The sequence below is a fragment of the Gossypium arboreum genome, chromosome 9 (assembly GCF_025698485.1).
Source record: "Gossypium arboreum isolate Shixiya-1 chromosome 9, ASM2569848v2, whole genome shotgun sequence".
Lineage (NCBI taxonomy): Eukaryota > Viridiplantae > Streptophyta > Magnoliopsida > Malvales > Malvaceae > Gossypium > Gossypium arboreum.
In genome coordinates, this window is record NC_069078.1 from 64,754,438 (window position 1) to 64,898,616 (window position 144,179).

The 144,179-nt window shown below is 34.6% G+C and overlaps 6 protein-coding genes and 1 long non-coding RNA gene across 8 annotated transcripts; 5 read left to right on the forward strand and 2 right to left on the reverse strand.

Moving 5' to 3' along the window:
• Nucleotides 1–1,623: 1,623 nt before the first annotated feature.
• Nucleotides 1,624–8,383, forward strand: LOC108460651 (protein STICHEL-like 3). The gene is made up of 7 exons (XM_017760229.2): nt 1,624–4,356; nt 4,623–4,842; nt 4,993–5,493; nt 5,783–6,419; nt 6,819–6,882; nt 7,095–7,183; nt 7,403–8,383. Exons 1-7 carry the CDS (start codon nt 2,350–2,352, stop codon nt 7,407–7,409), a joined length of 3,525 nt encoding a protein of 1,174 aa, XP_017615718.1. The 5' UTR covers nt 1,624–2,349; the 3' UTR covers nt 7,410–8,383.
• A 6,090-nt stretch (nt 8,384–14,473) lies between these two features.
• Nucleotides 14,474–17,367, forward strand: LOC108460671 (U-box domain-containing protein 17-like). Its single transcript, XM_017760258.2, has one exon. The coding sequence runs from the start codon at nt 15,100–15,102 to the stop codon at nt 17,233–17,235; it is 2,136 nt and encodes a 711-aa protein (XP_017615747.1). The 5' UTR covers nt 14,474–15,099; the 3' UTR covers nt 17,236–17,367.
• Nucleotides 17,368–18,185: 818 nt separating this feature from the next.
• Nucleotides 18,186–19,855, reverse strand: LOC108460672 (pentatricopeptide repeat-containing protein At4g18840). Its single transcript, XM_017760259.2, has one exon. It carries the CDS (start codon nt 19,839–19,841, stop codon nt 18,186–18,188), a length of 1,656 nt encoding a protein of 551 aa, XP_017615748.1. The 5' UTR covers nt 19,842–19,855.
• Nucleotides 19,856–54,531: 34,676 nt separating this feature from the next.
• LOC128280386 (uncharacterized) lies at nt 54,532–86,820 on the forward strand. The gene is made up of 3 exons (XR_008270557.1): nt 54,532–54,681; nt 85,646–85,687; nt 86,576–86,820. It is a non-coding gene; the product is annotated as an uncharacterized LOC128280386 (long non-coding RNA).
• Nucleotides 86,821–95,295: 8,475 nt separating this feature from the next.
• Nucleotides 95,296–107,103, forward strand: LOC108455058 (3-oxoacyl-[acyl-carrier-protein] synthase II, chloroplastic-like). The gene is made up of 13 exons (XM_053019325.1): nt 95,296–95,467; nt 96,055–96,263; nt 96,993–97,196; nt 98,121–98,231; nt 98,881–98,976; nt 100,762–100,807; nt 101,762–101,841; nt 102,275–102,343; nt 103,250–103,334; nt 104,007–104,155; nt 104,522–104,602; nt 105,733–105,792; nt 106,584–107,103. The coding sequence occupies exons 1-13, from the start codon at nt 95,365–95,367 to the stop codon at nt 106,704–106,706; spliced, it is 1,416 nt and encodes a 471-aa protein (XP_052875285.1). The 5' UTR covers nt 95,296–95,364; the 3' UTR covers nt 106,707–107,103.
• Nucleotides 107,104–132,392: 25,289 nt separating this feature from the next.
• LOC108454662 (1-phosphatidylinositol-3-phosphate 5-kinase FAB1B-like) lies at nt 132,393–140,628 on the forward strand. The gene is made up of 12 exons (XM_017753195.2): nt 132,393–132,962; nt 133,075–134,119; nt 134,391–135,125; nt 135,313–135,466; nt 135,579–135,923; nt 136,041–136,880; nt 136,970–137,301; nt 137,503–137,626; nt 137,718–137,888; nt 138,079–139,599; nt 139,712–139,978; nt 140,101–140,628. The coding sequence occupies exons 2-12, from the start codon at nt 133,530–133,532 to the stop codon at nt 140,422–140,424; spliced, it is 5,403 nt and encodes a 1,800-aa protein (XP_017608684.1). The 5' UTR covers nt 132,393–132,962; nt 133,075–133,529; the 3' UTR covers nt 140,425–140,628.
• Nucleotides 140,629–141,311: 683 nt separating this feature from the next.
• Nucleotides 141,312–142,998, reverse strand: LOC108456019 (uncharacterized). 2 transcript variants are annotated; one of them, XM_053019370.1, is made up of 3 exons: nt 142,764–142,998; nt 142,593–142,660; nt 141,312–141,801 (listed from the first exon to the last, which is right to left on the reverse strand). In XM_053019370.1, exons 1-3 carry the CDS (start codon nt 142,911–142,913, stop codon nt 141,678–141,680), a joined length of 342 nt encoding a protein of 113 aa, XP_052875330.1. In that variant the 5' UTR covers nt 142,914–142,998; the 3' UTR covers nt 141,312–141,677. The 2 variants fall into 2 exon arrangements, with proteins under 2 accessions (XP_052875330.1, XP_017610101.1); XM_017754612.2 differs by having other exon boundaries at nt 142,545–142,660; nt 142,764–142,994.
• Nucleotides 142,999–144,179: the final 1,181 nt, after the last annotated feature.

Sequence of the window (144,179 nt, forward strand, 5' to 3'; positions counted from 1 at the left end):
ATTAAAGTACTAATTTTTTAAAAGGAGCCAAAATAGAAATTTTTTCATTTAAGTAAGGAGACCAAGGGCCTATCTCGACCGAACTTTTTTTTAACATAAAAAATTAACAACCAAATTCATCCAAACTTAAACTTATATCAAGCCAAACCAAATTAAATTGATTGGAATCGGACATGATTCATACTTGAAACAACTTAAATTTGAACATAAAATTACTAAAACACGAAGTGATCGGAATAAAAAATGATTCAAACCCATAATGATGTGACTTGAAGAATTTGAATGATTTAAACTCAAAATAATTCAAATCCGAAATATCCAAACTTGAAACCATATAGATAAAAATGATTCAAAAATTATAATTCTAAACTAATTTAATTTAAATTTATTCAGCACAAAACGAATTTCATGAATTCAAATAATATTACTTGGAAGAAAAATCATAAATACATATCTCTCGAAGGATAAAATCTAATACAAAATTAAGAATAAAAATTCATGACTTAAATTCGTAATTAAGAATAAAATGATAAAATATTAAAAGTAGAATATCAAAATGTGTAGGAAATTAAACTATACATTCAACTATATATATTATTAATGTATAATTCTTTTATTTAAAAAGAATGATTTGAAATTTCTTTTCTTATTAAAAAGACAACTCATCCTTTTCTTGTTTTCAAGGTTACCATAATTATTTTGGGATTTTGTTTTCCATCAAACATATTATAAAATATTTTTTAAATAATTTTATTATATATTTTGATCATTTTTATATAATAATTAGAATTATTTATAGTTTCTCCTAATCCATAAATAGGAGAATAATGCACTTCAGTAGCATTCGAATCCATGTTATCTTATATTAACAATAATTCTTATACCAATTGAGCTAAGATTCAATCGATATAAAATAAAAAAATAAATATAAAAAATAATAATAATTAGTTAATAGAAATTGTACCATGTTGGTTGGAAAAAAGTCACTTCATACTACTATAACATACCAGCAAGAACATCATATTTTCAAACATAGTGGTTACTTTTTGGTCCTCATTTTGACCAAAACTAAATCCTAATAGATCGATGTTTGAGTCGAAATTATTATTAATTAAAAAAGTAAACTACATTTAAGGTTATTAAATTATTAGTAATTTTATGTTTTGATCACTTAATTTTAAAAATTATAAAAGTATCATTAAACTATTTGAAAGTTTTATTTAAGTCACTAAGTAATTAAGTTTTTCTTTGAAAGTCCAACTAATGAGCTTTAAATGACAATTCAATAATCTACGATGTATTAGTACCTATTAACAAGTAAAACATATCTTAGATCCAAGTCGATTTGACGGTCATTATTGGAGGTCTAAGAAGAAAGTTATGTGGATTTTAATTAATAGTTTAATAAAAAAATTATCTTACTAATAATTAGACCTGAATTTTGAAATTTTAAAAATAAAAAGACAAAATTTTTGAAAATAAAAGTTTAGAGCTAAATTCTAAATTAAAGAATAATATAAGGAGTATGGTATATTTTAACAGCAAAGAAAATCAAGTCAAAACCCTTTCTTCTTAAAAAATTATTATGTAATATCATGTGTAACATGTATCATATATAGTATACACATACAAATATACAAAATGAATTTGCATGGTTAAACAAATGGACCCATCACTTTATTGGCATCATGTTGTGTTCTACAGATATGCGTATTTTTCTGAGTTCTTTGTCTGTACTGTAACATATCTCTAACATTACACTACTTTGTTTTGTAGTAAGCACATTATAAACACACTTCAAAAATACTCCACTCAACTACTCTCTTTGGCTCAAGGGAAAAATTAAAAGTACCATTTTTACCTTTTTTTTTAAATATTTTCTTCTGTAGGACTATCGTTTTCTTTGGAAAGAAAGAGGATAGTTTGAGTGAAAGAACATGTGAAGTAAGGTGGCAGACAAAGAAAGAGAAAGAGAGGGATCCATGGGGGATTAATGATGGGAACGGTTCAATTTGCTTTTTTGAGGTTTATCAGGTGATTTCTATGAAGAACACCGTCCTTGAAAAAACTTTTTTTTTGTGCTTAATTTCTCTTCTTTTTTGGCGAAATCATGGGTTTTTTTTTTGGGTTCTATGATTCGTTTTTGCATGTTTCAAGTTCTGGGTTTTGTTCCTTCGATTTAGCTTAAAGAGCTTTTTTCAATGGGATAATGGTCCTTGAAAAAATGAGCGCTTTGTGTTTGATGAAAGATCTATGAGAGCTTTAAGTATGTTAGTTTAAGACAGTTTTGGTGAATAATTTAGTGGGGATGTGAGGAACTTTGATGCTTAGCTATATATTGAAAGATTAATGACCAGGGTGATTGGAAATAGGATACTTAAGGATGCCAATGGTGATATCAATGGTCATCTACGAAACCATATTCATTTGACTAATTGTATTCACTTGAAGAATCATATGCATAAACATAGTCCTATGTTGGCTGACCGATCACTTATGAGGGACCTTATGGTCCTTCGAAGATCCCGGTCCCTTAGGGACCCTTCTGCCAGCCCTCAATCATGGCAGTCACCTCCTGTTGTTGATTTGGTTTCTAAGAACGATGATGATGAGGGCATTGAGAGGCAAAGGGATGAAAGGATGCTTTCGGTAAGTTCACCGCCTTTAGTTAATTTTGCAAATTCGAAAGTTGTTCCAGTTGGGGTCAATGAAGGGGAACCTGCAATTAGTGATCATAGTGGTAAGACTGGAACTAGAGATAGTAGAAAAATTAGGAGAGAAGAAGCTAATAGGCGAAGTAGTAGGGTTGATCTTTATGGTGAAAATAAGGAGCCTGAAGGGTTTACCTCAGGTAATTCAGGACGGAACGACAGGAAGAGTAGAAAACAAAAGGGGAAGCAAACACAAGGTGTTCGACTTAAGACTCCATCTGAGAAATTGAATTATCCTCCGTTGGATAGTGATGATGTGGCATCTTCAAATATCCACCTTCGTGGGAGGCATTTTAGACCGGAGAAACCCATTGTGGAACCTGAAGTCAGCATTCGTGGTCGTTCAAGTGGATTAAGCAGGGTGAAAAGACGCAAGTTTCGAGGAGCAAGAAGAGCTTGCACTGCCTCATCTTCTAGAGAGGTGGGTGGTCCAAATGAGTTGTCTGTGGCTTCTAACTCATTTGCTCAAGGTTCAGTGTATCCAAAGTATGGTGCGGAAGAAGAAGAAGAAAATGAATATGATGAGCGAAATGTCACTCAGACGCCTAATTGTGGGATCCCTTTTAATTGGTCGAGAATTCATCATAGGGGCAAATCTTTCCTTGACATTGCAGGAAGGCGTTTCTCTTGTGGTTTATCAGACACTAAGCTAAGGAAAGGTGGGGCGGGTCCCAATGGAAGAAACGTTACCGGAATGCCTGTGGAATCCGATCAATCAAGTTCATCTGCAAAACCCAATGCTGAGGTGCTGCCTCTTCTGGTTGAGGCATCTGGATCTCAGGACAGTGCTGCAAATGCTGGTTGGTCGAATGACTATTCAGGGGAGCTTGGTATATTTGCTGATAATTTATTGAAGCGCAATGTTGATTCCGACCTTGCTTCTGAAGCTGGATATGGTGATAAACGCAAGTTAAGCCGGAACCTCCATGGCAGGCACCAAAATCTGACTCAGAAATACATGCCGAGAACTTTTAGAGACCTTGTTGGACAAAATTTAGTATCACAAGCCCTTTCAAATGCTGTCATGAGAAGGAAGGTCGGATTACTATATATCTTTTATGGACCTCATGGAACCGGAAAAACTTCATGTGCTCGGATTTTTGCTAGAGCTTTGAACTGTCAGTCACTTGAACAACCCAAACCTTGTGGCTTTTGCAATTCTTGTATCTCACATGACAAGGGGAAGAGTCAAAATATAAGGGAAGTTGGTCCTGTCGGTAATTTTGACTTTGAGGGTATTATGGATCAACTTGATAATATGACAATCACTCGGCTGCCTTCACAGTACAGAGTTTTTATATTCGACGACTGCGATAGTTTGTCCATTGATTGTTGGAGTGCCATATCAAAGGTCATTGATCGAGTGCCAAGGCGTATAGTTTTCATTTTTGTCAGTTCAAGTCTTGATATTCTGCCTCATATAATCGTGTCCAGGTGTCAGAAATTTTTTTTCCCGAAACTGAAGGATGCAGATATCATTTATGCATTGCAACGGATTGCATCCAGGGAGGATATTGAAATCGAGAAAGATGCTCTAAAACTGATTGCATCGCTATCGGATGGGTCTCTGAGGGATGCTGAGATGACACTAGAGCAGCTGTCTTTGCTTGGGCAAAGAATTTCTGTTCCTCTGGTCCAGGAACTGGTGCATTTTCTTTAACTAATTACAATGTAGTATATGCATTGGTTAAAATTTTCGGATTTCAGATAGTTCTCTTTGAAAACTGCCCTTTGTTATATGCTCATCATATATTCCGGTTGAATTATTCTTCTAGGTGTTGTACTGTTTTCGCTACTGTGTTATCTGTTTGCTCGACCTTGTACTTGATCTAATCCAATTGTTCTTTTCATTTACAATTAGCTGATATTGCTACAGATGATTGCTCTAACTTTTATGGATGTGATTTGCAGGTTGGTCTTATCTCTGACAAAAAGTTGGTTGATCTTCTTGATCTAGCATTATCTGCGGATACAGTAAACACCATAAAGAGCCTGAGGGTGATAATGGAAACTGGTGTGGAGCCTTTAGCATTGATGTCACAACTTGCTACAGTGATAACCGATGTTCTTGCTGGCAGTTATGATTTCTCTCAAGAAAGGCGCAGAAGGAAGTTCTTTCGACGGCAGCCATGTGAGTCTGAAAAGAGAAAGTTTCTCTTAGTTTATGATCATGCTAAATAATTAGCTAAACCATCTATTTCCACTTGACTTCTAGTAATAATTGTGTGTGTATATGTTATGCTCCCCCTAAAGTTTTGTATTTACAAATCCTACAATCCAGTGTCCAAAGAAGATATGGAGAAACTACGACAAGCATTGAAAACGTTATCTGAGGCTGAAAAACAACTGAGGATGTCAAATGACAAATTAACATGGTTAACGGCAGCTTTGCTTCAGCTTGCTCCTGATCAGCAGTATATATTGCCTATTTCTTCTTCTGGTACTAGTTCTCGTCATAGTCCATTGCCTCTAAATGACTTGGGTGGAAGAGAAATTGTCCATAAAGGTGGTGAGCTTGTCGAGCTGCGTAATAACAACACTAGAGTGTTGTCAACGAATGCTAGGCCTGAAAATCTCTATGCCGGAAGTTCAGGGGATTTTGAAACCAGTATCATGAAGGGTAAGAGACATGCTTTAGCTGGGATGGCTCCTCAAAGTGTTGCAGAAAATCGCAACAGAACCGAAGGAATTTGGTTGGAAGTGCTCCAAAAGATTCAAGATGATAGTCTGAAAGAGTTTCTATATCGAGAAGGAAAGTTGATCTCTGTCAATCTTGGTGCAGGTAAACTCCTTGCAAGCTTTACACTCATTTTTAATGTATTGATCATAAAGCCGTAACATACTTTTAGTACCGATATTACTATGACTGAGAATTTTAGCAACTTGGGGCTGTAATGATTCAGCCATTGATGGTCAATGGTTTTACGGAATTTAATGTTCTTGGTCGAGGCAGAATAAGATATTCTGAAATTTAGTTTCAACTCTGCTTTCTCTCCTAGAATGATTGCTTTATGATCCACCATCCAAGTTTTGCATATTAATTAGACTTGAAATTTGTTCTTTTCTTTCAGCTCCAACTGTCCGGTTGACGTTCAGTTCACAGGTGACTAAATCTAAGGCGGAGAAATTTAGGGGGCATATTTTACAAGCATTCGAGTCAGTTCTTGGTTCTCCTGTGACAATCGAAATTAGATGTGAGGCAAAGAAAGATGTCTATCATGGACTTCTTGATATACCACCTTCAGGGGATGGTCCATCTCAAATAGTCATGGATCCAGAGTCTAATTCCAGAAATAGGATGCCTAGTGCATCTTTTGGTGATATTAGCAAAAGGCCTATGAGAGATAGAGATGCCGGGGTCAGCCCCCAAGCTCAGCTGTTGCACCATGAATCTCTTGAAGCTGGACGGAGTGAAATTGTTGTAATTCCAGCTTCTCTACGAAAAGCCAAGGATAATGAACATGCCAGCAACGTAGAATCTAACCAAAGAGATTCAAGGGTGGCCAATGCTGCAGCTTATAGGAAATCGACATCGGCATCTACCTCGGGAAGACCGAAAGCTGGGGAGCTAAGTCAGAGTCATAGCATTGTTCGAAGTAAGGTATCCCTTGCACACGTAATTCAGCACGCCGAAGGATGTAAGCAGCGAAATGAATGGTCAAAGCACAATGCAATGTCTATTGCTGAGCAGCTTGAAAAGGAAAACCTGTACGTATATACATTGCTTTTATGGGTTGAAGTTGATTGATAATTTGTTAAGCAGCTCAATCCCTAGTTTTATTATCATAACTATTTTAGGAAATGCTAGGTAATCCTCAGTTCTGGATACAGGTTTGTGTCTGACATGGGTTTATGCAACTTGTTCCATGTTTTTTTGTGTATTTGGAGGATCCTTGAGAGCCATAACTCCATACCCATAATAAAAAGTAGGGCAGACATTGGTAGTTCAAGCCACATGAAAAGTCCAAGTGACATGGAATCCCAATAAATTTAGTTAACCATTAGTCATCGAAGGATCATACTATCACAAAAATTTAGAATAAATTAGAACATTGATAATTTTCTGCTGTCTTAAACGAAGAATTAACGTGTATTTGTAAATTTCAGGAGATTGGAACCTAGGTCAAGAAGCTTGCTTTGCTGGAAAGCATCTAGAGTAACTCGTCGGAAGGTAATGTTATTTAGACTGGTACAAGTGGTGGATATGTATATGTGCCTTACATAGGTGTATTTGATAGGGTTCTTGAGGGTTATATCTCAATACCCATATTCAAATACACGTCGAAAATGGGTGTCAGGCAATGGTACTTCAAGAGAAAATGACTCAGTGCGATTTACCAATGCTTGATCTTGCTTTTTAAGATGTTTCTTTATGTCCCACAGCTCTCTCGATTGAAGACTCGGACACGAAGACCACATTCAATATTGAAGCTTGTATTGTGTGGAAAATGTCTCTCTTCAAAATCTTCAAGGTAAGAACAAGAAAAAGAAATTTGGATGGCTTGGAATGGTTTATGCATGTATTCGAATTCATATTAATTTTGTAATTAGCTATTTTCAATCTGTTTATGAGCTTGATTCACTGTCAAAATCTTTTTTGTTGGATAAATGAAATTCGATCAGTTCTTGATACATGTATTCAACTCAGCCACAAAACATATGTATAATGAAAGTTTATCATCTTTATGCAGACGTTGATGTTGTCAAGCCTTCTTCCATCTTCCATCTGACCATGGTTGATCACGGATTTTCCGCACTCAATGGCACACATCCATCAGTTCATGAGACATGCATTCAGCTCAGCCTCAGCACATATTTGTTGTGAATTTTTTTCATCTTTATGCAACCATTAATGATGTCGATCCTTCTCCCACTTCCAGTCTGACCATGGTTGATTGCGGATTTGATTTCCCTGAGCACATATCCATCATTTCATGGTACATGCATTCAGCAAAGCCTCAGCACATATTTGTTGTCAATAACTTTGTCTAACCTTCTTGCTCCGTCTGACCATGGTTGATTGCGGATTTGATTTCCACACTCGATTGCAAATATGCATTCGGCTCAGCCTCAACACGTATTTGCAATGAAATTTTATCATCTTTATGCAGACGTTAATGCCATCGAGCCTTCTTCCGCCTCCATCCAACCATGGTTGATTGCGGATTTGATTTCTGTATTCGGTGGCCCATATCCATCAGTTCACTATACATGCATTCCTCAACACATACTTGTTATGAACTTTATCATCTTTATGCAACTATTAATGTCGTCAGGCCATCTCCGACTTCCACCCGGCCCAATATTGACTTCAACAGTATGATGGTTGATTGCGGATTTGATTTCCGTGATCAATGGCACATTCATCTGTTCATGATACATGCATTCAACTTGGCCCCGGCATGTTTTTGTACTGAACTTTTTACCATCTTTATGCAACCATTAATGTCGTGGTGCCGGCAGAAGATGACTTACACCCTATGATGGTCAGTTCCGAATTTGATTTCCGAGTCCGATGACACATATCCATCAATTCATGATACATGTATTCAGCTCATTCTCAGCACATTTTTGTTGTGAATTTTTATCATTTTTATGCAACTATTAACGTCGTTTAGTATATCGGACTTACTAAAATTAAATTGAAAAAGGGATATTTATTTATTAAATCCTATACTTTTTACGAATTTGAAATTTAGCTTTTGTATTTTTATTTTTAGGAATTTTATCACTGATTTCAAAATTCAAGTCAAATTTAAATATTGTTTTTGTTTTTTGTTAAATTTGTTAGCATGACGTTTTAAAATAAAAGAAAAACTTACTTGACTAAAATTGACATTGTAATGAATTTAAATTTTATAAATAATCTTAATAGTGTTAAAGATTAGACTTGAATTTTAAAATCTGAAAAACAGAAGGATTATATTTCTAAAAATAAAATTATAGGGACTAATTATAAATTTTTGAAAACACAGGGACTTATGGCGTATTTTAACTTTAAATTTTATTTATTAGTTAATAGCGCATAGACCGGTGTGTTTTGTGATGATCCAAAGTTTAAAAAGAATAGTTTTTTTACTTCTCTTTTTAATGGATTGACCACCGCCCTATTCATGCGTGGCATTATCGTAACCGACAATTAGTGATTGTCATTGGAGAAAACAATATGGTGAGTACACGTGGAGGGGTGTAAGTCAACGATGACGGTTGATCCAGTTGTTTCACCGTTTGACACGTAGCACCTCGCCTTAAGACTCTCGTGTCCCATTGCCAATATTTTTTCTTTAAAAAGACAAAATCCAATTTTGTTTAGGGTTGTGTTAAAATTCGAATTTGCATCTTTTTTACAATTTATTTAATTTATTTACGTTAAAATTTATTTAATCTTAAAATTTTAACAATTAGAATTTATCCTACTTGAACTCAAATCAATTTAATTTAAGATTGATTCGTACCTATAACTCTAACATAAAAAAAAATCTGAACATGAAATTATTTAAACTCAAATTTACTCAAATAGATAACTTGAAATTAGAGTGAGTCAAAAAATTTCGGGAAGACCGAAATTAAATTGTATATTTTATGATAGTAAAAATATAATTTTATTATTTTAATAGCTTATATATTTATAATTTTTAAATGATTAAATTAAATTTTTATTATTTTTGAAGTTAAAAGTACAATTTTACTATTATTAAATTAAAATTTTATAAACTATAAATGGACTTAAATGGAAAAAAAATCATTTTAAGGAGACCAAGGCTCCTACCAGTTCTAGATTTACCATTACTTGAATTGCTCAGAATTCAATACGATTAGAATCCGAAATGATCTAAATCAGTAATAAACCCACTCAAAAGACTTAAGCGTTAAACTTCAACCTAAAATGAAAACTCAAATATAAAAAGTATTCAAATTTGAAATGATTCAGTGTCGAAAACTTCAAACTTGGAGCTGAAAATTTTAAAAATCAGATTTACAGCTCTAAACAGAAGTTGTAATTTTTATTTCTATCTTAAATTTCACTATGTGTGAATGAATAAAATATAATAAAACTAAAGTCTTAAATTACTAGTCAATAATAAAATATAATTTTGTGGATAATGAAAGATGTAAGTCTAAGCTTGACGTTATTCATGCTTCCTAATATTAATATAAAAGGATGAATTATGAAGAAAATCAAGATTAGTGTGTGAAATGCCAAATTTCAATTATTCTTTGAATTTGGAACGCGTTTTGACACCGTTTTATGATTCACCATTTTACATTGCATTTCCATCATCACATTCATCAATTTTAATTTAATCATAATAAATTGTGAGTTTAATTATTTCATTCGGTTTATTAAATAAATTATTAAAAAATTTTAAAAATAAAAATTTGGTTCAACTGGTTTAACCGTCCATTTTAACTAATCTACACCAATTCTTGAATCAAGTGATTCATTGCCATTGTTCAAATTAATATCTTGATTGATTCTCGATATAATTTATTGAATGACATTTAAACCACCTTGATAATATCTATCTATTAATATATATATATATATATATATATATATATATATGTATGTATAAATTTAAAGAAATATTTATGTTGATTATTTTAATTAATAATTAATATGACAATTAATTTTTATCCTCACATTAAACAAATAATAATAATATTTAATATGTCAATCTTAACCCCGCATTGGAAAAGATATTTTATGATAATAATTGAATAAAATAAAATAACACATTATTATTAAAATAAAATTTTGTTAGACAAAATCACATCAATATTGAATTACACTTTGTATTTATATTAAATTAAATATGTATTTTTTTTAGATTAATTATCACATATGCCGTGGCATGCAGTGCTGTTGTTGCTTATGGATCTAATTTAAATTTTACTATTGAAATTTAAGCTTCTTATAAAAATACTATTATTAAATTTACTTTTACTTTATAATATTTTCTAATTATAGCTATAATTTTATGAAAATGATTACTTTACGACGATAAGTTATTATTATAATAATTATATATTTCTTTTATGTTTTATTTATATTGTTTCTATAATAACATGGTTTTTAAACATATCACGGTTGGTAATTTTCTTATCGAGAGCAAGTTTAATTTTTTATACAAGTGAACAAGTATAATTACAATTATGAAGGAAGGAAATTCACAAACACATAAATTAAATTCTAGACTCAAACTAATCGACTAATTGATATATTTTTAGGACAATGTATGACCTTTACACTATTTCTATTATTTAATTTGGTAAAACAACACCACTATCTCTTAAGGTTTAGACAAGTCTGTTCTTAACATTTTTGGAGCTCTAGGCAAAATAATAAAATAGGATTTTAGATTCCTTAAAAGTTGGAGAATTTTTTTTAAGTTCCTTAAAGTTAAAAAAAAAATTGGGCCCCTTAAAACTGAAAAATAATATTTCAGTCCCTTTTAGCCTTGGGCCCTGAGAAGCTGCATCTCCAGATGACCCCAGAGCCAAGCTTGGGTTTAGAAAACCTAAAGTAATCCATCAAAAAATAAGAAATGAAATAAGAAATATCAAACCTCTCAAATGTGAATATTCAATGATTTGCTTTCACCAATGCAATAAAAACATTTGGAAGAAAGAATAACAGCAAAACCCCACAAATGTTTATACAATAAATGCTTGGATTTTTGCTCTTTTAACTCTGTAAACTTGTTTCTTGTCTTCGTTTGAGTGTCCTTCAATCATGTTTATACTCTCTTATAGATCTAGAAACATTTGGAACTATTGGAGAGTTTCTATCCGTTTGAAACATTAATTTCACACATTTAATGCAATTCGTAATATCATGTCACATTGCTAAAAACTAACCGTTAGAAAACACAATGTCTTGAGGCCTTGAAAGAATGTCTCGAGACACAAAAAATAAATCTTAGAAATGTCTCAAGACCTTGCATCATTGGAGCAGAAATTTGGTTAGTGATTTGCATGTCTCGAAACTTTCAAGCCTATATCTTGAGACATGACTAACTATCTCAATACTTTCAAAGTAAGTCTCAAGACTTGGTTCTCATGAAGCAAAATTTTGCTTGCATGTCTCGAGATATAGTTAGAAACTACATAATTTAACTTATGAGTATTCAAAATATCGAGAATAATTAATTTAAGCTTTATAAAATTCAACATTATAAAAAGTTAGATATATATTAAGAATCTAAACAAGTATCTTTTATATAAATATGAATATTATTATATAGAGTATGTAAAGATATATCATTTGATACTTCAAATAAATGATCCACTTGATTTCAAGTTAAACAAATCAAAATTCTTACATGATAATATGTTGTAAATTTATGGTAATAAACTTTCTTATATTTTAATGGATAAAACATTATCTTATATATTAACTCTAAATAATATTAAAATTATACTTGAATTTTAATTTTATGCATGAAAGTTTGATTTGATTCAATTTTCATAAATCACGATAATATTACCAATTTAGCACAATTTTATATTGGTATATTGCATACACAAATAATTATATTAATCCGATATAAAAATAAATTTATGTATTCATTTCTTTAAATATATACTGATTGACTCAAAATCAAAGTTCTATGTATACATATGAATCATAATTCAAATTTCTTGTGTATAATTATATCAAATCAAAATTCATATATTAAATTACACATTTAACTAAAATTCATACATATATTTAAATATATAAACAAATGATGCATTTCATAATTCATCGTACCATAATATATATACACATAAATGGCATCATAGGGATAAATAATTTTATAATACAATGCATTATATAAATTAAATATTTAAAAAAATAGGATCGGTAAATAAATTAATTAAATTATCATTTTAATCCATCCAATCAATTCGATTAAAATTTTAAAACATTAATTTAAAATAACTCTTTAAATTAATATTTTAATTAATTTTTAATTTGATCTGATTCAAATAAAACAGAAGATAAAACACTCTATCCATAACATGTACAACACGTCCTAATAATTTCTTTCGCCACTTATTCTTGTCGGCTTGTTTAGAGTATGATTTGCGTTTCAAAGGTCAACCTGTTGTAATTAGTGTGAAACGTTTTAGTCAAAGAAATATTTTTAAAAAAATATTTGCCAGATGGATGTTGCGCAGCACCTTACAAAGATAAAAGTATCATTCCTTGGACTTTATCTATACCTACCTATAAAAGCTGTCCACATGTAATACTCTTATTTGAAAATTTATGATAAAGATTTATTGCCACCTACGCCATGTCATGTCTTTTACTATTTTTCGGGGGTAATTTTGGTTGGAAGGGTGAGAAGTAAATTATAAATGTTTGTGGGGTTAATATGAAATTTTACCTCTATACTAATTTGTATTTTTACAATTTTAAAAGGGGTATTAAGGCAATATGGAATAATTGTCAAGTTTTGGAATTTTCTTGGATAAAAAAGTTTAAATCCTAATGTGAGAATAGTTGTCAAATTCAAGACTTAAAATGAAATTTATAAAAACTTATAAAATTGATTCAACTGTCGGTTTTGAACAATTTACCCAGAGACAATTTCAATTCTTATATTCAGACAAAATACTGACTAGTTTCTAGTTTGATTGGTCAATCCAATTTCGTTTGAACAACACTAGTTATTAATGATATCGACTATGTTAAAAAAAGGGGGGGTAAACTACACCTAAGGGCATTGAACTATTAGCAAATTTATATTTAGGTTACTTAACTTCAAGAAGTTATAAAATATCACTAAATTTTTGAAAGTTTTCATAAAGTTATTGGACTATTAAAATCGATGATTATAGGCCATCCTTATTCTCACCACCGCACCAATTGAAAGCTCTCTCCCCTTCTCTTCTACAATTCATTTTTTTTCATAAAATAGTTTTGAACGTTTCAAATCTACAAACTAAAATTTAAATAACTTTCTTCTCCTATCATCGACACTAACCATCAAATCTACTTGGATCTAAGGTTTGTTATTCAAACTCATTAATGGGTACTGATCTACCATACCAATTGTTGAATTGTCACTTGGAGCTCGATAGTCAAACTTTTAAAAAATTACTTAATAACCCAATGACTTAAATAAAAACTTTCAAATAATTCACTGGCTTAAATGAAAACTTTCAAATAGTTCAATGACTATTTTGTAATTTTTTGAAAGTGAATGACCAAAAATTAAACTTACTATTAGTTTAACAACCTTGGGTATAGTTTACATTTTTATTGTTGTGTATGAACAATTGCCAAATAATTCACAATTGAGATAGAAAAATTCAAACTGCCCGATAGATTCTAAACCAATCCATTTCAAATGGAGAGATTTTTTTTAAAAGTGGATGAGGAACGAGGTAGATGATTTTTCTCTTTTCAACAATAAGTATATAATATGCCCCGCTCTGCTGCATTATATAAAATTATCATTTTATCATTGTCTATATAACTATTAAACAAGTGAAAATTTAATAATATATTATAAAAAAATTTCATATGTTTTATTTAATTTTTTTAAAATTTTGCTGAAATATTTTCTTAATTTTAAAAATATTAAAAATACGTAACAAAAATTAAATTAAAATAAAATAAAATAAAATAAAGACGAATAGATCTAACATCCATAAAAGTAATTACTAATTTCAAAATTATATCTCAATAACCAATTATAGAAGGATAATAAATTTAGCAATATTTACCACATCCCGCTCCATTATCATCCTTACATCAGATACGTGCCCCATCCGTCGGATTCAAAATTTTAATAAATCTGAAACTATGGAGTCGGGTGGAAGCCGTCAGTTGGGAAAAATTTTCAATCCCAGACTAGAACGGTGGATAGAGTGCCGCTTTTTCTTTAGTAAAACCAAACTAAAAAGACAGCAAAGAAGGCCCAAAAAGTCAAAATCCTGGAAAAAGTTTTAACAGTCATTCATTTCTTTAAACAGTAGAGTAGGAAAATGAAAAGGAAACGAATGGACAATAATATATATGCATTTATATATGGATGCTTATCCGTCAAAGGGTGTATATTAAAAACTTTTGTTTTATGGAAAATTCATTTCATTTTCCTACATCTTCCTAAACGCGTAATCTCTTTTCATACAAATGATGATCTCTCTTCCGCTTCCACTTGTGTGTATAAATTAGAAGCTTTTTTGAATGGTTTAACGACCCGTTTTTGCTATCATATATACAAACATCCTTTGAACATTCTAACAAAAACCCAGAACTAGAATAAGCCTGAAAAATCTTGGGTGTTCTTTGTTTTGTTTTGTTTTTTTTTTTCAATTCCTTTTGGATTTTCATGTCATTTGCTTGTTTTAGATTTACCAATACCTTTGTTTTTGGAGCTTACCGATAATGGCGACGGCGGCTATATTCTCATCCATGAGGCGGCGAAGATCGCCGTCTGTGGAGGCGTTTTTGGCTCCGGTGGACTTATCTGAAGTAGCTCTGGTTCAAACCTTAGCAGTCATCTCATCGGAGCTTGTTTCTTGCTTTTCCGACAAGGTTTTCTTCTTTCAACGAAGGAATTCTCGGTGTTTGATTCGGAAAATCGAGGTTTTGGTTGTTTTGTTGGAGTATTTGAAGGATTCAGAATCTGGGTCCATGTCAAAGTTGCCATCAACAGCCATTTTGTGCTTCAAGGAGCTTTATTTGTTGCTTTACAGGTCAAAGATATTGCTTGATTATTGTGCTCAATCAAGTAAGTTATGGCTTTTGCTTCAAAACTCTTCAATTTCAAGCCATTTCCATGATTTGAACCAAGAGATTTCTACCCTGTTGGATGTTTTCCCATTAAATGATCTTGAGTTGAGTGATGATGTTAGGGAACAAGTTGAGCTGTTGCAAAAGCAGGCTAGGAACCCTAAACTGTATGTTGATGAAAGTGATGAGGGCTTAAGGGTTAAGTTGTTTTCACTTCTTGATGATTTTGGTAATGGGAGGATACCAAATCATGGGGATTTAAGGTTGCTCTTTGTGGAGAGGTTTTGGATTAGGAATTCCATAAGTTTTAGGCGTGAAATTGAGTTTTTGGAGGAACAAATTGTGAATCATGAAGGGGATATTGAACCTACTGCTTGTGTGCTTAATGGATTTGTCGCAATTGTCCGGTATTGTCGGTTTTTGCTGTTCGGTTTTGAAGAAGATGAGGTTCTGTTCTTGTCTCGGGATCAGAAGAAACCAAGAAAAGGGTTGATTGCTCGAGAGATTGCAGATACGTTTTTAACTGTTCCGAAGGACTTTTGTTGTCCGATATCATTGGAGTTGATGAGAGATCCGGTGATAGTTTCAACAGGACAGACTTATGACCGGAGTTCGATAACTAGGTGGATCGAGGAAGGGCATTGTACTTGTCCAAAGACAGGGCAAATGCTTGACCATACGCGGCTTGTTCCGAATCGAGCTTTGAGGAACTTGATCGTGCAATGGTGTACTGCTCATGGTGTCCCATATGATCCACCAGAGACTAGGGATGCATCGGCAGAGTCTTTTGCCACTGCTTGCCCAATCAAAGCAGCAGTGGAAGCCAATAGAGCAACAGCAACGCTTCTTATCAAACAACTAGCAGATGGATCTCAGGGAGCTCAGACTATTGCTTCTAGAGAGATTCGGTTATTGACTAAAACGGGAAAGGAAAACCGTGCTTTTATTGCGGAGGCTGGGGCAATACCGCACTTACGGAAGTTGCTGTCATCTTCAAGCCCCATTGCTCAAGAGAACTCTGTTACTGCAATGCTGAATCTATCCATTCACGATAAAAATAAACGTCTAATTATCGATGAGGGTGGTTGTTTAACATCAATTGTTGAAGTCTTGAAGCTCGGACTCACAACAGAAGCTAGGGAAAACGCTGCGGCAACATTGTTCAGCCTCTCAGCAGTTCATGACTTTAAGAAGAGAATAGCAGATCAAGAAGGAGCAATTGAAGCCTTAGCAGGGTTGCTGAGAGTGGGAACCTCAAGAGGAAAGAAGGATGCTGTAATGGCTTTATTTAATTTGTCGACTCACACAGATAATTGTGCAAGAATGATCAAGGCCAGAGCTGTTGCAGAACTTGTAGGAGCTTTGCAAAATGAAGGTGTTGCGGAAGAAGCAGCAGGTGCATTGGCCTTAATAGTCCGACAGCCAATTGGGGCCGAAGCAGTAGGGAAGGAAGAAATGGCGGTGGCCAGGTTGATAACAATGATGAGATGCGGAACACCGAGAGGGAAAGAGAATGCAGTTGCAGCATTGCTCGAGTTGTGCCGCAGTGGTGGTGCCGCTGCAACTGAGAGAGTGCTTAAGACACCTGCATTGGCCGGTTTACTTCAAACTCTGTTGTTTACGGGTACAAAACGAGCTAGACGGAAGGCTGCATCACTTGCTCGAGTCTTTCATAGGTGTGAGAATACGTCCTTACATCCCAGGGGATTCAGAAATGGCAACTCAACTACAAACATTTCAACTTTTGGTGGTGATGTCTCAGTGCCTATGTCCTTATCAGTATTGTAATGGTAGCATCATCCTCTGGTGTTGCCCTCCTTAACCATATAAGTTCCCATTTTTGTTGGTACCATATATACACATATAAATTCTTTCATTTAAATTTCAAATAATGAGAATAACAATTACAGAATTGAGATACCTGATGTGTTGTTTTAGCAATAAACTGGGATGTAATGTCCATTGAATTAGATGTCAATGATAACATATAGCTTTGCATTTTGATGGTGATGCATATGATTAATAATACAAACATAACATAGAGGGCAAATTCTGATACATATCATCATGATCTCATCATCATAGGATTTCAGCATGTATGATTCAGGCATGTTATTTAGACTTGAGCGTGAATACCATATATCTGAATTCGAGTATGTATTTAATACAGGCATGAAATCATAGTTTTATAGCTATGTGTCAAGACACAAGGTTCAAATGCGGATATTTAAAAGGAAAATGTAGAGTCAAAGCAACACAGAGCTGACCAAAATCGTAAAACGCTTTTAAGTTTCTACATTTACACTAACAAACATATGCTTCTAATTTGCATCAGGCTACAACTTTAGGTTTAAATTCAAACTTTAAAGGGTCCATAAGTTGGTTTTCAATTTAATTTTTGGCTAGAAGCTACTTGACATGCAATGCAAGCATACATATGCAAGAAGAATATCTACCTTTACTTAAAGGCCTATGTCCATAACCCCATCAAAATCTGATTCCTTTGGACATAATTTCCTGTCTATCTCATGCTTTTTGTCAATTGAGGCATCACGGTTTTATCCACAAAAGACACATCCCCGTCGAACTCTAGCATACCATGAATGTGAGATTCATGACTCCTTTTCTACTGCAACTTCATTATGCACCATCAATTTGTTGTACGGTACTTTTATCATTTATCTACAGAACTTCATTCCTAATTTCCAGCAGAATGGATTGATTTTTTAATGTCAGATTTATTCAAGAATCATTCCTTCACCGGCTAAGAACTCATGAACAACGCCATTTACTTCAATCATGCTACATCCAGGCTCCTTATTTACTTTCAGGGCCTTCATTTTTCTCCTCACATTTAAAACATCATCCCATCTTTTCAGTGCTGCATATGTATTAGATAACTGAACATAACCAGCACTATCTTGCGGATTCAACTCTAAGAGCTTCCTAGCAACATACTCTGCCATTTCCACATTACCATGGTTTTTACAGGCACTCAGTAAGGACTCCCAAAGCACATGAGCTTCTTTCAGTGGCCTTGTTTCTACAAACTCCAAAGCCTCCTCTAATAACCCGACCTGACCAAGGAGATCCACCATGCAACCATAGTGCTCAACAGCTGGTTCAATTCCATAATCATCAACCATGAGTTTGAACATCTTGCGTCCCTCATTTAAGAACCTGGAACGACTGCAAGCAGTCAAAACAGCAATGAAGGTCACCTCGTTAGGTTCAAAACCTTCCATAAGCATCTCTGAGAAAGTCTCTAATGCAGTTTCTCCGTAGCCATGCATCCCTAAACCAACAATTATGGAATTCCATGTACTAATATCCTTCTTTGAAGCGTTTCTAAACACATTTAGAGCCTTATCAATGTTCCCACATTTTGAATACATGTCAACAAGAGCTGTGGCTATAAAACCATTGGTGTCTATCCCATTCTTATCGATATAACCATGAATCCATTCACCTTGCCCCAAAGCACCAAGATGAGCACATGCAGACAACACATTGACCAATGTGCAAGTATCTGGCCTCACTTCCTCACGCTGCATATCTTCAAAAAGCTCCAAAACTTCATCAAAACGACTTGAATGAGCATAACCTGTAATTATAGCATTCCAAGACACCACATCTTTTAAAGGCATTGAATCAAAGACACTTTTAGCTTCTTCGAGTAACCCTGAACTTAAATACCCGGAAATCATGAAATTCCATGACTCGACATTCCTTTCATCCATTTCATCGAATAAACCACGAGCCAATCTCATGAATCCCGTTTCAATATAAGCGGTCAACAAAGCATTCCAAGAAACCACATCTCTGTCAGTCATTCTATCGAGAAGGCTCCGTGCAAACCCAAAATGCCCACTTCTGCCATAAACATGAATCAAAGTATTAGCCACGAAAATATCAAACCCAATCCCCAGTTTCAACGCCAGACCATGAATCTGCATCCCTTCTTCAACCCCACAAAACCCAGCACATGCCTTCAAAGCAAAAGTGAAACTGTACTTATCGGGCAAAACAGGGCCTCCTTCAAGCATTTGACGGAAGAGGAAGAGAGCATTTTCAGGGGTACGACTATTAGCATAAGCTCTGATGAGGGAATTGTAGGAGAAAGAGTTTGGGTCAGTAATGTGAGTGAAAACGGAGTGAGCGTAAGAGAGGGTGATAGGGTCGGGATTTGAGACGGCAAAAGAGATGAGCTTGTTTGAAACGAAGGTATTATTGGGGAAAACACCAGTTTTGAGAAGATGAGCATGCGCTTGGTGGATTTGGGAAATGGAAGACGCCATTTCTGTGAAGGGAAGTATTGGTAGCTGAGACAAGGTTCCACTCATTGTCTCTTCTAGTTCTTTGTAATAAAAGTGTACTGAAGATAAAGAACACATTGAAGACGAATGGCTGCTCCGAAAAAAATATAAATAACACTAAACCATATAGATTAAACTATTACTAATTTTCAATTTTAAAAATTACAGAGGGATTGTTAAATTATTCAAATGATTTTCGATTAAAAAATTGGAAAATGATTGTTAAATTATTTTAAAAAATTATTTGAGTTATTAGAAAAATTTTAATTAACCCCTTATAGAGGAAGATTAATACAATAAATAAATACCCATCAATAAGTATAATATATCTTAAATCTAAATCTAAGTTGATTTGACGATTAATGTCGAAGATCAAAGAATGATATTGTTTGAAAAAACTGAATTGTAAAAAAGAAAGAAAAGAGAATTTTTGATTGACGTAGATAGTGCAAAAGAAAAGAGAATTTTTTATTGATGTAGACAGTGAAAAGAAAAGAGAATTTTTTATTGATGTAGACTGTGCGAATGGAAAAGATAATAAATCAATGATTTTAACATCCCACTAACAATGGGCATAGTTTACCCTATAAATAATTGTTTATGTAACAAAATATTTTTAAAAAGTTTGATAAACAATTCAATATGTTGTGTGTTAGAATCCTATCATATGCAAGTATTTTTTTAAGATAGTATCACGAGTCAATCGAACACTAATTTAGTTATGAAATTATTAAAATATCCTCTCATATTCAAATTAAGTTATTAAAATATCATATGTTGATTATGAAAAAGGTAATTGAAAGTTTTCGCGGCAATTCTGAGCACCGAGTCAATACACAAAAAATACAGATTTTTTTCTCTAAAAATGTTCCTAATGACTTGAAAGGGAACATTAGTTGTGGCCTAGGTTATTCACATGTAGATAACTTGGGTAAGTATCTAGGTGTCTCATTTTTACATTAGAAGGTGACTAAAGATACTTATTATTATATGGTGGATAATATGAGGAAAAGACTAGCTGGGTGGAAAGCTAAGTTGCTTTTGCTAGCAGGAATAACTACTTTAGTGAAATCAGTTTTAGCGACTATACCTATGTATGTCATGCAATTGACAGTCATTTTAAAAGGAGTATGTTCTGAAATGGAAAAAAAATTTCTGAAATGGAATTTTTTTTTTGGAATTTTGTTTAGGGGCACATTGATGAGAAGAAATGGATAAACCTTGTCAAGTGGGAGAATCTCTGCAAAGACACAAAAAATGGTGGCCTTGGGTTCAAGAAAATTGATTGTCAGAATGATACATACCCTTATGAAGATTGGTTATAATCTTATCAGAAAGCCCGAGCAATTATGGATTCAGGTTCTTCGATTGAAATATAAGTGGAAGGGCAAGGCATCTATTATCTTACAGGTGGGTAATGATTCTCAACTTTGGAAGGGTATTTGTAGGATCTAGAGCAAAGTACGGGAAAATGTTGTATGGAATACTAAAAAGGGTTTAAACGTTGATTTTTGGAGAAATACTTGGGTGAAGGAATGAGGTCCTCTAATGAATGTCTGTACACGACCCGAAATTATACCCATTGAACATGTTCCTGTTGTGGAAATGGTTTTGCCGAGTGGAGATTGAAACTGGGAGTTGATAAAATATATGTTTTTGCCACCTGTGGTTTCGTGCATTGCATCTTATAAGCCTCATTTTGTTAGTGATGTAGATAATTTTATTGGATGAGGCAAGGATATCACAGGTTTTCAATTCGATCTACTTATTCTTTCATTTGTGGAGTGGAGACGGCTAGGGGTGGAAAAAGCTGGCATCGAATTTGGCATTTACCAAGACCTCAAAAGGTACGAGTTTTTCTTTGGCTGGTTTTTTAAATAGGGTCCTTACTAATGAAAGTAGAGCAAGAAGGCATCTCATTACTGATGCAAGATGTAAAGTTTGTGGATACTTGACAGGGAGCATTTGCCACGTCATGCAATTATGCACACCAACTGTGGGTACATGGTTGGCAGTAATCAAGCAAGATAAGAGATAGAAATTCTTCACTATCAGATTGGAGGAGTGGATTGAGATTAACTTGATAGATCCAAATTGTTCTGTTAGCAGTACGAATGATTGACAGACCCTATTTAGTGTTATTTGCTGGTAGCTTTAGATTAAGAGGAATAACTTTGTTTTTAATGATGAATTCATTGAAGGTGAGAGTGTTTTGGGAAAGAGTTATGTAATGACCCAAAAATTCACAGGTATCGAAAAATGTAGTATCGGGCCTCCGTTTTAGTAAACCGAGTTTGTAAATAATTATTAGGAATATTTGTGAGTCTAGTAGTGTGTTTAATTAGGCTTTAATTAAGTGAAATTAGCTCAATTTAGAGAAAATAGTAAAAAGGACTAAATTGAATAAGGGGTAAAAGTTGAATTATAGTTAATAGAAAATAAAAATGATTAAAATGACAATTAAGCCATAAACAAGAAATGAGGCGGCATATATGTAATAAAATCTAATATTTTTATGTTATATTTTAATTATATAATTAATTATTTAGATATAAATTATGTTAAATTAATTTAAAATAATTATATTATAAGATTTTATATGATAAATAAATTGAAATTATGACAAGTGGATGGTGATGATAATGTACAAATGTAAAATACATATGTTTACATTTTTAGTACATATATTTGTTATTAAATAGATATTTATTATTATTATTATTATTATTATTATTATTATTATTATGAAATAAATTAAAAAAGATAAATGTAGGGTGTAAAAATTATACATGTGTCATGCATATATTTATACACTTGTAAAAAAAATATATAATTACTTAAAATTTAAGTATAAATATATTTATAATTATTAATTAATTAAATATAAAATAAATAAATCAAATGGTGCCAAATGTAGGGTGATAAAGTTGTACAAATGTAGTAAAATATGTATATACACCTGTATTATAATTAAAAGATATTTATTAATTAAATAATTATTATAAATTATATTATTATAATATAAAGTAAAGAAATAAAAACGAAACAAAAGTAAAAGAAAGGAGAAAGAAGCAGAGAGCATTTCGAAACAGAACAGGGAAAAGGAGAAAAGAAAAATAAAAGGAAAAACTAGGGTTTGAAGGTTTAAAGCTTTAATTGGTAAGTTAAATAAGTGGTTTTTTTCTTAAATTTGATGTTTTAGAAGCTTTAAAATAAAGTTTTGTTAGAATTAAGTTGAGGTTTTGGAAGTTTTTAGGTTTTTGAACATAGTTCATGTTGAACAAAAATGAATTAGGGGTTTAATTGAATGAATTTTAAGTTAGAATTGATTAAAGGATTAAATTGTAAACTAAGCTATAAGTTTTGTGTTGTAGGGATTAAATTGAAAGAAGTTTTAAATTAGAGTTTTATTATGAACATTAGATAGTTAAGTAGAATATGGAAGGAAATTAAGTGGAAATGAAGTGTGAATTGAATTAGAAAAGTAAATGAGTTAATTAGGATTAAATTGGAATTAGGGTATAAATTGAAAAGAAATTCAATTAATTACTGTAAATTAGTGCTGTAATTAATATTGTAAATTATTATTATTTTCGTAGCTAGCAAAGAACTCGAGGCATCGGCACAAAAAGAAAAGGAGAAAGTTATCGAGGAGTAATCCCGAAATCGGGTTTGTAGTACTATAATTCAAACTACTAATTATTAAATGTTATATTTAAATTTATATGTATGGTAGTAAAATTATAAGGTAAGTGTAGAGCCCAATTTTGGCCCAGACCCAAACCAAACAAATAAAAACAAAAACAAAAGCAATAAAGTGTCTAAAGTTCAGTCCAATTACAAGAACGGCCCAAAATATGAGTGGCCCAATGCACTACCCGATTTCACAAGCCCAAGCCCTAGCCCAAATTTATCAGAAAAGAAAGAAACCCTAGGGTTTCTATACCAGCACCCTTATGTGCGCCGCTCCTCACGTGGTGTTGGCGCGCTCCACGCCCGAACAGACGCCTTGTCCCATCGCCTCTGCCACACCTGCAAACAAACAAAAAAGAGGACAGAAAAGGAACAGAGAAACACGCAAAGCAAAAGCGAAACAAGGAGAGAGCAGTAAAAATCACATGTAATTGGCTATAAAGCTGAAACAGAAAATCAGATGTAAAAGGGGGGATTTTTGGGGAAATACAAAAGAAAAAAAAAACATTGTATTACACAAAGATTTTCAGAGAAATCAAAAGAGAAAACAAGTTTAAAAGGTTTTTGTTCTTATTTTTTTATTCTTGTTTTTCCGTTTGTTTTGATTTTTTTTTATTTTACAAATCTTTTTAACAAAAATCATGGGATAAAAAGAAGGGAGAGAGAACTTATCCGGATCTCCCGTAAACGCCTCGCCAGAGTTCCTCCCTCCGCCGTCGAGTTCAAACCTAAAGAGGGGAAGAGCCTTCCTATATCGGTTTTCTAGACTTTGAAGGCTTGGCCTTCAAACATGGCTTAATCAAGGGCTGAAAAGCCCGTTTATTGCTGCCACGACAACCGTCCACGGTAGAGGAGGAAGGGCCAACGACGGCGCTAAAAAGGGTCTGAAACCCTAGTAGAGAAAGGAGAAAGTTTTTAAAACTTTCTTAAAAATCGGCTGGAAATGAAGCAAAAAAAAAATGGGGTTTTAGTAGTAAAAGAAAACAGCACTGTTTTAAGAATGATTCAAAAGGCCCCAAAACGACATTGTTTTGGGGCCAAACCCGAAATCTGACCTGACCCAAAAAGGGATTCGCATGTTTTCACTCTAAAGGGGTTATTTACGGTCCGATCCCTCCACTTTTGTGGTCTGTTGCAATTCAGCTCTGTTCCCTTCTTCTTTTCTTTTAATTTTTCCTCGTGATTTTTGTAATGTTCAATTTCAATCCTTATTGAGGTTATGCATTTTGGGGGACAGGGATATTGCCCCATTTGGTCCCCCATCTTATTCGTGTATCACAATTTGGGGCCCAATATTTTATTTTCATTACATTTTGTTCCTTTTAATTCAGTTTTAACTTCAGTTCAGTCCCTTATTCTGTTATTTTATTATTTTACGGTTTATCCCTTTTAATTTCGTTTCAGTTTCAAATCAATCCTCATCTTTTTTATAATCTAAACTTGAAATCCCGTCCTAATTCTAGTCTAGTCCTTCATTGATTTAATTTCAGTTTATTTATTTATTTTTATTTCATATTGATTTTCATTTCTTATTACCCTATATTTAGTTTTAAAATTTGTTTATTCATATTTATATTTTCTTGTTGAACCATCATTATCACGTACATTTATATTGTTTATTTATTTATTATTTTTCATGTATACATTTTATCTATATTGTTGCTTTATTCATTTTTATATTCCATAATACTTACTTATTTTCATCATATACATTCCATTTTATTTCATCTTTTAGTCAATCTTATTTACTTTGTTAATATTATGATTTGACCAATCAATATTATTTTATTATTATTATCGTATTACTATTATTATCATCATTATATTGTTTCTTTGTTTGTATTCATACGTAAGTTATTATTATTATTATTATTTTATCAAGCGAGTTAATATTATTTTTAGCACATTTATTTTATTTTTATGTATCATTACTCGTATCATTATCATTATAATTATTGTTATACTTTTATCTCATCTTTACTATTTTATTTTTCATATTTTTGAAGATCTCTTACTTAACATTACGTATATATATACTTTATTTTTACTTATTTTTATTCTATATATTTTATGTATACCTATTCAAATTGTAAGGTTAATATTTTCTATATAAATGTTCGTTAATTAGATATCGTTCTTACTACTAATATTTACTCATGCTTTTGGTTCATCAGTTGCTTCCTCTTTATGTATGTAGTTTCATTGTCCCATTCATTTTAAACATTTTTCGTTATGTTTGTTTATTTTTACATTATGTATCCCTATTTATTTGCTTTATTCATTTATCAAGATTTGTTTACTAATATTGAATCCATCTTCGTAATTTATTATTGTCATTATAACATTGTATCGCATATTGTATATCATTTCAAATGTTGCGCTAATTTTTACCAAAATTCATAAAAAAGGGGATTCTTTAAATAAGGCAATATTTCGTTTTTTTGGAAATTCGAGAAAACGTGCCCTAATTTATTAGGTTTCGATTTTTCTCGTTTAACCTAAATAACCTAATACCCCTTTAAATTTCAAAAATATGATTTTTAAATAGAATAAAGGCAATATTCTGTGTTTGGAGAATCTAGAGATCGTGCCCTAATGTGCTGGGTTTCGATTTTCTTCATTTGACCCAAATGACCAGATAACCTTTTAAAATTAAAATGAATGAGTTTTGAAAATCAAAAGACAAGCTTATTCTGATAATTTAAAATATCGTGTCCTAACGTGTTGGATGTGACATTTAATTACCTCAGGACAAGAAGGTCTTTAACATCCGCTTCGATTTATTCAAGCGTTTTAAAATCAACACTAATAAAAAAGAGGATGGTATTCAAAATTCTTTTCGAGTTTTTTAAATTTCGACATTAAGACATTAATTAATCAATTAGGTACCAATTTTGGGCGTTACGAGGGTGCTAATCCTTCCTCGTACGTAACCGACTCCCGAACCCGTTTTCTCAAAATTCGTAGACCAAAATCGTTGTTTTAGTAAATCAAAATGTTTTATTAAAATGATCAAATTTCCAGGTGATCCGATCACACCTAAACAAAAAAGATCGGTGGCGACTCCCATATTCGTTTTTGTTTTCAAAACAAAGTTGATTCCCGTTTTAAAAAAAATGGTTTCGACAGTAAGTATCAATATTGAATTGAATGAAATTGAGATGAAGTATGATTATGAATGAATATTTGATAGTATATTGTTGGAAAGTGGAAAATTGTATCGAATTGAATTGTACATTGAAAGTGAAATTGAAATTGAGAAATGATTTGAATACCCTATTAACTAGTTGGGTTGAGTCGGATATAGTTGGCATGCCATAGGATTGGAAGAATACGGGAATTTATCGGTTTTGCCGATCAGGCACTATATGTGTTGTATCAGGTACCTCGTGTGTCGTATCAAGCACCTCGTGTGTCGTTTTAGGCACTTTATGTATCGTATACTGCTTCTCATATATTGATCAGGTACTGAATATAGTTTTAGGCACAATGTGCCATACTGGTGTGTTTGGGTTTGGAATCCGTGTATCCGCCAAAGTCTGAGTTTGTTAATAGGGAGAACAAATGAAATGAGAAATTTAAAATAAATTGATTGATTATACTATTGAAAGAAATGAGAAAGTTGAATTGTGGATTGAAATTGAGATTGAGATTGGAAGTGAAAGGCATGAACTAAATGTTCATGTAGTGATTGAAATTGAGGCATATGATATGTGATTGAAATTGAAGAATAGCTAAAAAAAAATTGTATTGTTATTGTTAATAAATGAAAGTTTAAGAATGAATTGATATTTAAGAAATTTAATCATTACATGCTTGATAATTATATTCTATTGTTATTATAATTTGAATTATGGTAATACTACTGAGTATGAAATACTCAGAGTACGGTTGTTTCCGTGCGCAGGTCGATAGGAGTCCAGAGTCCCGGTCTAGCATCCAGAATGATCCCGACTCCAGCATCAAACTTTGGTGATGTATTCTTCTTTTGGTAAAAGTGGCATGTACATAGGTGTTGTAATGGTCACTTTAAAATATTTTATGATTTTAGTTGTAATAAATGATATTTGGTGTTTTGGTACTAAGTTAAATGAAATGGTTTGACAAATTTGGTAAGTTTGGTATTAAACATGGAAAGAAAAATGAATAAAGCTAGTTAGTAAAATTTTGAATGATACTATGAATGTTTATTTAATTAAAATATTAAGTTAATGTTTTAGGTATAATTTAGTTGTATTTAAAGGTGAATTGGATTGGTTGTGATTTTTTGTTTGGATTGGTCTCGATTTGAATTTGCAGGGAAGGTTAGATATTTATGAAAGAGTTATATTGAGTTCGCACAAAAAAATTTAAATTACGAAAAATTTCCCCAAGCACCCAAATTAGTCTCGAATCACTCTTAATTCGTATTTTGGGCCTCGAGGGTCCATCTAAGAGACTTTAAGTTTATTTTATATTATGTTTGATAATTATTTGTATATTAATTGTAAATTGTCCAATAGGTCCTGTAATGCTCCATAACCCTGTATCAACTATCTTCAATCCAACTGTATCAACTAAATCAATTTAGACAGAAACGTTCCAAAACTTACAAATCATTCAGATAGATTCCACCTGAGGATGAACGGCATAAGGTAAGTACTGATGTGTGGTTAATAATGTGTCAGGAATTGCTTCTACAGAGGGACTAATTCATAACCAGTATGGAGTTTGGATTGCTGGATTTTCAAAAAATATTGGTTGCTGATCTATTATCAAATTGGAGCTTTAGAGTGCTCTTGATGGGCTTCAATTAGCATGGAATTCAGGGATTAAAATTCTAGTGCTTGAGATGGATGGTACTGAAGCAATTTAGTTTATTCAAACAAATTCAATTGAACAACATCAGTCTGTAGTGCTACGAGCTATAAAGGGTCTCTTACAACTTGATTGGATGATCTAGATTAAACATGTGTTTAGAGAGGGTAATAAGGTAACAGAGGGATTGGCACGAATGGCATCCTCAAGACTGTTAGGCAAGCTTATATATATGCAATAATTAGATGAAATTCTTCAATTATTGAATGATGATTATTCTAGAATGTCTTGGACTCGTCTAGCCTACTTAGGAGTTTTTCATTTACATTGTACCAAAAAATTTTATGAAATCCCATGTTAAATAGCTTATTGGATTAAGTCTTGGACATAGTGCACTTTAATTACTATTTAATAATTTACAAAATATTATTATTTGAATTTAATTATAAGAATATATAAATATATTTTAAAAAATATGAAAATATAAATGTCATAGAGCAAACAAAAAATGAATCTATTTTTTTAAACCCAATAATTACCTTAGTTGTGTAGCACTCCTTATCCGTATTCATCGCTGGAATAGAGTACGAGGCATTACCAGAGTTTACCAAATTAATTTTCTATTATTACAAGTTGAATACTATTCATTTACCGAAACATGTCATGACGTCCTTTAGATGGGCCTCCAAAGCCCAAAACATACTTCAAGACCAAATCGGAATTAAATCGAAACTATAGGGGATTTTTCGCAAAATCCCAAAGTTTTTTTTATTTTATATAAGCTCAATATAACCCCTTTATAAATATTTAACATTCTTTACAAATTTAAAACCAAGACCAATCCAAACCAACCAATCCATTTCAACTAATTTGATACCAAATCATACTTCTATTATAATTATACCATTTAATATATTCATCACTCTTTACTTTAATACATATTCATTAAACAAGTCTTAACATTTATTTAATCATCAAACCATATACATGCCATATAAATCAAAAAGGAAATTTACAAAAGCTACCGGAGATAATTTGGATAGTGCGATCCTCAATGTTGATCCGATCCTCCGTATATTTTCACATCAATCTATAAGACACATTGAATACACCCAAGTAAGCTTATAAAAGCTTAGTAAGTTCATAGGCATAAAACATAAATCTTACTAAATATTCATACACTTATACAATATACACAATTATTAAGTTCACCTGTCAACCATAATCATTGGTGAGTTCCCTTGTATAAACTCACTATCACTTATCCATTTACTTTAATTCTTTTGGGCCAATGTGTTACATACCATTCTTAATCAAATTAGGGAACGGTTACAGAAAATTGAGTACTTCACTTCCACTTTGCCATAGTATAACTACAATTTTGCGTATGATCACTTATCATTTTTCGAAGCCATAGCCTTACCACGGTCTTACACGGATCACATTTATCACTTGTCACTTGTAACTGATCAGATAAGTATAGCTAAAACTACCACTTATCACTTGTCACTGATCAGAAGTACTTAAATCCGACGTTCTGTTCAATTTGATCATTTATTCGGTTTTCGCATTGTTATTTTATTCCCAATTCATCAATAAATATATCTCATCATACATTATATAATTCATAAAATTAACATTTAATCATTAAATTTCAGCCATATGAACTTACCTGGGTCGATTTGCAAAATTTGTGAAAGTTCAGAGACTAATCAACTACTTTTTCTTTTCCTCGACTTGCTTCGGGTTCTCGATCTATCATTGTAAAATCATTCACTTATCAATATTTACTTCACCTTCACTCTATTTCCCATCCTTAATGTTTATAATCCACTTATAAGTAACATTATATATAATTTCACTATTTACTTATGTATATTCAACAATGTCTATCCGTGTCATATTCACTAAATTATTTTTATCTTGAGATAAAAAACTCAAAATTAGGATCTGCTAATTTTTTCTAAAACTAGACTCATATATATTCTTATCATAAAATTTTCAGAATTTTTGGTTTAGCCAATAAGTACATTTTAAAGTCACCCTATTCTCATTGCATCGGCGATTCCGACCCTTCTTCACTAAAAATTAATTATCTCCTCGTACGAAATTTAGATAATGTTTCCGTTTATTTCTTTTGAAAATAGACTCATTCAGGATTTTAAAAATATAAATTTAAGCCTCTAATTTTTTTCTCCAATTTTTTATGATTTTCCAAAGTCAGAACAGGGGAACCTGAAATTATTCTGACATTGTATTACAGAATTTATTATATCTCATGATTTACAATTCCTTTACTTACACAATTTCGTCTATAAGAAACTAGATTCAATAAGCTTTAATTTTATATTTTATTCATCCTCTAATTTTATTTCTACAATTTTTGGTTATTTTTCAAAGTTAGACTACTACTACTATCCAAAACTGTTTTAGTGCAAAATGTTGATTTCCATTTTGCCCCAAATTTCACAATTCATACAATTCAATCCTTGCTTAATTAACCCCTAAATTAAGCTAATTTTTCTCAATTAATACTTTACCTAGACATTATAAGTTATTTCACAACTATTGAAATTTAGAATTTCCACATAAAACCCTAACTTCAAACTCTTTTACAATTAGGTCTCAAACATTCACTTTCTATTCAATTCTTTCAATAAAATAAGTATATAAACAATTTAAAGCTCTAATTCCATGCTAAATCATTATATACTTCCAGCACATATTCATAGCAACTTTCAATTTCTTTCATAGAATCAAAAACTAATGAATTCAACAAGTAGACCTAGTTGTAAAAGTCACATAAACACAAAAATTTCAAGAAATAATCAAGAATTGAATTTACTTGCAGTAAAAATATGAAAAAAAAAAGCTTAAGGAAACCCTTCTATAGTGTTTTTTCTGATGAGAATGCAAAAAAATAAAGAGAAATCTAAATAATTTCACTTTAATCCTAGTTTTATTAAGTAAATTTTGCCATATTCCAATTTTGCCCTTAATTCTCCTTATTTTCTTGCTGATTTCATGCCCTTGCCGTCCAGCCTAAATAGACCTTGGGTCTATTTTCCTTTTAAACCCTCTTTCTTTTATCATTTAAATTATTTAATCATTTCTCATAATTTTGCATTTGTTACAATTTAGTCCTTTTTGTTCAATTAACTATCGAAACTTTAAAATTTCTTGATGAAACTTTAATACTAACTTATTAACACTCCATATATATTTATAAAAATATTTATGGCTCGGTTGAAAATTTCCAAAGTCTCAATACCTTGTTTTCGATTCTAATTATTTTAAAATTTATTTCTAGTACACTATTCACTATTTCAAAAGTTTTCCTAACTTCACATTTAACTTATACTCACTAAATTAATAATATTTTCTACTCATTTTTGGATTTAGTGATCTCGAATAATTGTTCGACAAAGACCTTTGAAAATTCAGGCTATTACAAGTTGTCTCGACCATGAACAAGTTTAAATTTGACTAGACAACTGGATTTTAAAAGGTTTTTAGACTCGAGCCTAAGCTTGGCCCATTCAAATAGTCCATATCACTATTGAAAAACAATAAAATATTAAAAATATATTTTATATTTATATTCATATATTTATATTAAATTTAAATATATTTTAAGAATTATTTATTGTAAATTTGGACTAGGTCAGGATGACACAAGGACAAAAAACCCTTATCCAAGCTCAACGAGAGTTGAGATGGTCAAGTTAACTGGCCCATGGGCAAGTATACATGTTACAAGTGTGTGTGATACATGATTGTTTCTTAACCCCTTTACAAAGTTAAAAAATTTCATTTCTATCATGGGTGAAGTCAATAATTTTATTTAAGGGTTGAGATGAAAATATAAAATTGTGGGGTCAAAGTTAAAATGCTTAAATTAAATTAGTACTTTTTTGAGGGGCCAAATTAAAAAAAAATCATTTGACCGACGTTTAAAAAACGTTAAATTGATTTTTTTTTAAAGTTTTGGGGCCAAAGTTAAAATGCTTAAATTAAATTACTACTTTTTAGAGGGGCCACAATTAAAAAAAATCATTTGACCAAAGTCTAAAAAAGGCTTAATTGAATTTTTTTAAGTTTTGAGAGGGGCTAGAAAGTCATTTCCCAATTAACCCAATGGGCCAAAGTCCCTAGCTACGACCTTAACCTCCGTATACAAAATAATAATCTTTTATGATATAGTTTTTTTTTTTTTTAAAAAAACTCTATATAATACATAGAAGAGGAATTTAGTTACAGCAATGTAAAATAAAGTAGTTTTACACTTTCCGTAACTTATCTTGCTATTAATATTGTAACAATCAAATCTTGTATTTATCAATATAATTACACTTGTCATGAAAATTTTCAAATAAATATGATATTTTTATCATATTGATCTAAAATATTATCTATATTAATTATATTAAATGGTTGAATTTTTAATATAAAACAAATAATTAGTAAATTTTAATTTGTGTCAAACTTGGCATGCATAATTTACATGAATAAAATATAAAATAAGACGATTGAATTGTTAAAAAGCACGGGTTTCTAGATTTTATGGAATGGAAATCGGGAATGAAATTCATTTTATTATAGGACTTATTCTATCTCTTTTAGAAGATACTATGCCGCCACTCGGACTCGAACCGAGATGCTCTAGCTTGCTTCCTAAGAGCAGCGTGTCTACCGATTTCACCATAGCGGCTTGCTCGAAATCATAATAACCCATTTTTTAGTCAATCGTCGAGATTGAAGGTGAATGGGTCAATTCAATGTAAAATGTCAAATTTGTTAGGAAGCATTTAATTTTTATTGATAAATAACAACTCGTTGAAATAGCAATTTGAAGGTTCAAAAGGAATCTTTAGTATTTATTGTATCATTTTATTTATTTAATTATCCTTTCTATTTAGTTAGGTCGTCAATAGAGATTTTTAGTTTGTGTTTTCCTAAAAGAGAACATATCAATCGTATAAAAGATCATAGAATTTTTAATTTTTAATTTTTAATTTTTCAAGGGTGATGATAAAATTGCTTTGAAATCCTTCTAAAAAAGAGTTAATAATGATAAAATTATATTTTGACCTTAAAAAATTATAATTCAAATTTGACCCTGAAATGATTTTTTGCGTCCCTTTTGCGTCCCCCTCCTCACTCACTCTCTCTCACACACACACTATTGTTTAAGCCCATGATTGAGTTTGTGTCACGAGTTAATTGAACACGAATTCAATTTGAAAAATTATTAAAATAATCTTTAGTTTTTAAAATAAATTATATCATTAAGATGATACATTTTTTATATTTTAATAAAACCAATAAATTTCTTATAAAGTAATATTAAAATCCATGCTACCAATATTTACAAAATTCTACCTTTACCACTCCAACTAAAGTTTTATTTTAATATTTTCATAAGCTTTACTATTATTACACAAGCTTTTCTTTTTCTTTAACTTGAAAGTTGATGTAATTTTATACAAGTTATTTCATTTTAGTTTCAAACTATCGTTATATTATTAGTGTATTGTAATTTTCTCAAATATGTGTGTTTATAAAAATGCATTTTCCACACACACCTGTGTGATAGATTAACTTTTTTTTCGCTGGATCAAAGATCATACACAATATCCAAAAAACTAAGAAAGTTACAAGAAAACAGAATCGACCACCCCCACGCAAAACCAACACCCTTAACAAAATTCGATCTCAAAAACAAAATACAATAGAAAAAACAAAAAAGCCATCGCACCCCTACATAAACTCTACCCTCAAAAAAACAGAGCACTAAACAAAAACCAACATCTAATGATTAGACCAATAACAGTAACCAGCAAAAACAAAATTGCTGAGACAGAAACAGGTACCAGAACCCAAAAGGAAAACTCACCACCAAGCCTTGTACATACCAGGACTTCTAATACCTGCAACCGCCAGAGCAAACGCCAAATTGTTTCCATTCTTGTCAGTAATAGCAAAACAGACATTGCCTATTCTAGCCAACCTTAAATCAATTTCCCTGAAGCAAGGAAGCAGCACCCACGGTCTCAACTCCTTGTTCTCAATCCAGCAACATACCTCTTTAGAACCAAGTTCTATAGTTAAAGAGCTTTTACTCATCCACCCCATAGCTATAAACATGTCTAAAGCAATAATAATCGCACCCAACTCAGCAGCCAAGTAGTCTTCAGCAACCACTAGACCCGAAAACTGCCCTTGCCACCCCATCCGCATCTCTTAAAACCCCACCACACCCAACATCGTCCTCATTCACAACCCCACATAAGATAAATTTAACCCAACCCTTTCTCAGAGGACACCATAATCTGCCACCCATCCCAGCTTTTATAACCTCATTCCAACTTCTAATCGGACAAATCCACCAAAATCTCTCCTCCACGCTTAGAACATCTTGGACGGCCTTCACCCACATTAAAGCCCGCAACCTGGATTGAAATACCAAACCATTCATTGAAGGACATTTGCTATCAAACACTAGCTCGTTCCAGGCCAGCCAAACAGACCAACATGCGGCAGTCACCGAAATCAACCATAAACTTTTGCCCATTCCTGAATAAGAAACATTGTTGCCTGAGGAGAAAAAATCAAAAAATCTTTCCACAAGAAACCACTTAGTATCCCACCATTCAAAATTTTTTCTCCAATGTTACAAGCCAATTTTTAACCCAAATACCCCTAAACCCATTTATAATTTAAACAAAAAAATTACCAAACCCAATACAACTTAGCTCAACTAAAGCCTAAACCATCTAACTACCCATTCAGCCCAATACAAAACAACCCAATTACAATTAAACCCAAACCCATAAAACACTAGCCCAAAACCGAATGGCCCACTAAACCTAACCCTAATCAGCTTCCACTTGTTTCTGCCCCCAACAACCCCTGAGCACCCCAGCGCCGCAATGTCCCATCGCCCATGCTTCTGCCACCACCTGCTCCACCGTCGCCAACCACCACCTGCACATCAAACACGCAACAGCAGCAAGACAATATAACAAAACAGGCTATAAAAGCCGAATAGAAAACTGAAAATAGGGTTCTTTTTCCCTTTCATTTTTCTTTGTAAACATCAACTAAAAAGAGAGTTTAAGATTTCAATAAACATACATAGGTCGTATTTCAAACAAACAAAAGGGATCCGAGAATCAAATCAGATCAGAGGCAAAAGGTGACTCCTTTCTACGAGTATTTTTCATTCAAGCATATATATACGAAAATATAAAAAGAAAATAAAAAGAAAACAAATAAAAAGAAAAAAAAGAAAAAAATTAGAGTTTTACCTTCTCCAAGCCCACGATTACCTTTGTCGTGGTCGACGCAACGTCGACGAAGGTCTGGTGACGGACCGGTGACCAGCACCCCACCGGAATCCCTCCCCTCTCCCTCCTCTCTCTTTTTATCTCTTTCTCTCTTTCTTTTTTTTTTCCTTTCCCCTCACAAATGATTTTTTTTTTTTGAAATTAGGCCTATTTATAGCCTCCAAAACGGCGTCGTTTTGGGAGCTATACTTAAGCCCCAAAACGACGTCGTTTTGGCCTTACCCGATCCGACCCGACCCGTCTGGCCTAAGGTCTGCGTGTTTTTGAACGGAAGGGCTAATTGCACATTTAGCCCTTCCGCCTTTTTTTAATTTACAATCAAGTTTTAATTTACTTTAATTTGGACCTGAAAGTTGTTGCGTGATTCGATTTAGTCCCTTTACTGTTGTGCGTTTTAAAATAGTTCAGAAAATTGCATTTTCAGCCCCCCTTAGTGTTGCCCGTGTTTAAATAAGTCCCTCTCTTTGTTTTTATTTTTAAAATTACCCCAAAACTTTATTTTTGTTTTAAATTTAGTACTTTATTCAGATTTGAATTTATTTTCGTATTGTCTTTATTTTCTTTTTATATATTATTCTTGTTATTTTTATATTTATTACTAATATATATTTATTATAGTTACTACTATATATATATATTACATATATATTATTTATAATGTATCTATGTAATATAATTACTAAGTTTTTAAACATTAAAAGTATTTATATTTATATATTATATAAGTGTTCTAATACTATATCATATATACACATGCATTTTAATATTAATATATATATATATATATATATATGCTTTTAATATTATATTATTATGTATATGTTTTAATATTATTAGCTATCTATCTTTCATACTATTTTATGTACATTTCTAATACCATCATATATTATAACATCATTATTATTTATATATATATATATATATATATATATATATATATATATATACGTATCTATATAGCGTCTGAATAGTTTTTTTATTATCATTTCTAATATAAATATATATCATATAGGTTTATATACATATCATACATGTTTCTTTATTTTTATTGTTATTAGTTATATATATATTATTACTATTTTATGTATATATTTTTATTAGTTAACATTCTATTATGTCCTTAGATATAATAGAGTTCTTTTATAAAAGCTGCATTCGCTCTTTATCATTCAAATGAATATCAATGAAGATGCATTTTGTCATAATCTTTCACATTATCACTAATTTCATAATCATTTTCTCCTTTCATAGCCAATCCTTACATTTGCCTCATGACATGCCATAACATTTCGTTTGTTGGTTCCAATACTTGGATGCCCCTCTCTAGTTTCCTTTTCCATTCAACTTTCAGGTGCTCAGATGTCAACAGCATGAACAAACCTGTTACGAGTCTTGAAATCAGTTTTGAGAAGGTTGTTTGTTTAGGAGAATTCGAAGCCGAAGAAAATACTGAAGACTATGTCTCGTCTCCTGACTTGCTAAGAATGGTGGAACAAGAGGATAAACAGATTTTGGCTCATCAAGAATCTGTTGAAACAATAAATCTGGGAACTGAAGAAAGGAAGCAAGAAGTAAAGATTGGGACTCCTATTTCAAGGGCACCAAGCATAATTTGATTGTTTTGCTCCGCGAGTACAAAGATGTATTCGCATGGTCATATCAGGACATGCCAGGATTGGATGAAGAGATAGTGGTCCACAAACTCCCATTAAAACTGGAATGCAAACCCATTCAGCAAAAGCTAAGACGGATGAGACCTGAAATGCTATTAAAGATAAAAGAAGAGGTCAAAAAGCAATTCGATGCGGGTTTCTTACAAGCTTCCAAATACCCAGAATGGGTGGCTAACATAGTCCCGGTACCAAAGAAAGACGGTAAAGTACGAATGTGCATGGATTATCGTGACCTGAATCGAGTAAGTCCTAAAGATAATTTTCCCTTACCACACATTGATACGTTGGTGGATAACACATCAAAACATTCATTGTTTTCTTTCATGGACGGATTCCCGGGGTATAATCAGATCAAGATGGCCCCTGAGGATATGGAGAAAACTACCTTCGTAACAATGTGGGGAACATTCTGCTACAAGGTGATGCCATTTGGGTTAAAGAATGCTGGGGCAACATAGTAGAGGGTTATGGTGACGTTATTCCATGACATGATGCATAAAGAAATAGAGGTCTACGTCGATGATATGATTGCTAAATCCCGAGGGGAAGAAGAGCATGTAGTGAACCTGAAGAAATTGTTCGACAGACTGAGAAAGTTCCAGCTAAAGCTCAATCCGGCCAAATGTACGTTTGGGGCTACCTCGGGAAAATTGCTGGGCTTCATTGTCAGTGAAAGAGGTATCGAGGTTGATCCAGATAAAATAAAAGTCATTCAAGAGTTACCACCTCCGCGCACGCAAAAGGAAGTCAGAGGATTTTTAGGGAGGTTAAATCGCCCGATTCATTGCTCAACTTACCAACCAATGCGACCCAATCTTTCGGCTTCTTCGAAAACATAACCCGGGAGAATGGAATGAGGAATGCCAGGTGGCCTTTGATAAGATAAAACAATATTTGTGATAGTACCGCCAACTCCGGGAAGACCATTAATTTTGTATTTGACAGTGTTCGAAAATTCAATAGGTTGCGTACTGGGGCAACACGACGAGTCAAGAAAGAAAGAAAAGGCGATCTACTACCTCAGTAAAAAGTTCACTGAATTTGAGGCAAAGTATTCATCCATTGAAAAATACTGTTGTGCTCTGGTTTGGGTAGCTCAGAGACTCAGGCAATACATGTTGTATCATACGACATGGCTAATTTCAAAGCTAGATCCAACAAATTACATGATGGAATCACCTGCACTCTCAGAAAGAATGGCATGGTGACAGATCTTACTATCGGAGTACGACATCGTCTATGTAAGTCAAAAGTCAATAAAAGGAAGCGCAATAGCTGACTTCTTGGCAACCCGAACAATGGATGAATATGAGCCATTGAGATTTGATTTCCCGGATGAAGATTTTATGTGCATTATAGAAAAAGAGGGCGAGTCATCAAAAAAGAAGTCATGGAAGATGAGCTTTGATGGTGCATCGAACATATTGGGGCATGGGATTGGAGCGGTCTTAGTATCACCAGAAGGGAACCATTACCCACTCACTGCCAGGCTGAACTTCTTCTGTACTAATAACATAGTGGAATATGAGGCATGTATCATGGGACTTCGTGCAGCTATTGAACGAAACGGCAAAACTTTAGAGGTATACGGAGACTCAACCTTGGTGATTTACCAAATCCATGGAGATTGGGAAGTGAGAGACTCGAAACTGGTTAAATACAGTGATCTAGTGACAGAGTTGATTAAAGAATTCAAAGAAATAACTTTTAATTACCTCCCATGATAAGAAAACCAATTGGCTGATGCCCTGGCCACTTTGGCTTCAATGTTCAAAGCAAACAGAGAAACAAAAATAATGCCTCTTCAAATAAGCATATATAAAGTCCCTGCACATTGTTTCAGCATTGAAAAAGAGCCAGATAAACGACCATGGTTCCATGATGTCTTAGAATATATCAAGAATCAAAAGTATCCCGAACAAGCAAACGAGAACGAAAAAAGAACAATCAGAAGAATAGCAGCGTGATTCGTTCTTGATGGGGACATCCTGTACAAAAAAGGAAAAGATCAGGTGCTCTTGAGATGCGTAAATGCTGTTGAAGCTAGAAAAATACTTAAGGATGTCCATGAAGGAATTTGTGGGACACATGCCAATGATTTCACTATGGCTAGGAAGATTATGAGATTCGGATATTACTGGCTGACGATGGAAAGCGACTGTATTAATTTCGCATGAAAATGCCACAAATGTCAAATTTATAGTGATAAAATTCATGTAGCCCCTTTGCCCCTTCACGTCATGACTTCTCCGTGGCCTTTTTCTATGTGGGGCATGGATGTTATAGGGCCAATTTCCCCAAAAGCTTCTAATGGACACCGATTCATTTTTGTGGTTATTGATTACTTCACAAAATGGATAGAAGCTGTATCGTTTGCCAATGTGACGAAGACTGCGGTTTGTAGGTTTTTGAAAAAGGAAATCATTCGTCGATATGGTTTTCCTGAAAGAATCATTTCAGATAACGCCTTGAATTTGAACAACAAGATGATGAAAGAAGTGTGTGAGCAATTCCAAATAAAGCATCATAACTCCTCGCCCTATCGCCCAAAGATGAACGGAGCTGTTGAAGCGGCCAACAAGAATATTAAGAAGATTATTGGGAAAATGACTGAGACATATAAAGACTGGCATGAGAAGCTACCATTTGCTTTGTATGCATATCGCACATTTGTACGGACATCTACGGGGGCAACTCCTTTCTCTCTGGTCTATGGAATGGAAGTTGTACTACCTATCGAAGTTGAGATCCCCTCTCACGAGTCTTAATGGAGCCAAAATTAGAGGAAGCAGAATGGGTTCGAGCTCGATATGACCAGTTAAACCTCATCGAAGAAAAATGTCTAAAGGCAATTTGTCATGGACAGATGTACCAGAAGAGAATGATCGTGGCTTATGATGAGAAGGTACGGCCAAGAGAATTCCACGAAGGAGAACTCGTGCTGAGAAAGATTCTCTCAATACAAAGAGACCTGCGAGGAAAATGGGCACCGAATTGGGAAGGACCATACGTCGTAAAGAAGGCATTCTCGGGTAAAGCTTTGATTCTCACTGAGATGGATGGGAAGGAGTAACCGAATCCAGTGAACTCAGATGCTGTGAAGAAATATTATGCCTAAAAAAAACAAAAAAAAAAATAAAAAGGGTGATCAAGGCGAAAACCCGAAAAGGGTGTCTTGATTAACACAAAAGATTAGGATGAAAACCCGAAAGGGCGTTCTAATAAACAAGCAACGGCTTAAAAGTAAGGCGTTTTGAGCGGTGGGTCAAATAGTGAGACTACGATATTTGAAGCATTTCTGAAAGCTCGAAATCTTTTATGCAAGAAGCCATGCTCAAAAAGATTCTTGATTGAGGAACGTGGAAGACTTCATGTATTGAATATCTAGAGCATTTGTATTCATTGAATGCAATCCCTTTTCTCTTTATGACACTCTTTTACTATCATTGGTTAACTTTCTTTGTTTGCTACATTTGAAATGAATAAATGTGAGGTATCCTTTTGTCCCTACCTGACCATTTTCATGCATCTCATTATGTGGTTCATTTACATGATAAATAGTGAAATGACATACTCTAAACAAAAGAAATGTTAAGCATTACTCGGGTAAGAATTTGTAAGTACAAGAGCCTCAATGCAAGGACAAAGCTCAACCAGGGGCAAAAGGGTGATATCTGAGAAACACAGATTATTCGTGAAGCTTGAGGACGGGTACGGGTACTGAAGAGAAAGTCAAGAGTCGAAGCAATGAACGCGGATCATCAAAAACTGTGACGAAAAAGGGATATATGACAAACATGCCTAAAGCTCATAGCATAATCATGTAGGCATAAAGGCATTTAAGACAAACATGTGCATATCATGATAACATCATGAATGACATATACAGGTACTCCAGCGGAGCAAGAGGATGCAATGTTAGTTATACTGAATCGAGGAAAAGACACTTGAACTCCACCACATGACATCTTTTGGTATGTGGATGTTTCATTTCTGTGAGAAGTGAGTTAAGCCTCGGGGCACGCCGAGGTATTTTCAAATTCTACTTTCAAAAAAATCAACTCATATTACGAAAGGTGAGTTGAGCGTTGGCTCACGTGTTGAGTTACTTTCAATTTCTATTTTTATGTTTGTTTTCTAAATCAACTCATATTGTGAGAGGTGAGTTAAGACTCGGGGCACGCCGAGGTATTTTCAAATTCTACCTTCAAAAAAATCAACTCATATTGCGAAAGGTGAGTTGAGCCTTGGCTCACGTGTTGAGTCACTTTCAATTTCTGTTTTTATGTCTGTTTTCTAAATCAACTCATATTGCGAGAAGTGAGTTGAGCCTCGAGGTACGCTGAGGTATTTTCAATTATTGTTTATCAAAAAAATCAACTCATATTGCTAGAGGTTGGTTGAGCCTTGGGGCACGCTGAGGTATTTTCAATTACTGTTTGGCAAAAATCAACTCATACTGAGAGAGGTGAGTTGAGCCTCAGAACATGCTGAGGTATTTTCGATTTCTGTTTTTCAATTTATGTTTTCAAAAATCAACTCATATTGCGAGAGGTGAGTTGAGCCTCGGGGCACGCTGAGGTATTTTCAATTACTGTTTGGCAAAAATCAACTCATACTGCGAGAGGTGAGTTGAGCCTCAGGACATGCTGAGGTATTTTCGATTTCTGTTTTTCAATTTATGTTTTCAAAAATCAATGCATATTGCTAAAGGTGAATTGAGTCTCAGGTCGCATAGCGAGGTATTTTTAATTTACGTTTTCAAAAATCAATTCATATTGCTAGAGGTGAATTGAGCCTCAGGTCATACGCCGAGGTATTTTCAATAGATGTTTTTTTTCAATTTCTGCTTCTCAAAAAAAAATTAACTCATATTGTGAGAGGTGAGTTGAGTCTTGGCTTACACGCTGAGGTATTTTCAAGTTCTGTTTTTCAAAAAAAAAACTCAACTCATATTGCGAGAGGTGAGTTGAGCCTCAGCTCGCACGCTGAGGTATTTTCAATTTTTCGTTTTTTCAATTTATGCTTTTCAAATTCTACTTTCCAAAAAATCAACTCATATTGCGAGAGGTGAGTTGAGCCTTAGGTCACATGTCAAGGTATTTTCAAAATCTGCTTTTCAAATTAAGTTTCAAAAAAACCAACTCATATTGCGAGAGGTGAGTTGAGTCTTAGCTCACGTGTTGAGCTATTTCTGTTTTAATGTCTGTTTTTAAAAAAGGGTCAATTCATATTGCGAGAAATAAGTTGAGCTCAGGATCACATGCCGAGTAAAGAATAAAGATTGGAGTTAATCGAAGATACAGATTTTATATCCCTGAAGTTACAGTAAAGCTAATTGAAGTTTTAGTAGAGAAGATCGAGGCTACAAATCTCTTCTCCTCAAATCTCCGAAGTTGCAGTGGAGTGAATCAAAGCAACAATTCCTATGCCCTTGAAGATGCAGTAGGATAAAACGAGGCTATTAGAAGAAAAGAAGTACCAAGAAGTTAAGATTCAGCGAGACTAAGCAAAATTGGCCATTTTTGAGTCTTTGCTCCATTCTCGTTACATGACAATGAGCAAAGAGGGGCAGCTGTAATACCAATTTTTGGCCCAGACAAATAAAAAATAACAAAACCCAAAACAATAAAAAAAAGTCCAAAATAAATAGCCCATTTACAATATTAAACAGCCCAATTTACATCAAACCCTAGCCCACAAAATATTTTCTGCTAAAAAAGAACCCTAGCCACCAAAGCATTATTGCCGCCGCTCCTCCCATGCATGCCACCTCGGCCATCACGCCCTGACCGTCGCCTCTTCCACGCGTCGCATGGCACCTGCAACAAAGACAAAAACAACAGCAAGAGAAAGCATGCGAATGATGGAAGAAAAAATAAACAAATGAACAAAAACAAAAAATATGGAATGAATGTTTGGTAGATCGGCTTTAAAAAGCCAAAATCTATCATTTGTAAGGGGGGATTTTAGAGAAGGATCGATTGTATTTTAGGGGGAAAAACAGATTGTAAATAAGTTTTTTTCTGTTTTCGAATACAAAAGAAGAGGGATTGTATTACACAGATTATTAATCAAAAGGAGAAGAAAAAAGGGAATAAAAAAAATACAAAAGTCGGATTTAATACAAATACGAAGTATAAGAGAGGAAGGAGGGGTCTTACCGGAGTCATGCTCGTGCCGTCGGCGACCATGGCGCCTGGGATCTTGATGGAGGCGGCGTCCGACGGAAATGGGAAGAGAGATGAGAGAGCATTTGAAAGTTTTTTTAAGTTTTTTAAAAGATGCAGATGTGAAAATGGTGTTTAAAACAAAAGGTGATTTTAATAGCAGAATAAAACAGCACCGTTTGGTGCTGGACCCATGCCTTTTGGCTTAAAATGGGGAATTGGCGCAATCGGTCCCTCTCCTTCGCTCTTGCATTCAATTTGATCTTTCCGTATGTTCTTTATTTTTTTATTTATTTTTCCCCTAAAATTGGCGCATCTGTTCACTTCAGTCTGGGCTGAAATGTTCCGTTTTGGGGGTTTGGTATGTTTGTTTTTTTAATCCCTGTTGGTTTTCGCGCATGGCATTTTAATCTTCCTTGTGGTTTGATAGATTTTATTTGCTTGTAAATTATCCCCTTGATTTCATTTTTACTTCAATTGAATCATTTCATTATTTTTATTGTTATTCCATTTTAAATTGTTGCAAATATTCGTAGTTTTCTTTGGAAAATTTGTTTAATAAATGTTCTTTGGAATTATTTTTCTTTCTTGATTCCATCAGTTGTTGTATATATATATTCATTCGTATATGCTTTTATATTGCTTATTGATGTAGTGCATCACATTAGAATTAATGGTTTTATATTTTTGTATTGTTTAGATTATTCTGATAGCTAGTGTAAATGCCTTTATATGTTATTTTATGTATATGTATGCATAATTCTTTTTGGTTTGATTTTATTCCATGAGTATAATTTCTATTGGGTTAGTATACGCCATTTAAATTGTGTTGTATATTACTAAATTTAAATTTCCTTTCATATAGTACATATTATAAGTTTTGTTTGTATGTTATTATTTTATATATTATTTCTTTTTTCCATATTTCAAACTGTTACATTGGCTACCTATCATAAAATCTTTTTAAATTAATTTTAATTTGTTGCATGTATCATGGTTTCAAATTTCTTATTTGATTTAGCATCATTGATTTCAAGCATGTTTATCATCGTTTTAAAATTTGTTGCATTTTGTTTGTGTTAATTAGTTCTATATCCCTTGGAAAATCGTTTCTTGGTACATAGGTTCTTAAATGTCAATGTAAAAATTTGCATAATGTATGACGTGAGTTTATTAGTATTGTGTATATTCCTAGATACTATTATATGTATATGCATGTTTTATTACCATATTGTGTATATTATTATTACATTTATTTTATTCCTACTATATTTATTATTAATATTAGTACATATATTCTATAGTTTTTGTATACATTTTTATATATAGTATTATTTTTATATATCCTTATAGTTATTACTATACTTATTATTTTATTCTAATGTTATTATGTATTCATTTTAAAATATATATACATATATTTATATAGTATTATCAATGTATATAATTTTCTTTATGTTATTAGTATTTATAATGTACTTTGTACATATTCATTATATATTATATAGGTATGCATTATGCGTGTATTTTAGTGTTACTATGTACATACATCTTTCAAGATTTAAATTTTTTATACATCATGTATATATTGACTATATAAGTAGTATATATATATATTGACTATTTCATGTATATATTTGAATATTATGTATAGTATATTTCGACACTACTACTATTCACATATATATATTTTTTGGTGTGCATATTCTTATTACCGTTATTATTATTATATATATTCATTGTTTTCTCGTATTTGATACTATTATTACGTTTAATCTCGCATGCATTGTTATTGTTTTTTTTTTCATTATTGTCATATTCGTTATTCGCTTTCATATATTTCTGGCTCTTTTATTTATTTTTATTTCACATCAATTTGCTTTGCATTATTTCGAAAATCTTATTCTTGTTTTTAATAAGTGAGGCAATGTATTGATTTAACATTAAACCGTAAGTTTCATCGCTATGTTGGATGGAATTTGTCGGCTCGTCTTTTCAATTGGATCGCAACTAAATGTTACATTGAATTCGTATGTTTGAAAATCAAGACGACACATGTTTATGAGATACCAATTTTGGGTGTCACGAGGGTGCTAATACCTTCCTCGCGCGTAACCGACTCCCGAACCCTACTTTTTCTCTGGATTTTAATGTAGACCTAAACTCGGCCTTCTTTTTGTTTTAAAAATAAAAGAATCTAATAGGTGTCCGATCACACCCTAAAAAAAAGATCGGTGGCGACTCCCTGTTTATTTTAAAATCAAATTTCAATTTTCAAGTTTTCAATAGATTGCCACAATTAGTGACCAAGTAAAGCTAAATTTTTACGTCGCTACAGTTGGCGACTCCACTGGGGACCCCTTTTTGAGAGTCGTGTCTGGAATTAAACTCGTGTTATCAAAATTTTCAAAGTTCCTTGTTCAAATTAATATTTAATCATGATCCTTAAGTTTTGTTTTCGAAAAAATCATACATACGCATTATGTTGTAAATATCTCCTAATTTGTTTTATCTTTTGTTTTTCAGCTTTAAGTTTTATGGTTTTAGTTTTGTAGTTTTTTAAATAAAACGTAAAGGTTGGTGAGTTTCTCCCCACACACCGTACACGTGCATTCTTGCATAACATGAGCTCTATACCCGGTGTAGTGACGTAAAAAAAATTTAGTTTCGCTTGGTCGCTAATTGTGGCGATTTATTAAACATTTGAAAACCAACTTTTGATTTTATTAGCAAAGGGAGTCGCCATCGATCCTTTTTTATAGGTGTGATCGAACACCTAATAAAATTATTTTAAAACAAAAAGAAGGCCAAATTTAGGTCTACGTGAAAGTTCGAGCAAAATTGGGGTTCGAGTCGATTCTGCGAGGAAGGTATTAGCACCTCGCGACGCCCAAAATTGGTATCTCATAAACATTTGTTGACTTGATTTTCAAAATACGAGTTCAATATAATATTTAATCGTGATCCGATTGAAAATGAGAATTTTAGTTTTCGATTTTTTTTTAGAAAGGGTGTCCTGTTTTTTAACACAAGCCGATTTAATTTCACTCAACATAGCGATGAAATCGATGGCTTAATATTAAATCGGTACATTGCCTTATTTTTGAAATTAATTAAAACATGAGAAAAATATTCCTAAAGTGAGAAATTAAAATAGATAAAGGACGAAAAAAATGATATCATTAATGAAAAATATTAACATGGAATACTAGAATATTAGAATAACAATAATAATGATATTTACAAAATAAAAACAAATCATGTACTAATAATAAAATAGGAAAAATGATATATTTGGTAATAATAATATAAAATAATAATATGTACATAAAAATACATATATATATATGCATATAATAAAAGTATGTAATAATAATAATAATAATATCTACAATAAAAGAAAATATTAGGAGACGTACATAAAAAATATATACATAAAAATTTACAACAATAATATAAAATAATGATATGTGCAAAAAATATATATATATATATACATATGTACATAAAATATACACTAATATAATAATAGTTATAATAATACTAGCAATAGTAATAATTTGTAATAATAATATATACACAATATGGTATTTAAAATATATATATATATGTATATAATAGTATTTAAGAATATATACATAAGAAATATATAACTAATGGCATTAAAAATGTATACATAATATATATAAAATATCTAAAAAAGAAGGGGAAAGAAGAGAGAAGGGAGGGGAAAGGAATCCGGCCAAGGGGGTCACACGGTCGATCATCGGTCATTGGCCATCGTCGACCATCACGGCCATGCAAGTGGTATGTGGTAGAAAAGGTAAAATTTTTAACAATATATGTATATATAAAGAAAGAAAAAACAACACAAAAAAGAAAAAAAGATTCGAAAAAGAGGAAAAAGAAAAAGATGCAACCTTTTTATTGATGTTTCTTTTGTGTTCAAAACTTGAAGGGATTTTTGTGTTTTTTTTTTCAATCCTTCTAAAATCCCCCCTTACATGATTTTGAATGGCTTTTTATAGCCATCTTTTACATGATTTTCTATTTTTTTTTCTATTTTGTAGGTGGTGGTGGTAGACAATGGATATAAAAATGGGAGGAAAAATGGGGCAAGTGGGAAAGTGGCTAGGTGGCTAGGGTTTCTTGGTTTTTTTTGGGGGGGGTTAAGTTTTTTCTTCTTTTTTTGGGGGTTAGTTTTTTTGGGGGGAGGCTTAATGGGCTTTTGAATTGGGTTTAATATTTGGGTTTTGTAATGGGTTTGGGTAGATGTAAATGGGTCATGGGTTAAGGATTTTAGTGGGTTTAGAGGTTTGGTTGGGTTTTGATATAATCGGGCCCGGGCAATTTGGGCTTCTACAGCTGCCCCTCTTTGCTCATTGTCGTGCAACGATAATAGAGCAAAGACTTTCAAGGAAGACCGAATTTGCCCGGTCTTGCTAGGTCTTGACTTGCTTTGGAACTCTTCTTGTTTAGTTAGTCCCTTTTCAGTCCACCGCATCTTGTAGCTTTGGTTCACTCCACTGCCTCTTGTGATATAAGCCTTGTAGCTTCAATTTATTCCGATGTAACTTCAAGGATATGAAATGTATGGCTTCGATCTACTTCGCTATAACTTCAGAAAGGTGAGATCTACAACTTCAATCTACTCTTCTATCGCTTCAGTGAGATAAGGTTTGTGGTCTTTTCTTCTGCGACTCTAGAAAGGCAAGATCTGATACCCTCGATCAACTCCACTGCAACTTTAAGGAGACAGAATCTGACGTCTTTAATCAGCTTCAATCTTTATTCTCTACTCGGCATGTGATCCTGAGCTCAACTCATTTTTCGCAATATGAATTGTCTCTCTAAAAACAGACATTAAAAACAGAAATTGAAAATAGCTCAGCACGTGAGCCAAGGCTCAACTCACCTCTCGCAATATGAGTTGATTTTTTGAAACTTAACTTGAAAAGCAGATTTTGAAAATACCTCGATATGTGACTGAAGGTTCAACTTACCTGTAACGCCCCAATTTTCGGGAATTCTATGAATGTTGACAAAATTTCATGCTTTGATTTTGTCATTTGTGAGTGAAATTATGAAATAGGACCTATGTGAAAATGTTTGAAAATGATATAGGCTAAATTGAAGTGGCCAAATAAATAGGAGTGCAAAATAGGAGGATTTGCATGACAAACCTCCCATTTTACATGAAGTGGCCAACCATCATGTTGTTGTAGACAAAATGTACACTTGATATCCATAATTTATGGTACAAATTGATACAAATTGATAATAGGTTAGGTAAATGTTCCATGATAATGGGTTAGGTAAATGTTTCATGATAATGGGTTAGGTAAATGTTTCATGATAAGAATTTCATGTCTTTTGTATTAAAGAATTAAATGGATGAAATATGAAGTTTTATTAAAAGAAAAAGGGGTGAAAAGAACAAAGTTTTGTCCATCTTTGTTCATCATAGCTGAAAGTTAGAGAAGAGAAAAGAGAGGAGAAAGCTCTTGAGTATTTGGTCATTAGGAGGAGGAAAATTGAAGGTAAGTTCTTGGTACCTTCCTTCTATTTTGAGGTTCATGAGTTCTTCTTGATTCTACCTTAACTCTTGAAGTATATTTTGATTTTTAGTTGTGTTGTGAGCATTTAGTCATGAATTAAAATGAAGGAAATGGTTGTTGTTTCATGTTCTTTTGATGAAAAATGGAAGATAGGTGAAGTTGAGCCAAACAAATGAGCATGCATGTGCCTTAGATGTTAAAGGGAAAAATCAGCTAACATGTTGTGCTTTAAAATGATGAAATGGAGATTATACTTAAGTAAAATCATAGATATGTGATGATTGATTGGTGATATACATGTTTAAATAACATGCATGCAAGATAGGTGTATGAAAGAGTGATTTGGTAATAAATCTGCTTGGGACAGCAGCAGTAACGTGAATTTGGAAAATCACCATAAATTGCAGGAGATGAATTAGAAGCTGAATAAATTATGTAATTAAATCTTAATGAGTCTAGTTTCAAATGGAATAAACGACGACATATTTTGAGTTCTGTACAATGAGAAATTTGATTCGTAGTGAAGAGTGGTCAGATTAGTCAAACAGTGAAACATGGGAAACTTTGAGAAAAATCTGGTATTGGTTGGCTAGACCAAAAATTCTGAAAATTTTATGGATAGAAGATATATGAGTCTATTTTTAGGGAAAATTAACGAAACTTGATTTGGAGTTTCGTAGCTCCAGTTATAAATAATTTAGTGACTGTTGCTCAGGAAGACAGATTGCAGTGAAATTATGATTATGTGGTAAACATTAACAAAAATTTGTTAATGAGTTGCTTATTGATTTCTTATAAGCTTACTATGATCTGTAGGTGTGGTTGACCGAATATTGTAAGGGGTTAATACGTAGTTTGTATTTGAATAGTTAGATTAACGTGTTAGTAATCAAATTGTAGGCGGTTCGTGTGTGGATCTCGTCAAGATATCGTCATAAAATGTGTGTAACTAACACCCTCTTTCTTAGTCTAGATCGGCAAAAGTCGAAAAGTCGAAATGCCGAAAAGCGGTATTTTGTAGATTTGCGAGTGTGCGAATGCTCGTGAGGTAAATCGATTAATGTTTTGGTAAGCTGCAAAATTTGGACTACAAAGTGCATGATTACATACCCTCGATATTTTTGGGCTTAATGGGCCAAAATTGGAATGATGGGCCAATCGGCCCAATTCGTAAGAACCCTCGGTACTGATTCGTTAGTACGTGAAAAGTAGGAATATGCATGAAAAACCCTAAAAGCAGCTAAATTACTATAATACCCCTATGTATGGAAAATTACTGTTATACCCCTAGGTGCAAAATTACCGAAATACCCCTAGGGTTAAATTGACCTAAATGCATGTTTGACTGTTGTTATTTACTGCATGCCATGTTGTTATTATCTGATACATGGGATTGGGATATTGACGGAGGAAGTACTGAAAGTGGCTTGTCCACGTACTGGAGGCTTTGCCTCAATTTATGTTAACGAAAGCAATCTTGCAAGAATCGTGGAGTGTTAAATTTGGGTGGGTTGAGTTATTCCCACATGGAGTGTATGGCTGGTACGGGTGGAGTGTAGTGGTTGGTGGGTTGAGTAGTCTCCCAAATGGGCTTGCATATGTTTACTTGATGTTGCATGTATTTTGAAATGGGCCTATGGGCCATACCGTTATCTGAATAAGGGCTAAGGCCCGCTTTATTGTAATCTGAAAAGGGCTCGGCCCAATACCACTCATTACTGAATGGGCTTAGGCCCAATGGGCTTGAGTGACTTGGACTTTGAATGGGTTTTCCTTACACATCGAGTTTCCCCAAACTCACCCCTTTTATTTTCATCCACGCAGAAATCCCCAACCATAGTGGGCTTGGAGCGTGAGGGAATTTGGAGTGGCCACCGCTCGAAAGTTTGATTTTCTTACGTGAACTGGACATCCTTTTAATTACGTTTGAGGTTTTGGGCTTTTAAATGTAATAAGGTCGCTTATTTATTTTTGATGGTTTTAATATGTATTACTAAGATAGGTATTACTTATTTTAACTGTTGAAACTGGATAGCTTTAGGGCGCGTTTTCAAAAACAACAGTTGATTTCAAAATAACACGACAACAAGCAAAGCTTCCGCAATGAAAGTATTTTCCAAAATTAATCACTTTTCCTAAAAATGACTTAATCAAATCGGTTTCCTAGAAATATCCATGACGTTAAGGTGTGGCAATGGCGTATGCATGTCTAGGATTGGATCCGGGGAGCTTGGTACTTAGCAATCCGATGGACTCACCACCTCTTTTCCGGTTTCCTACGGTGTAATCGCTTCCATTCACTTTAACCCTTAATGAATTAATCTTTTGAACATTAAGTACGATTTTCTGGACTTAGAATGGATTTTTTTTAACGTTTTTGATGTGGCATGCCGGATCCGGCCATAACTTCTGGGCCGGGTTTGGGGTGCTACATTTAGTGGTATCAGAGCCTAGGTTGCAACAACTCGACTGTGGAATGGGTTTACAAAAACAAAGATTTTCGAAAGCGAAAATTTTATAAAGAATGCGAAAAACTCGATTTTCAAAATTTAGATCTTTAGAAGGTGGCATTCCGAATCTCCGGCTCAAGTCTGTAAGTATTACTCTGAACTCTTCTGAATATTTTTCTGAATTATTTGTATGTACTGAAATCCTGTTAGGATACTCTAGATAGGGTGATACTGAAACCATAGGAAAATCTGATAAGAGACTGAAACTGTAGCTAGATTTCGATTCTGCGAAAACAAACTTTGAATTACTGTCTGATTCATAAAACATCTGTAATAAACACTGGAATATTGAATCAATGCATAAAAATTCGTAATCAAGATAATACGATATGAGTACAAGAGGCCGTGGACGTAGTCGAAGACGTGCTCGAGCGAGATCTTCGTCTTTGAGACATATGCCGACGGTGGATGCACCGGTACCACCGGCAACAGAGGTAGAGTCTCATGAACGTGGTGCCGAGGATGATGCCCTGTCACAGGCAATGCTTCGTGTTCTGGAAAGGGTTGCCGGAGCAAGTTTGAGCAACGAAATTCAGGGATCTATTTCTGAATGACTTCGGGACTAACGGAACGGAGATCTTTAGGGGCGTGTCTGGTATAGCCCCGAATGTGGCGGAATATTGGTTGGAGGCTACAGAACGGATTATGGATGACTTGCACTGCTCTGAGGAGATTGTGAGTGGGGTATCTGTACTAAGTCCCTTGGGTCACTCGGTTAGGGTAGACAAACTGTATAGGAATGTACCCTTTGAAACTCAAGGCAAGGTTTTTCTGGAGATCGATGGAGTTACTGTTCGGAGAGTTTGACCTCATTCTGGGAATGGATTGGCTTGTTAAGCATAAGGCGACTCTGGATTGTGCTTCTAAACAAATGGTGTTAAGAACTACAAAGGATGAGGAGGTTATGGTGATAGGTGAGAGAAGGGATTATTTGTCCAATGTGGTGTCGGCATTAAGAGCCGAAAAGTGGATTCGGAAAGGTTGTGAGGCCTAATTGGTATTTGTAAGTCAGTCGGAAGAGGAGGGACTGACAGTGGATAATGTTAGGACCGAAAAGGAGTTCCAAGATGTTTTTCCGGAGGAGCTTCCAGGATTGCCTCCGAATCGAGAAGTTGAGTTTGGAATAGACTTGTTGCCTGGAATGGTGCCTGTGTCTATCGCACCGTATAGGATGGCACCGAAGGAGTTAGTAGAGTTAAATGCTCAAATTCAAGAGTTGTTGGATAGGGGCTTTATTAGGCCAAGCGTGTCTCCATGGGGAGCGCCAGTGCTATTCATGAAAAAGAAGGATGGTACGATGCGGATGTGCATTGATTATCGCCAGTTGAACAAACTGACGATTAAGAATAAGTATCAACTTCCAAGGATTGACGATCTATTCGACCAGCTTAGAGGAGCTTCTGTATTTTCCAAGATCTAACTTCGGTCTGGATATCATCAGTTAAGGGTCAAGGAGGCAGATATCCAAAAGACGGCATTCAGGACTCGATATGGTCATTATGAGTTTCTGGTTATGCCATTTGGACTGACGAACGCTCCTGCAGCATTTATGGATCTGATGAATCGTGTGTTCCAACCATTTTTGGATCAGTTCGTAGTCGTCTTTATTGACGATATCCTGGTATATTCTGGCGAAACGAAACATGATGAGCATCTCCGTATAGTCTTGTAAGTATTAAGGAGAAGGAACTCTTCGTGAAGTTCACAAGTGTGAATTTTGGTTGAGGAGGTAACCTTCTTAGGACATGTGGTCTCTGCCAAGGGATTAAGGTGGACCTTGAAAGATTGAAGCAATTTTGAGTGGAAGCCACCTAGGGCGGTGTCGAAATCTGAAGTTTCCTAGATCTGGCAGGATACTACAGAAGGTTTGTGGAAGGTTTTTCTGTGATGGCAGCACCTCTGACAAAACTCATAAGAAAAGGAGTACCGTTTGTATAGACTGAGAAGCAGCAGGAAGCTTTTAAGAAGTTGAAGAAAGTTCTGACTAAAGCACCTGTGTTGATTCAGCCGGAGTTTGGGAATGATTTTACTGTGTACAGTGACGCATCACACGTGGGTTTGGGCTGCGTGTTAATGCAAGAGGGTAAGGTGGTTGCATATGCATCACGATAGCTTAAACCTCATGAGGGAAACTATTTGACTCATGATTTAGAGTTGGCAGCAGTGATATTTGCACTTAAGATTTGGAGACATTACTTGTACGGAGAAAGGTGTATTATATACACTGACCATAAGAGTCTTAAGTATTTGTTGACTCAGAAGGAGTTGAACCTTAGGCAAAGGAGATGGATTGAGTTGCTTAAGGATTATGACTGTTCGATCAAGTATCACCCAAGCAAGGCTAATGTGGTAGCCGATGCTCTAAGTCGTAGAGTCAGATTCGATCCGAGAGCAATGTTTGCTCGTCTGAGTCATATGATGATGGAAGTCTGTTGGTGAGTTGCAAGTGAGGCCAACCTGGTTGGATCGATTAAGGAAAAATAGTTGAACGATAAGTCTTTGGTCGCTCGTTTTCAACAAGTTAAGGAAGGGGAAACTTCTGAGTTTAGGAGCCGAAGAGACGTTAACAAACTATACCCTCATCTGTTTGGATTAGGTAAATTTCGAGGACGAAATTTCTTTAAGGAGGGCGAGTTGTAACGCCCCAATTTTCGAATTTCGTGAATGTTGACAAAATTTCATGCTTTGATTTTGTCATTTGTGAGTGAAATTATGAAATAGGACCTATGTGAAAATGTTTGAAAATGATATAGGCTAAATTGAAGTGGCCAAATAAATAGGAGTGCAAAATAGGAGGATTTGCATGACAAACCTCCCATTTTACATGAAGTGGCCAACCATCATGTTGTTGTAGACAAAATGTACACTTGATATCCATAATTTATGGTACAAATTGATACAAATTGATAATAGGTTAGGTAAATGTTCCATGATAATGGGTTAGGTAAATGTTTCATGATAATGGGTTAGGTAAATGTTTCATGATAAGAATTTCATGTCTTTTGTATTAAAGAATTAAATGGATGAAATATGAAGTTTTATTAAAAGAAAAAGGGTGAAAAGAACAAAGTTTTGTCCATCTTTGTTCATCATAGCTGAAAGTTAGAGAAGAGAAAAGAGAGGAGAAAGCTCTTGAGTATTTGGTCATTAGGAGGAGGAAAATTGAAGGTAAGTTCTTGGTACCTTGCTTCTATTTTGAGGTTCATGAGTTCTTCTTGATTCTACCTTAACTCTTGAAGTATATTTTGATTTTTAGTTGTGTTGTGAGCATTTAGTCATGAATTAAAATGAAGGAAATGGTTGTTGTTTCATGTTCTTTTGATGAAAAATGGAAGATAGGTGAAGTTGAGCCAAACAAATGAGCATGCATGTGCCTTAGATGTTAAAGGGAAAAATCAGCTAACATGTTGTGCTTTAAAATGATGAAATGGAGATTATACTTAAGTAAAATCATAGATATGTGATGATTGATTGGTGATATACATGTTTAAATAACATGCATGCAAGATAGGTGTATGAAAGAGTGATTTGGTAATAAATCTGCTTGGGACAGCAGCAGTAACGTGACTTTGGAAAATCACCATAAATTGCAGGAGATGAATTAGAAGCTGAATAAATTATGTAATTAAATCTTAATGAGTCTAGTTTCAAATGGAATAAACAACAACATATTTTGAGTTCTGTACAATGAGAAATTTGATTCGTAATGAAGAGTGGTCAGATTAGTCAAACAGTGAAACATGGGAAACTTTGAGAAAAATCTGGTATTGGTTGGCTAGACCAAAAATTCTGAAAATTTTATGGATAGAAGATATATGAGTCTATTTTTAGGGAAAATTAACGGAACTTGATTTGGAGTTTCGTAGCTCCAGTTATAAATAATTTAGTGACTATTGCTCAGGAAGACAGATTGCAGTGAAATTATGATTATGTGGTAAACATTGACAAAAATTTGTTAATGAGTTGCTTATTGATTTCTTATAAGCTTACTATGATCTGTAGGTGTGGTTGACCGAATATTGTAAGGGGTTAATCGTAGTTTGTATTTGAATAGTTAGATTAACGTGTTAGTAATCCAATTGTAGGCGGTTCGTGTGTGGATCTCGTCAAGATATCGTCATAAGCATGTGTGTAACTAACACCCTCTTTCTTAGTCTAGATCGGCAAAAGTCGAAAAGTCAAATGCCGAAAAGCGGTATTTTGTAGATTTGCAGTGTGCGAATGCTCGTGAGGTAAATCGATTAATGTTTTTGGTAAGCTGCAAAATTTGGACTACAAAGTGCATGATTTACGTGCCCTCGATATTTTTGGGCTTAATGGGCCAAAATTGGAATGATGGGCCAATCGCCCAATTCAGTAAGAACCCTCGAGACTGATTCGTTAGTACGTGAAAAGTAGGAATATGCATGAAAAACCCTAAAAGCAGCTAAATTACTATAATACCCCTATGTATGGAAAATTACCGTTATACCCCTAGGTGCAAAATTACCAAATACCCCTAGGGTTAAATTGACCTAAATGCATGTTTGATTGTTGTTATTTATTGCATGCCATGTTGTTATTATCGATACATGGGATTGGGATATTGTGGAGGAAGTCTTGAAAGTGGCTTGTCCACGTCTTTGGAGGCTTTGCCTCAATTTATCGATAATCGGAAAGCAATGCCGCAATCTGTGGAGTGTTAAATGGGTGGGTTGAGTTATTCCCCACATGGAGTGTATGGCTGGTACGGGTGGAGTGTAGTGGTTGGTGGGTTGAGTAGTCTCCCAAATGGGCTTGCATATGTTTCTCGATGTTGCATGTATTTTGAAATGGGCCTATGGGCCATATCATTATCTGAATAAGGGCTAAGGCCCGGTTTATTGTAATCTGAAAAGGGCTCGCCCAAGACCATTATTACTGAATGGGCTTAGGCCCAATAGGCTTGAGTGACTTGGACTTTGAATGGGTTTTCCTTACACACCGAGTTTCCCCAAACTCACCCCTTTTATTTTCATCCACGCAGAAATCCCCAACCATAGTGGGCTTGGAGCGTGAGGGAATTTGAGTGGCCACCGCTCTAAAAGTTTGATTTTCTTCCGTGAACTGGACATCCTTTTAATTACGTTTGAGGTTTTGGGCTTTTAAATGTAATAAGGTCGCTTATTTATTTTTGATGGTTTTAATATGTATTACTAAGATAGGTATTACTTATTTTAACTGTTGAAACTGGATAGCTTTAGGGCGCGTTTTCAAAAACAACAGTTGATTTCAAAATAACACGACAACAAGCAAAGCTTCCGCAATGAAAGTATTTTCCAAAATTAATCACTTTTCCTAAAATGACTTAATCAAATGGGTTTCTAGAAATATCCATGACGTTAAGGTGTGGCAATGGCAGTATGCATGTCTAGGATTGGATCCGAAGGAGCTTGGTACTTAAGCAATCCGATAGACTCACCACCTCTTTTAGGTTTCCTACCGTGCCTTCGCTTCCATTCACTTTAACCCTTAATGAATTAATCTTTTGAACATTAAGTACGATTTTTGGACTTAGAATGGATTTTTTTTTTAACGTTTTTGATGTGGCATGCCGGATCCGGCCATAACTTCTGGGCCGGGTTTGGGGTGCTACATTACCTCTCGCAATATGAGTTGATTTTTGAAAAACAGAAATTAAAAGACCCAACTCAACTCTCGCAGAAATTAAAAAGCTCAACTCACATCTCGCAATATGAGTTGAATTTTTGAAAAAAATGAAAAAGCTCAAAGACGTGAGCCAAGGCTCAACTCACTTCTCGCAATATGAGTTGATTTTGAAAATGTAATCTGAAAAACAGATTTTGAAAATACCTCGACATGTGACCCAAGGCTCAACTCACATCTCGCAATGTGAGTTGATTTTTTGAAAATATAAATTGAAAAAATGCCTCAAGTGTGTGATCTCGAAGCTCAACTCACCTCTCACAATATGAGTTGATTTTTTGAAAGATGAATTGAAAATAGCTCAGTCGCGTGAGCCAAGGCTCAACTCACCTCTCGCAATATGAGTTGATTTTTTTTTTGAAAGGCAGAAATTGAAAAACGGAAATTGAAAATACCTTGGCGTGTGACCTGAGGCTCAACTCGCCTCTCACAATACGAGTTGATTTTTTTGACAACAGAAATTGAAATTACCTCAGCGTGTCCTGAGGCTCAACTCACCTCTCGTAATATGAGTTGATTTTTTTGAAAAACAGAAATTGAAAATACCTCAGCATGTCTTGAGGCTCAACTCATTTCTCACAATATGAGTTGATTTTTTTTGAAAAACAGAAATTGAAAATACCTCAGCATGTCTTGAGGCTCAACTAATTTCTCGCAATATGAGTTGAATTTTGAAAACAGAAATTGAAATTACCTCAGCGTGTCTTGAGGCTCAACTCATTTTGAACAGAAATTGAAATTACCTCAACGTGTCTTGAGGCTCAACTCATTTCTCGCAATATGAGTTGAATTTTTTTTTTGAAAGACAGAAATTGAAAATACCTCAGCATGTGAACCGAGGCTCAACTCACCTCTCGCAATATGAGCTGATTTTGAAAAAGTAGAAATTAAAAGATTCAACCCACCTCTCGCAATATGAGTTGATTCTTGAACAACAGAAATTGAAAATACCTCAGCGTGACCTGAGGCTCAACTCACCTCTCGCAATATGAGCTGATTTTGAAAAAGTAGAAATTAAAAGGTTCAACCCACTTCTCGCAATATGAGTTGATTCTTGAACAATAGAAATTGAAAATACCTCAATGTGACCTGAGGCTCAACTCACCTCTCGCAATATGAGCTGATTTTGAAAAAGTAGAAATTAAAAGGTTCAACCCACTTCTCGCAATATGAGTTGATTCTTGAACAACGTAAATTGAAAATGTAAATTGAAAATACCTTAGCGTGATTCGAGGCTCAACTCACCTCTCGCAATATGAGTTGATTTTGAAAAGTAGAAATTAAAAGGTTCAACCCTCCTCTGCAATATGAGTTAATTCTTGAACAACGTAAATTGAAAATGAAATTGAAAATACCTCAACGTGACACGAGGCTCAACTCACCTCTCGCAATATGAGCTGATTTTGAAAAAGTAGAAATTAAAAGGTTCAACCCACATCTTGCAATATGAGTTGATTCTTAAACAACGTAAATTGAAAGCGAGAATTGAAAATACCTCGGCGTGACTCGAGGCTCAACTCACCTCTTGCAATATGAGTTGAAATTAAAACACAAAATTGAAAATACCTCAACAGGTGCTCGAGGCTCAACTCACCTCTAGCAATATGAGTTGATTTTGAAAAACAAAAATTAAAAGGCTTAACTCACCTCTCGCAATATGAGTCAATTTAAAACATAAACTAAAAATGCCTCAGCGTGCCCCGAGGCTCAACTCACTTCTCGCAATATGAGTTGATTTTGAAAACAAAAAATTAAAATTACCTCAACGTGTCTTGAGGCTCAACTCATCTCTCGCAATATGAGTTGATTTCCCTTGAAAAGCATGAATTAAAAACATCAAAATACCAAAACCTGTCCTTTGGTAGAACTCGGGTGTCTTTTTCTTTGATTCAGTGCGACTCTCATTCAAGATTTCTTGCTCTGCTGGGGGTACCTGTATATGCCATGTATGATGTTATCATGATATGCACATGTTTGTCTTAAATGCTTTTATGCCTACATGATTATGCAGTGCTCCTTAAGCATGTTTGTCGGATGTCCATTTAGCCACGATTGTTGAGGATCTGTGTTTATTGCTTTGATTCTCGACTTTCTCTTCAAGCCTTATACCTGTCTTCAAGCTTCACGAGTAATCGACGTTTCTCAGATATCACTCTTCTGCCCCCGATTGAATTTTGTTCTTACTTTGAGACTCTTGTGCTTATCAAATTTTCATCCAAGTAATGCTTAACATTTCTTTTGTTTAGAGTATGTCATTTCACCATTTATCATATAAATAAACACATAATGAGATGCATGAAAAAGGTCAGATAGGGACAAAAATGATATTTCATATTCATCTATTTCAAATGTGGCAAACAAAGCAAGTTAACCAATGAGAGTAAAAAATGTCAAAAAGAAAGAAAGGATCATATTCAACGGATACAAATGCTCTAGATATTCAACACATGAACCCTTCCTCGTTCCTCAATCAAAAATCTTTTCGAGCGTGGCTTCTTGCGTAGAAGATTTCGAGCTTTTAGAAATGCTTCAAATACTGTAGCCTCACTGCTTGACCTATCGTTCGACCGTCAGGTTTGTTTCATTAGGACGCCCTCTCGGGTTTTCATCCTAATCTTTTTATATTAATCAAGACGCCTTTTTCGGGTTTTCGCCTTGATCCCTTTTTTTTTTTTAAGATGCCCTTTTCGGGTTTTCATCTTAAGCATAATATTTCTTCACAGCATCTGAGTTCACTAGATTCAACACTTCTTTCCCATCCATCTCGGTAAGGATCAAAACTCCTCCTGAGAATGCCTTCTTTACGACGTACGGTCCTTCCCAGTTTGGTGCCCATTTCCCTCGCAGATCTTTTTGTATTGGGAGAATTTTTCTCAGCACGAGTTCTCCTTCATGGAATTCTCTTGGTCGTACCTTCTTGTCATGGGCTGCGATCATTCTTTTTTGGTACATCTACCCGTGACAAATTGCCCTGAGTCGCTTTTCTTCAATGAGGTTCGGTGATCATATCGAGCTTGTACCCATTTCGCTTCTTCTAACTTTGATTCCATTAAGACTCGTAGAGAAGGGATCTCAACATCGATAGGTAGCACGACTTCCATTCCATAAACCGAGAGAAAAGAGTTGCTCCGTAGATGTTAAGACAGATGTGCGATATGCAAACAAAGCAAATGGAAGCTTCGTGCCAATCTTTAAACGTCTCGGTCATTTTCCCGGTGATCCTCTTAATATTTTTATTGGTCGCTTCAATGCACTCTATTCATCTTTGGGCGATAGGGCGAGGAGTTATAATGCTTTATTTGGAATTGCTCGTATACTTCCTTCATCATCTTGTTATTCAGATTCATGGCGTTATCTGAAATGATTCTTTCAGGCAAACCATATCGACAAATTATTTCCTTCTTCAAAAACCTGCAAACTGCAGTCTTGGTTACATTGGCAAACGAAGCGGCTTCTATCCATTTTGTGAAGTAATCAATGACCACAAAAATAAATCGGTGTCCATTAGAAGCTTTTGGAGAAATTGGCCCTATAACATCCATGCCCCACATAGAAAAAGGCCACGGAGAAGTCATGACGTGAAGGGGCAAATGGGCTACATGAATTTTGTCACCATAAATTTGACATTTGTGGCATTTTCGTGCGAAATTAATGAAGTCGCTTTCCATCGTCAGCCAGTAATATCCGAGTCTCATAATCTTCCTGGCCATAGTGAAACCATTGGCATGCGTTCCATAAATTCCTCATGGACCTCTTCAAGTATTTTTCGCTTCAACATCATCCACACATCTCAAAAGCATCCGATCTTTTCCTCTTTTGTACAGGATGTCCCCATCAAGAACGAATCCTGCTGCAATTCTTCTGATTGTTCTTTTGTCGTTCTCGTTTACTTGTTCGGGATACTTTTGATTTTTGATATATTCTAAGACATCATGGAACCATAGCCGTCCATCTATCTCTTTCTCGATCTTTGAAACAATGTGCAGGGCTTCATATATGCTCATTTGAAGAGGCATTATTTACATTCCAGCTTTGCTTTGAACATTGAAGCCAAAGTGGCCAAGGCATCGACCAATTGGTTTTCTTCTCGTGGGAGGTAATTAAAAGTTATTTCTTGAATTCTTTAATCAACTCGCCACTAGATCTCTCAGATTTAACCGGTTTGAGTCTCTCACTTCCCAATCTCCACGGTTTGGTAAATCACCAAAGGTGAGTCTCCGTATACCTCTAAAGCTTCGATGTTTCGTTCAATAGTCGCACGGAGTCCCATGATACATGCCTCATATTTCGCTATGTTCTTGATACGAAGAAATTCAGCCTGGTAGTGAGTGGGTAATGATTCCCTTCTGGCGATATTAAGACTGCTCCAATCCCCTACCCCAATGTGTTCGATGCACCATCAAAGCTCATCTTCCATGACTTCTCTTTTGGTGACTCGCATTCTTTTTCCGTAATGCACATCAAGTCTTCATCTGGGAACTCAAATCTCAATGGCTCATATTCATCCATTGTTCGGGTCGCCAAAAAGTCAGCTATTGCGCTTCCTTTTATTGACTTTTGACTCACATAGACGATGTCGTACTCTGATAGTAAGATCTGCCACCGTGCCATTCTTCCTGAGAGTGCAGGTGATTCCATCATGTACTTTATTGGATCTAGCTTTGAAATTAACCATGTCGTATGATACAACATGTATTGGCTGAGTCTCCGAGCTACCCAAACCAGAGCGCAACAATATTTTTCAATGGATGAATACTTTGCCTCATATTCAGTGAACTTTTTACTGAGGTAGTAGATCGCCTTTTCTTTCTTTCCTGACTCGTCATGTTGCCCCAGTACACAACCCATTAAATTTTCGAACACTGTCAGATACAAAATTAATGGTCTTCCCGGAGTTGGCGATACTAGTACTGGAGGACTAGACAAATACTATTTTATCTTGTTAAAAGCCACTTGGCACTCCTCGTTCCATTCTCCAGGATTATGTTTTCGAAGGAGTCGAAAGATTGGGTCGCATTGGTCGGTAAGTTGAGCGATAAATCGGGCGATGTAGTTTAATCTCCCTAAAAATCCTCTGACTTCCTTTTGCGTGTGCGGAGGTGGTAACTCTTGAATGGATTTTATTTTATCTGGATCAACTTCAATACCTCTCTCGCTGACAATGAAACCAAGCAATTTTCCTGAGGTAGCTCCAAACGTACATTTGGCCGGATTGAGCTTTAGCTGGAACTTTCTCAGTCTGTTGAACAACTTCTTCAGGTTCACTACATGCTCTTCTTCCCCTCGGAATTTAGCAATCATATCGTCAATATAGACCTCTTCAAGTATTTTTCTTTATGCATCATGTCATGGAATAATGTCACCATAGCCCTCTGATATGTTGCCCCAGCATTCTTTAATCCGAATGGCATCACCTTGTAGCAGAACGTTCCCCACATTGTTATGAAGGTAGTTTTCTCCATCTTGATCTGATTATACCCCGAGAATCCATCCATGAAAGAAAACAATGAATGTTTTGCTGTGTTGTCCACCAACGTATCAATATATGGCAAGGGCAAATTATATTTTGGGCTTGCTCGGTTCAGGTCACGGTAATCCACGCACATTCGTACTTTGCCATCTTTCTTTGGTACTGGGACTATGTTAGCCACCCATTCTGGATATTTGGAGGCTTGTAGGAAGCCAGCATCAAATTGCTTCTTGACTTCCTCTTTTATTTTCAACAGTATTTCGGGTCTCATCCGTCTTAATTTTTGCTGGATGGGCTTGCATTCTGGCTTTAATGGGAGCTTATGGACCACTAAATCTTCATCTAGCCTTGGCATGTCCTGGTAAGACCATGCGAAAATATCTTTGTATTCGTGGAGTAAAGTGATCAAATTATGCCTGGTACTATCTGAAATAGAATTCCCAATCTTCACTTCTTGTTACCTCTCTTCAGTGCCCAAATTTATTGTTTCCACAGATTCTTCGTGAGGCAAAATCTGTTTATCCTTTTGTTCCACCATTCTTAACAATTCAGGAGACGAGACTTAATCTTCAGCATTTTCTTTGGCTTCAAATTCTCCTAAGCAAATAGCCTTCTCAAAATCAATTTCAAGATTCGTGACGGGCTTATTCATGTCGTCAATATCTGAGCACCTGAAAGTTGAATGGAAAAGGAAGCTATAGAGGGCCATCCAAGTATTGGAAACAACAAACAAAATGTTATGTCATGGCAATGAGGCAAATGTAAGGATAGGCTATGAAATGAGAAAATGATTATGAAATTAATGATAATGCGAAAAATCGTGACAAAATGCATCTTCATTGATATTCATTTAAATGATAAAGAGCAAATGCAAGCTCTTACAAAAGAATTCTATTATATCTAAGGACATAATAGAAGGTTAATGTTTAGAATTACTCTGAAGACTTATAAACTACAAGAAGCTCCTCGGCAGTCCAATTGTTCATCATGAAACCAGGAGGGCAAGGGCGTATCCTCGAGACATCTTTACTTGCACCAGCCCCTTTGTCAATGACATTTATACTGACATTCTGAAAACCCCTTTCAATTAACCCCAGCATGTTTTGTGGATCATCTTGTCCAGGGCATATCATTCCCACAGATGTAAATGTTTTTGACAAAGGAGGGTATTCTATGGGCTCCCATTTTGGTTCTCGGCCCAAAGTTCTTGCGGTCCTTCTTTCCTGATCTTTCTTCCACTGTCTTCTTCTTTGACGCATGTCTAGCTGGAACCCCAAACCGTATCGGGCTTTGTGGTGCACTAGCTTTAAAGCCTTGACTATTCATTGCGGATATCTCCCTAAACCTCTTCTCGCTCGAGCTCCCTTTCTTACGGTCAATTTGACACCCATTCTAGTATTTCTCGACAATTTTGGCACCGAAATTCTGTTTCCCTCAACAACAAAAGTGGCATTGATGAATTCAAGGGATCGGAAGAAACATTCCAATGTGTCTTTGTTCACTTCCAAGTACGATGCATCGGCAGAGACAGATGCGACAATGTCTTCTTCTCCCTCGACAGTGACCAAACAACCGTCCATGATAAATTTCACCTTTTGATGGAGGGATGATGGGACTGCTCCAGCAGAATGGATCCAGGGTCTTCCCAAAAGGCAGTTATAAGATGGTGTAATGTCCATGACTTGGAACTCGACATCATAAATGTAAGGGCCCACCTCCAGAGGGATCTCAATCTTTCCCATAACTTCTCGCATTGTCCCTCAAATGCCCTTACCGTGGAATGACAAGGTCTTAAGTAGGATAAATCCATCGGTATTCTAGAAAGTGTGGCCAATGGCATAACATTTAACGCTGACCCATTATCGATGAGCACGTTTGGTATTATGTAGCCCTTGCAGCGAGTCATGATATGCAGCGCTTTCACCGAGCCTCTATCATTTGGCGGTATCTCATCATCACTAAAAAAGATGAAATTGTCCGCATTCAGATTGTTAACCCACCTATCAAGCTTCTCAACGGATATGTTGTTAGCTACATAAGCTTGATTTAACACCTTCAGCAAAACGTTCCGGTGTGGCTCTGAATTTAAGAGTAGAGATAAAACTGAGATTCGTGCTGGCTGCTTGCTTAATTGTTCCACCACACTATACTCACTGTGCTTGATAAATTTCAAGAATTCTTGAGCTTCTTCCTCGTTCACAGGCTTTTTAGTTTCTTGCACGGGTGGAATTTCTTGCTCGACTTCGACTTCGTGCATCACTGCTTTCCCTTTTTACTTCGAGTCACTACTTTTCTTTACCGGTTCAATTTCTTTAGAATAGCACCATCCACTTCGGGTAAAATGACCTACCTCTCCCACATCTTCAGTTATGACTTTGGAATTTCCAACTTCCGGTGTGACAATATTAACATCGTATCTCCACGGTATTGCTTTATTGTTCTTATAAGGGAAATGAGATGGTACTTCGATTATCATTTTTGGCTTCACTGGCTCTTTCTTCGCGTCATAATAAATTATTAACGGTCGGTCGGCGCTATACGGACAACCTGACGATTGATTGTTGGAGGTACATACTTCTTTCTCATTGGCCTCTTCGCCTTTATAAAAAATCCCAATCTCCTTATTGTCCATCATATTTTGCAGTAATCTCCTGAACTCTTTGCAGGATTGAATATCGTGCCCCTCAATACTATGGAATTCGCAAAAACTTGGATCTTTTGTATTCCTTCCCTCGAATACTCTGTTAAGATGACAAAGCGAACCTTTTTCAACTAGCACCTCCCAGATTTTCTGCAGAGGTGTTCTTATTTCAGAAACCCGTTTTCTACTTTGTCGTTTGTCCTCCTCTCCTACTGCGCTCACATTCCTTTCGGCGTGGTTTGGGAATAGGTTCCCGGATGTACCGCCAGTGCCATCAAATCGCAGAATACCCGTATTGATAAGTCCTTGAACTCTCCTTTTGAAGGCCAGGCAGTTTTCCGTAGAGTGCCCCTGGTTTCTGGCATGGTATGCACAACTAGTATTTGGATCATACCATTTCGGGTATGGAGGTTTAAGGGGTGCCATGTAATAGGGAGATATTAATTGCTTCTCTAGAAGTTTTGGGTACAGTTCCCCGTACGACACAGGAATAGGGGTGAATTGCTGTCTCTCGGGATTGGGCCTTGCTGGTCTTGGTTCATTTCTGGGTTGGCTTTGAGCGGGTATAGTGTTTTGTGGGAATGAAGTGATGGGTCTTTGGTTGTTCGTGGCGTAAACGGGATAGGAAGGAGGTGGTGCTTGGTAGTAAGGGTTTTGAGGGGGATAATAGAAATTTGAAGGTGGATAATTTCGAGGTCGGGGTTGGTTCGAATATGGATTAGAGGCAGCTTTCCATTCCCACCATGTGGGCTTCTGGTTCTTTCTTCTTTATAGGTGCTGCCCTTTTTGAACCTTCTGAGCCTTTCATTCTACCGCTCTTGACGGCATTCTCTATGAGCTCACCAGATATTACAATATCCGCAAACTCTTTTGTGGCACTTCCCACTAATTTGTCATAAAATGGCGCCTTTAAGGTGTTGATAAAGAGAACGGTTATCTCTGTTTTTGTTAGTGGGGGCTCCACTTGGGCCGAGACGTCTCTCCATCTCTGCGCATACTGTCTGAAGGTTTCTGATGGCTTTTTCTTCATCATTTGTAAGGTCATCCGGTCGGCACCATATCAGACACATGCTTGTCGCTGCGCAAAATCTCGACGCCAAGTCCTTCCAGATCGAATCTTTTCTCTCTTGAGTTGGTTGTACCATCAAGAGTCGACCTTGTTAGACTATCTTGAAAGCAATGTATAAGTAGCTTATCCTCGTTCACATAGCCGGTCATTTTTCGACAGAACATGATGAGATGTGCTTTTGGGCACCTTGTCCCATCATACTTTTCAAAATCAGGCGCCTTGAATTTGGAGGCAAGATTAGATCGGTACCAAATCGAGTTCTTTGGCACCTAGTGCGGAGAAGACTTCAATGCCTTCTATTGCTTTGAGTCTTTCCTTTAGACTTCTATATTTTGCATCATGATTATCCAATTTCAACTTGGCTACCTCTTTGGGTCGCCCAGATCTGGAACTAGTGGATCGCCAGGGCTTGCCCCAGGTTCGACACTAATATTCCTTGCCCCAGATTAGTGGGTGGAGCGGTGGCATAGGTCGTTGTTCCAAGACTATGGGTTCCCCTTGAGTATACCCTCTTTGTGTTGTATATGCGGGTGGTGGAGTGAATCCCGGGGGATAGAGTGGATCCTGATCGTGGTGAATTCTTGACTGAGGTTCCATAACATCGGGGTTCTGACGGTCCTTTTCCTTTGGCCAAAGTTGTCATCATCTCCATCATTTTGGCCATCTGATCTCTTTGCTCGAGTGATTCCTCTCGAGATCTCACCATTAGGTCTCTCGTTTCTTGTTGCGATTTGGCCAGTTGCTCTTGTAATTCCTTTTAAGCCCTTTCCATCCTTTCAATTCTCTCATTGAATTCACCTCCATTACTCTAGCTTGTCGGTAGCGTTTTATACGGATGACGTGGTTCCAGTCTTGTGGTATTACAACTGCGAATTATATATTTTATCTTCAGCGACCGAGTATGGGATATGCAATGTATGAATGAATGCATGAATAAATGCATGAATGTCAAATGAATGTCAGTCATGAATGAATATGCAAAAATTTGGTGTTAATTTCAAGATAGCCCCTATTTAGGCATTTCCTTAATCAAAGGAGTATTACACAACGTTTCGGTCACTCGTATAATTGACTCCTCCATTAGAAACCCGTTTTTGGCAACCGATCTCTGATCAACACCTTCCTAACAAGATGCCTTCGATGCATGATGAAAAATAAAAATACAGACAAACGACCTTGGTTAGTGCAACACATATAAACAGAGAAAAACTGTGGAAAATCTAACAAATTAAGCTACTTGGTCCAGTGGACTCGATTCCCTTGCTTAGAAAGCACAAATGTAAAAGAAATAGAAGGTAAGATGTGCTTTTCCCGTGTACTTATTTCGGTGACTACTAAACGAGCGGAGGTTCGGCATGGCTCTAGTTGGGTGGCTCGTATGGTTCATTATATGCGGTTTTGGTTCTAGACAGGTACTCGAATTGCTCGTACTATCATCTGCTAAGATTAGCACGAAGCCTCGGTCATAACCCATCACAGGCTCACGAGTTCAATTCGAGGGATTACATTTACTTATGCCTATGCGGAGGGACAAGTTAACTCATGAAAGCATAAGTCATATGTAACCCGAAAGTATTCACTAGCCTATGCGGAGGGACGAGTTAACTCACGAAGGCATAGCGTTTACTTTCACTTAAACGGACAGAGCCCGGGTAGAGAGCTTATGTTATGCAAAATGCAAGTGCACGGTGTGTGGGAGAAACTTGCAATCCTTCCATTTATTTTAAAACTACAAAACTAAAACAAAATATAAAACAAATTAGGAGATACGTATGTATGATTTTTTCGAAAACAAAACTTAAGGATCATGATTAAATATTAATTTGAACACGGAAATTTGAAAATTTTGACAACACACGTTTAATTCAACTCGACTCTCAAAAATAGAGGTCCCCAGTGGAGTCGCCAGCTGTAGCGACGTAAAAAAAATTTAGTTTCGCTTGGTCACTAATTGTGGCGATTTATTAAACATTTGAAAACCAACTTTTGATTTTATTAGCAAAGGGAGTCGCCACCGATCCTTTTTTATAGGTGTGATCAAACACCTAATAAAATTATTTTAAAACAAAAAGAAGGTCAAATTTAGGTCTACGTGAAAGTTCAGAGCAAAATTGGGGTTCGAGTCGATTCTGTGAGGAAGGTATTAGCACCCTCGCGACGCCCAAAATTGGTATCTCATAAACATTTGTTGACTTGATTTTCAAAAATACGAGTTCAATATAATATTTCATCATGATCCGATTGAAAAATGAGAATTTTTAGTTTTCGATTTTTTTTTTTAGAAAGGGTGTCCCGTTTTTTAACACAAGCCGACGAATTTCACCCAACATAGCGATGAAATCGATGGCTTAATATTAAATCGGTACATTGCCTTATTTTTGAAATTAATTAAAACATGAGAAAAATATTCCTAAAGTAAGAAATTAAAAATAGATAAAGGACGCAAAAAAAATGATATCATTAATGAAAAATATTAACATGGAATACTAGAATATTAGAATAACAATAATAATGATATTTACAAAATAAAAACAAATCATGTACTAATAATAAAATAGGAAAAATGATATATTTGGTAATAATAATATAAAATAATAATATGTACATAAAAATACATATATATATATGCATATAATAAAAGTATGTAATAATAATAATAATAATAATATCTACAATAAAAGAAAATATTAGGAAAGCGTACATAAAAATATATACATAAAAATTTACAACAATAATATAAAATAATGATATGTGCAAAAAAAAATATATATATATATATACATATGTACATAAAATATACACTAATATAATAATAGTTATAATAATACTAGCAATAGTAATAATTTGTAATAATAATATATACACAATATGGTATTTAAAATATATATATATGTATATAATAGTATTTAAGAATATATACATAAGAAATATATAACTAATGGCATTAAAAATATATACATAATATATATAAAATACCTAAAAAAAGAAGGGGAAAGAAGAGAAGGAGGGGAAAGGAATCCGGCCAGGGGGGGTCCACGGTCGATCGTCGGTCATTGCCCATCGTCGACCACATGCCAATGCCACCACATACAGTGGTAGGAAAAGGTAAAATTTTTAACAATATATGTATATATAAAGAAGAAAAAAACAACACAAAAAAGAAAAAAAGATTCGAAAGAAGAGGAAAAAGAAAAGATGCAACCTTTTATTGATGTTTCTTTTGTGTTCAAAACTTGAAGGGATTTTTGTGTTTTTTTTTTTCAATCCTTCTAAAATCCCCCCTTACATGATTTTGAATGGCTTTTTATAGCCATCTTTTACATGAATTTCTATTATTTCTTTTTCTATTTTGTAGGTGGTGGTGGTAGACAATGGATATCAAAAATGAGAGGAAAAATGGGGCAAGTGGGAAAGTGGCTAGGTGGCTAGGGTTTCTTGGTTTTTTTTTGGGGGGGTTAGGTTTTTTCTTCTTTTTTTTGGGGGGTTAGTTTTTTTAGGGGGAGGCTTAATGGGCTTTTGAATTGGGTTTAATATTTGGGTTTTGTAATGGGTTTGGGTAGATGTAAATGGGTCATGGGTTAAGGGTTTTAGTGGGTTTAGAGGTTTGGTTGGGTTTTGATATAATCGGGCCCGGGCAATTTGGGCTTCTACACCCGGGCTCCGTCCGTTTAAGTGAAAGTAAACACTACGCCTTCGTGAGTTAACTCGTCCCTCCGTACAGGCTAGTGAATACTTTCGGGTTACATATGACTTTTGCTTTCGTGAGCTAACTTGTCCCTCTGCATAGGCATAAGTAAATGTAATCCCTCGAATTGAACTCGTGAGCCTGTGATGGGCTACGACCGAGGCTTCGTACTAATCTTAGTAGATGACAGTACGGACAATTCGAGTACCTATCTAGAACCGAAACCGCATATAGTGAACCGTACGAGCCAGCTAACTAGAGCCATGCCGAACCTCCGTCCGTTAATGGTCACCAAAATAAGTACGCGGGAGAAACGCCTCTTGTCTCTCATTTTCTTTACATTTACACTGTTTATGCAAAAGAACTGAATCGGGTAACTTAATTTGTTTCTCAATTTATAATTGTTGTGGTTACTAACCAAGTTTGTTTATTTTCATTCTTATTTTACATCATGCATAATAGGCATCATATTAGAAAGGTGTTGACTAGAGATTTGGTTGCCAAAAAACGAGTTTCTAATGGAAGAGTTAATTATACAAACAACCGAGAAGAATGCCGTGGTTCGGGACTAGTCTCTAAAAACTCAGAAAGGAAAAGGGGATAGTCTAGTGGAGGGATGTATTGCTAATCTGCCCGAGCACGTAACTGTGAATGTTCGCCAGAATAACCTTGAAGATTTGGTTCGGGTTTGGAATCAGTGGGACTCAGACACTAGGGGTATCTTCACCGAGAGATATGGAGACATAGCCAATTTGATTCTTTGTCAACGTGAGCGAACGATTGATCCAAGCCATGGTCGATTTTGGGATCCAAACACCAATGTTTTACCTTCAATCAAGAAGATATGACTCTGACTATAGAGGAGTACGTTGCTTTTCTTTGTGTTGAAAATGCACAATTCTATAAAGTATATGTGAAGGAGCCTAAGCCGCTGACCTTCAAGAAAAAGTTAGTGAGATTGAAAGACATGACTGACGCATGGGCAAAAAAAAACAGATAAAGAAAAAGAATGAAACCATTTGCATTCCATGGTCTTTCCTACGAGAATTGGTTCTGAACCATCCCGACATGTTGAAAAGAGTGAATCTATTTACTTTGGCCATTTACGGTTTGATCATCTTCCCTAAAGTCCTTGGACACATAGAATTTATGGTGGTGGATTTCTTCGAAAGATTAAAGCAAGGAATCAACCCTGTCCCGACTATCTTAGCCGAGACTTTTAGATCCTTAAACAATTGTAGGAAGGTAGGGAAGGGACGTTTTATCGGATGCGCGCAGTTACTCAATGTCTGGATTTTGAGCCATTTTTGGAAAGTAGAGCGCACACTATACCACATGTTTTCAAAAACTTTCGCCCCATTGGAAGCCTATCTTGAGAGAGAATGGCCAAAGGATGTCACCGAAGAGCATTGGGTTTCAGTTTTTCAGAACCTTCGAGCTGAAGTTGTAACCTGGAGAGCACCATGGATCCACCCTTCAGTTCTGTTATACAAGGTTGGAAATCAAGATTAAGTACCATTACTCGGGTTATGGGGAGGAGTTGGATATGCTCCGCTATTAGTCCAAAGGCAATTTTCTTCGCGACGATTCATACCCGCAACTGGAGGATTAGCATAGTCCGAGATCGCTTTCGCGGGTGAAGGGTATATGAAGAGGATCCGAGACACTACAAAGTCTTGAAAGAAAATTCATCTCATTTAATTAGCCTTATTTACTGATACCCTTACCCAAGATTACGACATATGGAGAAAGCAACGGGTGAACAGTCAGCAAATCTCATCAATGAACTACACTGTCTAGAATCCTTTCTCGGAGGAAATGCCGTCTGAGCTAGAAATGGCAAGACAAGAATTTGAACGAGAAAAGGCCAAGATGCCTCGGGACCTTAGTGCTCTTCAAGAGAAAAACTACCAATTGAAGATCGACGTTCAGATTGAAAGATCTAGAACCGAGAAAGTGCAAAAAGAAGTTGAAGTCATGAGAAATGACTTAAGGGAACTCCATCTGGAAAATAAAAAGTTAAGAGGCACAATAAAAAATAGTGGGCTGGGCAAGTCGTCGGCAGAATGGAAAGAAGAAATAAGCAACATTACATGCGGGATGGAATTTTGGAAAGGAAAAGCGAAGAAAGAGGAGGAAAAGGCTGCGCGGGCTATGATGGAGCTAAGGAAGAAGAACACCGAATATGAAGCTATGTCTAACGAGGTAATGACTAATCGATCTAAACTTCAAGAACTAAAAAAGAGGATACGAGAGTTAGAAGATATGCTGCAAGATCATCAACAACAGCTAGATACTCTCTTGAAGGCTTTGGAAGAAAAAGATAGTCAATATGATAGAGACGTTCGTGCTTACAAAGTGGGCCTCCAAGAAAAAGAAATGCAACTTAGCTATTTGATCAATGAAGTTCGTGGGGTAGCCATGCACGTGGTACAATTATCGGAAGAAGCTGAAATTCTCATTTTCCAACTCCCTCCAAGTCGAAGATCAAACATATCAGAGTTCTTAGCACGGGTAAAGAAATACGGCGATATAGCTAGGAAGTTTGTGTAATGGTTGAATCGAAAATGGAAAAATGTTTTGTAATGAACTCTTTTGATGAATGAAATGCCTAAATAGGGGCTATCTTGAAATCAATACCAATTTCTTGCATTTCCTTCATGATTAGCATTCATTTATGCATTCATTCATTCATTCATTGCATATCCCATAATCATTCGCTAAGGTTAAAATATACAATTCGCAGTTGTAATACCATAAGCCTGGAACCACATCATTCGTATAGAACGTGTCGACAAGCTAGGGCAATGGAGGCTGAATTCAATGAAAGAATCGAAAGAATGGAAAGAGTCCAAAGGGAATTACAAGAGCAGTTGGCCAAGTCACAACAAGAGACAAGAGATTTAATGGTGAGATCTCGAGAAGAATCACTCGAACAGAAGGATCAAATGGCCAATATGATGGAAATAATGTCAGCTTTAGTTAAAGGAAAGGGACCCATGCAGAGCCCTGACGTCTAGGAACCTCGGTCAAGAGTTAATCACAGTCAAGATCTGCTCTATCCCCCAGGATTCACTCCGCCGCATGCCCACGCAACACAAAGAGGGTACACCCAAGGGGAACCCACAGACCTAGAGCAACGGGCGGTGCCACCTGCTCACATATGGCAAGGAATGTTTGTATTAAACCCGGGAGCTAGTCCTACTGATCCACTCGTTCCAGATTTGGACGATTCAGTAGAATTAGCCAAGTTGAAAACCGGTGATCACGAGGTTCAAAAGAAGTACATAAGCTTAGAGGAAAAACTTAAAGCAATAGAGGGTACTGAAGCCTTCTCTGCACTGAGTGCTAAAGAGCTCAGTTTGGTGCCCGATCTGGTTCTGCCTCCGAAATTTAAAGTACCAGATTTCAAAAAATACGATGGCACGATATGTCCAAAGGCGCATCTTGTTATGTTTTACCGGAAAATGACTAGTTACGTGAATGAAGACAAGCTACTCATACATTGTTTTCAGAATAGTCTAGTAGGATCGGCTCTTCGGTGGTACAACCAGCTTAGTAGGGAAAAGATCTGATCTTGGAAGGACTTGGAGTCAGCCTTTTGTGAGCAGTGCAATCATGTATCGGATATGGTACCTGATCGAATGACCCTACAAATGATGGAAAAGAAACCAGCAAAAACTTTTAGATAGTATGCACAAAAGTGGAGAGATACCTCAGCCCAAGTAGAGCCTTCACTGACTAAGACTGAGATAACTGTCCTTTTCATCAATACTCTGAGAGCACCATTCTATGACAAGCTGGTGGGAAGTGCTACGAAGGATTTTTCAGATATCGTAATATCCGGAAAACTTATTGAGAATGCCATCAAAAGCGGTAGAATGAAAGGTCAAGAAAGTTTAAGAAGGGTAGCGCCCATGAAGAAAAAAGAATCAGAAGCCCATATGGTGGGAATGGGAAGCCGTTATACCCTTAATCAACATCGACCTCGAATTTATCCTCCTCCGAATTTCTATTATCCTCCTCAGACCCCTTACTACCAAGCATCACCTCCTTCCTACCCTGTATACGCCATGAACAACCAAAGGCCCGTCACTACATTCCCACAAAACACTCTACCCGCTCAAAGCCAACCCAGAAATGAACCAAGACCAACAAGGCCCAATCCCGAGAGACCGCAATTCACCCCTATTCCAGTGTCGTATGGGGAACTGTACCCAAAACTTCTAGAGAAGCAATTAATATCTCCCCATTACATGGCACCCCTAAAACCTCCATACCCGAAATGGTACGATCCAAATGCTAGTTGTGCATACTATGCCAGGAACCAGGGGCACTCTACGAAAAACTGCCTGGCTTTCAAAAGGAGAGTTCAAGGACTCATCAACGCGGGTATTCTATAATTTGATAGTACTGGCGATACGTTCGGGAACCAATTCCCAAACCACGCCGAAGGGAATGTGAGCGCAGTGGGAGAGGAGGACAAACGACAAAGTAAAAGATGTGTTTCTGAAATAAGAACACCTCTACAGAAAATCTGGGAAGTGCTAGTTGAAAAGGGGTTGTTTTGTCATCTTAACAGAGTATTCGAGGGAAGAAATACAAAAGGTCAAAGTTTTTGCGAATTTTATGGTATTGAGGGGCACGACATTCAATCCTACGAAGAGTTCAGGAGATTACTGCAAAATATGATGGATAATAAGGAGATTGGGATTTTTTATAAAGGCAAAGAGGCCGATAGAGGAGAAATATGCGCCTCTGACCATCAATCATCAGGTTTCCCGTATAGCGCCGATCGACCGTTAATAATTTATTATGACGCGAAGAAGGAGCCGGTGAAACCAAAAGTGATAATCGAGGTACCATCTCCTTTCTCCTACAAGGACAATAAAGCAGTACCATGGAAATACGACATCAATATCGTCACACCTGTAGATGAAAAACCCAAAGCCATGACTGGAAGCGTTGGGGAAGTAGGTCATTTCACTCGTAGTGGAAGATGTTATTCGAGAGAGGTCGAACCAGTAAAGAAGAACAGTGACTTGAAACAAAAAGGAAAAACACCGATGCACGTGACCAAAGATGAGCATGAAACTGTGCCTAAACAAGAAGCTAAAAAGCCTGTGGACAAGGAGGAAGCACAGGAATTCTTAAAATTTATCAAGCACAGTGAGTACAACTTGGTAGAACAATTGAGTAAGCAGCCAGCACGAATCTCGGTATTATCTCTGCTGATAAATTCAGAACCACACCGGAACGCCTTATTAAAGGTGTTGAATCAAGCTTATGTGGCAAACAATATATCTGTTGAAAAGCTGGACAGGTGAGTGAAAAACTTGAACGCGGATAATTTCATTTCTTTTAGTGATGATGAAATACCACCCAATGGTAGAAGCTCCGTGAAAGCATTGCATATCACAACCCGCTGTAAGGGCTATATAATACCGAACGTACTCATCGACAATGGATCGACACTCAACATCATGCTTTTAGCCACACTTTCCAAGATTGCGATGGATTTGTCCTATCTAAGGCCTTGCCATTCTACAGTAAGGGCATTCGATGGAACAAGATGAGAAGTCATGGGAAAAATCGAGATCCCTCTAGAAGTGGGTCCCTACATATACGATGTTGAATTTCAAGTCATGGACATTACACCATCATACAATTGTCTCTTGAGAAGACCTTGGATCTATTCTGCTGGAGCAGTCCCATCATCCCTCCATCAAAAGGTGAAATTTATCATGGATGGCTATTTGGTCACTGTCGAGGGAGAAGAAGACATTGTAGCATCTATTTCTGCCGATGCACCATACATTGAAGTGAGTAAAGATGCTATGAAATGTTCCTTCCGATCTCTTGAATTTGTCAATGCCACATTCGTCGCTGAGGGAAACAGAATTCCCGAGCCAAAACTGTCGAGAAATACCAGGATGGGTGTCAAGTTGACTGTAGGAAAGGGAGCCCGAGCAAGGAAAGGTTTGGAAGGTACCTGCAAGGTATAGTCAGGGCTCTAAAGCTAGTGCACCACAGGGCCCGATACGGTTTAGGGTTCCAGCCGGACATGCGTCAAAGAAGAAAACAATGAAAGAAAGATTAAGAAAGAAGGATCGCAAGAACCTTAGGCCGAGAATTAGAATGGGAGCCAATAACGTACCCTCCTTTGTCAAAAACATTTACATCTGCAGAGATGATTTACCCCGGACAGGATAATACATAAAGCACGCTGTTATTAATTGAAAGGGGGCTTCAGAATGTCAGTATAAATGTCATTGACAAAGGAAATGAGGCAAGTAAAGATGTTTCAACGATACGCCCTTGTCCTCCTGGTTTCATGTTGAACAATTAGACTGCCGAGGACCTTCTTGTAGTTTACAAGTCTTCAGAGTAATGCTTAAACATTAACCCTCTATTGTGTCCTTAGATATAATAGAATTCTTTTGTAAGAGCTTACATTCGCTCTTTATCATTTAAATGAATATCAATGAAGATGCATTTTGTCACGACCTTTCGTGTTATCACTAATTTCATAATCATTTTCTCATTTCATAGCCTATCTGTACATTTGCCTTATGCCATGCCATAGCATTTCGTTTGTTGGTTCCAATACTTGGATACCCCTCTATAGTTTCCTATTCCATTCAACTTTCAGGTGCTTAAATATCAATGGCATGAACAAACCCGTTACGAGTCCTAAAATCAATTTTGAGAAGGTTATTTGTTTAGGAGAATTCGAAGCTGAAGAAAATGCTGAAGACTATGTCTCATTTCCTGACTTGCTAAGAATGGTGGAACAAGAGGATAAACAGATTTTGCCTCATCAAGAATCTGTTGAAACAATAAATTTGGAAACTGAAGAAAGGAAGCAAGATGTGAAGATTGGGACCTTCATTTCAGGGGGTACCAGGCAAAATTTGATTGCTTTGCTCCTCGAGTACAAAGATGTATTCGCATGGTCATATCAAGACATGCCAGGATTGGATAAAGATGTAGTGGTTCATAAGCTCCCATTAAAGCCAGAATGCAAACTCATTCAACAAAAGCTAAGGCGAATGAGACCTAAGATATTGTTGAAAATAAAAGAGGAAGTCAAGAAGCAATTTGATGATGGCTTCCTACAAGCTTCCAAATATCCAGAGTGGATGGCCAACGTAGTCCCGGTACCAAAGAAAGACGACAAAGTACGAATGTGCATGGATTATCGTGACCTGAATCGAGTAAGTCCTAAAGATAATTTTCCCTTGCCACACATTGATACGTTGGTGGATAACACAACAAAGCATTCATTGTTTTCTTTCATAGATAGATTATCGGGGTATCATCAGATCAAGATGGCCTCCGAGGATATGAAGAAAACTACTTTCATAACAATGTGGGGAACATTCTGCTACAAGGTAATGCCGTTCGGATTAAAGAATGCTGGGGCAACATATCAGAGGGCTATGGTGACATTATTCCATGACATGATGCATAAAGAAATAGAGGTCTATGTCGACGATATGATTGCTAAATCCCGAGGGGAAGAAGAGCATGTAGTGAACCTGAAGAAGTTGTTCGACAGATTGAGAAAGTTCCAGCTAAAGCTCAATCCGGCCAAATGTATGTTTGGGGCTACCTCAAGAAAATTGCTTGGCTTCATTGTCAGTGAAAGAGGCATTGAAGTTGATCCAGATAAAATAAAAGCCATTCAAGAGTTACCACCTCCGCGCACTTAAAAAGAGGTCAGAGAATTTTTAGGGAGGTTGAACTACATCGCTCGGTTCATTGCTCAACTGACCAACCAGTGCGACCCAATTTTTTGACTCCTCCGAAAACATAATCCCGGAGAATGGAACGGGGAATGCCAAGAGGCTTTTGACAAGATAAAGCAGTATTTGTCTAATCCCCCGGTACTAGTACCGCCAATTCCAGGCAGACCATTAATTTTGTATCTGACAGTGTTCGAAAATTCAATGGGTTTCATACTGGGGCAACATGACGAGTCAGGAAAGAAAGAAAGGGCGATCTACTACCTCAGCAAAAAGTTCACTGAATATAAGGCAAAGTATTCGTCCATAGAAAAATACTGTTGCGCTCTGGTTTGGGTAGTTCGGAGACTCAGGCAATATATGTTGTATCATACGACATGGTTAATTTCAAAGCTAAATCCAATAAAGTACATGATGGAATCACCTGCACTCTTAGGAAGAATGGCACGATGGCAGATCTTACTGTCAGAATATGACATCGTCTATGTGAGCCAAAAGTTGATAAAAGGAAGTGCAATAGCTGACTTCTTGGCAACTCGAACAATGGAGGATTACGAGCCATTGAGATTTGATTTCCCAGATGAAGACTTGATGTGCATCATGAAAAAAGAATGCGAGTCACCAAAAGAGAAGTCATGGAAGATAAGCTTTAATGGTGCATCGAATGTATTGGGGCACGGGATTGGAGCAATCTTAGTATCACCAGAAGGGAACCATTATCCGTTCACTGCTAGGCTAAATTTCTTCTGTACCAATAACATAACGGAATATGAGGCCTGTATCATGGGACTTCGTGCAGCAATTGAACGAAACATCCAAACTTTAGAGGTATACGGAGACTCAGCATTGGTGATTTATCAGATTCGTGGAGATTGGGAATTGAGGGATTCAAAATTAGTCAAATACAGTGATCTCGTGGCAGGGTTGATTAAAGAATTTAAAGAAATAACTTTTAATTACTTCCTACGAGAAGAAAACCAGTTAGCTGATGCCCTGGCCACTTTGGCTTCAATGTTTAAAGTAAACAGAGAAACAGAAATAATGCCTCTTCAAATGAACATATATGAAGTCCCTGCACATTGTTTCAGCATTGAAAAAGAGCCAGATGGACGGTCATGGTTTCATGATATCTTAGAATACATCAAGAATCAAAGGTATCCCGAGCAAGCAAATGAGAACGACAAAAGAACAATCAGAAGAATGGCAACGAAATTTGTTCTTGATGGGGATATCCTGTATAAAAGAGGAAAAGATCAAGTGCTCTTGAGATGTGTGGATACTGTTGAAGCTAGGAAAATACTTGAAGATGTCCATGAAGGAATTTGTGGGACACATGCCAATGGTTTCACTATGGCCAGAAAGATTATGAGACTCGGTTATTACTGGCTGACGATAGAAAGCGACTGCATTAGTTTTGTAAGAAAATTCCACAAATGCCAAATTTACGGCGATAAAATCCATGTAGCCCCTTCGCCCCTTCATGTTATGACTTCTCCATGTCCTTTTTCTATGTGGGGCATGGATGTTATAGGGCCAATTTCCCCAAAAGCTTCTAATGGACACCGGTTTATCTTTGTGGTTATTGATTACTTCACAAAATGGATAGAAGCCGCTTCGTTTGCCAATGTGACAAAGACTGCAGTTTGTAGGTTTTTGAAAAAAGAAATCATTTGTCGATATGGTTTGCTTGAAAGAATCATTTCAGATAACGCCATGAATCTGAACAACAAGATGATGAAGGAAGTGTGTGAACAGTTTCAAATAAAGCATCATAACTTATCACCCTATCGCCCGAAAATGAACGGAGCTGTTGAAGCGGCCAACAAGAATATTAAAAGGATTATTAGGAAAATGACCGAGACATATAAAGATTGGCACGAGAAGCTACCATTTGCTTTGTACGCACATCGCACATCTGTGCGGACATCTACGGGAGCAACTCCTTTCTCTCTGGTCTATGGGATGAAAGCTATGCTACCTATCGAGGTTGAGATCCCCTTTCTACGAGTCTTAATGGAATCGAAACTAGAAGAAGTAGAATGGGTTCGAGCTCGATATAATCAGTTAAATCTTATCGAAGAAAAACATTTAAAGGCAATTTGTCACAGACAGATGTACCAGAAGAGAATGATCGCAGCCCATGACAAGAAAGTACGGCCAAGAGAATTCCACAAAGGAGAACTTGTGCTGAGAAAGATTCTCCCAATACAAAAAAGACTTCCGAGGAAAATGGGCACCAAATTGGGAAGGACCATACGTAGTAAAGAAAGCATTCTCGGGTGGAGCTTTGATTCTCACCGAGATGGATGGGAAGGAGTTACCGAATCTAGTGAACTTAGACGCTGTGAAGAAATATTATGCTTGAAAAAAGGAAATCAAGATAAAAACTTTAAAGGGCATCTTAAAAAAAGAAATGATCAAGGTGAAAACCCGAAAAGGGCGTCTTAATTAACACAAAAGATTAGGATGAAAACCCGAAAGGGCATTCTAATGAAGCAAACCCGAGCTTAAAGAATAAGGCGGTCGAATAGTAGGTCAAATAGCAAGACTATAGTGTTTGAAGCATTTTTTGAAAGCTCAAAATTTTCCACGCAAGAAGCCATACTCGAAAAGATTCCTGATTGAGGAACGTGAAAGAGTTCATGCGTTGAATATCTAGAGCATTTGTATTCATTGAATGCGACCCCTCTTCTCTTTATAACACTTGTTACTATTAATTTTCTTTGTTTGCTACATTTGAAATAAATAAATGTGAGGTAGCCTTTTTTCCCCTACCTAACCATTTTCATGCATCTCATTATGTGTTTATTTACATGATAAATAGTGAAATGACATGCTCTAAACAAAAGAAATATTTACATTAATGTTAAGCATTACCCGGATAAGAATTTGATTAGTACAAGAGCCTCAAAGCAAGGACAGAGTTCAACCAGGGACAAAAGGGTGATATTTGAGAAATGTTGATTACTCGTGGAGCTTGGAGTCGGGTACGAGGCTTGAAGAGAAAGTCAGGAGTCAAAGCAATGAACGCAGATCATGAAAACTCGTGGTGAAAAAGGACATACGACAAACATGCCTAAGGCGCATAGCATAATCATGTAGGCATAAAGGCATTTAAGACACATGTGCATATCATGATAACATCATGCATTACATATACAGGTACTTCAGTAGAGCAAAAGGATGTGATGATAGTTGTACTGAATCAAAGGAAAAGACACTTGAGTTCTACCAAATGACAGGTTTTGGTGTTTTGATGTTTTATTTCTGTTCTCAGAAATCAACTCATATTGCGAGAGGTGAGTTGAGCCTCAGGACACGCTGAGGTAATTTCAATTTCTGTCTTTAATTTCTACTTTTCCAAATCAACTCATATTGCGAGAGGTGAATTGAGCCTCGGTTCACACGCTTAGGTAATTTCAATTTCTGTCTTTAATTTCTACTTTTCCAAATAAACTCATATTGCGAGAGATGAGTTGAGCCTCAGTTCACACGCTGAGGTAATTTCAATTTTTGTCTTTAATTTCTAGTTTTCCAAATCAACTCATATTGCAAGAAGTGAGTTGAGCCTTGGGCCACATGCCGAGGTATTTTCAAATTCTGTCCTTCAAATTCTGTTTTTAATTTCTACTTTTCAAAAATCAACTCATATTGCGAGAAGTGAGTTAAGCCTCAGGACGCTGAGGTATTTCCAATTTCTGTTTTTAATTTTTTTTTTCAAAAAACAGCTCATATTGCGAGAGGTGAGTTGAGTCTTTTAATTTCTGTTTTTTCAAAATCTACTTTTCAAATTAAGTTTCAAAAAAGACCAACTCATATTGCGAGAGGTGAGTTGAGCCTTGGCTCACGTGCTGAGCTATTTTCAAGTTCTGTTTTAATAAGAATCAATTCATATTGCGAGAAATGAGTTGAGCTCAAGATCACATGCCGAGTAAAGAATAAAGATTGGAGCTGACGGAAGACACAAGATTTAGCCTCCCTGAAGTGGCAGTAAAGCAGGTCAAAGTTGCAAGTCTTGTCTCCCTGAAGTTGCAGTGGAGCTGATCGAGGATATCAAATGTTGCATTTCTAAAGTTACAGAAGAAAAGACCACAAACCCTATCTCACTGAAACGATAGAAGAGCAGATTGAAGCCGTAGATCTTATCTTTCTAAAATTACAAGTGAAGCAGATCGAAACCACAAATCTCATATCCTTGAAGCTACATTGGAAAAGATCGAAGCTATAAGGCATATATCAGAAGATGCAGTGGATTGAATACAAAGCTACAAGATGCGATGGACTAAAATGAGGTTACCTGGAGAAAAGAAGGGCACCAAAGAAGTCAAGACTCGGCAAAACCAGGCAAAATTGGCTTTTCTCTATGCCTTTGCTCTATTCTCGTTACACGACAATGAGCAAAGAGGTGCAGCTGTTACAAGCCAATTTTTAACCCAAATACCCCTAAACCCATTTACAATTTAAACCAAAAAATTACCAGACCCAATACAACTTAGCCCAACTAAAGCCTAAACCATCTAACTACCCATACAGCCCAATACAAAACAACTCAATTACAATTAAACCCAAACCCATAAAACACTAGCCCAAACCAAAATGGCCCACTAAACCTAACCCTAATCAGCTCCCACTTGTTTCTGCCCCCAACAACCCCTGAGCACCCCAGCGCCGCAATGTCCCATCGCCGCAATGTCCCATCGCCCATGCTTCTGCCACCACCTGCTCCACCTTCGCCAACCACCACCTGCACATCAAACACGCAACAGTAGTAAGACAATGTAACAAAACAGGCTATAAAAGCCGAATAGAAAACTGAAAATAGGGTTCTTTTTCCCTTTCTTTTTTCTTTGTAAACATCAACTAAAAAGAGAGTTTAAGATTTCAATAAACATACATAGGTCGTATTTCAAACAAACAAAAGGGATCCGGGAATCAAATCAGATCAGAGGCAAAATGTGACTCCTTTCTACGAGTATTTTTCATTCAAGCATATATATACGGACCGGTGACCGGCACCCCGCCGGAATCCCTCCCCTCTCCCTCCTCTCTCTTTTTCTCTTTCTTTTTTTTTTCCTTTCCCCTCAAATGATTTTTTTTTTCTGAAATTAGGCTTATTTATAGCCCTCCAAAACGGCGTCGTTTTGGGGGATATACTTAAGCCCCAAAACGACGTCGTTTTGGCCTTACCCGATCCAACTCGACCCGTCCGGCCTAGGTTCCGTGTGTTTTTTAACAGAAGGGCTAATTGCGCATTTAGCCCTTCCGCCTCTTTTAATTTACAATCAAGTTTTAATTTACTTTAACTTAGACCTGAAAGTTGTTGCGTGATTCGATTTAGTCCCTTTACTGTTGTGCGTTTTAAAATAGTTCAAAAAATTGCATTTTTAGGCCCCCTTAGTGTTGCCCGTGTTCAAATAAGTCCCTCTCTTTGTTTTTATTTTTAAAATTACCCCAAAGCTTTGTTTTTATTTTTAAAATTACCCCAAAACTTTGTTTTTGTTTTAAATTTAGTACTTTCTTGATTTGAATTTATTTTCGTATTGTCTTTATTTTCTTTTTATATATTATTATTGTTATTTTTATATTTATTACTAATATATATTTATTATAGTTACTACTATATATATATTACGTATATATTATTTATAATGTATCTATGTAATATAATTACTAAGTTTTTTAAACATTAAAAGTATTTATATTTGTATATTATATAAGTGTTCTAATACTATATCATATATACACATGCATTTTCATATTAATATATATATATGTTTTAATATTATATTATTATGTATATGTTTTAATATTATTAGCTATCTATCTTTCATACTATTTTATGTACATTTCTAATACCATCATATATTATAACATCATTATTATTTATATATATATATATATATACGTATCTATATAGCGTCATTGAATAGTTTTTTTTATTATCATTTCTAATATAAATATATATATATATATCATATAGGTTTATATACATATCATACATGTTTCTTTATTTTTATTTTATTAGTTATATATATATTATTACTATTTTATGTATATATATTTTTTATCTTTATTACTATTGTTGTTAATCTTAGTCTATGTTTTACATATGTATGTATATATCTCTAGTATATATATATAGGTATATATCCATGTAGTATTGCAATAGGTTTTTTATTATTTCCAATATGTATATATTATGTAAATATTTTGATGTTATATTATATATGCATTTTTTATATATTATGTATGTATATATATATTTTTTCAATATTATTAGTTTTTTATATATACTATTCTATGTACATATTTCCATATCACCTTATATATATATATATATATATATAGCATACAAATTTCGGAATTTGTGAATGTTGGCATAGGTTTAATTATGTTAGTGGGCCTCTAGAAGGCCCAAGCCTAAGATAGAACCCGGTAATTTTAGTTAATTTTGTTCCATAAGAAAAGGGAGTGAAATTATGAAATAAGACCTATGTGAAAATGTTTGAAAATGCTATAGGCTAAATTGAAGTGGCCAAATAAATAGGAGTGCAAAATAGGAGGTTTTGCATGACAAACCTCCCATTTTACATGAAGTGGCCAGCCATCATGTTGTTGTAGACAAAATGTGCACTTGATATCCATAATTTATGGTACAAATTGATACAAATTGATAATAGGTTAGGTAAATGTTCCATGATAATGGGTTAGGTAAATGGTTCATGATGATGGGTTAGGTAAATGTTTCATGATAAGAATTTCATGTCTTTTGTATTAAAGAATTAAATGGATGAAATATGAAGTTTTATTAAAAGAAAAAGGGGTGAAAAGAATAAAGTTTTGTCCATCTTTGTTCATCATAGCCTAAAGTTAGAGAAGAGAAAGGAGAGGAGAAAGCTCTTGAATGTTCGGTCACTTGGGGAAGAAAATTGAAGGTAAGTTCATGGTAGTTTGCTTCTATCTTGATGTTCATGAGTTCTTCTTGATTCTATCTTAACTCTTGAAGCATATTTTAGTTTTTGGTTGTGTTGTGAGCATTTGGTCATGAATTAAAATGAAGGAAATGGTTGTTGTTTCATGTTATTTTGATGAAAAATGGAAGATAGGTGAAGTTGAGCCAAACAAATGGACATGCATGTGCCTTAGATGTTAAAGGGAAAAATCAGCTACCATGTTGTGCTTTAAAATGATGAAATGGAGATTATACTTAAGTAAAATCATAGATATGTGATGATTGATTGGTGATATACATGTTTAAATAACAAGCATGCAAGTTGGGTGTGAAAGAGTGATTTGGTAATAAATCTGCTTGGGACAGCAGCAGTAACGTGACTTTGGAAAATCACCATAAATTGTGGGAGATGAGTTAGAAGCTGCATAAATTATGTAATTAAAGCTTAATGAGTCTAGTTTCAAATGGAATAAACTAGAACATATTTTGAATTCTGTAGAATGATAAATTTGATTCGTAATGAAGAGTGGTCAGATTAGTCAAACAGTGAAACATGGGAAACTTTGAGAAAAATCTGGTATTGATTTGCTAAACCAAAAATTCTGAAAATTTTATGGATAGAAGATATATGAGTCTATTTTTAGGGAAAATTAACGGAACTTGATTTGGAGTTTCGTAGCTCCAGTTATAAATAATTTAGTGACTGTTGCTCAGGAAGACAGCTTGCAGTGAAATTATGATTATGTGGTAAACATTGAGTTGCTTATTGATTTCTTATAAGCTTACTATGATCTATAGGTGTGGTTGGCTGAATATTGTAAGGGGTTAATACGTAGTTTGTATTTGAATAGTTAGATTAACGTGTTAGTAATCCAATTGTAGGCGGTTCGTGTGTGGATCTCGTCAGCATATCGTCGCAAACAGGTGTGTAACTAACACCCTCTTTCTTAGTCTAGATCGGCAAAAGTCGAAAAGCCCAAATGCCGAAAACTGGTATTTTGTAGATTTTCGAGTGTGCGAATGCTCGTGAGGTAAATCTATTAATGTTTTTAGTAAGCTGCAATGTTTGGACTACAAATTGCATGATTTCTGTGCCCTCGATATTTTTGGGCTTAATGGGCCAAAATTGGAATGATGGGCCAACGGGCCCAATTCGGTAAGAACCCTCGGTATGTGATTCTGTTAGTACGTGAAAAGTAAGAATATGCATGAAAAACCCTAAAATAGATAAATTACTGAAATACCTTTAAAAGTGAAAAATTTACAGTTTTACCCCTAAGAGATAAATTACCGAAATACCCCTAGGGTTAAATTGACCTAAATGCATGTTTGATTTGTTGTTATTTATTGCATGCCATGTTGTTATTATCGATGCATGGACTGGGATATTGACGGAGGAAATCTGAAAGTGGCTTGTCCACGTCTTGGAGGCTTTGCCTCAATTTCTTTGATAAGCTGAGCGACAAGGTTGCAAGCTGTGGAGTGTTAAATTTGGGTGGGTTGAGCTATTCCCACATGGAGTGTATGGCTGGTACGGGTAGAGTGTAGTGGTTGGTGGGTTGAGTAGTCTCCCAAATGGGCTTGCATATGTTATTGATGTTGCATGTATTTTGAAATGGGCCTATGGTCCATCTTGTTATCTGAATAAGGGTTAAGGCCCAGTTTATTGTAATCTGAAAAGGGCTCTGGCCCAATACCACTGTTACCTGAATGGGCTTAGGCCCAATAGGCTTGAGCTGACTTGGGCTTTGAATGGGTTTTCCTTACACACTGAGTTTCCCCAAACTCACCCTTTTATTTTCATCCACGCAGGAAATCCCCAACCATAGTGGGCTTGGAGCTGTGAGGGAATTCGGAGTGGCCACCCGTTCTGAAAGTTTGATTTTCTTCTGGTGAACTAGACATCTTTTTATTTACGTTTGAATTTTTTGGGCTTTTAAATGTAATAAGGCCGCTTAATTATTTTTGATGGTTTTAATATGTATTACTAAGATAGGTAATACTTATTTTAACTGTTGAAATTGGATAGCTTTAGGGCGCGTTTTCAAAAACAACAATTGATTTCAAAATAACACGACAACAAGCAAAGCTTCCATAATGAAAGTATTTTCCAAAATTAATCACTTTTCCTAAAATGACTTAATCAAATCGGTTTCTAGAAATATCCATGACGTTAAGGTGTGGCAATGGCGGTATGCATGTCTAGGATTGGATCCAAAGGAGCTTGGTACTTAAGCGATCCGATGGACTCACCACCTCTTTTCCGATTTCCTACCGGTGCCTTTGCTTCCATTCACTTTAACCTTTAATGAATTAATCTTTTGAACATCAAGTACGATTTTTGGACTTAGAATGGAAATTTTTTTACGTTTTGATGTGGCATGCGGATCAAGCCATAGCTTCGGCCGGGTTTGGGGTGTTACATTTAGTGGTATCAGAGCCTAGGTTGCAACAACTCGGCTGTGTAATGGGTTTACAAAAACAAAGATTTTCAAAAATGAAAATTTTATAAAGAATACGAAAAACTCAATTTTCAAAATTTAGATCTTTAAAATGTGGCATTCCGAATCTCCGGCTCAAGTCTGTAAGTATTACTCTGAACTTTTCTGAATATTTTCCTGAATTATCTGTCTATACTAAAACCCTATTAGGATACTCTAGATAGGATGATACTGAAACCATAGGAAAATCTAATAAGAGATCAAAGCGTAGCTAGACTTGATTCGCAAAAACAAACTCGAACTCTTTATCGATTCATAAAACATCTGTAATAAATACTGGAATATTAATTGATGCATAAAAATTCGCAATCAAGATAATACGATATGAGTACAAGAGGCCGTGGACGAAGCCGAGGAAGTGCTCGAGCGAGATCTTCATCTTCGAGACATATGCCGGCGGTGGATGCACCGGTACCACCGACAACAGAGGTAGAGTCTCATGATCGCGGTGTCGGGGATGATGCCCTGTCACAGGTAATGCTTCGTGTTCTGGAAAGGGTTGCCGGGACAAGTTCGGGCAACGGAATTCGAGGATCGATTTCTGAACGACTCCGGGCCAACGGAGCGGAGATCTTTAGGGGCGTGTCTAGTATAGCCCCGAATGTGGCAGAATATTGGTTGGAGGCCACAGAACGGATTATGGACAACTTGGACTGCTCTGAGGAGATTGTAAGTGGGGTATCTGTACTAAGTCCTTTGGGTCACTCAGTTAGGGTAGACAAACTGTATAAGGATGTACCCTTAGAAACTCAAGGTAGGATTTTCCCTGGAGATCTGATGGAGTTATCGTTCGGAGAGTTTGATCTCATTTTGGGAATGGACTGGCTTGTTAAGCATAAGACGACCCTGGATTGTGCTGCTAAACGAATGATGTTAAGGACCACAAAGGATGAGGAGGTTATAGTGATAGGTGAGCGAAGGGATTATTTGTCCAATGTGGTGTCGGCTTTAAGAGCCAAAAAGTGGATTCGAAAAGGTTGTGAGGCCTATTTGGCATTTGTAAGTCAGTCAGAAGAGGAGGGACTGACAGTGGATAAGGTTAGGACCGTAAAGGAGTTCCAAGATATTTTTCCGGAGGAGCTTCCAAGATTGCCTCCGAACCGAGAAGTTGAGTTTGGAAAAAATTTGTTGCCTGGAATGGTGCCCGTGTCCATCGCACCGTATAGGATGGCATCGAAGGAGTTAGTGGAATTAAAGACTCAAATTCAAAAGTTGTTGGACAGGGGCTTCATTAGGCCAAGCGTGTCTCCATGGGGAGCACCGGTGCTATTTATGAAAAAGAAGGACGGTACGATGCAGATGTGCATTGATTATCGGTAGTTGAACAAACTGACGATTAAGAATAAGTATCCACTGCCAAGGATTGACGATCTGTTTGACCAACTTAGAGGAGCTTTTGTATTTTCCAAGATCAACCTTCGATCTGGATATCATCAGTTAAGGGTCAATAAGGCAGATATCCATAAGACAGCATTCAGGACTCGGTATGGTCATTACGAGTTTCTAGTTATGCCATTTGGACTGACAAACGCTCCTGTAGTATTTATGGATCTGATGAATCGTGTGTTCTAACCATGTTTGGATCAGTTCGTAGTCGTCTTTATTGACGATATCCTGGTATATTCTGAAACTGAAACGAAACATGATGAGCATCTCCGTATAGTGCTGTAAGTATTAAGGGAGAAGGAACTCTTTGCGAAGTTCAGCAAGTGTGAATTTTGGTTGAGGGAGGTAACCTTTTTAGGACATGTGGTCTCTGCTGAGAGGATTAAGGTGGACCCTCAGAAAATTGAAGCGATTTTGAAGTGGAAGCCGCCTAAGTCAATGTCAGAAATACGGAGTTTTCTAGGACTGGCAGGATACTACAGAAGGTTTGTGGAAGGTTTTTTTTTCTGTGATGGCAGCACCTCTAACAAAACACATAAGGAAGGGAGTATCGTTTGTATGGACTAAGAAACAGCAGGAAGCTTTTGAGAAGTTGAAGAAAGTTCTGACTGAAGCACTTATGTTAATTCAGCCGGAGTTTGGGAAGGATTTTCTTGTGTCTGATGGACGCATTACACATGATTTTGGGCTGCGTGTTAATGCAAGAGGGTAAGGTGGTTGCATATGCATCACGATAGCTTAAGCCTCGTGAGGGGAACTATCAGACTCATGATTTGGAGTTGGCAGCAGTGATATTTGCACTTAAGATTTGGAGACATTACTTGTACGGAGAAAGATGTATTATATACACTGACCATAAGAGTCTTAAGTATTTATTGACTCAGAAGGAGCTGAACCTTAGGCAAAGGAGATGGATTGAGTTGCTTAAGGATTATGACTGTTCGATCGAGTATCACCCAAGCAAGGCCAATGTGGTAGCCGATGCTCTAAGTCGTAGAGTCAGATGTCGATCCGAGAGCAATGTTTGCTCGTGCGAGTCAGTATGATGATGGAAGTTTGTTGGTGAGTTGCAAGTGAGGCCAACTTTGAGTGGATCGATTAAGGAAAACAGTTGAACGATGAGTCTTTGGTTGCTCGTTTTCAACAAGTTAAGGAAAGGGAAACTTCTAAGTTTGGGAGCCAGAAGAGACGATGTAACAGCAATACCCTCATCTGTTTGGATTAGGTAAATTTCGAGGACGAAATTTCTTTAAGGAGGGTAGAGTTGTAACGCCTCAATTTTTGGGAATTCTGTGAATGTTGGCATAGGTTTAATTATGTTAGTGGGCCTCTAGAAGGCCCAAGCCTAAGATAGAACCCGGTAATTTTAGTTAATTTTTGTTCCATAAGAAAAAGGGAGTGAAATTATGAAATAAGACCTATGTGAAAATGTTTGAAAATGCTATAGGCTAAATTGAAGTGGCCAAATAAATAGGAGTGCAAAATAGGAGGTTTTGCATGACAAACCTCCCATTTTACATGAAGTGGCCAGCCATCATGTTGTTGTAGACAAAATGTGCACTTGATATCCATAATTTATGGTACAAATTGATACAAATTGATAATAGGTTAGGTAAATGTTCCATGATAATGGGTTAGGTAAATGGTTCATGATAATGGGTTAGGTAAATGTTTCATGATAAGAATTTCATGTCTTTTGTATTAAAGAATTAAATGGATGAAATATGAAGTTTTATTAAAAGAAAAAGGGGTGAAAAGAACAAAGTTTTGTCCATCTTTGTTCATCATAGCCTAAAGTTAGAGAAGAGAAAGGAGAGGAGAAAGCTCTTGAATGTTCGGTCACTTGGGGAAGAAAATTGAAGGTAAGTTCATGGTAGTTTGCTTCTATCTTGATGTTCATGAGTTCTTCTTGATTCTATCTTAACTCTTGAAGCATATTTTGGTTTTTGGTTGTATTGTGAGCATTTGGTCATGAATTAAAATGAAGGAAATGGTTGTTGTTTCATGTTCTTTTGATGAAAAATGGAAGATAGGTGAAGTTGAGCCAAACAAATGAACATGCATGTGCCTTAGATGTTAAAGGGAAAAATCAGCTATCATGTTGTGCTTTAAAATGATGAAATAGAGATTATACTTAAGTAAAATCATAGATATGTGATGATTGATTGGTGATATACATGTTTAAATAACAAGCATGCAAGTTAGGTGTGAAAGAGTGATTTGGTAATAAATCTGCTTGGGACAGCAGCAGTAACGTGACTTTGGAAAATCACCATAAATTGTGGGAGATGAGTTAGAAGCTGCATAAATTATGTAATTAAAGCTTAATGAGTCTAGTTTCAAATGGAATAAACTAGAACATATTTTGAATTCTGTAGAATGATAAATTTGATTCGTAATGAAGAGTGGTTAGATTAGTCAAACAATGAAACATGGGAAATTTTGAGAAAAATCTGGTATTGATTGGCTAAACCAAAAATTCTGAAAATTTTATGGATAGAAGATATATGAGTCTATTTTCAGGAAAAATTAACGGAACTTGATTTGGAGTTTCTTAGCTCCAGTTATAAATAATTTAGTAACTGTTGCTCAAGAAGATAGTTTGCAGTGAAATTATGATTATGTGGTAAACATTGACAAAAATTTGTTAATGAGTTGCTTATTGATTTCTTATAAGCTTACTATGATCTGTAGGTGTGGTTGGCCGAATATTGTAAGGGGTTAATCGTAGTTTGTATTTGAATAGTTAGATTAACGTGTTAGTAATCCAATTGTAGGTGGTTCGTGTGTGGATCTCGTCAGCATATCGTCGCAAACAGGTGTGTAACTAACACCCTCTTTCTTAGTCTAGATCAGCAAAAGTCGAAAAGCCGAAATGCCGAAAACCGCTATTTTGTAGATTTTCGAGTATACGAATGCTCGTGAGGTAAATCAATTAATGTTTTTGGTAAGCTGCAATGTTTGGACTGCAAAGTGCATGATTTCTGTGCCCTCGATATTTTTGGGCTTAATGGGCCAAAATTGGAATGATGGGCCAATCGGGCCCAATTCGGTAAGAACCCTCGATGCGTGATTACATTAGTACGTGAAAAGTAAGAATATGCATGAAAACCCTAAAATAGATAAATTCTGAAATACCTTTAAAAGTGGAAAATTTACGTTTACCCCTAAGAGATAAATTACCGAAATACCCCTAGGGTTAAATTGACCTAAATGCATGTTTGATGTTGTTATTTCTTGCATGCCATGTTGTTATTATCGATGCATGGGATGGGATATTGACGGAGGAAATATCTGAAAGTGGCTTGTCCACGTCTTGGAGGCTTTGCCTCAATTCTATGATAAGCGAAAGCAAATTTGCAAGGCTGTGAAGTGTTAATTTGGGTGGGTTGAGCTATTCCCACATGGAGTGTATGGCTGGTACGGGTGGAGTGTAGTGGTTGGTGGGTTAAGTAGTCTCCCCAAATGGGCTTGCATATGTTATTGATGTTGCATGTATTTTGAAATGGGCCTATGGGTCATCTCATTATCTGAATAAGGGCTAAGGCCACATTTATTATAATCTGAAAAGGGCTCGCCCAATACCATCTATTACTGAATGGGCTTAGGCCCAATAGGCTTGAGTGACTTTGGCTTTGAATGGGTTTTCCTTACACACTGAGTTTCCCCAAACTCACCCTTTTTATTTTCATCCACGCAGAAATCCCCAACCATAGTGGGCTTGGAGTCGTGAGGAATTCGAGAGGCCACCGTTCGAAAGTTTGATTTTCTTCGGTGAACTGGACATCCTTTTATTTACGTTTGAAGTTTTGGGCTTTTAAATGTAATAAGGCCGCTTAATTATTTTTGATGGTTTTAATATGTATTACTAAGATAGGTAATACTTATTTTAAGCTGTTGAAATTGGATAGCTTTAGGCACGTTTTCAAAAACAACAATTGATTTCAAAATAACACGACAACAAGCAAAGCTTCCGTAATGAAAGTATTTTCCAAAATTAATCACTTTTCCTAAAATGACTTAATCAAATCGGTTTCCTAGAAATATCCATGACGTTAAGGTGTGGCAATGGCGGTATGCATGTCTAGGATTGGATCCGAAGGGAGCATGGTACTTAAGCAGTCCGATGGACTCACCACCTCTTTTCTGGTTTCTTACCTGGTGCACAGTTTCCATTCACTTTAACCTTTAATGAATTAATCTTTTGAACATCAAGTACGATTTTCTGGACTTAGAATGGAAATTTTTTTTACGTTTTGATGTGGCATGCGGATCCGCCATAACTTCAAATTTGGGTTTGGGGTGCTACAATATATATATATATATATATATATATATATATATATATATATATTCCTAGATACTATTATATGTATATGCATGTTTTATTACCATATTGTGTATATTATTACATTTATTTTATTCCTACTATATTTATTATTAATATTAATACATATATTCTATAGTTTTGTATACATTTTTATATATAGTATTATTTTCATATATCCTTATAGTTATTACTATACTTATTATTTTATTCTAATGTTATTATGTATTCATTTTAAAATATATATACATGTATTTATATAGTATTATCAATGTATATAATTTTCTTTATGTTATTAGTATTTATAATGTACTTTGTACATATTCATTATATATTATATAGGTATGCATTATGCATGTATTTTAGTGTTACTATGTACATACATCTTTCAAGATTTAAATTTTTTATACATCATGTATATATTGACTATATAAGTAGTATATATATATTTTGACTATTTCATGTATATATTTTGAATATTATGTATAGTATATTTCGACACTACTACTATTCACATATATATATTGGCGTGCATATTCTTAATACCGTTATTATTATTATATATATTCATTGTTTTCTCGTATTTGATACTATTATTACGTTTAATCTCGCATGCATTGTTATTTTTTTTTTTTTCATTATTGTCATATTCATTATTCGCTTCCATATATTTCTGGCTCTTTTATTTATTTTTATTTCACATCAATTTGCTTTGCATTATTTCGAAAATCTTATTCTTGTTTTTAATAAGTGAGGTAATGTATTGATTTAACATTAAACCGTAAGTTTCATCGCTATATTGGATGAATTTGTCGGCTTGTGTTAAAATGGTATATCCTTCTCAAAAACCGAAAACTAAAATTTCATGTCTTTTCAATTGGATCGCGACTAAATGTTACATTGAATTCGTATTTTTGAAAATCAAGACAACACATGTTTATGAGATACCAATTTTGGGCGTCATGAGGGTGCTAATACCTTCCTCGCGCGTAACCGACTCCCGAACCCTACTTTTTCTCTGGATTTTAAAGTAGACCTAAACTCGGCCTTCTTTTTGTTTTAAAAATAAAAGAATCTAATAGGTGTCCGATCACACCCTAAAAAAAATGATCGGTGGCGACTCCCTGTTTATTTTAAAATCAAATTTCAGTTTTCAAGTTTTCAATAGATTGCCACAAATAGCAACCAAGTAAAACTAAATTTTTACGTCGCTACATCCAAAACCCTTTAATGAACTTGCATCCTAAAAAAAGATGTTCCACTTTCTCTGGTTCTCTATTACACCAAGGACAACTCCTCTCTAAATTGCTAAAATGCAAACCTCTTCTACTCAAGAAATCTTTAGTAGGGAGTCTAACAATTGAGATCATCCAAAGAAAACTTCTCACTCTAGGAGGCACCTTCAACTTCCAAATCTTATCAAAATTAAAACTCAAGTCTTCCACTCCCTCCTCAATTAATAATTCCGATAATTTTTTTCACCGAGAACACCCCCTTATTATCATGGACCCAAATCAATCGATCCTCCACATCCGGCACCAACACCTTCTTGCAAAAAATTTCCTTTAATCGATTAAGCAAAACTAGCTCCCTATCCAATAATGGTCGAACAAAAAAATCCAACCAATTAACCTCCTTAAATCCATTTAGGAGCCAATAATCTTCCACCAATCCATACTTAATTTTTGCTAACCGAAATAGCCTTGGAAATTCCACTCTCAAAGGTCGGGTGTGATAGATTAACTATTATGTATATATAAATGTAGGTTAAAGTTATTGGGAGGTCATTGTATTATAAGGATTGAATCAAATTAGTCCCTCAGTATTAAATGGATAATTTTAGTCCTTATACTACTAAAAAGAATCAAATAAGTCCATATTATAACAGAGTTAATATTTACCGTATAAAAATGTATTGAATTTTTTTTCAATTGCGTTCTATTCCAAACCAAAAATTTCATTTACAAAACCATAAAAACTTTAAAAATATTAACTTTGCTAAACAATAAATAATATTTTTAAATAATAAATGTTAAATCTATTCCAAATTGATCTTATAATTTGATTATTTTAATACTACAAGGGTTAAATTGATCTATTTAATAATAGAAGGACTAATTTGATTAGATACCAATAATAGAGGGACCTCTTAGGTACATTCACCTATATATATTTTTATACATATAATGTGAACAGTTTTCTGCCCTATACGTAACGTTGCATGCATTTCGCATTTTTATTTTCGTTTGCTATAAACCCTAAATTCAAGTCTTAAATCCATTATTTCCACCTTTTTTTCAGGGTTATCAACTACTCTATTTGAGCTTCCTTTAATCTTTCTTTTATTAAAAAAAAAAAGATTAATTTTTCATCGATCGGTTTCTTCAATGGCCGCCGCTTCATCTCTGAGCTCTCTACTGGTTTCTTCCATGGCACTCACCTCTCCCATCTTTCAATCTCATTGCCTCAATAACACCACTTGCAAGAGAGGTATTGATATTATTTGTTTTCGTAAATTACTCGAAATTTTTTTTCTTTTAAATCCTATAATTTAGCTTGGTTTCGACAGAATTGAGCTCAAGCAAACCAAGCTATCGAAAGGTTGAATTTGAATATCTTAATGTTTGATTCGAGTAGTTTTAAGGGTACTTTAGTTTGATAACTTAACAATCCAGTGATTTGAATAAAATATTTCAAATGATTGTAACTTTTTAAAGTTAAGTGATTAAAATGTAAACTTTCGAAAAAAAATTTATTTGATACTTGAATTTGATCTTACGAGAATTGAACTAATTAATCTTTTATTAAATAAACAAATTTAATTGAGTTTAATTAAATAATTAAGTTTAGCCGATTGAATGTTAGCTCAATTGGCATGGATATTATTGTCAATACAAGAAGACGTGGGTTCGGGTACGTTAAAGCTCATTATCCTCCTATTTATAGGTTAAGGAGAGATTGTTTCTAATTATTATTTTAATTCAAACTTAAAATTAAAAATAAAACTCGATTTAATCCAACCCGATATGCATGTAATTTCAAAAGTTTCAATTCCTAACAGGTTTTTTTCCTTTTAGGTACAACAATGGCGGTTTCCTTACAGACTGCAAACAAACCAGTGACACACCAAGAAAAGCCGACAAACAAGCGGCGGCGTGTCGTTGTGACGGGGATTGGCCTTGTAACGGCGCTCGGTGAGGATCCGGACGTGTTCTACAACAATGTTCTTCAAGGCATTAGTGGCATAACAGAGATTGAAAAATTCGACACTTCTCAGCTTCCATCTGTAAGTTCTTAGCGATCAGAAATTGAATCATAACTTATCAATTTTCTTTAAATGTCTGAAAGTTTTGATCCAACATTAAACTCTTAGTTGATTTTTTTGGCTAATTGACAAAATTTGAGATTTATTCCCTAATAACATATGCCAAGGGTAGCATAATTAAATTAAATTTTTTATGATAATCAGAATGCAATTTTTCATTATAAGCTTAAAACTGTATAATTTTTAGAAAGACTACATCATAATTTTATTATTTTAGGGTCAAAATTGTAATTTTATCATGTATTAATATATAATTTTTTAAATTTTAAAGGGTTAAAATAAAATTTTCCATTTTAGAGGGTTAAACACACTGCATACCCTCTAGTGCAGCCCATGCGCCAAAGGCAAATAAGGACATTGGTCTAAGAAATGGTGAAGTTATAGTTTAATCCTTTTAAAATTTTATAAAATTATAAGTTAAAATAATAATAAAATTGCATTATTGGACCTTCCCAAAAGTTTATAATTCAAATTTATTTTTTAAGAACAGTTTTGGCTTCCCACATGTCACATATATATGATCTGTTAATAAACATATCAAATTGGAGTCAACAATTCGATTAGGATTTTTAAATTGAAAATGTAAAGATTTAATTTTTAACTTTTTAAATACAATGACTAAAACTCAATTTTTGTAAAAGTATAGGGATTAATGACATATTTTGATTATTTTATTTATTAAAAAAACAGAAAATTGGTGCTGAGCTTAAGTCATTCTCCCCGGAAGGTTTTGTTTCATCAAAGCTTGCAATGAGAGCTGATAACTTTATGCTTTACCTTATAACCGCCGGCAAAAAAGCCTTGGCCGACGGCGGGATTTCCGATGAAGTCAATGGACAGCTTGATAAAACTCGATGTGGGATTATTGTTGGCTCTGCAATGGGAGGTTTAAGGGTAAACACGATTCAATTCTTTTATATATGTATATATATACATATATACATATATATATATATATATATATATATATATATATTATTTTCATAGTTAGAATGGTCAAAGGGTTAAGCTATATTTTAAAATCGAAAAATCGTAAAATATTTGAAAGTGTTTGAAAAAAATATTAAGTTTGAAAATGGGTTATATTAAAATTTTATGTCTGTTTAAATAAGAGAATCCGACTTGATCTCTAATATTTAAAGTTTAAACAAGATAAATAATGTTATAATATATTATTTATAAATATGACTAATGTATATATTAGATTTAAAATTTTAATAAAGTAAGAATAAAATTATAAGATATTAAATAAAGTTAATATTTTTAAAAATGTGTATGGCCTAAAATGGATTAGGTTATAACCATTAATTTACAAATATTTTCTTAAAATTCAAAAATTTTGAGAACTCATATATCAGGTTGAGTCAAGTTAGGCTTGAACAAACATGAATGGTGATGATACCATACATATAAGCTTGACCTAAACTACAATTAGCTTGATCATAGATACCTTTATTTATAATTAAATTAATAAAATAAACTAAGATGATTTTATTATTAGATGGTAATCTAGGTAGAATCGAACTTACTCAAATTAAGAAAAAAAACTTAATCCAAAACTCGATCCACGGATAGCTCGACCCTTTGATAAATCTACTTCACCAAGATTAGTTGGTGCCAATAGTACTCGAAAACTAAAGATCAACAGTACAAATATAAAAAAAAAATTAAAACTATTGAATATATTCATATATATATATATATATATATATATATATATTACAAAACTTATATCCGACACTCATACTCAATTAAGAGTAAAGAATTTTTTCTTCTAATTCTCTCTAATTGTGAATTTTGTGGATATTTTTGAAACAGATTTTCTACGAATGGTTTGAAAATATGTTAATTCTTTCAAGGAGGCCAAATCCATTTAGTGTGCCTATGGCAGGAAACAACATGGGTTGCGCAGCACTAGCAATTGAATTGGTACCTACACCACTCATTCAAATCATAATAATAGTAATTGAAAATCGATTAAAAGTTTGAGGAAAAGAGTTGATTTTATTGGGAGAAGTATTTGAATGAATAATTAGTTGAGAGTTTATAAATTTTTTAATGGGTTGGTATTATTTGTCTCCCGACTTTGCTTAAGGCTCAAGTGCTTAAACAGATGACAAAGTTCAAAGAGTTTAAGGGTCTTATATGCTCTAGAAGGTAAATTTATTAGTATATTTATCCCACAATGCCCTATATGTTATAGGACATTGGTTTAAATCCCTCCAAGCGAAAATATGAGATTTTCTTGATGAGTGGTTCTCCTTCATAGGCACTTAGATAAGGTGCTTGCGTTTTATAAACTCGTTAGTTTCTTCATGTAACCTCTTTAGGCACTTGGGCTCTCTGTTGAGTCCAGAGACAAAACTCTCACCGAAAATAATACCAACCCATTGATGGGTCTCACAGTTTTTGACGAACAACATTTCACAAACTTTTTCTAATGGAGTTGGCCTTCTCTCAACAAATTTATTTTAATTTTTATTGAATTAAATATAATTAATATATAATTAGTTAACATCAGATCAAATTTTATTTTATTTTTATTTTTTTATATATTTTTAAAAAAATTAAATCACAGGGTTGGATGGGTCCAAACTACATAATTAACGCAGGTTGTGCAACAAGCAATCATTCTATACTTAGTGCAGCTGGTCACATTATTGATGGAATAACTGTGAGTCACTCATTTCTATATCTTAATTTATGGATGTTAAAGGGGTTTATGAGTCCGGTCAGGTTTACGATGAATCTATATATGATATGATTATCGAATTTTAAAAAGTGTTACGTTTAATTTATATATGGTATTAACACAATATTATTCACTAAACTGGACTTGATCTTGATTATAGGTTTTAAATATGATCTAAACTTATTAATATTTGTTAATTATTAATCCAAAATTGTTCAAGCTTAATCTTTTAAAAGTCCAACTTGTTTTATTTAACTATATACAAATTAACACATTTTAAATATTTATATTATATTAATAAGTATTTAATTTTAGATGATATAAATTGCATAATATGTAAAATAATAATAATAATATACTATACAATTAAAAACAAAATAAGCTAAATCTAGACCTTGAATATTAGAACCCTAGCTTGATTCATCTTTTAAATTGACTTAAAAATATTATATATATTAATATAGCTTTAAGGGTTAACAAAGTTTTAGTACTTGGAAAAAATCAATGAAGAAAAATACTTTTGATTATGCTTTCAAACATTAAAAATACATTGATTTAGTTTTTTTTGCCAATAATTTTGGTTTTTATTATTACAGTGTTGATGTGTTCATTAATAATTGTTGAGTTAATCGTTGTGATGATAATGTGATGGCTCGTGTCAGTAAAATTAGGAAAATATACAAATTATTTTAACAAATTTAAAGAGTTGAGATTAAATTATATATTTTTATAAGAATTAAAATTTAATTTTGTCTTGTCTTATATTTTATGGTTTTAAAAGACTCAATTATAATTCTCGTATTTTTAAAAGATCAAATTATATTTTATCATATATTAACTTAAAATTTTATATTTTTAAAGAGAAAATCACCTCCTCCCTTCGCGACTAACAGGTCGTTGAGAAAATCACTCTCAAATATCCCAAAACCTATAATAATAATAAAAAGATTTACCTGTTGTGAAATGAAAGAAAAGTAAGAAACACCGTTTCTCTTTTTAAATATTTTATAATGTTTTATAACTTAACGAACTATGTTGAAAATGAATATGGACAAAGTAATGTCTGGGTTCAAATGTACTTAGATTTCTATTTATTCAAATTCATTTTAAACTTGAAATTTTAATGATTTTTTCATTTTTGATAACATGAAATAACGCTAACATCACAACGGTAGACTCAACAGTCATTAATAGTCATGTTAGTACAATAATAGTCAACAACAAAAATTAATCAAAGAGCTGAATTGATTGATTTTTGAAAAACACAAAAACTTTTTTAACTCTTAAACCTATTTAAATTAATATTTATAATTAAATTTTAAATAAATATTTATTAATTATTAAATAGTAATTTAGACGGATTCAGTTTTCTAAACTTCTCTTTTGTTTTATATGTACTTATTTATTATATTTGACGTAGGGGAAGTTAGAAAAATTCTTTTAGGAGGTTAAAATTAAAATTTTATTATTTTAATAGATTATTTTATAATTTTTAAAAATTAAATTAATTTTTTATCATTTTCAGAAAGGATAAAATATAATTTTATTTTTATAATTTAAAATTTAAATTTTTTAAAGAATTTAAATGAAAAAATATCATTTTAGGGTGGCCAAAGGCACTATCAGCACTGCTAGCTACATCCTTGACCCAATATATTTAAACATAAGTACAAAAATTAATATTTAAATATATGAAAATCATTTAAAATTGGACCTATTTATGTTTGATCAAGTATCTGTATCCAATACTATAAGATGATTTTGCAGGACATGATGCTTTGTGGTGGTTCCGATGCCGGAGTTCATCCAATAGGTATACTTATATATACCTTATGTTAGACTGGGGAAGCCAAAAATCCATTTTAGGGGTAAATTTTAAATTATGAATTTTTGAAGGAATAAAATATAATTTTACTATTACATTAATTTATAATTTTATTTTAAAATTTTAAGACTTAAAATAATTTTATCATTTTAGAGAGTTAATGTCTACTGCCAGTTCTACTTAAGCATGAATGGATATAGGTACATATATGAATACGAGTGTTTTTAGTTTTATTTTCAAGTCTTTTTATGCCTTGACTTCCTCTAAAATGATAAGTTTACAGTTTATTCTCTCTAAAACTTTCAAATTATAAACTAATATAACAAAAATTATGTTTTTACTCTTAAAATTTAATTTTAATCTAAAAATTCCTGGTTTCATCCATGTCCTAATACTTAAATCTATTTCAAACATAAATATCATATACAAATACTTAGAAATAAAACTGAAAAATCAGATTAAGGTAAAAGTACAATAGAAGTCCTTATACTAGAAGTCAAATTGTATTTTGCCCTATTTACTCAAAAATTAGACAAATTAGTCTTTGTATATTAGATCAAAGCTAATTGATTCTTTCTGTTAAAAATTTCATCAATTTGTACGATTAAAAACCAGCGTGAATAATGAAAAAACTAAACAGTGACATGTGGCATGTCATAATACCTCATGCCGACATATAAAGACCAATTTTTAATAGTAGAATTGAATAGAATTTTTAACAGAAAGACCAAATTTGCTCTTTAATCTAATGTACAATAACTAATTTATCCAATTTTTTGAGTAGAAGAGATAAAATGCAATCCAACTCTTACTACAGGAATTTTTATAGTACTTTTACTATCTTATTAAGATAATATATATACACATGATTTCTTTTAGATCATGAACTTACCTTCATTTTTTTTTTATTTTTTATTTTTTTTTTATTTTTTATAAATGAAGGTTTGGCAGGTTTCGCGTCATGCAAAGCTTTGTCTAAGAGGGACTGTGACCCGACCAAAGCTTCATGTCCTTGGGACACTGTAATACCCTACAACTTCAAGCTCTTTTCAATGACGGCCTCTTACATAATTTTTGGTCTAATTATGAATTATAATCATTCTAATTTAAGAAAATAGAGATTATTTCCTCTATTTTAAATTTGTAGGAATTTTATCCTCATTCTTTACCAAAACTGAGAAATTAATCCAATTTTAATAATAATAATAAAGTAAACATAAAGCTGTTTATTTTTTTTATGTATTATTGAATTGCTGATTTTCAGGTCAACTATTTAACAAGAAGGTTTATTTGTGTTATCAAATTGGATTAATTTCTCAATTTCATAAAGTACGAGGATCAAATTTTGATTAATCAAAGTATGGGGACTAATATCTCAATATTTGTAAGGTAGAGAGATGAAATTTGGAATTAAACCAAATCACCATTTTCCTTTCTTTTGTTTTTTAAAATTAGAATCGTGATGGAATTGTCCTTGGAGATGGAGCTGGTGTTTTGCTCTTGGAAGAATTAGAACATGCCAAGGTACATTTCTCTTATTATAGTTGTAAATATTTTTTAAGGATTTGGTATAATTTTTTTTCTTAATTTTGATTATAGATTTATTTTATATGAAATGCACATTCAGATATGGCTATAGGGGTTTGGTTATCTAAATATGTGGAGGGTTTTTGTTTTTTTCGAGAGAAACCTTTGAAGTGTTGTTTGTTTGGAATCAATAGACTCATCAACGGGTCAGTATTGTCCTCGATCTTGTCTCTCAACTTTGTAAAAGCCCAATACATGAGCCTGCTTGAAGAGATGATAGATTCAACAGAGTGAGATCTCCTTGTCGAGACGGACCGTACGTGGTGCTCGACTACCTAACAAGGAAATGTGAGCATTTAAGGGCAATATGCACGGTCTCAAGCCTACCCTACAACATAAAGGGCAATTACACAGGGTTACAAATGCTCACATATCATTGTTAGGTAGCTATGCATCACGTACGGTCTGTCCCAACAAGGTCATCCCACTCTGTTGAATTCACCATCTCTTCAAGTAGTCTCATACACTTGGGCTTTCTGTTAGTCGAGAAGCAAAACCTTGGTTGATGGCAATATTGACCCATTGATGAGTCCACTGACTCTTAGTAGACGATACTTTGAAGATTTATTTCGAAAGAGTCAATCCCCTTCAATAAAATAAATTTGTACTATTCAATTATGATGATTTGGTATCTAAAGAGAAAAAAATTTATAATTGAACTATGTTACACAAGCTTTTCCATTTTTTTCTTAAAATATTCGAACTTAACATTAGAATTTAATACATATTTAGACATGAATACTAGATATAATTCTCTAAATATATGAAGAAAAAAAAAAGCATATTCGTATCCAACACAACTTCCTTCCTTTTCATTATTGTCTTGTGTGTTAATAATGGCAGCGAAGAGGTGCAAGAATTTATGCCGAGTTTTTGGGTGGAAGCTCTAGTGCCGATGCGTATCACTTGACTCGACCGCATCCCGACGGTAAATAAATCTTCTCTTGCCTTAGTAGTAAGAATGACAAAATAATCTGAATTTATCAAATTCTAACTGAACTTCACCCATTATTTTTAAAAAAATCGAGTTCAGTATAAATTTTTTAGCTTCGGGCATTTGAAAATATTTACCAAAGAATTATGTAATATATAGGCGGGAGTAGGTTAGAGTCGAGGAGCTTTTCTCAAATAAAATTAAATGGATTAAATCCACAACTTTCATAAAGTATAGGAACTAATAACAAAATTTAAACTAGAAATTTTAAATAAAATCAAGTTCGAGGAAGGGATTGAAATCATAAAAGGTAGGGCTAGCAAAAAACCCATCCTACCCTACCTCGTTACTATATCTTAATTAATAGTGTAGTAGAATCGATCTTGATCGAAATTCATTTTTTAAAAATTAAGCTAAAATTTGAGACAAAATTATTCTGTTCAAGTCACTCCATTAGGTCTGATTAAACTCATTTGCTTAGTAAAAAGACTCGATTAACATGCTTAAATTTAAATTAGTTCAGTTTGAACCGAGATTCTTTAATATTAATTAAAAAATACTCGTTTAAGCTCTAAACTATTCGAGAGAAGCGTTAAGATATTTTAATTCAACTATTTTGATTACTCGAACTGCTCAAACTTAACAATAACCGAACTGAATTTACAGGTATAGTTCGTTGTATAGAGAAAGCATTGGCTAAAGCAGGAGTTGCTAGAGAAGATGTAAACTACATAAATGCACATGCTCCTTCTACACAAGTTGGGGATTTGATTGAATTTGCAGCCTTGGTCCATTGTTTCGGCAACAATATGGAGGTAAGCAAATCATTAATAAATTTAAAAAATAAAAATTCAAAATTGAATTTAAATTCAAGATTCAATGATAATTACATATTTAAGTTTGAGCCTAGAAGCATTTAAGGGTTGAGATGTTTATCTATGATCAAGTTTTGTATAATATTTGAGAGCATTTGAATAAAAGAGTTTATTTTAAAAAATATTGATTTTTTATTTCGACATTTGAGAAGAGAGTTTTGCCCGATTTATTTTTTAATTATATAATATATTTTATTTAATTTATATCAAATAAAGAATAATTATATCATATTATAATGTAAATATTAAAAAATATATTTGTATTTGAAATTTAATAACTAAACTTTAATTTGTATTTTGTTTCAGTTGAGAATTAACTCAACAAAGTCCATGACTGGTCACCTAGCAGGGGCAACAGGTGCTGTGGATGCAATTGCTACAATTAAGGTAATCAAATTAGGGGGATTTGGGTTTTTTTCTATGAACCGAATCGGGTTGCGATTTGGATTTTTTGAAAAAAATATTCATTTAAGTTTAATTCGGAAACATGATTTTATTATTTTAAAAAATAAATTTTTAAAATTTAAAATTGCATCAAATATCTTCGTAATCTCTAAAACATTCTAATTAAATTCTCAAACCTACTTATCGTTTTCAATTGGGTTCTCCCACTAGTCTTGTTGTAATATTTTAAGTTAATTGCAAACTAGGATTTGAGTTGTTTAGAAATATTTATCAGGCCAAACGTGTTTATAGAAAGAACTACGTTAGATTCGAACTGGTATTTAATGTCAAAGTTAATAGTTGAACTGATGAAAAAGATTTAATTGTAACGACAATTTAATTTAAGGATTTAATTAGAACACTTTAAACATTAAAAATAATTTAGACTTTGACTCAGGATATCCGTTCATATAACCCTAATTAAATTTAAATAAAAAATATTATTGTTATTAGGACTAGTTGAAAATCTAAATCATTTTAAGTTCACCTCAAACAAACAGAAGACCCAACCCTTAAACAATTTTATTTTACAATTAGAGGTGCGCATGGAATGAATGGAACAAGCCTGCGACATAATTCTAGAAAAAAAAATCTAAGTTTAGCCTTGAGCCAACTCAACTCAACCCATTCAAATAGTCCATTTTACCATTTAAAAAATAATAAAATATTGAAAAATAGAATTTTATAATTTAATTTGACCATTTGCCTGAAGTAAAACAAAAAAGAAATCCTCACTGAAGTTCGATTTGAGCCAAGTCGGGCTACTAGGTCAGGCGGTCACTCAATCCATGAACAAGTTAGTTTATAGCAATGTTATTTAAATTAGGTTAGACTTGGAATTGGCCGGGGTACTGGTCCAAAGAAAGGCTTTAGATCGGTTGAGTCAGTTCAAATGAACTAAAAAACCAGTTGAACTGACAGTTGAATCAAATTTTATTTTTTATTTTTAATGATTTATTTAATTGAACTGATTGAATTAACTAATTGATGACTTGACTGATTTGACTACTAATCCGATTATGAAAAACTTGTATTATAGTTTTAAACTTGAGTTTTTCTCTCGTTAAATGTAGGCAATACAAACTGGGTGGGTACATCCAAATATCAATCTTGATAATCCTGACAAGGCTGTGGTATGAACTGTTGGGAATATTTCTTTTGAGTAAATTATACTAGTAGTCACTCAATTATTAGTAAATTTCTTTTTTGGTTACACAATTATGAAAAGTTATAAAATCGTCATCCAACTATTTAATTTTACCTTTTTTTAATCACCAGGTAGCTAACGGTGATAACTTTTAAAATTGGCATAATAGCAACTTTAGCTTTCAACATTTATGAATTATTTCAATTTAGTATTGATTCTAAAAAAAAATAACCCTCAACATTTACACATTGTGTAATTTGGTCTCTTGTTTTTTGCAGTTTTGCTTTTCTTTATGATTAAGGGTTAATTTTAAAAGAATGAGAAATGATGAAAATTATGATCTTGGAATTTTATTATATTTTCAATCAAGTTTCGCTAATAAAATTTCTTTTTTCTTTTATTTAGCTTTTTAGGTGAAAGGGTTATAAAGAAAAGCAAAACTATAAAAAAGACCAAATTACTCAATGCCTAAATGTTAAAGGTCAGATTTTTTAGAATCAAGACTAAACTGACATAATATATAAATATTGAGGGTTAAAGTTGCCAGTAAGTGACCAAAAAAGACAAAATTGAATAGATGGGTGCCATTGTTGTTATTTTTCATAGTCGAATTACAAAAAAATAAATTTACTAATAATTGGGTAACTACTAACATAGTTTACCCTCTCTCTTTTTTTTTTTTTCCAATTTTGATGATTACCCTCATCAAATTTTCGATTTAATCAAATGAACCGATCAATTTAGCTAATTTATTTAATTTAAAAATATATTTTTCAGGACATGAATCTACTTGTTGGCTCAAAGAAGGAAAGGTTAAACATTAAGGTAGCATTGTCAAACTCCTTCACATTGGGTGGGCAAAATTCATCCATCTTATTTGCACCTTTACAAAGTGAATAAAAGTAACCTTTCCTCACAATAATCCATAAGAATTTGCAAATTTAGATCAATTAATTCTTCTCGAACAATACTTATTCTGATATATATATATACATATATTTCTCCACTTCGAAATGAATCGAAATCTTTGTAATTAGAAAGATCAATAGGATATTACAATTTCGAGATTGAATCTTATATTCGAATGAAACTTATAATATTAAGCAAGTTTAACAAATACAACTAGTTTACTTATGTTAGATAAGCCTTTATACTTTTTACTATACTTAATTAAGCCCAAAAGATTGATTTTTTTATTTAAATTAGTGTTGTAGGCCAATTTTGGCCCGTTTACAAAATACCCAGGCCCATTAAACCATTTAACCCATCCTCAAACCCAAAACCTAAAATTAACCTAGCCCAACATCCAAGCCCAATTCCAAAACCCTAGACTCCCACTTGCCTCTTCCCACTCTCCCATGCCATTCTCGCCACCAACACCATTCCCACTCTCCCATGCCTGCTCGCCACCAAGACCACTCCCACTCTCCCATCTTTGTCTGCCTGCCAACACCATCACACGCCCATTGTCCATGCCCATGCCCCGCAAACAAGCAAAAAATGAAGCAAGAATAGAGAATAATAATAAAGTATGTAAAAATTAGGCTATATAAAGCCACCCAAACAACAAAAAAGGGAAAGGGATAAAAAGTTTGTATCAAGAACACAAAAAAAGGAAAGCTCGGAAGGTGAACTTCAATTTTTCTCTGTTATCTCAATCTTTCATTTATCTTTGCTTTGTTTTATTTTTTTCTTTAACTTACTTTAAAACGAAAAAGAATCAAGGAAGAAAAGAGTATTACGGATCTACCCGTGGCGCTCCCCTTTCATTCTAAGACGGTGAATCGCCGGTGATAATGGGTGTTGAAACCTTAATCAAGAAAGGAGGAGAGATAAAAGAGGGAAGCAAAAAAAATCCAACAAAAATTCCAGCACCAAAAAAAATTTCGAGAAAAAATTTCCAGCAAAAAAACCAAAAAAAACAATAGAACGACCCAAAACAAATTCAAATTAGAGATTGAAGAAACAAAAATCTAAGGTGATTTTTTTATACTTTATTTTAATCCGATTTTAAGTTTTTAACCTATATATATTAAAACATAAAATATAAATAAAATAAAATAAAAACAAAAAAAGAAGATTTTTTTTTTACCTTTCAAAGAACAGTATACGGTGGTTGGCCGGCGCCGACGAGCCTCCGGTGACCGGTCGCCCCGACCGGATTTCCCTTTCCCCTCCCTTCTCTCTCCCTTCTCTCTTCCCTCTCTCTTCTTTTTTTTTTCTTTCCCTCCTCCAAATGATTTTTTGGGTTATTTTTGGCCTTATATAGCCCTCCAAAGCAGCGTCATTTTGGGGTTGTCATTTAACCCCAAAACGACGTCGTTTTGACTTGGACCGTTCGACCGACCCGACCCGCCTAGGATCCGCGTGTTTTTTAAAGGAAGGAAAAATTGCGCTTTTAGCCCTTCCGCTTTTATTACTTTACAATTAAGTCATTTTTGTTTTTAATTTGGCCCCGAATTTGTCGCGATTTTCAATTTAGTCCACAATGATGTCTGCATTTTATGGGAAGGAATATTTACTGTTTTGGTCCCCTGATGTTTCGCGTGTGTTTAATATAGTCCTTTCCTTTTATTTTTATTTCAATTTTGCCCCAAATATTTTGTTTTTAGCTCAACTTAATCCTTTTAGTTATTTTACTATTTAAATCAATTATTTTAGTATTATTATTATATTTTATTCACTTATGTAGTGTGTTAATATTTTTATCATTTCTAATATGTATATATATATATATTATGTGTATTATATATATATATATATTATGTATATATGCCATTAGTTATATATTTCTTATGTATATATTCTTAAATACTATTATATACATATATATATATATATGTATATTTTAAATTCCATATTGTGTATATATTATTATTACAAATTATTACTATTGCTAGTATTATTATAACTATTATTATATTAGTGTATATTTTATATACATATGTATATATATATATATATATATATATATATTTTGCACATATCATTATTTTATATTATTGTTGTAAATTTTTATGTATATATTTTTATGTACGTTTCCCAATATTTTCTTTTATTGTAGATATTATTATTATTATTACATACTTTTATTATATATATATACATATATATGTATTTTATGTACATATTATTATTTTATATTATTATTACCAAATATATCATTTTTCCTATTTTATTATTAGTACATGACTTGTTTCTATTTTGTAAATATCATTATTATTGTTATTTTAATATTCTAGTATTCCATGTTAATATTTTTCATTAATGATATCATTTTTTTTTGCGTTCTTTATCTATTTTTAATTTCTCACTTTAGGAATATTTTTCTCATGTTTTAATTAATTTCAAAAATAAGGCGATGTACCGATTTAATATTAAGCTATCGATTTCATCGCTATGTTGGGTGAAATTCGTCGGCTTGTGAAACGGGACACCCTTTCTAAAAAAAAAATCGAAAACTAAAAATTCCTATTTTTCAATCGGATCACGATTAAATATTATATTGAACTCGTATTTTTGAAAATCAAGTCAATACATGTTTATGAGATACCAATTTTGGGCGTCGTGAGGGTGCTAATACCTTCCTCACAGAATCGACTCGAACCCCAATTTTTCTCTCGAACTTTCACGTAGACCTAAATTTGGCCTTCTTTTTGTTTTAAAATAATTTTATTAGGTGTCCGATCACACCTATAAAAAGGATCGGTGGCGACTCCCTTTGTTAATAAAATCGGAAGTTGGTTTTCAAATGTTTAATAAATCACCATATTAGCGACCAAGCGTAAAATTTTTTTTCGTCGCAACAGCTGGCGACTCCACTGGGGACGCGTTTTTGAGAGTCTAGTCGAGTTAAGCATGTGTTGTTAAAATTTTCAAATCTCCTTGTTCAAAGTAAATATTTGGTCGTGATCCGAAAATCTCGTTTTCAAAATTCCTGCATTTGTATCTCTTCTAACTTGCTTATTTGTTTGTTTTTCAGTTTTCAACTTTTATGGTTTTGGTTTAGTTCCTTTAAGTAAAACACAAAGGTTTATGAGTTTTTCTCCCACACACCGTGCACTTGCATTTTGCATAACATAAAGCTCTCTACCCGGGCTCTGTCCCTTTAAGTGAAAGTAAACGCTATGCCTTCGTGAGTTAACTCGTCCCTCCGCACAGGCTAGTGAATACTTTCGGGTTACATATGACTTATGCTTTCGTGAGTTAACTTGTCCCTCCGCATAAGCATAAGTAAATGTAATCCTCGAATTGAACTCGTGAGCTGTGATGGGTTATGACCGAGGCTTCGTGCTAATCTTAGTAGATGATAGTACGAGCAATTCGAGTACTGTCTAGAACCGAGACGCATATAATGAACCATACGAGCTATCCAATTAGAGCCATGACGAACCTCTGTCCGCTTATAGTCACCAAAATAAGTACACGGGAAAATGCCTTTTACCTTTCAAGAGAATTGGATTGGGTAGTTTAATTTGTTTTTCAAATTATAATTGTTGTGTTTACTAACCGAATTTGTTTGTTTTTATTTTTTATTTTCATCATGCATCGTAGGCATCATATTAGGAAGGTGTTGATTAAAGGTTGGTTGCCAAAAAAACGGGTTTCTGATGGAGGAGTCAATTACACAAATGATCGAGAAGAATGTCGTGGTTCGGGACTGGTCTCTAAAAACTCAGAGGGACAAGGGGGATAGTCTTGTGGAAAGGTGTGCTGCCAATTTGCCCGAACAAATAAGCGTGAATGTTTGCCAAAATAACCTCAAGATTTGGTTCAAATTTGGAATCGATGGGATTCGGACATTAGAGACATTTTCACCGAGAGGTATGGAGATATAGCTCACTGATCACCATCCGTGTAGATGAACAGTTGATTCAAGCCATGGTTCGGTTCGGGACCCGACTTATCGTGTTTCACCTTCAATCAAGAAGACATGACTCAACTATAGAAGAGTATCTTGCTTTACTCGCATCGACAATGTACAATTCGGCAAAATATATGTGAAGGAGCCTAAGCCAATGACCTTTAAGAAAAAGTTAGTGAGACCGCAGACATGACCGATGCATGGGCTGAAAGACGGATAAAGAAGAAGAACGAAACCATTTGCATTCCATGGTCCTCCTACGAGATTTGACTCGAACCATCGACATCTTGAAAAGGGTAAATCTATTCGCTTTGGCCATTTATGGTTTGGTTATTTTCCCAAAGGTTCTCGGACATCTCGAAGTGGCAGTAGTTGATTTCTTCGAAAGGTTAAAACAAGGAGTCAACCCTGTCCCAACCATCCTAGCAGAAACCTTCAGGTCCCCGAGTAGTTGTCGAAGAAAAAGGGAGGGACGATTTATCGGATCTGCTGATTGCTCAATGTTTGATTTTGAGTCACTTACGGAAGGTAGAGCGCACTCTATTCCATATGTTTTCTAAAACATTCTCCCCGCTAGAAGCTTTCCTCAAGAAAGAATGGCCGAAGGAAGTCACCGAGCAACATTGGGTATCAGTTTTTCAGAATCTTCGCGCCGAGGATATAACATGGAGAGCACCACGGATTCGTCCTTGATTCGCTATACAAATGTGGAAGCCAAGATTGGGTACCTTTACTTGGGTTATGGGGAGGAGTTGGATATGCTCCGCTATTGGTCCAAAGGCAATTTTCTTCACGACAATTCCTCCCCATAGCTGGAGGATTAGCACGATTCGAGTTAAGCTTCATGGGTGAAGGATATATGAAGAGAGTCCGAGACACCGCAAAGTCTTGAAAGGAAATTCATTTCATGGAATTAGCTTTGTATGCTGATACCCTTACCCAAGATTACGGCGTATGGAGGAAGCAACGGGTAAATAGTCGCAAATCTCGTCAACAAACCACCCCATCCGAATCCTTTCTCGAAGGAAACGCCGCTCGAGCTAGAAGTGGCAAGACAAGAATTGAACGAGAAAAGGCCAAGATGTCTCGGGACCTTAGTGCCCTTCAAGAAGAAAACTATCAACGAAGATTGAAGTTCAAAGTTGAAAGGTCCAGAACTAAAAAAGTACAAAGAGAAGCCGAGATTATGAGAAACGACTTAAGGGACCTTCATTTGGAAAACAAGAAATTAAGAAGCACTATAAAGAATAGCGGGTTAGGCAAGTCGACAGTAGAATGGAAGGAAGAAATTAGCAATATCAAAGAAGGAATGGAGTTTTGGAAGGGAAAAGCAAAGAAAGAGGAAGAAAAGCATGCTGCTACTGTGATAGAGTTAAGAAGGAAAACGCCGAGTATGAAATAGTGACTGCAGAATTGGCGAATAGTCATCCGAACATCAAGAATTAAAAGGAAAACACGAGATCTAGAAAATATCTGCAATCTCGTCAACAACAATTAGATAACCTCCTTAAGACTCTAGAAGAAAAGAGTGAGCGAAGACGATAGGGACATTCACGCGTATGAAGGAACTCTCAAAGAAAAGAAATGCAACTCGACTTCTTGATCAATGAAATTCAAAGCGGTTATACAAGTTGTTCAATTATCGATGAAGCCAAGCTCTCGGTTGCCAATTCCTCCGAGTAGAAGATCGAGCATATCGAGTTTTAGAGCAAGTGAAGAAACAAGGCAATGTGGCTAGGAAATTTGTGTAACCGTTGGAAAAATGGAAACTTTGTGTAATAGACTATGTTGATAAATGAAATGCCTAAATATGGGGCTACCTTGAAATTAACACCAATTTTTTGCATTCCTTGCATAATTAACATATTAACATTTTGACATTCGTGCATTCATTCATGCATTCATCCATACATTGCATATCCCATACTCGGTCGCTGAAGACAAAATATATAATTCGCAGTTGTAATACCACAAGACTGGAACCACGTCATCAGTATAAAACGCGCCGACAAGCTAGAGTGATGGAAGCTGAATTCAATGAGAGAATTGAAAGGATGGAAAAGGCTCAAAGAGAATTGCAAGAGCAACTGGCCAAATCGCAACAAGAGACGAGAGACCTAATGGTGAGATCTCGAGAGGAATCACTCGAGCAAAGAGATCAAATGGCCAAGATGATGGAGATGATGTCAGCTCTAGTTAAAGGAAAAGGACCCATGCGGAGCCCTGACATCGAGGAGTCTCGATCAAGAATTCACCACGATCAGGATCCACTCTATCCCCCAGGATTCACTCCACCGCTCGCATATACAACACAGAGAGGGTATACTCAAGGGGAACCCACTGGATTGGAACATCGACCTATGCCACCGCTCCACCCACTAATTTGGGGCAAGGAATATTCGCGTCAAACCGGGGCTAGTCCCGCTAATCCACTAGTCCCGATCTGGATGACCCAAGAGAGGTAGCCAAGTTGAAATCGGATAACCATGACGCAAAATATAGGGGTCTAGAGGAAAGACTCAAAGCGATAGAAGGCACTGAAGTCTTCTCCGCACTAGGTGCCAAAGAACTCAGTTTGGTACCTGATCTGATTTTGCCCCCGAAGTCCAAAGTGCCTGATTTTGAGAAGTATGATGGGACAAGATGTCCAAAGGCGCATCTGGTCATGTTTTGCCAAAAAATGACTGGTTATGTGAATGAGGATAAACTACTCATACATTGCTTTCAAGATAGTCTAACAGGGTCAGCTCTTCGGTGGTACAATCAACTTAGTAGAGAAAAGATTCGATCTTAGAAGGACTTGGCGTCAGCATTTTGCGAGCAGTACAAGCATGTATCGGATATGGTGCCAGACCGTATGACCTTGCAGATGATAGAGAAGAAACTAGTAGAATCCTTTAGACAGTACGCGCAAAGATGGAGAGATATCTCGGCCCAAGTGGAGCCTCCACTGACTAAGACTGAGATAACGATCCTTTTCATCAATACTCTGAAAGCACCATTCTATGACAAGCTGGTGGGAAGTGCTACAAAGGATTTTTCGGATATCGTAATATCCGGTGAACTCATAGAGAATGCCGTCAAAAGTGGTAGAATGGAAGGATCAGAAGGCTCAAAGAAAGCAGCAACCGTAAGGAAGAAAGAACCAGAAGCCCACATGGTGGGAGGCGAGAGTCGTTACATTCCCAATTCAGTATCCTAACCAACCCCGACCTCGAAATTATCCACCCCAAATTTCTATTATCCCCTCAAACCCCTTACTACCAAGCACCACATCCGTCCTACCTCAGACACGCCACCAACAACCAAAGACCCGTCACCACATTCCCACAAAACACTCTACCCACTCAAAGCCAACCCGAAATGAACCAAGACCAACAAGGCCCAATCCGAGAGACGACAATTCACCCCTATTCTGTATCATATGGGGAATTGTACCCAAAACTTTGGAGAAGCAATTAATATCACCCCATTACATGGCACCCTTAAACCTCCATACCCAAATGGTACGATCCAAACGCTAGTTGTGCATATCACGCAGAAACCGGGGCACTCTCATCGAGAACTGTCTTGCTTTCAAAAGAAGAGTTCAAGGACTCATTGACGGGTATTCTACGATTCGATAGCAAGAACGCCACGGGAACCCGTTTCCTAACCATACCGAAGGGAATGTGAACACAGTGGGGAAAGAGGATGAATGGAAAAATAGAAGATGGGTTTCTGAAGTACGAACACATCTGCAGAGAATCTGGGAGATACTAAGTGAGAAAGGGTTGCTCTGTCGTTTTAACGGAGTATCCAAAGGAAAAGGTGCAAAAGGTCACAGTTTTTGCGAGCTCCATGGTATTGGGGAGCATAACATTCAGTCCTGCGAAGAATTCAGAAGTTTACTGCAAAGTATGATGGACAATAAGGAGATTGGGATTTTTTGTAAAGCCAAAGAGGCCGATAGTGGAGAAATATGTGCCTCGACAATCAATCATCGGGTTTCCCATATAAGCGAAACCAATCGTTAATAATCTATTATGACGCAAAGAAAGAACCGTGAAACCAAAATGATAATTGAAGTACCATCTCCTTTCCCTTATAAGGACAATACAACAAGATCTGGTGGAAATACGATGTCAACATCGTTACACGAAGGTGAAAAGCTTGAAGCCACAACCGAAGATATTGGGGAAGTAGGTCATTTTACCCATGATGGGACGGTGCTATTCTAAAGAAGTTGAACCGGTAAAGAAAAGTAGCGACTTGAAGCAAAAAGGGAAAGCAGTGATGCACGAAGTCGAAGTCGAGCAAGAAATTCCACCCGTGCAAGAAACTAAAAAGCTTGTGAATGAGGAATAAGCTCAAGAATTCTTGAAATTTATTAAGCACAGTGAGTATAATGTGGTGGAACAATTGAGCAAGCAGCCAGCGCGAATCTCAGTTCTATCTCTACTGTTAAATTCAGAGCCACACCGGAATGCTTTATTGAAGGTGTTAAATCAAGCTTATGTGGCCAACAACATATCTGTCGAGAAGCTTGATAGGTGGGTAAACAATCTGAATGCGGACAATTTCATCACTTTTAGTGACGATGAGATACCGCCAAATGGTAGAGGCTTGGTGAAAGCGCATATCACGACTCGTTGTAAGGATACATAATACCAAACGTACTCATCGATAATGGGTCAGCGTTAAATGTTATGCCATTGGCCACGCTTTCTAGAATACCGATGGATTTGTCCTACTTAAGGCCCTGTCATTCCACGGTAAGGGCATTCGACGGGACGAGGCGCGAAGTCATGGGAAAGATCGAAATCCCTTTGGAAGTGGGCCCTTACATTTATGATGTCGAGTTCCAAGTCATGGACATTACACCTTCTTATAATTGCCTTCAGGAAGACCTTGGATCCATTCATTGGAGCGGTCCATCATCCCTCCATCAAAAGGTGAAATTTATCATGGATGGCTGTTTGGTCACAGTCGAGGGCGAAGAAGACATTGTCGCATCTATCTCTGCTGATGCGCCATACCTGGAAGTAAGCAAGGACGCAGTGGAATGTTCCTTTCGATCCCTTGAATTCGTCAATGCCACTTTCGTCGCTGAGGGAAACAGAATTCCAATGCCAAAGCGCCGAGAAATACCAGAATGGGTGTCAAGTTGACTGTAGGAAGGGGAGCTCGTGCAAGAAGAGGTTTAGGGAGACATCTGCAAGGAATAGTTAGGGCTTTAAAGCCAGTGCACCACAAGGCCCGATACGGTTTGGGGTTCCAGCCTAACATGCGTCAAAGAAGAAGACAGTGGAAGAAGGATCAAGAGAGAAGAATTGCAAGAACTTTGGGTGAGAACCGAAGGGAACCAATAGAGTACTCTCCTTTGTCAAAAACATTTACATCTCATGGAATGATGCACACCGGACAAGATGATCCACGAAACATCTGGGGTTAATTGAAAGGGGTTTTCGAATGTCGATTATAAACGTCATTGACAAAGGGGCTGGTGTAAGTAAAGGTGTCTCGAGGATACGCCCTTGTCCCCTGGGTCTCAAGTTGAACAATTGGACTGCCGAGGAACTTCTTGTAGTTTATAAGTCTTCAGAGTAATGCTCAAACGTTAACATTCTGTTATGTCTTTAGATATAATAGAATTCTTTTGTAAGAGCCTGCATTCGCTCTTTATCATTCAAATGAATATCAATGAAGATGCATTTCGTCATAATCTTTCATATTATCACTAATTTCATAATCATTTTCTCATTTCATAGCCAATCTTTACATTTGCCTCATCCCATGCCATAACATTTCATTTGTTGGTTTCAATACTTGGATGCCCCTCTATAGTTCCTTTTTTCATTCAACTTTCAGGTGCTCAGATGTCAACAGCATGAACAAACCCGTTACAAGTCCTGAAATCGATTTTGAGAAGGCTGTTTGTTTAGGAGAATTCGAAGCCGAAGAAAATACTGAAGACTATGTCTCGTCTCCTGATTTGCTAAGAATGGTAGAAAAAGAGGATAAACAGATTTTGCCTCATCAAGAATCCGTTGAAACAATAAATCTGGGAACTGAAGAAAGGAAACAAGAAGTGAAGATTGGGACTTCTATTTCAGAGAGTACCAGGCATAGTTTGATCACTTTACTCCGCGAATACAAAGATGTTTTCGCATGGTCATACCAGGACATGCCAGGGCTAGATGAAGATTTAGTGGTCCATAAGCTCCCATTAAAGCCAAAATGCAAGCCCATACAGCAAAAATTAAGACGGATGAGACCCGAAATGCTGCTAAAAATAAAAGAGGAAGTCAAGAAACAATTTGATGTTGGCTTCCTACAAGCCTCCAAATATCCAGAATGGGTGGCTAACATAGTCCCGGTACCAAAGAAAGATGGCAAAGTACGAATGTGCGTGGATTACCGTGACCTGAATCGAGCAAGCCCAAAAGATAATTTTCCTTGCCACATATTGACACGTTGGTGGACAACACAGCAAAACATTCATTGTTTTCTTTTATGGACGGATTCTCGGGGTATAATCAGATCAAGATGGCCCCTGAGGATATGGAGAAAACTACCTTCATAACAATGTGAGGAACGTTCTGTTACAAGGTGATGCCATTCGGGTTAAAGAATGCTGGGGCAACATATCAGAGGGCTATGGTGACGTTATTCCATGACATGATGCATAAAGAAATAGAGGTCTATGTCGACGACATGATTGCTAAATCCCGAGGGGAAGAAGAGCATGTAATGCACCTCAAGAAGTTGTTCGAAAGGCTGAGAAAGTTTCAGCTAAAGCTTAATCCAGCCAAATGCACATTTGGGGCTACCTCAGGAAAGTTGCTAGGCTTCATTGTCAGTGAAAGCCATCCAAGAGTTACCACCTCCGCGCACGCAAAAGGAAGTTAGAGGATTTTTAGGGAGATTAAACTACATCGCCCGATTTATCGCTCAACTTACCAACCAATGTGACCCAATCTTTCGGCTTCTTCGAAAACATAACCCGGGAGAATGGAACGAGGAATGCCAGGTGGCCTTTGATAAGATAAAACGATATTTGTCCAGTCCTCCAGTGCTAGTACCACCAACTCTTGGAAAACCACTGATTTTGTATTTAACTGTGTTCGAAAATTCAATGGGTTGCGTACTGGGGCAACACGACGAGTCAGGAAAGAAGGAAAAGGCGATCTACTACCTCAGCAAAAAGTTCACTGAATATGAGGTAAAGTATTCGTCCATTGAAAAATTTTGTTGTGCTCTGGTTTGGGTAGCTTGGAGACTCAGACAATACATGTTGTACCATACGACATGGTTGATTTCAAAGCTGGACCCAATAAAATACATGATGGAGTCGCCGGCACTATTAGGAAGAATGGCACGATGGCAGATCATCCTTTCGGAATATGACATTGCCTATGTAAGTCAGAAGTCGATAAAAGGGAGTGCAATAGCTGACTTCTTAGCAACTCGAACGACAAAGAAATATGAGCCTTTAAGATTCGATTTCCCAGACGAAGACTTAATGTGCATCACAGAAATAGAGTCCGAATCATCAGAAGAGAAGTCATGGAAGATGTGCTTTGATGGTGCGTCAAATGCTTTAGGGCATGGAATTGGAGCAATTCTGGTATCAGACGGGAATTATTATCCGTTCACTGCAAGACTAAACTTCTTCTGTACTAATAATATCGCAGAATATGAGGCCTGTATCATGGGGCTTCGTGCAGCTATCGAACAAAACATCGAGATCTTGGAGGTGTATGGGGACTCAGCCCTAGTGATTTACCAAATCCGTGGAGAGTGGGAAGTGAGGGACTCGAAATTGATTAAGTACAGCGATTTAGTGGCTAGATTGATCAAGGAATTCAAAGAAACAACTTTTCATTACTTCCCACGAGAAGAGAACCAACTGGCAGATGCCTTGGCCACTTTGGCTTCAATGTTCAAAGCAAGTAAAGAAGCAGAAATAATGCCCCTCAAAATGAGCATATACGAGGTCCCTGCACACTGTTGTAGCATTGAGAAAGAGGCAGACGGACGACCATGGTTCTATGATATCTTAGAATATATCAAAAATCAAAGCTATCCGAACAAGCGAATGAGAACGACAAAAGAACAATCGGAAGAATGGCGCAGGATTTGTTCTCGATGGGGATATCCTATATAAAGGGAAAGGATCAAGTACTTTTGAGATGCGTGGAGGATGTCGAAGCGAAAGATACTTGAAGATGTCCATGAAGGAATCATGGGACACATGCCAATGGTTTCATATGGCGAAAGATTATGAGACTCGGTTATTACTGGGTGACGATGGAAAGCGACTGTATTAGTTTTGCCAGAAAATGCCACAAATGTCAAATCTATGGCGATAAAATTCATGTAGCCCCTTCGCCCATTCACGTCATGACTTCTCCGTGGCCTTTTTCTATGTGGGGCATGGATGTTATAGGCCAATTTCTCCAAAAGCATCAAATGGACATCGATTCATTTTGTGGTTATCGATTACTTCACAAAATGGATAGAAGTCGCTTGTTTGCCAATGTGACGAAGACTGCAGCTTGTAAGTTTTGAAAAGGAAATCATTTGCCGGTATGGTTTGCTGAAAGAATCATTTCAGATAATGCCACGAATCGAACAATAAGATGATGAAAGAAATATGCGAGCAATTCAAAATAAAGCATCATAATTCCTCGCCCTATCGCCCAAAGATGAGCGGGTCATTGAGGCGACTAACAAGAATATCAAGAGGATCATTGGGAAAATGAGTGAGACATATAAAGATTGGCACGAGAAACTTCCATTTGCTTTGTTTGCATATCACACATCTGTGCGAACATCTACGGGAGCAACTCCTTTCTCTCTAGTCTATGGAATGGAAGCTGTGCTACCTATCGAGGTTGAGATCCCCTCTTTGCGAGTATTGATGGAATTAGAGTTAGAAGAAGCAGAATGGATTCGAGCTCGATATGATCAGTTGAACCTCATTGAAGAAAAACGCCTAAGGGCAATTTGTCACGGGCAAATGTACCAAAAGAGAATGATCGCAGCCCATGACAAGAAGGTACGACCAAGAGAATTCCATGAAGGAGAACTCGTACTGAGAAAGATTCTCCCAGTACAAAAAGACCTGCGAGGAAAATGGGCACCAAATTGGGAAGGACCATACGTTGTAAAAAAGGCATTCTCAGGCGGAACTTTGATCCTTACCGAGATGGATGGGAAAGAGTTGTCGAATCCAGTGAACTCAGATGCTGTGAAGAAATATTATGCCTAAAAAAATCAAGATGAAAACCCGAAAAAGGGCATCTTAAAAAAAAAAATCAAGGTGAAAACCGAAAAAGGCGTCTTGATTAACACAAAAGATTAGGATGAAAACCGAGAGGCGTCCTAATGAAGTAAACCCGCCCAAGAGCGTGGCATTTGAACAATGGGTCAAACAATGAGACTACGAGATTTGAAGCACTTCGAAAGCTCGAAATTTTCACGCAAGAAGCCATACTCGAAAGATTCTTGATTGAGGAACGTGGAAGAGTTCATGTGTTGAATTTCTAGAGCATTTGTTGAATCGATCCTTTCTTTCTTTTTGACATTTTACTCTCGTTGGTTAACTTGTTTTGTTTGCCACATTTGAAGTCAATGAATATGAGACATTATTTTTGTTCCTACTTGACCTTTTCATGCATCTCATTATGTGTTTATTTACATGATAAATAGTGAAATGACATACTCTAAACAAAAGAAATGTTAAACATTACGGATGAAAATTTGATAAGCACAAGAGTCTCAAAGTAAGAACAAAGTTCAATCGAGGCGGAAGAGTGATATCGAGAAACGTCGATCACTCGAAGACGGCACGAGGCTGAAGAGGAAGTCGAGAATCAAAGCAATGAACGCAGATCCTCAACAATCAAGGCGAAAAGGACATACGACAGATATGCTTAAGGAGCACCTTTGCATAATCACGTAGGCATAAAGGCATTTAAGACAAACATGTGCATATCATGATGACATCATGCATGGCATATCTGAGTAATCCAAGAAAGCAAGAGGACGTGATGATAGCTGCACTGAATCAAAGGAAAAGACACCTGAGTTCTACCAAGTGACAGAAAATCAACTCACATTGCGAGAGGTGAGTTGAGCCTCAAGACACGTTGAGGTAATCTCAATTTATGTTTCAAAATCAACTCATATTGCGAGAGGTGAGTTGAGCCTCAAGACACGTTGAGGTAATTTCAATTTATGTTTCAAAATCAACTCATATTGCGAGAGGTGAGTTAAGCATCAAGACACGTTGAGGTAATTTCAATTTATGTTTCAAAATCAACTCATATTGCGAGAGGTGAGTTGAGCCACAAAACACGTTGAGGTAATTTCAATTTTCAATTTATGTTTCAAAATCAACTCATATGGCGAGAGGTGAGTTGAGCCTCAAGACACGTTGAGGTAATTTCAATTTATGTTTCAAAATCAACTCATATTGCGAGAGGTGAGTTAAGCCTCAAGACACGTTGAGGTAATTTCAATTTATGTTTCAAAATCAACTCATATTGCGAGAGGTGAGTTGAGCCTCAAAACACGTTGAGGTAATTTCAATTTTCAATTTATGTTTCAAAATCAACTCATATGGCGAGAGGTCGGTTGAGCCTCAAGACACGTTGAGGTAATTTCAATTTATGTTTCAAAAATCAACTCATAGGTGAGTTGAGCCTCGGGAACGCCGAGGTATTTTCAGTCTCTACTTTCCAATTCTGTTTTCAAAAATCAACTCACATTGCGAGAGGTGAGTTGAGCACTGATAATTCTGTCTTTCAAAAAGCAACTCATATTGCGAGAGGTGAGTTGTACCTTTTGTTTTTCAAAATCAACTCATATTGCGAGAAATGAGTTGAGCCTTAGGTCATATGTCGAGGTATTTTCAAAATCTCTTTTTCAAATTAAGTTTCAAAAGACTAGCTCATGTTGTGAGAGATGAGTTGAGCTTTGGCTCACGTCTTGAGTTATTTTCAATTTCTATTTTTAATGTTTGCTTTTAAAGAGTCAATTCCTATGCGAGAAATGAGTTGAGCTCAAGATCACATCTGAATAAAGAATAAAGATTAGAGTGATGGAAGACACGATTTGGCCTCCCAAGAGAAGACCCAAACCTTATTTCATTTGAAGCAATAGAAGAGCGATTGAAGTTGTAGATCTTATCTTCTGAAGTGGCGGTGAAGCGGATCGAAGCCACAAATTTCATATCCTCGAAGTTACTTTGGAATAGATTAAAGCTACGAGGCACATATCGAAGGTGCGATGGATTGAATCAAAGCTACAGGATGCAATGGACTAGAAGGAGACTACTGAGCAAGAAGAAGCTGAGGAGGTCAAGATTCGACAAGACGGGCAAAATTGGCCTTTCTTTGTATCTTTGCTCTATTCCGTTACGACAATAAGCAAAGAGGGCATTGTTGTAGGCCAATTTTGGCCCGTTTACAAAATACCTGAGCCCATTAAACCATTTAATCCATCCTCAAACCCAAAACCTAAAATTAACCTAGCCCAACATCCAAGCCCAATTCCAAAACCCTAGACTCCCACTTGCCTCTTCCCACTCTCCCATGCTTTCTCGCCACCAACACCATTCCCACTCTCCCATCTTGCTCGCCACCAGCACCACTCCCACTCTCCCATCTTTGTCTGCCACCAACACCATCACACACCCCATTGTCCATGCCCATGCCCTGCAAACAAGCAAAACAGAAGCAAGAATAGAGAATAATAATAAAGTATGTAAAAATTAGGCTATATAAAGCCACCCAAACAACAAAAAAAGGGGGAAAGGGATAAAAAAGTTTGTATCAAGAACACAAAAAAAAGGAAAGCTCAGAAGGTGAACTTCAATTTTTTCTCTGTTATCTCAATCTTTCTATTTATCTTTGCTTTGTTTTATTTTTTTTCTTTAACTTACTTTAAAACGAAAAAGAATCAAGGAAGAAAAGAGTATTACCGGATCTACCCCGTGGCCGCTCCCCTTTCCGTTCGGCACGGTGAATCGCCGGTGATGATGGGTGTTGAAACCTTAACTGAAGAAAGGAGGGAGAGATAAAAGAGGGGAAGCAAAAAAAAATCCAAACAAAAATTCCAGCACCAAAACAAAATTTCCGAAAAAATTTCCAGCAAAAAAAACCAAAAAAACAATAGAACGACCCAAAACAAATTCAAATTAGAGATTGAAGAAACAAAAATCTAAGGTGATTTTTTTATACTTTATTTTAATCCGATTTTAAGTTTTTAACCTATATATATTAAAACATAAAATATAAATAAAATAAAATAAAAACAAAAAAAAAAGAAGATTTTTTTTTACCTTTCAAACAGAATCAGTGTCTGTGGTGGCGTGGCGCAATTACCGGCGAGCCTCCGTGACCAGTCGCCCAACCGGATTTCCCTCCCCTCCTTCTCTCTCCTTCTCTCTTCCTCTCTCTTCCTTTTTTTCTTTCCTCCTCCAAATGATTTTTTGGGTTATTTTGGCCTTATATAGCCCTCAAAAGCAGCGTCATTTTGGGGTTGTCATTTAACCCCAAAACGACGTCGTTTTGACTTGGACCGTTTGACCCGACCGACCCGCCTAGGATCCGCGTGTTTTTTAAAGGAAGGGCAAATTGCGCTTTTAGCCCTTCCGCTTTTATTACTTTACAATTGAGTCATTTTTGTTTTTAATTTGGCCCCGAAATTTGTCGCGATTTTCAATTTAGTCCACAATGATGTGCTGCATTTTATGGGAAGGAATATTTGCTGTTTTGGTCCCCTGATGTTTCCGCGTGTGTTTAATATAGTCATTTCCTTTTATTTTTATTTCAATTTTGCCCCAAATATTTTGTTTTAGCTCAACTTAATCCTTTTAGTTATTTTACTATTTAAATCAATTATTTTAGTATTATTATTATATTTTATTCACTTATGTAGTGTGTTAATATTTTTATCATTTCTAATATGTATATATATATATATATTATGTGTATTATATATATATATATATTATGTATATATGCCACTAGTTATATATTTCTTATGTATATATTCTTAAATACTATTATATACATATATATATATATATGTATATTTTAAATTCCATATTGTGTATATATTATTATTACAAATTATTACTATTGCTAGTATTATTATAACTATTATTATATTAGTGTATATTTTATATACACATGTATATATATATATATATATATATTTGCACATATCATTATTTTATATTATTGTTGTAAATTTTTATGTATATATTTTTTATATACGTTTCCCAATATTTTTTTATTGTAGATATTATTATTATTATTATTACATACTTTTATTATATATATATATACATATATATGTATTTTTATGTACATATTATTATTTTATATTATTATTACCAAATATATCATTTTTCCTATTTTATTATTAGTACATGACTTGTTTCTATTTTGTAAATATCATTATTATTGTTATTTTAATATTCTAGTATTCCATGTTAATATTTTTCATTAATGATATCATTTTTTTTGCGTTCTTTATCTATTTTAATTTCTCACTTTAGGAATATTTTTCTCATGTTTTAATTAATTTCAAAAATAAGGCAATGTACCGATTTAATATTAAGCTATCGATTTCATCGCTTTGTTGGGTGAAATTAAATCGGCTTGTGAAACAGGACACCCTTTCTAAAAAAAATCAAAACTAAAATTCCTATTTTTCAATCGGATCACGATTAAATATTATATTGAACTCGTATTTTTAAAATCAAGTCAATACATGTTTATGAGATACCAATTTTAGGCGTCGTGAGGGTGCTAATACCTTCCTCGCACAGAATCGACTCGAACCCCAATTTTCTCTCGAACTTTCACGTAGACCTAAATTTGGCCTTCTTTTTGTTTTAAAATAATTTTATTAGGTGTCCGATCACACCTATAAAAAGGATCGGTGGCGACTCCTTTTGTTAATAAAATCGGAAGTTGGTTTTCAAATGTTTAATAAATCACCATAATTAGCGACCAAGCGTAAAATTTTTTTTAGTCGCAACAATTAGTCCTTATTTCAAATGAAATATTGGTTTATAACAGTTTTATTTAGGTGTAACTTAAACGTTATGGATTTATTTGGATACTAAGGGCTTATTTGAGTATAATGTAAAGTTTAAGGGTTTTATTTGACCATTGCATTTATTAATAAAATTGTACTTATTATGCATGTAAATTTTTAATTAATTTGATATCTCTATCATGCCAATCCAATAAACAATCATTATTAATCTATAAATATGCAAAAAGAAAAAGTCAATTTTACACTAAGAGGATCCTCTCTTTTATCTTTAATTAAATAATTTTATTTAATTAATGTAATAAATTAAATCAAGGTCATAAATTAAAGAATTTTGCTGATAAGGACGGAAATAAATAATTAAAAAACTCAAATTAACAAAAGTTTCATTGAAAGAGGATTAAAATATACACAGATTAGAAAATCATATAAAAATATTATGTGCAAAAGACCTTAAAAAGAAAAAAAAGAATTATTTTTTTCCTCTCTCAAGAACTCCAAAAGGAAAAAAAGAAGTGATTTAACGGTTGGGATTGTTCATGATCCAATCACCCTAAACTATCTCACCGTTAAAAACCCATCTATTATTATATATATACACACATATATATGTATTGATTCTTCAAAAGAAAATTCGTCATATGCTTCTCTCTCAACGTTCCAAAGCACTTAATCACAATCCTAAAATATCAAACCAAAATTAAAAAAGTTATTATAAAAATAAAACACAAAATTATAATTAAAAACCATAATTAGTTAATTTAACCATTGGACTTTATTTTTAGTTTTAATTAAAAGTTAATAAGACAATATTTTACCTTTTTTCATTTTTATTTTTTAACATTTTGAAGTTTGAGAACCAAATTAAATTGAAGGTTATAATTTAAGGATGTTTAATGCAATTAACTCTTAATTTTCCTTTGCTTTTCTCAACTAGTCTTATGAAAGACTACACGAAAATTGATGAAAATTCTTAAAAAGAGGCATTCATAAAGTTTTAACTCGGTTTGGATTCATGTAACATCAATAACATACATAATAGTTTAAATTTGAGCGCTTTGAAATATTAGTTGAAATTTTATTAGATCTTATCCATATTTGTAAATGATTAGCCTAAGTTCATTTAGCTCGCCTATACAGTTTTTTTTTTCTTATAAAACATGTTATTTTTATTAATATTTAATGTTTTATATATTTCTATTTTTGAAAGATGAGTATAATTTATAAATTTTAAATAAATGTAAATATGAAAAGATTATAAATCACAAAAGGTAAGATAAAGAAAGAGAACGTACCAATGGTGAACAGTGACTTAAGGGGTCAACGGAATCAAGTGCTTCAGCCTTCAGCTGACGATTTTCGTCTCATGAACCTCTTTAAATCCCCACCTGGTGTCCCTGCTGCACCCATATACATATATAACACGTCTTAGGTACATATTAGGGGATTAACAGCAAGGGCTATTGAGGTGTAACCTCGAACAGAGTATGTATTGTACTCAGTAAAGGTTTTATCTCTAGACTCATAGTTGGAATAGATTTTTAATATTAGAGAGATAAATCTAATCGGTAGGAAAGATTTTTATTCTCGTAAATGAATTATAAATTATTATATGATAAAATTATATTTTTAATGAAAAAAGTGGGCATAGTCAAAGAGGATAGGTAGGTCCTATCTCCCGATTCAATGGGATAATTTCATTTATAGCCCTTCCTCAAATTTTCAAAATTCACATTTTAATTCTTAACATTGTAAAAAATTAGAGTTGAATTTTGAAATTTAAAAAGTAAATTTTTAAAAATAAAAATATGATTAAATTCTAAATTTAAGATATTATGAGGACTTATGGTATACTTTAACCAAATTTAAACAATTGGAGGTTAAGAAAGTGGAACTTACGTGACAATGGTGTCGCAGGAGTACTAGACCCAAGAGGAGAACCGGGAGCCGAACCTGACTCCATAGTTCTAAAACCAGAGTTGCTCCTAAGAATCGTAATGCTCCTAGTTATCATCATCTTACCATTATTATTATTATTATTCTCATAATCATAATCATCATGATAATGATCCGGTGCAGGCGATGATCGTTTCACTGAAAACGAATCGTACTTTCGTAATTTTCCGAGGCCGCTTTCCGGCATCGGTCCGGCTAGCGTTTCGTCCCATAGTTTTTGCAGGAACCCCATGATCGAATATTCCGTTGAAAAAACCGATCTTTTCAAATCTCTCTATATTTAACGTAACACGCCGTTGAAAAGGCCTCAAATTTATACAGAATATGAATTAAGCGTGAACTTTTTTATTCTTTTGGGATCTTGAAAACGACTGTTACTAAGAGATTGGGGAAGGAACGAAACGGAAGAGGGGAATTTCCACGATCGAAGAGGTGGGGATGTGTTGAAAGAGTTTTTATTTATTTATTAAATTATTGGACAACAATGGCAGATTAGGGTTTTTATAGAGGGAAATGTAATTTCTTTTTTTTTTCATTGATTGGCTATAAATTGGGGAAAATTTGTAGCCACTAAATAAATAAATAAAACCACATTGGTTAAATTGGGATGGCATAATGTTAAATTTTATCCTCAAATATTTATATATTTTATTAATTTAGTTCTTATTTTTTTAAATTATGTTTAACCATCAACCTTTCGAAATGAGTAACATTAATCTTTTAATATTGTTGGCATGACAACTCATGTGACAATCTATGTATATTTTATGCTATTGACATGACATTATTTGTCATGTATGTCACGTCAATCAATAATTTATTTAAAAAATTTAAGAAAAAATTAAAAATAAATAGCATTAAGCACGTGTGGATCGTTTAACATTTTAGTTAGATAATTATGTTCTTTTTAAAAGATTGATGGTCAAATTTAACTCTTTTAAAAGGTTGAAGGTCAAATAAAGCTAAATTTAACTTAAACAAAAGAATTAATAAGGGCTAAATTAAAAAATAAAAACATTAAAAATTAAATTTTACATTATACCAATTAAGTTATGGTGTGAAACTAAAGCTGTTTAGTGTCAAATAATGAATGTGTTTAAATTTCACATCTTTTCGGATTCGGTAATTTACCTTTCTAATCTAGGTAATTAGTTTTATATATATATATACATATATATCAAGGTTAGACTTTTTCTAATGCCCTAGAGGTGAAGTTGGATCTGATGAGATTATAAATAGTTGTGGGATAAGTTTAGATATTGTAACGGTATCGTAATAAGAGATTAAAATAGTTGTTGTAATAATAGTATCGAGAATTATTGTGTAGAAATTAAAATTAATTGTGAAATATGTTTTAAATTAAACTACAATGGTTGCAATGCAATTAACTATAATAAAAAGAAAATTGAAAGGAAATAATTAATATAAGTAATATATATAAAGGTTGAAAGTAATAATGTAATAATGAAGCGAATCCTAATCCAAGTTGATTTACGAATCCTAGTCGGCATTGGAGGAAAAATATCATGGATGGAGGTGGTTCGATGTGCTTCTTCAGGTGGACTGCTGCGTGATCATTGTAGCAAATGGGTGGCTGGTGTTACTCGAAATATTGGACGCACCACAGCTGAGGAGGCGGAGCTATGGGGGATATATGATGGACTGACGCTTGCTTGGGAGATGGGTTTTAGGCCAGGTTGTGTTGGAATCTGATAGCTTCGCTGCTGTGAAGTTGCTGCGGGATAAGCAAAATAGAGGTGGTGGTACAGCAGCAGTTTCTTTACTGAATCGAGAGTGGCTGGTAAAGGTGGAACACATATTTCGGGAGGTTAACCAGGCGGCGGATTTTCTAGCTCATCAAGCGTCGACTTAAGGCTTAGGACGGCAGGTACTTCGTTCTCCATCACTACGGTTATTGAACATTTTGCACAGAGCAAAGCCACTGAGAGAACAGTGACTATATGATGGATACGACATATTATAAAATTTTAAGGGTAAAATGCAAAAATAGTCACTTCTGTTTGCCTCAGATTACATTTTAGTCACATATGTTTGAATTGTTACGTTTTAGTCACTTACATTATCGTTTTGTTACGAAGTGATTACTCTATTGTTAAACTCCGTTAATTCCCTAACAGCAGTCCTACATGGCAGTCTAAATGGGTTTTCAATGCCAACTTGGATGTCCAGTTACTGGAATGAAAATATGTTTTTAATTAAATAAATTTAATTTGGACTGCCATGCAGGACATTCAAGTTGGCATTTAAAACCCATTTGGACTGGCACATAGGACTTCCATTAGGGAGGTAATCATTTCGTAATAAAACGATAACTTAAGTGACTAAAACGTAACATTTCAAATATAAGTGACTAAAATATAATATGAGGCCAACAAAAGTGACAGCTTTTATGGTTTACCCAAATTTTAAATTGAAATTTTAGACCATTCACATAAAATATTTTCTTCTTTTAAAATTTTAATTTCTTCTCTAAATATTAAATATAAAAAATATTCATTTTCGTTTAATTATTTTCATATTGATTAGAATATTACATTTATATATTTTGGTAGTTAAATTCCAAATTCGTCAGTTTTTTCAAGTTTTATTTCATAATCTCTCTTACTTAAAATATGCTATATAAATTTAAAATTTAATCTCTTTAATTTTTAAATTTAAAAATATAAATTTATTCGTTAAATTCAAATTAATTATAACGTGATTTTATTAATTGTAGTGAAAGAGGCGAACCAACTTTCAGGCCCAAGGGTCTTGGCCCCAAAGTTTTTGAATATTTTAATTATATCCTTAATTTTTTTAAGATTTTAATTAGGCTCCTAAAATTTTAATATTCTCATTAAAACTTTCAAAATTTTTAAAATTTTAGTTAGTTCCAAAACTTAAAATGGAGACCGAAAGCTCTAATATCTTAAGATTAGTTTGGATGGTCGGTGCGTTTACTTTCCGTAAAGTTAAAAATAATAGTGGCGTTGAGATTAGTTATTGTAGCGATGAGATTGTATACTATAGCAATAAGATTAGAAATAACATAGGGTCGTGTTTAGATTCAAACACAACTGTAACATTGAAGTAAGAATAGAGAATGACTATTAAGGATATTAGATGAAAATGTGTATTTAAATAGAATAAATAATTAAATTTTATTAAAATTATATTCACATTTATTAATAAAAATATTTTTAAAATATATGTTAAATAATAATTAAAATTTATTAAGTATATATTAAGTATTTAAGTATATATATCAAAATTATATTTATCTTAAATAGTAGTCATTAAAACTTATTAAATAATATTCATATTTAGAAAAAAATCATATTTATTTTAAAATAATAATCATTAAAAGTTATTAACATAATTTTGTATTAAAATGAATATTAAAATGATAAGAAATTACTAATTAAAATAAATACAAATGAAATGGGTAAAGTGGACTTTTTCTACTTTCATTGGGGTTTTAGTTTCCTCACTACTGTTGAGGCACTATAGTGTTATCCAAACATATCTCCAGTAGAAGCCAAACTCAGCCACGCTCTAGTTGGAGTAAAATTTGCTTGGAATCTGAACGCATTAAAGGATTAGTTGCATCCAAAGGGGCCTTAGAGTTATTTGTTCCTTATTTTAGTAGGATTTTAGGAATTTTTAATTTAATTTTGTTAGATTTTAAAAATTTTATTTCAATAATGTTTTAAGTTAATTATATATTTATAGTGTTAAATCGGAGTAGTTTTCGATGTGTTTTTATCTAATATAGGACCAACAAAGCATGAGAAATAATAGCTTGACATAAGTAGATTTCTATTCCAACAGAAAATGTCCCCGCTCCAACAAAAGCAAATAGACAACTTTTCACTCCAATGGAAAGATTTCTCGTTGGAGCAATGCATATACTTGATAGTTTTTAGAAGTTATGATTTTTAGAGATTATAAAAGAAGAAAAAAAAAACAAAAAGGAGAGAAGAGAAAAAAGAGGAGGAAGAACCCAAGCTTTCATGCATCAAGAATTGACAGATGGATTCCAACGAGAAGATAGAGTTTCTCCATCGTTTTTCCTTCTTGTTTTCATTTATTATGTCTAGTTATTGTTTTGATTTTAAGATGTTTTCCAAATTCTCCATGAACTAAATCTCTCTTCTAATGTTACAATAGATTTCATGCTTAATTAATTGAATGTTATCTATTTCCAACTCTTTTTATTGTTAATAGAGTTTAGATTATTTATTCATTCTTGTCTATCTTTGATAATAGTTTGGTGAGATAGTAGTTTGACAAAACTTTAAAAAATTGGAAGAAGACTTTTCATTTTAGGTCTAGAATGAATAACTCTTGATCTTAATAAGATGGGCTAACTCGTGATTCGTAATTAAGATAAGAACATACCTGATTACTTTGGGTAGCCATAACTGGGGTAGTTCTTAATCAATTTGGTCTACATTATTGGCATAAGAATATAGCTCAATAGCCAGATTATATTAGTTCTTAAATTTCCCGGAATTGAATTAAGGGAATTTTAGTTCCTCAAATTAATAATCAACTCTGTTAGAATAAACTTGGCGAAAATAGATCAATTAACTAGCTAGAGCACGTTAGATGAAATTCTAATCCTATAGTTTTACTATTGATTATTTATTTGATTTCATTTGCATTGTTTATTTTACTTACTTTAAAATTAGTTAGAATTTTACAATTGATTATCGATTAATTGGATAAGTTCTAGAGTAATATTTGATGATTGACGTTTCAATCAATAATTAGTCTATGTGGGATCGATATTTTATACTATTTGGAACGATCGTACACTTGCAAATCTAATTTTCGGTCAATAGAGAGTAACATGTATAAAAAAATTGCAATAGAGAAATGAACTTTATATATTTATTTAACCATAACATTGTAATATAATATATAATACTAACATAAAACAAATATCCATTTTCGTTTAATTATTTTCAGATTTATTAAAACATTATATTTATATATTTTGGGGTTTAAAATTCAACCTTGTGAATGTCTTTCAAGTTTTATCTCATAAACTCTCATAGGTAAAAATTATCGTATAAGTCTGTATACTTTTTGTAACTTTAAATTTTAGTTTTATATTTTATTTTAAAAATTTAGTCCTTTATTTTTGGATTTGAAAATACCAGTCTAATTGTTAACTCGGTTAAAATTCTTTTGTTAAATTCTCATTAAATCTTTGAAATGTTTTTAAAATTTCAATTAGACTTCTTATAATTTTTTTTGTAAATTTTCATTAAACCTCTAAAATTTTTGAAAGTTTTAATTGGAACTTCCAAAATTATTTAAAATTCTCATTAAAACCCTCAAAATTTTTAAAAATTTAGTTAGCTATCCTAGACTTAATGCTAAGATCTACCGCTACTTAACAACATAGTTACCAAATGAATTTTTATTTTAAAATGGTACAACAACAAATTTAACAAAAGTAAATAAATATTGTCAAAAAGGCTAAATTCTTAAAAATAAAATATAGGGACTAAATTATAAATTAAATAAAATAAAAGGACTTATAGCATATTTTAACCTCTCTTTTAAAATGCCATGAACTGTCAACATCATTGTAAAATCTTTGTCTCTTTCTTAAAAATTCTTTAAAGGTCAGTTTTGTCTTTTGCAAAATTAATTATTATTAATATACAGCTCAGTGTGTTGTTAGGACTAAATTAAAAGGGACAAAATAATAGAATCATCAGTTTCAAACAATTTTAATAAAAAGAACAAAAGGATTATTTTTAGGAACTCAATTTTGTAGGTTTAGATATTAGGATTAGATAAAATATATTACCAAAAAAAAATTCTTGCACATATATACAGAAATACAGTGCATAAGATTTTTTTCCGGTTGTTTTGATACAATTTTGTTAAATAGAATTACTGGGTTTTTTAAAATTAATTTTATAGGAAGAAAAGGAAAGTTTTACTGAATTTTGTAGATTTAGATATTTAGATTAGATAAAATAATTATCAAAAGATTTTCTTGCATGTATATACAGATAGGATAGATTTTTTAAACAAAATTATTGGGTTTTTTTAATATTGAAAACGAGATTTTCAAAATCAAAAATCAATAATTTCATCATTTATATTGATTTCTTCATAAAGAATCGCATTCTGGGTTCTGGGTTTTTTTTTTTTTTTTTTGCTTTTTATGAATGCTTTGTAACGGTCTGTTTGCGTACGTGGCAAGAATCTGGAGGCTGTATGCTTCATTGATCGTTGATTGATTGGGATTTGAGGTAATGCTGTTTCCTATATCTAAACCTAAATTGTGTATAGATTTGTTTATTTGGTTATTAGAAATGTATTTTTATTAGTGTTATTTTGATGGGATTTTGTTTTAATTTTTAGGATTGTTTTCTGAATGACGGGCATCGAGTTGATTCATGAGAAAAGGCGTGTTTTGATCGTATATTTTAGTGATAGGATCAGTATTTTACCCTTTTTGAGGTTCAATTAATTGTGATTTATGTCAAATTTTTCGGATGCCATTTTAGTTGAATTCTAGAGTAGATTGTGTTGCCAGGCATTGATTTGGATCAGCATTTGATCAAAGTTCAAATAGTAGAATCGGGGTTTCGATTATTCTTACGTAGTTGAGATGGAGAAGTACGAATTACTTTGATAGGCTGACCGGTAGGCATAATAGTCGGTTTTTGATTGTTAGAATTTTTTATTTTCGATGGTTGCACTTGGTGGGATTGTGGCTTCGTTTCGGATTGAACTGCATGCTGTATTGTTTATGGCTTGTTTCGAGTTTCAAATGGAGCTACCTTAATGAGCAGGGGCATTAGGATAGTTTAAAGATGGATGCCACTAGCAAGACGATTTCTGAGCTAGTTAGTTTAGTTAAGTCATGGCTCCCTTGGCGATCCGAGCCTGATAATGTGTCGAGGGATTTTTGGATGCCTGATCATATCTGCAGGGTGTGCTATGAATGTGATTCTCAGTTCACATTATTTAACCGTAGACACCATTGCCGACTCTGTGGCCGAGTTTTCTGTGCCAAGTGTACAACAAACTCGGTTCCTGCGCCATTGGATGACTTCAGTATTCTCCAAGAAGAGAGGGAGCAACTTCGGGTATGTAATTATTGTTTCAAGCAATGGGAGCAGGGCATAAATGCTATCAATGATGAAGTGCAAGAGCTCGATGAGGATATTAGCTCTTCACCGTCAGCCGCTAGCTTTATGAGCACTAAATCTAATTATAGCAGTAGCTATAGTCTCGGCTCGGTTCCATATCTGGCTCATTCGAGATCTATTCCCAGCCCTCGTCAACTGTCTTCAATGAATCGAAGCATGGATAGATCCAGCAAGAGAATAACAATGACAAGTGATGATCTTATGATGGATGTAGAAGATCCATCTTCAAACTATGAACTTTTGTCAGACAGGTATGGAATCTTACCTTCTTAATTGCATTTCTTAAAAATTTTCAGGTTTTTCTATCGATCAAACAGAACTTAAATCTGTATAGACATCTGAGTTTTCATGTGTTTGTGCATCACTCTGTAATCTGTCATTTTTTATCTGTGTTGTCTATCGAATAGAATACAGGAAACCAGAAACCAGTAGCCAATAGAATTTATTGGAGAGTTGAGTAAAACAAGGTCTTAGTGTTCTATTCCAATCACTTATTGTTGCTTACTTTTTGTTTGGCATCAGGAGTGATTATGATGATGACGACGACGACGATGAATACAGCATATATCTGTCTGATTCCGAGTCAAAGCATTTCTCTCAAGATAGTGGCTATTGTAGTCCTATCGGCTTTGATGAGACGAGCAATGATGAGTTGCATGCATTTCATCCCGATAGTGAAAACAATGACTCAAAAAATTTAAGCTGTTCTCCAATTGACCATAGTCTCCCTTCACCGTGTTTAGAAGGAATATCACAGATTGTGAAGGAAGATGAACCCGAAGTTGGTGACGAAGGTGAAATGTCATCGGCTTTATATGCTACTGAGCCTGTAGATTTTGAGAATAATGGACTTCTTTGGCTCCCTCCTGAACCCCAAAACGAAGAAGACGAGAGGGAAGCTCTTCTGTTCGATGATGATGATGATGTGGATGTTACAGGAGATTGGGGATACATGCGCAGCTCGAGTAGCTTCGGAAGTGGGGAGTCTCGGATTAAAGATAGATCGAGAGAAGAGCACAAGAAAGCAGTGAAGAGTATAGTTGATGGACATTTCCGGGCTTTGGTAGCTCAACTTTTACAAGTCGAGTGCCTTCCTGTGGGTGATGAAAATGACAGGGAGAGCTGGTTGGATATCATCACTGCTCTTTCATGGGAAGCTGCCACGCTTTTGAAGCCTGATACGAGCCAAGGGGGAGGGATGGATCCCGGTGGATATGTTAAAGTGAAATGCATAGCTTCTGGTTGTCGTCGTGAGAGGTAAATGTTACACAATATAACAATTGTTTCCATCCAATCTGTTTTTTGATTTTTTTTTTCCTAATGAATTAGAATCTAAATTAGTATAGACCCTGAGATGACCTCTAAGACTGCTTCCAGATATACTATTGCACTAGTTTTCGACACTCCGTTTTTCTGTTTCTGAGTTTTGTGATATTTCTTATAGTATGGTTGTCAAAGGAGTTGTTTGCAAGAAAAATGTTGCTCATCGACGAATGAATTCAAAAATAGAGAAGCCTCGGTTGTTGATCCTTGGTGGAGCTCTCGAATACCAGCGGGTCTCCAACCAATTATCAAGTTTCGATACTTTGTTGAAGCAGGTATTTTCATGTTTATATGTTTCTTTCTGTTTAGGATATATCAAATTTTTATTTCCGTAAGCTATTATTATTTTGTCCTTCTGTTATATATTTTTTGACATCATTAAACCAGGAAAAAGACCATTTGAAGATGGCTGTAGCGAAGATACATGCGCATAAACCAAATATCCTTCTGGTAGAGAAATCAGTTTCTCGGTATGCCCAGGAATATCTCCTCGAGGAAGACATATCACTTGTTCTAAATATCAAAAGGTCATTGTTAGAACGCATTGCTCGATGCACTGGTGCTCAAATAGTCCCTTCAGTCGACCATCTCTCTTCTCAGAAACTAGGTTACTGTGAAAAATTTCATGTCGAGAGGTTCTTTGAAGATCTTGGCTCTGCCGGACAAAGAGGGAAGAAATTGGCGAAGACGTTAATGTATTTTGAAGGCTGCCGAAAGCCATTGGGTTTCACTGTAAGTAATCAAAAGTAACTTAAAAAAAACCAAATGGAAGACATTAATGTATTTGTTTTTCAGCTGCTGCAGGTCTATTTTTTTAGTCTAACTGAATTTGTAAATGTTTTGCTTCAGATATTACTTCGGGGTGAAAATGGAGATAAATTGAAGAAAGTCAAGCATGTTATCCAATATGGAATTTTTGCCGCTTATCACTTGGCTCTGGAGACATCATTTCTTGCCGATGAAGGAGCCTCTCTTCCAGATTCCTCTTTTAGCTCTCCCATTACGGTGACACTTCTTGATAAACCACCAACTATTGCGAGGTCCATATCAACATTTCCTGGTTTCACTGTTCCGGTCAATGAAACATCCCAGGAACCTCCACATGGTAGTGATCTGCAAAGAGCTAACAGTATTCCCACTTTAAATCTTCCGTTCTCGGTTGTTAATCGTGCTTTGCCAAAAGAAGCTGCACAAACTTGTTTATCTAATGGTTCTAGCCTGCCATCTCCACAATCCACTACCGAGAAAGTTAATTTAGATTCCTTTTCCAAGAAAACTGATACTGGTCCCAAAGAATCGTCGACTATGGGATCTTTTGTTAACAAAAGTGAGTCAGCCACTATGAGTAATCATCATGTCGGGCTGTTAAATTCTTCACAACAAAATTCTACAGTACACATTGACCAAGAGAATTGTAGCACAGCAGTTGAAATTCAATCTGGTCTTTCGGAGGCATCATCGGTGCATCATGATAGTCAAAACTGTAATAACCAATCCCAGGAGCCAAAACCAATAAAAGAAGAATTTCCTCCAACACCCTCGGACAATCAGAGCATTTTGGTTTCTTTATCATCACGATGTGCATGGAAAGGGACTGTCTGCGAAAGATCCCATCTGTTTCGGATCAAATACTACGGCAGTTTCGATAAACCTTTGGGTCGGTTTTTGCGGGATCATTTATTCGATCAGGTAAAGTCTCTCTTTCCCACTTTTATATATATTTGATCATATGCACTGCAGCAGTTCTCTTGAAACTAAAGAAATTACTGATCTTTCAGAGTTACCAATGCCATTGTTGTGACATGCCTTCAGAAGCTCACGTTCATTGCTATACTCATCGGCAAGGAACCCTCACCATATCCGTTAAAAAACTCACTGACGTTTTCCTACCTGGTGAAAGAGTTGGAAAGATTTGGATGTGGCATAGATGCCTGCGATGTCCAAGAACCAATGGTTTTCCTCCAGCTACGCTGAGGGTGGTGATGTCCGATGCTGCTTGGGGTTTATCTTTCGGGAAGTTTTTGGAGCTTAGTTTTTCAAACCATGCTGCAGCAAGCCGGGTTGCAAGTTGCGGCCATTCTTTACATAGAGATTGTCTTCGTTTCTATGGGTAATTTCCTTTTGCTTTTATATTATCAGTTGAATGCCGTATCCGAGTACAAAAAGTTGCCCTTGTAAATATGTGATAAAAACCATCTTTCGTGCTGGCTCTTGACCCATAAATATAATGCATCACATTGTGTCATTAATCATTATCGGATGTTTTCTCGAGTTGAAATCAATCATTTTATTCATGCAAACTTGTTTGTAGATTTGGGAGAATGGTTGCTTGCTTCCGGTATGCATCAATTGATGTACATTCGGTGTACCTTCCACCCCCGAAACTTGAGTTTGACTACGAGATTCAGGAGTGGATACAAAAGGAAAAAGATAAGGTGCAAGGATTAACAGTTTCGGTTTCGGTTTCTTAAAGAAGCTGATTTAGATCTCACTTCATTTGTTTATTTTTTTGGTTATTATAAATAGGTGGTCGACCGGGCTGAGCATCTGTTTTCAGAAGTACTCAAATCCTTAAATCAAATAGCTGAAAAGAAAATCAGCAAAGGGGCACCTAATAGTACCGTGAAATCACCAGAATCGAGGAATCAAATTTCTGAACTAGAAGGGATATTACAAAAGGAGAAACTCGAGTTCGAGGTAAGACTTCCTTTATGTATTATATATTTTTTGCTTTAGCAAAACAGCCGGATTGCTGGTGATTATGTTGACCATGTCTGGTTAGATTTCCATTACTTCTGTTGGAAAACTTCTATTCTGAAAAACAAATGTCTAATTTTCATTGCTGTTTATATTTTCCGGTTTTTTATTTCTCTCATATTTGGTTTAGGAATCATTGCAAAAGGCTTTGAATAGGGAAGTAAGAAAAGGGCAGCCTGTTATCGACATTCTTGAACTTAATTGGTTGCGGCGGCAATTACTTTTCCAATCTTATATGTGGGACCATCGCCTGGTTTTTGCAACAAATTTAGAAAATTGCAGGCCGCAGGACAATTTCAGCAATTTGATTTCAGGAGACGAGGAGAAAACTGTAACTGATGATGAGAAGCTCAAAGATGTGGACATCTTGGAGCATGGAAAAGGCCCCGAATGCTGTGACTTGTCCCCTGTGGATGAAAAGCTTGATAGGGGATCTGACCAAAGAGAATTAAATGGCAATGCTGATAAGTCAGACGTGATCCAACGAGAACTGGAAGTAAGTGGAGATTTGAGTCTTGGAATTGAAGAGTATGGTAGTCTTTCTGCTAGTCAGAGCATGTATGACCAATCGGACTGTGAGAAACCTACTGCAACTGTTCGTCGAGTCCTATCTGAAGGCCACTTTCCTGTCATAGAAGACTTGTCTGATACCCTTGAAGCTGCTTGGACCGGGGAAATTCAACAAACAGTTGTATTGTGTAAGAAAGATTCATGTGATCTTTCTGATTCTGCTGCTGCAGGCACAGCAACGGAGAGGTTGAATTTGGAAAACCATTCCGAAGGAAAGATCGTGCCGAAGGCTCTTTTTTCTTTTTCACCTTCATTGTCCACTAGGGGTTCAGAAAATTTGGAAGACTCGATAAGCTGGTTAACGATGCCATTCTTAAGTTTCTACCGTTCATTGAACAAAAACTTCTTAGGAAGTGCTTCAAAGCTCGATACATTCAGCGAGTATGATCCAGTCTATGTTTCGTCATTTCGAGAGTTGGAAATGCAGGATGGGGCTAGACTGCTTTTACCTTTGGGTGTTAATGACACTGTTATTCCGGTTTATAATGATGAGCCCACGAGTATGATATCATATGCACTAGCATCACCTGAGTATCATTTTCAGGTAAGCAACAATGGGGATAGACATAAAGACAGTGGGGATATAACTACCTCTGTATCCGCAGATTCATCAACTCTTCGGTCTTTCCTTTCTGTTGATGAATCGACCTTTGATCCACATCAAAGTTTCAGTTCAATAGACGACGGTTCTGGATCTCGTAGCCTGATTATGGACCCACTCTCCCGTACAAAGGCTTTGCATGTCCAGGTTTCCTTCGGAGATGACGGGTCAGCTGATAAAGTGAAATATACCGTCACTTGCTATTACGCAAAGGGGTTTGAAGCATTAAGAAGAATGTGTTGCCCATCAGAGCTAGATTATATACGGTCCCTGAGTCGGTGTAAGAAATGGGGTGCTCAGGGTGGCAAGAGCAACGTCTTCTTTGCAAAGACCTTGGATGATCGGTTTATCATTAAACAGGTTACGAAGACAGAGTTGGAATCATTTATAAAATTTGCCCCCGGATATTTTAAGTACTTATCTGAATCAATTAGTTCTAGAAGTCCCACATGCCTCGCAAAGATTCTCGGTATTTATCAGGTGTTTGTTTAGCTTCAGATATTTTAATGCTACATATTATAATTGTTAATATATCGTTCATTGCTTACCAAAGCCGGAATAATTATTTTGTCTACTTTTATTTTTCTTGAAGGTTGCTACAAAGCATCTTAAAGGCGGGAAAGAAACAAAAATTGATGTTTTGGCTATGGAGAATCTTTTGTTTCGAAGAACCTGCACGAGGCTATACGATCTCAAAGGATCTTCAAGATCTCGTTATAACCCCGATACAAGTGGAAGCAACAAAGTTTTGCTTGATCAGAACTTTATCGAATCAATGCCGACTTCCCCTATTTTCGTCGGTAATAAAGCAAAGCGGTTGTTGGAAAGAGCTGTCTGGAATGACACTGCTTTTCTTGCGGTAAGTTTTCGATCTTTTCTTGTATGCTTGTCCCCCCCGAAGATGTTGTTAACATTCCAGGAGATCCATTCGCATGGTGCATGTTTATATCCATTATTTTTCTTTTCTTTTTGATTTTGCAGTCAAGTGATGTGATGGATTACTCGTTACTGGTCGGAATCGACGAAGAGAAGCACGAGTTAGTTCTCGGAATCATTGATTTCATGAGGCAGTATACCTGGGACAAGCATCTCGAAACTTGGGTGAAGGCTTCCGGCATCCTCGGTGGGCCAAGGAATGCAGCACCAACAGTAATTTCACCGAAACAATACAAGAAAAGGTTCCGGAAAGCAATGTCGACTTATTTCCTGATGATCCCCGATCAATGGTCTTTTTCTACCATGCCAAGAAAACCTGGGTTGGATACCGGTGAAGAGAATGGGCAAATCCGGACCTCGGTTAAGTGATTCTTCAAATCTGTGAGTGTATATTCATATCTTTGATTCTTTTTCCCCCCTTGTTCATATGATTGATTTCCATTTTTTTCATTTCTTTTTGAGGGCATTTTTTTCTCACAAAAAAACAATAAATTATAATTATTCTTTTAGGAAAGTTGCATGGGATTTTTTTTATAAGACAGAAATTTTTATCAGAGTTCCAAATTTTGATGATCTCTGCATGAAATTTTTTTGATCTTATAATTTTAGCATTCCACCATGTAAATGGATCAGTGAATTAGATTCTTTTGTGATTCATATATATAAATTATACCTTTGTTGATGGGTCTGGTTATTAGGTCAATCTAGTTATACAAACCGGTCTGGATGATTCGGATTCGGGTTTTCTTGCTCCGGTTCCTCACTTTACTAAAAATATCCGTGTTTTGTTATATATCCGGGTATGGGGTTTGAGGATAAAACCTTTGAAAGATCTTCCAAATACATGAAAAAACTGAAAAAAGGATCCGAACATACTAGTGTTGTCGGATCCGAACAACATGGGGATTGAATGGCTGTGATTTATAGAGTTTAAATGATTATTTGACGGTTTCAGCTCTCCCAACCGTCGATATATACCAAAATTGACAGTGATACTTAGTTTTGTTCTCATAAATGGCAACCAGAGTATTAGTGTAATTGATCCGTGTCAAACCTAGCTCTAATAAGTTCGAGCTCAATCTAACATTAATTTTTAATTTCGATCTCAGCTCGACACTTAATTGAATTGTTTAGGTTTAAACTCGATTAAGCTCATTTATTAACTTTCACAACTCAAGCTCAATTATGCTCGTTTGCATCAAGCTCGAGCTCATTTACACTTCAACCTTTTCTATATAACAAGGACAAAAATGTAATTTCATAACACAAAAATATATTAAAATGAAAAGTTCAATTAAGCTCTCAATCTAATTGAATCTAGTATTACGATACTCAAATCCCGGTTTGATTGATAGTTTGAATTGCTAGAGCTCGACTCAAATAATTAGCAAACAAATTGAATTCGAGGTTTTTTTTTCTCCTAATCCAATGTTGAAGATCATACATTCAACCTCAAAAGGAGCTCTTAGCTTTAATTCTCCAATCTTTTTTATTTTTTTTTTATGGAATATCCGTGTCCCATATGATATGCACAAATATATATATATAACAGAGTTGGTTTTTTTTTTTGCTATATAATATGCATACAAATATGTGTATATATATAAGAGCTAGGGTTTTTACTAAAGGAATTTGTTAAAACCATTCCCCTTGAAGTTTGAAACCCCATTTTTAGGGTTTTTGAAGCCTCCACTATTAACAATTTGAATCCATCTTTCTTGAAGAAGATCAAGGATCTCTGCATCTCTGCATTCATTTTAACATTTGCCAAAAAAGATGAACTATTATAGATTAAAATCAGAGTATCTAAAACATGTGTAATTGAGTCAGAGCCGAAGTTTGATTGAGTTCCATTGAATATCAGTTTCAAAGTTTGGGTTTAGCTCGAGATAAAATTTAACTCCTCAAGCTTGGTTGATTAATCTCATTTAAGTATAGTAAAAAATGAGCTATATCTGGGAGTGGAAGTAGAAATTTTGTATTGGGGTTGAGATTGAATTATAAATTTTTTAGTATCAACTTGAGATCAATTATTTATACTTGAATTTGGCTCTCTTAATAGCAGTGGCGGGTCATTAAAATTATTTTTTACAAAATTTGAAGGATTTAATGAGAATTTCTAAAAAAATATTTGGTAGGTTTAATGAAAACTTAAAAAAAAAAAAATTCAAACTCTTAGACAAATTTTGAGGTGTAAAAAATATTTTCAAAATTAAAAAAAAAAAGCTCTCCTTTCTTAATAGGCTAAGCTAGGTCGAGCAAGACTTTTATAATAATTACTAGAACTCAAGCTTTTTTCGAAGTCAAATTCAAGTAAAACCCCGAGCTCTTAAGCTCATTTGCAATCAATCAAACTTGAGCTCAACTTTACAATGATGACCATAATTCAAGCTTAAGTAAATCTCGAGTAATTTTTAAATATACAAGTCTTAAATAACTTAAGCTCAACTCGATAATGATGGAACAAAATCCGAGTTTTATGTACTAACCTATGATGAAAAAGAGTAGGAGAAATGAAACGAGGACCTTCATCATACCCTTCACAAACTATTTCACCATTATCATCTCTGTAACATATTACACCCAAAGCTTTATCCTCAAAAACCTGTCAAAAAAAAACACACAAACCATATCATGTTTCTCACTTTCTGGTCGGAAAACAATAGCCGAAAATACCAAAAAAAAAAACTGATCATTTTTTGTTCAACCTTATTGTTGTTGGAGAAACCACTGATCTGAATTTCCGGTGATTTCTTACAAGGAACTTGGTTGTTTTGAAGCATCACGATCTTGTTCACATGTGGTTTCGATGTTTTAAAAGGGAGACTAACAGGAAAAGAATATGTAATTACAGACATTGAAGAAAAAATATTACAGTGAAGAAGAAAGAAAATGAAGGACAGTGAGAGAATTTATGCGTGTGTGCCTGTGTTTTTCTTTTAAAGACAAAAAATGATAATTACACTCTTCTGGAAGGTTTTTTTTTTTTTTTGCTTTTTTAATTTTGACAGGTAAATATCAAGCGAGAATTTAAAAATTAGTATTATCGGTTAATAATATATTTTAAATTTAAATTAATTTAATGATTAATGTTAGAGATCAAAAAAAATTATTTAAATTTAAATTTATATATTTATAATATTTAAAATTATTTTATAAAAAATTAAATATAAAAAAGAGTTTTCGACATTTAAAATAAAGGTTATTTAGAAGTGACTTTAATAGTTTGGTGACTTAAATTATTTTATTAAATAATTTAATAATTTTTAAAATTAAATAATTAAAATATTAATTTATTAATTTATTAATAATTTAATAAAATTAAGCGTAATTTACTAGAAAGTTCGAAAAAGTACTGAATTATTTGTCATAGTTTAAAGGTAATGTGGGTTCCATTTTGCTTTACCTTTATATTGTTGATTAAGTCTTACTATATATATTTGTGTTTTATATATATATATATATATATTCCTGTTTGAGATCGGGAAAAAAAGGTTTCATTAATTTATATATATTTATTTTGATATTATAGAAATATTAAAAATTAAAATTACTGACTGTAAATTAATAAAAAATATTTTCATTTGGTTAAGATAATAATTTTTTATCTTGTGAACTGAAAACAAAAATTAATTAAATAAATTTAAATAAAATCAAACTAAAATCAATTAAGTTAATTTTAGATTCAACTTGTTGATTTTGTGTTATATTAAATTGAGTTATGAGATTGCAATATGAGATCAAATTAAGAACTTTGAATGTCGGAATTCCAAATTTTATATATGTTGAATGTCATTTTCTAAAACAATCACATGAATCAATTGAGTTAAATTTCAGATATTTTTTATTTGATAATATATTGGAGAAAGATTTTCTTTGTTCAAATTATTATAATATGATTAGATTGAAGTTTTCATAATATTTTTAAAAAATTTTAAAAAATTAATTTGATTTTCATTAAATAAGATATTTTAATTTAAATAAGATATTTTTCTTTGATACATAGTTTGATAAGATATTATTAAAATTAGATTAGATTAGATTAGATTAATGAAGGGACGTCCAAAAGATAAGATACTGTAATTCTTGGACTATAAAGCTACGGTATTTTAATTTGGGTCATG

What these genes read in the sequence shown, in the direction of transcription:
- LOC108460651 (XM_017760229.2), top strand. Translation starts at nt 2,350, where the DNA reads ATGACCAGGGTGATTGGAAATAGGATACTTAAGGATGCCAATGGTGAT. An exon ending in GTTCTTTCGACGGCAGCCAT is followed by an intron (nt 4,843 to 4,992) that starts GTGAGTCTGAAA and finishes CCTACAATCCAG; the next exon opens with TGTCCAAAGAAGATATGGAG. An exon ending in CAGCTTGAAAAGGAAAACCT is followed by an intron (nt 6,420 to 6,818) that starts GTACGTATATAC and finishes TGTAAATTTCAG; the next exon opens with GAGATTGGAACCTAGGTCAA.
- LOC108456019 (XM_017754612.2), bottom strand. Translation starts at nt 142,913, where the DNA reads ATGTCTGTAATTACATATTCTTTTCCTGTTAGTCTCCCTTTTAAAACA. An exon ending in GTTTCTCCAACAACAATAAG is followed by an intron (nt 142,661 to 142,763) that starts GTTGAACAAAAA and finishes TTTTTTTGACAG; the next exon opens with GTTTTTGAGGATAAAGCTTT. An exon ending in CCTACTCTTTTTCATCATAG is followed by an intron (nt 141,802 to 142,544) that starts GTTAGTACATAA and finishes AAATGAATGCAG; the next exon opens with AGATGCAGAGATCCTTGATC.
- LOC108454662 (XM_017753195.2), top strand. Translation starts at nt 133,530, where the DNA reads ATGGATGCCACTAGCAAGACGATTTCTGAGCTAGTTAGTTTAGTTAAG. An exon ending in GATTGTCTTCGTTTCTATGG is followed by an intron (nt 137,302 to 137,502) that starts GTAATTTCCTTT and finishes ACTTGTTTGTAG; the next exon opens with ATTTGGGAGAATGGTTGCTT. An exon ending in TACAAAAGGAAAAAGATAAG is followed by an intron (nt 137,627 to 137,717) that starts GTGCAAGGATTA and finishes TATTATAAATAG; the next exon opens with GTGGTCGACCGGGCTGAGCA.
- LOC108455058 (XM_053019325.1), top strand. Translation starts at nt 95,365, where the DNA reads ATGGCCGCCGCTTCATCTCTGAGCTCTCTACTGGTTTCTTCCATGGCA. An exon ending in CAGCACTAGCAATTGAATTG is followed by an intron (nt 98,232 to 98,880) that starts GTACCTACACCA and finishes ATTAAATCACAG; the next exon opens with GGTTGGATGGGTCCAAACTA. An exon ending in GTTTCGGCAACAATATGGAG is followed by an intron (nt 104,156 to 104,521) that starts GTAAGCAAATCA and finishes ATTTTGTTTCAG; the next exon opens with TTGAGAATTAACTCAACAAA.
- LOC108460672 (XM_017760259.2), bottom strand. Translation starts at nt 19,841, where the DNA reads ATGTGTTCTTTATCTTCAGTACACTTTTATTACAAAGAACTAGAAGAG.
- LOC108460671 (XM_017760258.2), top strand. Translation starts at nt 15,100, where the DNA reads ATGGCGACGGCGGCTATATTCTCATCCATGAGGCGGCGAAGATCGCCG.